Source organism: Lithobates pipiens, unplaced genomic scaffold, assembly GCF_037356315.1.
Source record: "Lithobates pipiens isolate NorthernLeopardFrog02 unplaced genomic scaffold, aLitPip1_a1.2 Scaffold_162, whole genome shotgun sequence".
In the NCBI taxonomy this organism is placed as follows: Eukaryota; Metazoa; Chordata; class Amphibia; order Anura; family Ranidae; genus Lithobates; species Lithobates pipiens.
This window is the reverse complement of record NW_027507750.1, coordinates 4,222,198-4,366,376: the sequence shown is the minus strand read 5'-3', so window position 1 is coordinate 4,366,376 and position 144,179 is coordinate 4,222,198.

Below are 144,179 nucleotides of genomic sequence, written 5' to 3'. Positions count from 1 at the left end.
TAAATTAAATATCTACAAAACGCTCAGGACGGGCGACTTGGTGCTGAAAACATTGGTGTCTGTTACAACATAAAATGATGACTCTTCCAAAAAAAAAGAAAAAAAAAAAGTGTAATTCTAAAGGAATTGAAATAGGAAAAGGAAAATAAAAACTACATTAACTTTATTGCTGAAAAAAGGTTTTGTTGTTGCTATAAATCCTTCATCGGAAAGTGCAAGTCGGCAGAAAAAAAAGCAGAAAGTTTCCCGCAAATGTAATTTTTACAAGTATTTTTACCCTCGGTGATAAGAGCGTTCTAATTACTGAGGTCCCTGTCAGCCCTCGCAGTCCCCAGCGCCAGTAATAAGCAAACTCGCCTCTCTGGATTACATAACACCTCCTCAGGGTTCCCACCAATTCAATCAGCGGGGGGAAAATGCATTTGATTGTATTTATAAATCCAGTTTTATTTAAGAGAGAGAAAAAAAAAATAAAAAAATAAAACATAAAAAATTATCTGCTGGAGCACAAAAGCAATAAGAAATGTCTGCCGTGTCTGGAGGGGGCTGTTCTCGCCCGCTTTTTAGCAATAAGATGCATCGCAACATTATATTAGCGAGGATATTGACAAACTTTCAATGTACGTGTGAATGGAGGAATGATGGCCGCCGGCGAGCGCTGCGCTCCAAACACTTGTTTGAAAAAAAAAAAAAAAAAAATTGCTGGCTAATGAAATTCCTCAATTAGAACTTTCGGTGCTCCAATAATCGCTACACTTCATTTTTCTAGAGAGAGAGAAAAAAAAAAAACTAATTTTGTAGCAGACGGAGAACATTTACTTCTATGGAGGTCATGTAAACGCAGGAAACGGAAAGTGACGCTACTCGCTACTTCTTCTATGGACTTCCTGATCTCTTTCCCTGTTATATGCTGGAGGGAGCTTATATAGCAACATAGTTACATACAGTATATGTTACATAGTTACATTGTTACATATATATTACATTGTTACTTACAGTATATATTACATAGTTATATATATTTACATAGTTATATATATTTACATAGTTACATATATATATATATATATATATATATATATATATATATATATATATATATATACATACATATTAAATTTTTACTTACAGTATATATTACATAGTTAAATATATATATTATATAGTTACATAGTTACATATATATTACATAGTTATATATATATATATATATATATATATATATGTGTGTGTGTGTGTATATTTATATAGTTACATATATATATTACATAGTTACATATATATTATATAGTTACATTGTTACATAGTAGGTGAAGTTGGAAAAAGACACAAGTCCATCCAGTCCAACCTATGTGTGTGATTATATGTCAGTATCATACTGTATATCTCTGTATGTTTTGGTCGTTCAGGTGATTATCTAATAGTGTCTTGGAACTATCGATGCCCCCCGCTAAGACTACCGCCTGTGGAAGGGGATTCCACATCCTTGCCGCTCTTACTGTAAAGAACCCTCTACATAGTTTAAGGTTAAACCTCTTTTCTTCTCATTTTAATGAGTGGTCACGAGTCTTGTTAAACTCCCTTCTGCGGAAAAGTTTCTCCCTATTGTGGGGTCCCCATTCCGGTATTTATATATTGTGGGGTCACCAGTCCAGTATTTATATATTATGGGGTCACCAGTCCGGTATTTATATATCGTGGGGTCACCAGTCCGGTATGTATATATGGGGGGTCACCAATCCTGTGTTTATATATTGCGGGGTCACCAGTACGGTATTTATATATTGTGAGGTCACCAGTCCGGTATTTATATATTGTGGGGTCACCAGTATAATATTTATATATCGGGGGTCACCAGTCCGGTATTTATATATTGCGGGGTCACCAGTCCGCTATTTATATATTGTGGGGTCACCAGTCCAGTATTTATATATTGTTGGGTCACCAGTCCGGTATTTATATATTGCGGGGTCACAGTACGGTATTTATATATTGTGAGGTCATCAGTCTGGTATTTATATATTGTGGGGTCACCAGTCTGGTATTTATATATTGTGGGGTCACAGTATGGTATTTATATATTGTGAGGTCATCAGTCCGGTATTTATATATTGTGGGGTCAGCAGTCCGGTATTTATATATTGTGGGGTCACCAGTCTGGTATTTATATATTGTGGGGTCACCAGTCCTGTATTTATATATTGTGGGGTCACCAGTCCGGTATTTATATATTGTGGGGTCACCAGTCCGGTATTTATATATTGTGGGGTCACCAATCCTGTGTTTATATATTGCGGGGTCACCAGTACGGTATTTATATATTGTGAGGTCACCAGTCCGGTATTTATATATTGTGGGGTCACCAGTATAATATTTATATATCGGGGGTCACCAGTCCGGTATTTATATATTGCGGGGTCACCAGTCCGCTATTTATATATTGTGGGGTCACCAGTCCAGTATTTATATATTGTTGGGTCACCAGTCCGGTATTTATATATTGCGGGGTCACAGTACGGTATTTATATATTGTGAGGTCATCAGTCTGGTATTTATATATTGTGGGGTCACCAGTCTGGTATTTATATATTGTGGGGTCACAGTATGGTATTTATATATTGTGAGGTCATCAGTCCGGTATTTATATATTGTGGGGTCAGCAGTCCGGTATTTATATATTGCGGGGTCACCAGTCCGGTATTTATATATTGTGGGGTCACCAGTCTGGTATTTATATATTGTGGGGTCACCAGTCCTGTATTTATATATTGTGGGGTCACCAGTCCGGTATTTATATATTGTGGGGTCACCAGTCCGGTATTTATATATTGTGGGGTCACCAGTCCGGTATTTATATATTGTGGGGTCTCCAGTCTGGTATTTATATATTGTGGGGTCTCCAGTCCGGTATTTGTATATTGTGGGGTCACCAGTCCGGTATTTATATATTGTGGGGTCACCAGTCCGGTATTTATATATTGTGGGGTTACCAGTCCGGTATTTATATATTGTGGGGTCACCAGTCCGGTATTTATATATTGTGGGGTCACCAGTCCGGTATTTATATATTGTGGGGTCACCAGTCCGGTATTTATATATTGGGGGGTCACCAGTCCGGTATTTATATAATGAAATCATATCCCCTCTCAGGCGTCTCTTCTCCAGAGAGAATAAGTTCAGAGCTCACAACCTTTCCTCATAACTAATATCCTCCAGACCCTTTATTATCTTTGTTGCCCTTCTTTGTAGTCGCTCCATTTCCAGTACATCCTTCCTGAGGACTGGTACCCAGAACTGGACAGTATACTCCAGGTGCGGCCGGACCAGAGTCTTGTAGAGGGGAGAATTATCCTTTTATCTCTGGAGTTGATCCCTTTTTACCCGCTTCCTGACCACCTCACGCAGATATACTGCGGCAGAAGGGCATGTACAGACAAATTAATGTACCTGTACATGGCCCTTTAAGAGGTGATTTACAGGTGCACGCCCGTAGGGAGCTCCATGACCGTGATTGTGGGTCCCGCGGACTGGATTGCCGCGGGGATACCCGCAATCGTCTCACTGAGGGGAAGAACGGGGAGATGCCGATGTAAACAAGCATCTCCCTGTTCTGCCTAGTGACAGTGTCACTGAACACAGCTCCCTGTGATCGGGAGCGGTGATCAGTGACGTGTCACGCACAGCCACGCCACCCCACAGTTAGAATTACTCCCTAGGACACACTTAACCCCTACAGTGCCACCTACTGGTTAACCCCTTCACTGCCAGTCACATTTACACAGTAATGAATGCATTTTTAATTGCACTGATCGCTGTATAAATGTGAATGGTCCCAAAATCACGCCAAAAGTGTCTGATGTGTCCACCATGATGTCGCAGTCATGATAAAAATCTATAATCGCTGAAAAAAATGGCATAAAACTATCCCCTATTTTGTAAACACTATCATGTTTGCGCAAACCAATCAAAAAACTCTTATTGCAATTTTTTTTTTTTTTATATACCAAAGGTATGTAGAAGAATACGTATCGGCCTAAACTGTTTTTTCATATATTTTTGGGGGATATTTATTATAGCAAAAAGTAAAAAATAATGCGTTTTTTTTTCAAAAATGTTCACAATTTTTTTGTTTATAGCGCAAAAAATAAAAACCGCAGAGGTGATCAAATACCACCAAAAGAAAGCTCTATTTGTGGGGAGAAAAGGACGTCAATTTTGTTTGGGAGCCACGTCGCACGACCGCGTAATTGTCAGCTAAAGCGACGCAGTGCCGAATCGCAAAAAGTGCTCTGGTCTTTGGGCAGCCAAATGGTCCGGGGCTGAAGTGGTTAATGCATGCCAATATTCTGTTTGCTTTGTTAGCAGCAGCTTGGCATTGCTGAGCCCATCATCTACTAGGACCCCCAGGTCCTTCTCCATCCTAGATCCCCCCCCCCAGAGGTTCTCCCCCCAGTCTATAGATTGCATTCAGATTTTTGCCACCCAAATGCATTATTTTACATTTTTTACATTTTTCTACATTGAACCTCATTTGCCATGTAGTTGCCCCTCCCCCCATTCATTTGTTCAGATCTTCTTGCTTGTAATGCCAATCTTGTATCTCACTTAAATGATTAATGATACATCAAATAAGTGATTAAAACCTTTTGTCAATATAAGAATAAACCAATGCGGTTGCAGCTAGAACCAATAAATATCAGTAACGAATGATAACTTGCAAAAAGGATAACAATCGAATTCATTTAACCACTTCCCACCCGGCCAATGCACATATACGGCCGGGTGGGAGCCGTCTACTTCTGATAGGACGTTCAGGAACGTCCATCAGAAGGAGCGGGATCGCGCGCGCGCGTGCCCGCGCAGTGGCACGACCCCGATGTGCTCGTGTCACCCGGACACGGCGCATCTCAGATCGGCAGGAGGGCTCTCTGATTGGCCCTCCTGATCACATGACGGCCGTGTCCAATCACGGCCGTCATGTGATGTAAACAAACAGCTGGTTGCTAGGCAATCGGCTCCTCCTCTCCTCACACGGAAGTCATCGCTGAGGAGAGGAGAGCAGATCGCTGCAGCCGGCTGATGATCAGTGAGTATGAGCTGTTTTTTACAGCTTTTTACTCACTGATCACCAGTCTAGTGTAATACACACAAATCACCACACAGTATAAACACAGTCCCCACACATGTCCCCAAAACATACATGTCCCCAAATAATAAAAACACATGTCCCTAATAATAAAAACATGTCCCCCACATATGTCCCACTAAAATCACATGTCCCAATGATTATCTGCACACATATGTACGTGATCACCTGCACACATATGTACATGATCATTTGCGTACATATGTCCGTGATCACACAAACCAATTATTATACACTTAACGGAATTTTTTTTACCAAAAACATGTAGCAGAATACATTTTGGCTTAAATTTATGACAAAATTTGATTTTATTGGATTTCTTTTAAAATAGAAAAAAGAAAATATTGTTTTTTTCCAAAATTTCCGCTTTTTTGCGCTTATATTGCAAAAAATAAAAAACAGAGTCGTAAATAAATACCACCAAAATAAAGCTCTATTTGTGCGAACAAAATGATAAAAATTTAATTTGGGTACAGTGTAGCACGACCGCGCAATTGTCACTGAAAGCGCGAGAGCGATGAAAGCTGAAAATTGGGCTGGGAAGGAAGGGGGTGAAAGTGCCCTGTATTGAAGTGGTTAAACTCACTATTGCACAGAAAAGAGACTTGAATTAATCCGATATTACCAAATATAAGGTAGAGGATACAACCTTAAAAACAAAGATGTTACCAATGATACAAAGTAACGAACCTACAAATGCTACCAATGTATGAAGACAAATCATAGGACAGGAAAAGTTACAGGAAAGAAAAGAGAAATAAAATAATACAGTAATGAAAATAGAATAGATGTAGCTGGATAGCCGCACTCCGAATTATTCAACTTTATTTCAAAAAATTTAATTAAAGAGGTTGTAAATAGTGATGGACGAACTTCCGACGGGACGTTTCGCGAACGCGAAATGCGAACGGACCCAAACGTTCGCGAAACCGACCGTTCGCCGCGGGCCCCATTGACTTCAATGGGAGGCGAACTTTGCAAACCTTCATGTCGAATTTGCGGCCACGTGGTAATTATTAGGGGGTAAAACGTAGTCCCACCATCTGGACAATGACATAATACATGTATGAGGTGAATTTGGGATCGATAACTACAAGCATTTTTATTTTATTTGGGAAATTGTTCTAACAATTCAGGACTATGGAGTTAATGAAGGCAATGGAGGAGAGGGAAGGTCAGGGACCAGGGTAGGCAAAGAAGAGGGTGCAGGAGATGATCACCAGCAGCGTGACATACCGGAATGACACATGCACCGTGATAGAGGCATCTGACAGCAGCACCGTAATACAGAGCACTGACAGCAGCACCGTGACATACAGCGCTGACAGCAGCACCGTGACATACAGCGCTGACAGCAGCACCGTGACATACAGCGCTGACAGCAGCACCGTGACATACAGCGCTGACAGCAGCACCGTGACATACAGCGCTGACAGCAGCACCGTGACATACAGCGCTGACAGCAGCACCGTGACATACAGCGCTGACAGCAGCACCGTGACATACAGCGCTGACAGCAGCACCGTGACATACAGCGCTGACAGCAGCACCGTGACATACAGCGCTGACAGCAGCACCGTGACATACAGCACTGACAGCAGCACCGTAAGCAGCCCCAGGAGGAAGTCAGCACAGCACAGGGATGGTGTGATCCCCTCATAATAAGAACCCCCAGGAGGAAGTCAGCACAGCACAGGGATAGTGTGATCCCTTCATAATAAGAACCCCCAGGAGGAAGTCAGCACAGCACAGGGATATCATAAGCAGCCCCAGTAGAAATATGACACCGCTCAACCTCTTCAAAGAGGAGGGTAGGGGCATATAGTACGGTGTGCTTTTTTGGGTCAAGGAAGTGAGCCAAATGAATTAAGAAGGTCTGTGTGCTTGATTAAAAAAATAGTTTATAGACATATACATGGTCTACTGGTCACATGTGTTGAATTCCTCCGAGATCCATGCCTCATTCATTTTTAGAAATGTGAGGTAGTTAACACTGTGGTGAGCTAGGCGAGTACGCTTATCGGTCACAATCCCCCCTGCTGCGCTGAACGTCCTTTCGGACAGGACACTGGATGAGGGGCAAGCCAACAGTTCGATTGCAAATTGGGCAAGCTCTGGCCAGAGGTCAAGCCTGCCCACCCAGTAGTCTAGGGGTTCATCACTCCTCAGAGCGTCCACATCGGCCGTTAACCCAATGTAGTCGGACACCTGACGGTCTAGGCGTTCCCTGATGCTGGATCCGGATGACACCTGTCGATGGGTCGGCTGAAAGAATGACCTCATATCCGAAGTCACCAACACATCTTCAAACCGGCCTCTTCTTGCAGGCGCTGTTGGATTGGTACCCGCAAATCCTTCTCTGGGAGTGGGAATTGCTCCTCTGCCAGCGCACGCAAAAGCAGAATGCAGCATTTCTCGAAGCAAGGCCTGGAAGTGCTGCATTCTGACAGCCCTCTGCGACGGCGGTAACATTTCCGCCATTTTGTGTTTGTACCGGGGGTCTAAGTACGTTGCCACCCAGTACTGGTCCTTGACCCTCATGCTTTTTATACGGGGGTCCCTATTAAAACACTGGAGCATGAAGGCCCCCATTTGCACTAAAGTGGAAGCGGTGTGGTGGCCTGGCTCCTGCTCATCATCCAGGATAATGTCGTCCTCTTCATTCTCCTCTCCCCATCCTCGCACAACAGGGATCCCAGAAAGGTTTAAAGCATGCTCTTCTTGCTCCTGCTCATCCGCCCCGGCACCATCCTCCTCTGACTCCTCATCAGACTCCTGTTGTTGACTTGTCTCAGATAGAGTAGCCCCCCCTGGGAATTCATCCAGCATTGCGACTTCCTCATCTTCCCGCTCCTGCTCCTCCACAGCCTGATCAATGACACGACGCAATGCACGCTCCAGAAAGAAGGCATAAGGTACCATGTCACTGATGGCGCCATGGCTGCGACTGACCAGTTTGGTGATCTCCTCAAATGGCCGCAGAAGTCTGCATGTGTCGCGCATGAGCAGCCACTGGCGCGGTGAAAAAAAACCCAGCTCCCCAGAACCGTTTCTTTCGCAGAGTTCATACAGGTAGACGTTAACTGCACGTTTCTGCTGGAGCAGCCTATCAAGCATATAGAAGGTTGAGTTCCATCGCGTCGGGCAATCGCAAATAAGACGTCTGACCGGCAGATGGTGTCGCCGCTGAATGTCAGCAAGGCGAGCCATGGCCGTGTAAGATCTTCTGAAATGGGCCGAGATTTTCCTTGCCTGCCGCAAGATGTCCTGGACCCCAGGGTATTTGACAAGGAATCGCTGCACGACCAAGTTTAAGACGTGTGCCATGCACGGCACGTGCGTGATTTTGCCCTGTTTCAATGCGCTAAGCAGATTGGCACCGTTGTCACACACCACTTTACCAACTGTCAAATTGAGCGGTGTTAGCCACTCATCTGCCTGTGAACGCAAAGCTGAAAGGAGTGCCGGGCCAGTGTGGCTCTTTGCTTCCAGGCACAACAGACGCAGCACGGCATGGCAACGTCTCACCTGGCATGTGGAATAGGTTCTGGGGAGCTTGGGCGGTGCAGTGGAAGAGACGCTAGCAGCGGAAAAGGAGGAGGCAGCTGAGGAGGAGAGGGAGGAGGATGGAGTAGGAGGAGGAGAAGAAGAGTCAGGCCTGCATGCAATCCGTGGCGGTAAAACCAAATCTACACGGGTGCCACGGGTTACATGCTTGACGGCCGTCAGAAGGTTCACCCAGTGGGCAGTAAAACTGATATACCTTCCCTGCCCGTGTTTGCTAGACCACGTGTCTGTGGTCAGATGTATCTTGGCACCGACACTGTGTGCCAGAGATACATTCACTTGCCGCTGAACATGGCCATATAGCTCTGGGATGCCCTTCTCTGAGAAATACTTCCTTCCTGGGACCTTCCATTGTGGTGTTCCAATGGCCACAAATTTGCGAAAGGCCTCCGAGTCCACCAGTTTATATGGCAGTAGTTGGCGGGCTATGAGTTCTGACAAGCCAGCCGCCAACCGTTGGGCAAGAGGGTTATCCGGCATCATCATTTTTTTACGCTCAAACATTAGGCCCACGGAAGCCTGCCTTTTTGCAGAAAAATGTGAGCTTGGCGTGATGGAAGGTGGAGTGGAGGACAATTGTGAGGAGAGAGGAGAAGGAGAAGTAGAAGACGAGGCTGGACGGTGAGAGCCTGCAGTGTGGCTTTGTGTGTTCCGTTGCTCCCACTGGGCTCGGTGATGGCTGCTCATGTGCCTTCTTAAGGCGGTCGTCCCTAGGTGAGTATTGGGCTTACCGCGACTAACGCGTTGACTGCAAAGATTGCAGATGGCAACGCTATTGTCAGCAGCGGACACGTTAAAAAAAGCCCACACTGCGGAGCCATGTGCCGGTGTCCTGGGAGCGCCAGATGTGACCGTACATGGTCGATGACTCGCTCCTGATACATTTGCAGTCTGCTTTGTCCCTGCTGTGCAATGTAAGTCATTGCTGCTTCTCCTCCCTATCTGCTGGTCCATATCTCCCTCTGAACTCCCCTCCTCTTCCTCTCTTGTGGGCACCCACGTGACATCACTAGACACGTCATCATCAACGTCACCTTCCCCACCGCTATAAGTAGAGATCTCGGAGTAGGCAGCAACACCGGGGACCAACCTCCTCCTTGGGCTGATCTGGGTACTGGCGTCAGACTGCTGAGTAGCGCTTGTTGCTACCTCCTCTTCCTGATCCAATACCAAGAGTGGCTGCGCATCAGAAATGTCCTCTTGATATGGATCGGAATATAATTCCAGTGACTCAAGCGGAAGGTATGTGGTGGTGGTGGTGGTGGTCGTGTTGTTGGTGGTAGTGTCTTTGGGGGTGCACATAGCAGAGAGTGAAGAAGAGGGTGCAGATCGAGAGGATGAGGAGGGTGCAGAAGAGTAAGGCTGAGCGAGCCACTCAACCAAGTCTGGTGCATCCTTTAAAGTAATTGAACGCACCTTCTGCAACTTCCCACTTTGGCTCAAGCCTGTTGCTCCTGCCCTACCCCTACCACCCCTGCGGAAGGGCCTGCCTCTTCCTCTGCATGTCATTTTTTAAATGACCCTGTGACAAAACTCTTAGTCCCTATACCGCTGAAGGACTGCTGCAGTATAGGTGAGCGGTCAGCAGTGGTGCACGTCAACCCTATCTATTGTGGACCTATAGCGGTCCTTACAGAACAGCAGACTGTACCGCACTCAAGCCTATGTACCGTAGCACCCTATACCAAGTTACCAGTCCTTATAAGAACTTTTGTGGACCAAGCAGGTTGTGTATTAGTGTTTAGCAGACTGTACGTCAGTCCCTATACCGCTGAAGGACTGCTGCAGTATAGGTGAGCGGTCAGCAGTGGTGCACGTCAACCCTATCTATTGTGGACCGATAGCGGTCCTTACAGAACAGCAGACTGTATCGCACTCAAGCCTATGTACCGTAGCACCCTATACCAAGTTACCAGTCCTTATAAGAACTTTTGTGGACCAAGCAGGTTGTGTATTAGTGTTTAGCAGACTGTACGTCAGTCCCTATACCGCTGAAGGACTGCTGCAGTATAGGGCAGCGGTCAGCAGTGGTGCACGTCAACCCTATCTATTGTGGACCGATAGCGGTCCTTACAGAACAGCAGACTGTACCGCACTCAAGCCTATGTACCGTAGCACCCTATACCAAGTTACCAGTCCTTATAAGAACTTTTGTGGACCAAGCAGGTTGTGTATTAGTGTTTAGCAGACTGTACGTCAGTCCCTATACCGCTGAAGGACTGCTGCAGTATAGGGCAGCGGTCAGCAGTGGTGCACGTCAACCCTATCTATTGTGGACCGATAGCGGTCCTTACAGAACAGCAGACTGTACCGCACTCAAGCCTATGTACCGTAGCACCCTATACCAAGTTACCAGTCCTTATAAGAACTTTTGTGGAACAAGCAGGTTGTGTGTTAGTGATTAGCAGACTGTACGTCAGTCCCTATACCGCTGAAGGACTGCTGCAGTATAGGTGAGCGGTCAGCAGTGGTGCACGTCAACCCTATCTATTGTGGACCGATAGCGGTCCTTACAGAACAGCAGACTGTACCGCACTCAAGCCTATGTACCGTAGCACCCTATACCAAGTTACTAGTCCTTATAAGAACTTTTGTGGACCAAGCAGGTTGTGTATTAGTGTTTAGCAGACTGTACGTCAGTCCCTATACCGCTGAAGGACTGCTGCAGTATAGGGCAGCGGTCAGCAGTGGTGCACGTCAACCCTATCTATTGTGGACCGATAGCGGTCCTTACAGAACAGCAGACTGTACCGCACTCAAGCCTATGTACCGTAGCACCCTATACCAAGTTACCAGTCCTTATAAGAACTTTTGTGGACCAAGCAGGTTGTGTATTAGTGTTTAGCAGACTGTACGTCAGTCCCTATACCGCTGAAGGACTGCTGCAGTATAGGGCAGCGGTCAGCAGTGGTGCACGTCAACCCTATCTATTGTGGACCGATAGCGGTCCTTACAGAACAGCAGACTGTACCGCACTCAAGCCTATGTACCGTAGCACCCTATACCAAGTTACCAGTCCTTATAAGAACTTTTGTGGAACAAGCAGGTTGTGTGTTAGTGATTAGCAGACTGTACGTCAGTCCCTATACCGCTGAAGGACTGCTGCAGTATAGGGCAGCGGTCAGCAGTGGTGCACGTCAACCCTATCTATTGTGGACCGATAGCGGTCCTTACAGAACAGCAGACTGTACCGCACTCAAGCCTATGTACCGTAGCACCCTATACCAAGTTACCAGTCCTTATAAGAACTTTTGTGGAACAAGTGAGTTGTGAATGATTAGCAGACTGCAGCAGAAGGGCAGCAGTCAAGTATAATATCCTTTCTATATTTGGAAGAAAGAATATTATACATGTACAAGCCTATTACTGTACCACTGATACCAGTCCTGAAAAGAACCTTTGTGGAACTAATAATAACAGCAAGTCTTTAAAATTACCCTCACTGCCTGACAACACTGCTTCCTTCCTGTCCCTATACAAATTGGCAAAAAAAGAGAACGATTAGTGGTTACTGGAACAGCTCTTTTGTGGACCTTGATAGTAACAGCTAATGATGATGATGATGATGATGATGATGAAAGACTAATCTGGCTGTCCCTGTAGCATACACCGTCCTTTCCCTTTCTCTAAACTAACAAAAGACACTCAGGCTGCTGCAAGAATCAGCAGCACAGCAAACCTATCAACACCTAACACCTATACCAGTCCTGAAAAGAACTTTTGTGTACCAAATAGCTAGTGGTTTATCTCTCCCTACTCCACACAGGAACCTGTCCCTATCTTAACAGAAGAAAGAATGTAAAATGGCCACCGGATCGGGTGTATTTATAGGTTAGGGGGAATGTACAAGTGTCCATGTGCTGTCATGTCTCAATTGGCTGTCCTGTATCACATGATAAACGTGTCACCAAAGGTTAAAGCTCTTGTATACATTAAACACGTAAGTCCGCCGCGGCGAACGACGGAAAAAGGCGTTCGAACGTGCGGACCGCGAATGTCGGAAATTCGCCGCGAAACGACCGCCGGGCGAACCGTTCGGCCATCACTAGTTGTAAACCCTTACAAACCACTTTGACCTACAGGTGAGCCTAAATTAAGGCCTTCCTGTAGGTCCAAGCAATATCTCCTACACCTATATGGTTTAGGAGATATTTGCCCGAAAACGGGCACCGCTGTCTTTCGGTGCATGCGCCGTAGACAGCGGCGCGCAGGTGCACTGAGCGCGGCATTCTCAGCGACGGAGCTGCCGCGCGTGTCGGCTCCCGTGCGCATGTGTGGGAGTGACGTCATCGCGGGTTCGCCGAATGACAGCGGCGGAGCTACGAGACCCACCAACAAGATGGATACGGCGGACTACAGGGGACAGCGGCGACTTCGCTGGCTCCTGTGTCAGGTAAGTGACACATAATGGACTACTATGTGATGCACAGTAGTCCATTATGCTTTGCCTTTGCAGGGAATGAAAGAGGAAGTAAACTCATCAGGGTTTACTTCCTCTTTAAAATCATAGCATCTAGGCTGGTAAACAGACTAACTGCACAGCCGCTGACATGTTTCACACCGAACACGGTGCGAAACATGTCAGCGGCTGTGCAGTTAGTCTGTTTACCAGCCTAGATGCTATGATTTTAATTAAATTTTTTGAAATAAAGTTGAATAATTCGGAGTGCGGCTATCCAGCTACATCTTTTCTACTTCAGTTCCTGTTGCAAACAGAGCCAGCACCCTGCGGGATTGTGGAGACAGCTGTTTTGGGAGAAGTCATTACCTTAGAGCGGTAATTCTTTGTAATGAAAATAGAATACACAAATCTTACGTGACCAGGCGGCATCCATGGGCGCTTTGATTTTTGTGTTCCCTCTCTACCCATCCCTACCAGTCATACCCCTGGACTACTTTCATTGGTTCATAAGTGGCACTGAATCCTGATTGGCTGAAATTCAATGGTGGTTGGCCAACATGCTTCTCACATAAGCATTATGCCATGTACACACGACCGGACTTTCCGGCAGACTAGGTCCAACCGGATCAGTCCCGTCAGACAATCCGATCGTGTGTGGGCTAATCCGACCGTTTTGTATTAAAAAAATAAATCAGACGGACCTAGAAATAGAACTTGTTTCAAATCTATCCGACAAGACTCAAGTCCGATGGACTAAAAATCGGAAAAACGATCTGTGTGCTGGTCCGATGGACCAAATACAACGCAAGGGAAGCCATTGGCTACTGGCTATTGAACTTCCTTGTTTTGTCCCGTTTACGTCATCACGTTCAAAACGAACGACTTTCGAATGGACTTAGTCTGTTCATGCGTGGCCAAGTCCGTTTGTTCAGAAAGTCCATCGGACCTCCGCTGTGAAGACTGTCGGACCTAGTCTGCCAGAAAGTCCGGTCGTGTGTACGCAGCATTAGACTCTCTTCGGTGCCTCTTTGTCTACCATGGTTGTTGAGTAAGTGACCCTCTTTGATCCAAGCACAACCAGTTCCGACATTAGAATATCAAGGACCGGGTGGTGGCACAAAGTCTGATATGGTTCTCACAAATGTAGCACCCTCTACCATAGGTAGGTGCTAGAGTGAGGATTTTGTGAGGGTAACTGTCAGCACAGGTACATTTAGGCAGGCCTATGCTGTAAGGTAGGCCTATCTGTTTTGATATGGGGGCTGGGAGTGGTCAGAGTAGCAGTGATTGCGACTACCTGTGCTCTAGTTCTGAGGCGCCACCCCTGCTTCGAGGGAGAATGTTCTGGAAGAGGGACGGGGTCTAGAAATGGAGTGGCAGGCAGCTCATGTGAGGGGCCCTGATCAATCCCCAACTGTAATTGGCAGGGGGGTGGGCCTCTCATATAAGCTGGGGTAACAGCCCACTGGGGGGGAGTTATCAGCCAGGAGACATGGAGAATGGAATACTAGGCAGCAGCAGGGGCCCCATCTGGGGGGGGGGGGGGGGGTGAGAGGTCTAGCGGAGGAGCCTGGAAGAGCTGGGAAGAAGTTTCATCTTTACACGGTTATGGATGAAGTGTCCTGGAACAGAAAGGGAGGAGAAGCTGTCAGACGTATGTCCAGTTAAAGTTCTTCATCATGGACTCTGAGCACGAGAAGGTCGGTGAGAGGACCACAGTGGAGTTCTGGATGAAGCATGCCGGGGGAGCTGGCCAGAGGAGAGACTGTGGGAAGAGTGTCAAATCGCTGCAGCCTGAGGGCACAGGATTTGCAGGCCGGACTAGCTGGGAGCAGTAGTCCACCAATCAGCACATGTTACTAAATCACTAGGCCACCGGGGAGAGGTGCTTAGGGTTGCCACCTGTCCGGGATTCACCTGGACAGTTCAGGTTTAGAATCATGCGTCTGGGTTTCATACTGCCTGAAACCCGGACACATTATTCAGACTGGACTTTGGCTTCCCTGCAGGTTTTCTGGCTGCAGTTGGCTAAGCTGAGAGTGTCTGTTACACTCTTTCACACTGCCCAAAGCCAACACTAACAATACTAACATTTACCCCACCCCCTGCCCCCCACACTGACAAGAGAGGAGAGAGGGCTGCTCTCTTCCTCCCGCTCCTACCATCCACCCCCCCCCCCCCCATTTATGCCCACACTCCAATCCCGGACGCTGTGCCTCAGGATAGGATAGTGGAGACTGGAAATTGGAAGGCCAGCAGCCTCAGATACATCTGGATGAGATCTGCTGACTACCAAGGGGTGAGTCTAAGACTGAAGACTCCCCCCTCCCCTTTCCCTCCTGCCTCTGAGTGAGTACAAAAAGGTAAATCGGGGTTCTCAGACCACCCCTTACAACAGAGTTTCCCTTTACACCAGAGGCAACAGTGTTCCCCCTTACAGCAGTACACTAGAGTGCTCAGTGTTCCCCCCTCCTTAAATCAGGGTTCCCAGAGCACCCCTTAGAGTCCCCAGAGTTGGGAGTTCCCTGACAGCAAAATGACATTTCTAAAGGGAAAAAGGTAATTTAAAACTACTTGTGACTATAATGAATTGTCGGTCCGACAATACCCTTCAGGTCTGGTATGAACATTAAGGGGAACCCTGCACCAAAATTTTAAAAAAATGGCGTGGGAGTCCCCCTCAAAATCAATACCAGACCTGAAGCGGATTTTAAGGGGAACTATGTGCCAAAATGTAAAAAAAAATCCATACCATACCCTTATCCAAGCACGCAACCTGGCAGGCCGCAGGAAAAGAGGGGGGATTAGAGAGCACCTCCCTCCTGAACCGTACCAGGCCACATGCCCTCAACAAGGGGACCCCCAGATCCCGGCATCCCCCTGTGTGAATTGGTAATGGGGTACAAATGTACCCCTACCATTTCACAAAAAAAGTGTCAAAAAGGTTAAACACAAGAGACGGTTTTTGACAAGTCCTTTATTCATTTCTTCTTCTTTCCGCTTCTTCTTCCATCTTCTTTCTTCTGGTCTTCCTTCCGTGTTCTTCTTCCTCCATCTTCTCCATATTCTTCTTCCTCCGCTCTTCTTCTCCCGCATCTTCCTCTGGTTTCTCCTCCGCTCCGTCCTCCACACGATCTGCCTCAGTGGGAGTCTTCCGCCATGTGACGCTTCGGTTCTTCTGACAATTCTTATATAAAGGGACCTGTGACCTCGCCCCCTCTGATGCACGGGGACTTCCCTATGGCTTTCCCCCATGATATCAGAGGGGGCGGGGTCGTGGTGGTTTATGTAAATGGGGTGACCCCGCCCCCCTCTGACATCAGGGGGAAAGCCATAGGGAAGTCCCTGTGTGTCAGAGGAGGGCGGGGTCACCGGGTGGCCCCACCCTCCATTATATAAGAAGTTTCAGAAGAACTGAAGCGTCACACAGTGGAGGACTCCCACTGAGGCAGATCGTGCGGACCGAGCAGAGAAGAAGCCGGAGGAAGATGTGGGACTAGAAGAGCGGAGGAAGAAGAAGATGGAGAAGAAGAAGAACATGAATGAGGCCCTTCTCCCCATCAACATGGGGCCAAGGTGCTTTGGGGGGCTACCCCAAAACACCCTCCCAATGTTGAGGGCATGTGGCCTTCAGGAGGGGGGAGAAGCTCTCTCACCCCCCCTCTTTTCCTGTGGCCTGCCAGGTTGCGTGCTCAGATAAGGGTCTGATATGGATTTTTAGAGGACCTCACTGCATTTTTTTTTATTTTGGCGCAGGGTTCCCATTAAAATCCATTTCAGACCTGAAGGGTCTGGTATGGATTTTGAGGGGGACCGCCACACCATTTAAAAAAAAAAATTGGTGCGAGTTCCCCTTAATATCCATACCAGACCTAAAAGGCCTGGTATGAAATTTAGAGGGAACCCCACGCAATTTTTTTAAAATTTTGGCACGGGGTTCCCCTTAATATCCATACCAGACCTGAAGGGCCTGGTATGGAATTTAGGGGCACCCTCACGCATTTTTTTTTTACATTTTGGTTCAGGTTCCCCTGTGGAGAGATTCCATGCCATTTTTATCAATGAACTTTTATTTGTATTGCGGACCGACAATTCATTGTAGCCGCGAGTAGCTTTAAATTACTTTTTTTCCTTTATAAATGTCATTTTGCTGTCAGACTGTTCTAAACACAGAGAAACATGCGCCCCTTTACAGGCATACTATAGACACCCCCCAGGTACGAAATTGAAAGGAATATTACACTTTTATTGTTTCACTTTAAGCGTTATTAAAATCACTGCTCCCGAAAAAACATCAGTTTTTAAAACATTTTTTTGTATTGATACATGTCCTCTGGGGCAGGACCCGGGTCCCCAAACACTTTTTTATGACAATGCCATGCATATTAGCCTTTAAAATTAGCACTGTTAATTATTCATATTCGTGTTCCATAGACTTTAACAGTGTTCGCACACATTTTTTGCCTGTTCGCATGTTCTGGATGTGAACCGAACCGGGGAGTGTTCTGCTCATCCCTACCCCAGAGGTTCTCCCCCCATTCTATAGATTACATTCAGATTTTTGCCACCCAAATGCATTATTTTAAATTTTTCTACATTGAACCTCATTTGCCATGTAGTTGCCCCTCCCTCCATTCATTTGTTCAGATCTTCTTGCAAGGTTTCCACATCCTGCGGAGAAGTTATTGCTCTGCTTAGCTTAGAATCTTCCGCAAATACAAAGATTGAGCTGTTTACCCCATCCCCATCCTCCAGGTCGCTTATGAACAAAATAGGATTGGTTCCAGCACAGAACCCTGGGGGACCCCACTACCCAACCCTGACCATTCCGAGTACTCCTCATTTATCAGCACCCTCTGAACTCGCCCTTGTAGCCAGTTTTCAATCCATGTACTCACCCTATGGTCCATGCCAACGGACCTTATTTTCTACAGTAAATGTTTATGGAGAACTGTGTCAAATGCTTTTGCAAAATCCAGATACACCACATCTACGGGCCTTCCTTTATCCAGATACACCACGTCTACGGGGTCTTCCTTTATCTAGATTCACCACGTCTACGGGGTCTTCCTTTATCTAAATATGCCACGTCTACGAGCCTTCCTTTATCTAGATACACCACGTCTACGGGCCTTCCTTTATCTAGATACACCATGTCTACGGGCCTTCCTTTATCTAGATACACCACATCTACAGGCCTTCCTTTATCTAGATACACCACGTCTACGGGCCTTCCTTTATCTAGATACACCACGTCTACGGGCCTTCCTTTATCTAGATACACCACGTCTACGGGCCTTCCTTTATCTAGATACACCACGTCTACGGGCCTTCCTTTATCTAGATACACCACGTCTACGGGCCTTCCTTTATCTAGATACACCACATCTACGGGCCTTCCTTTATCTAGATGGCAACTCAACTCCTCATAGAAGGTTAGTAGATTGGTTTGACAAGAACAATTCTTCATGAATCCATGATCATTACTGCTAATGATACCGTTCTCATTATTAAAATCCTGTATATAGTCCCTTATCATCCCCTTCAAGAGTTTACATACTATTGATGTTAGGCTAACTGGTTTGTAATTCCCAGGGATGTATTTTGGGCCCTTTTTAAATATTGGTGCTAGCTGGTACCACTCCAGTCAGTAGATTGTCAGTAAAAATTATGATCAATGGCGTGGCTAGCCGTGGCTAGCCGCGGACTGAGATGGCCGCTTGATTCCTCAGCTCCGCTCAGCCTAAGGACAACCAGCAACTCACAGCGATCGATCACAGCTCCTACCCCCTCTCTCCTTCACCAGAGGGGAGCGGAACCATCGGGCACCCGATCGGTATGTCCAGCAGCGGACGTACCGGCCCCCTCCAACCCCGCCGCGTCACACATTATTTCCAGAGAGCTGACATGCTGAGGACACAAGATGGCGCCGGCGCGCTGCCACACACCTCACTGACTGCAGCTGAGAGCTCTCTGCTGATCATCCCTGACGAGATGGATAGCTCCACCGCTGCAGATGACACCTCTCAACCCTCGCCTGCTGACAGAGGTAAGAGGGCTGCACAGTCCCCAGTCCTTTCACCCAACAAGGCTCCTTTAATAAAAAAGCAGCACTGGGACACCTCAGCCCCTGCAGGCCCTGAACCACCACCCCATGACTCCTTAGCTGCACTGCCTGCTTCTGACCAGCCAGCGTCTGAGCACACACTCAAGCTCATGCTGCTATCCCTACAACATGACATCCGTAATGAACTACGATCGTCGATCTTCACGCTGCACTCTAGAATCGATCAAATTGAAGATCGCACAGAGGATATTGAAAAATTACTCACTGAACATACTGCGGCCTACAACGAAATGGCGGAGGCGCATGATCATCACTCTGATGAAATTCACTATCTGCAAGCTAAAGTCGCAGATTTAGAAGATCGCTCGAGAAGGAATAACATTAAATTTAGAGGAATACCGGAGTCGGTTAAACCCCCGGATTTGACCCCCTACATACAACAATTATTCCTCTCACTTATACCGCAATTGCGACAAAACGACATGGTCATAGACCGAGCACATCGACTTGTTAAACCCAACCACCTCCCTGCATCCATACCCAGAGATGTACTAGCACGTATCCACTTCTTCCAAGTGAAAGAAAAGATCATGGCGGCTGCCAGATCCACTTCTCCACTCCCTGATCCCTACTCCTCGGTGTCCCTGTACGCTGATATCTTTGCTGCCACTGCTCAGAAAAGAAGAGAGTTTGCTCAGACTACAGCAACCCTCAGGAAGAACAACATCCCTTACAAGTGGGGCTTCCCTACCAAGCTGATAGTCACACACCAGAATCAGAGTACCACCATTTTCACCCCTAAAGATGGTATCAAACGCATGATCAACTAGGGCTTAATCACCGCCTCCCCACCGGAACGGCAACACCAACGGCCTCCGCCATCATCATCCGCCTTGGGTACAAGGCGCCATGCTCCTGCTTCCACCCACAGATGAAAGCTACCGTTTCCTATCCAATCACAACGAGTGCCCTTTGGAATCTTGGAAGCCACTGATCCAGCACCACTTCACCTCATCTATGTCCTTGATGAGCGCACCAGACTGTACACTCCGTTCTCTTTTCCCCCAGAGAAGGAAAAGTGCTAAGCACTTGAACACCTAACTGCTTCCTTGGTTTTTTTTTTTTGTTTGTGTTCTACGCTAACTCCGTAACCTACCGTTGCGTTTTACAAGTTATGTATACTGTGGTATAAGTATATTTGGTTTTCTATAGAGTGTTAGTTGAGTTTACTACTGTACTTACCTTTTACAGGTTTACCCCCTCATACCCTCCCCCTGATACACTTGCTACCGGGGTACACCTCAAAGCTTCCCCTACCCCCACTACCTATTCGCCTACCAACATGTCCATCACCTTTACATCCATTAACGCGAAAGGCCTAAACTCTCCTTACAAAAGGAGTTTGTTGTGGAAGGAAGCCTTAACACACTCCTCTGACATATTACAGTGGTGTGAAAAAGTGTTTGCCCCCTTCCTCATTTCCTGTTCCTTTGCATGTTTGTCACACTTAAGTGTTTCGGAATATCAAACCAATTTAAACAATAGTCAAGGACAACACAAGTAAACACAAAATGCAATTTGTAAATGAAGGTGTTTATTATTAAAGGTGAAAAAAAATCCAAACCATCATGGCCCTGTGTGAAAAAGTGATTGCCCCCTAAACCTAATAACTGGTTGGGCCACCCTTAGCAGCAACAACTGCAACCAAGCGTTTGCGATAACGTGCAATGAGGCTTTTACAGCGTCCTGGAGGAATTTTGGCCCACTCATCTTTGCAGAATTGTCCTAATTCAGTTACATTAGAGGGTTTTCGAGCATGAACGGCCTTTTTAAGGTCATACCACAACATCTCAATAGGATTCAGGTCAGGACTTTGGCTAGGCCACTCCAAAGTCTTCATTTTGTTTTTCTTCAGCCATTCGGTGGGGGACTTGCTGGTGTGTTTAGGATCATTGTCCTGCTGCAGAACCCAAGTTCGTTTCAGCTTGAGTACACGAACAGATGGTCAGACATTCTCCTTCAGGATCTCTTGGTAGACAGCAGAATTCATAGTTCCTTTTATCACGGCAAGTCTTCCAGGTCCTGAAGCAGCAAAACAGCCCCAGACCATCACACTACCACCACCATATTTTACTGTTGGTATAATGTTCTTTTTATGAAATGCAGTGTTCCTTCTACGCCAGATATACTTGGACACACACCTTCCAAAGAGTTCCACTTTTGTCTCATCGGTCCACAGAATGTTGTCCCAAAAGTCTTGGGGATCATCAAGATGTGTTGTGGAGAAATTGAGACGAGCTTTGATGTTCTTTTTGCTCAGCAGTGGTTTTCTCCTTGGAACTCTGCCATGCAGGCCATTTTTGCCCAGTCTTTTCCTGATGGTGGAGGCATGAACGCTGACCTTAACTGAGGCAAGTGAGGCCTGCAGTTCCTTGGACGTTGTTGTGGGGTCTTTTGTGACCTTTTGGATGAGTCGTCGCTGCGCTCTTGGGGTAATTTTGGGCGGCCGGCCACTCCTGGGAAGGTTCACCACTGTTCCATGTCTTCGCCATTTGTGGATAATGGCTCTCACTGTGGTTCGCTGGATTCCCAAAGCTTTGGAAATGGCTTTATAACCCTTTCCAGACTGATAGATCTCAATTACTTTCTTTCTCAATTGTTCCTGAATTTCTTTGGGTCTCGGCATGATGTGTAGCTTTTAAGGATCTTCTGGTGGACCTTACTGTGTCAAGCAGCTCCTATTTAAGTGATGCCTTGATTGTGAACAGGTGTGGCAATAATCAGGCCTGGGTGTGGCTAGAGAAATTGAACTCAGGTGTGGACAACCACAGTTATAGTATGTTTTAACAAGGGGGGCAATCACTTTTTCACACAGGGCCATGATGGTTTGGATTTTTTTTCACCTTTAATAATAAACACCTTCATTTACAAATTGCATTTTGTGTTTACTTGTGTTGTCCTTGACTATTGTTTAAATTGGTTTGATGTTCCGAAACACTTAAGTGTGACAAACATGCAAAGGAACAGGAAATGAGGAAGGGGGCAAACACTTTTTCACACCACTGTATGTGTACAGGAAACACATTTTGTGTCCAACAAACCTCCCTCATGTTCCCACAAACAATACCCTCACTCCTACTTTGCCAACGCCACCAAGAAAAAAGCAGGTGTAATGCTTGCCATACGATCCACAGTTTCGTTCCAACCAATCCACACAGAAATAGACCCAGAGGGCAGATTCATAATATTGAATGCCATTATCAATAATCAGAACATCACCATTGCTAACATTTACACACCGAATACAAATCAACGCCCTTTTTACAAATCACTGTTGAAGAAGCTGACACCTTTTAAACAGGGACCCCTAATCATCTGCGGCGACTTTAACCAAATTGTTGATGCCTCACTAGATACCTCCAACCCTGCCCGCAAAAATTCCACCTCTCTGGCCTCCCTACTCCACTCAGAAGACCTTTATGATCCCTGGAGGTGCCAACATGGCTCCGAAAGGGATTATACGTTTTTCTCCCACACACAGCAAACCTATTCAAGGATAGATCTCTTCTTAACAGACAAACATACCCTACAACTAGTCCAAGACACTAAGATCGGTCTCATTACATGGTCCGATCATGCGCCCATATCAATGAAACTGTTTCCAGCGCTCTCATACAAAAACAACACCATCTGGAGGCTCAACACCTCTATCATCACGCGCCCGACCTACCAAAACCAGATTCTATCCGAGCTGCAAAACTATTTCACCACAAATGAAGGTTCGGTGGCTGACCCCTCTATATTGTGGAATGCCCACAAAGCCTACATCAGAGGCCTCCTCATTAAAATGGGTGCCCACGAGAAGAAGAAATATACCTCAACCACAAACAACCTCCTAGAGCGTATACGCACTCTCGAACGAGCTAATAAATCCCAACCCTCCCCTTGGCTCACCTCTGAACTACAAACAGCTTGGCAAGCCCTGAGTGATCACCTCCACTCCAACTTTGATTACCATCTTAAGCATCTTCGCCTACAAACTTATTCACATCACAACAAACCTGGAGTGTACCTAGCCAAACAACTCAAACGCAAATCGACTCAGTCTAAAATCTCGTTCCTTACGGACCACCAGGGCACTAAGTATACCAACCCCAAAGACATTGCAGATCAGTTTAGCTCCTACTATGCCAAATTATACAATCTCACCAACACTGGCTCGGCCTTGCCACCCTCCCCCTCTGAAATTGATGACTTCCTAGCCAGCATTCACCTCCCCTCACTTTCGCCGGAACAAGTTCTTCAACTTTCCTCCCCGTTCTCACCAATGGAACTTGCAGCAGCCACAAACGCCCTACCACTACACAAAGCCCCGGGCCCTGACGGATTTAATAACGAATATTACAAGACGTTCTCTGAACTCCTTACTCCCTACCTATGCCACTCCTTCAATTTTATTGCAACTACAGGCTCCATTCCACCAGAATCCCTCCAAGCTACAATTGTCACTATCCCAAAACCAGGTAAACCGGCCGATCAGCCTGCCAGCTACAGACCCATCTCCCTACTAAACACTGATACTAAGCTATTTGCCAAACTCCTGGCTACGCGACTTTCTGATATCATCCCACAACTAATCCACATGGATCAGGTGGGGTTTGTGGCTGGCAGGCAGGCCTCGGACGGCACTCGCAGGTTCATTGATCTGATACAATGGGTGGAACACAGTCGGACGCCTTCTCTGCTCATCTCCCTTGATGCGGAGAAGGCGTTTGACAGGGTGGATTGGTCCTACCTAACTGCAGTCCTCCGAAAATTTGGCTTTAAAGGGATCATCTTGCAAGCCATACTCGCCCTCTACTCCTCACCCAGTGCCAGAGTACTGACTTCAGTGCTGCTTTCGGACCCTTTCCGCATTTCCAACGGGACACGTCAGGGGTGTCCACTCTCACCCCTAATATTCGCCCTTGTCATGGAACCCCTAGCCCAGTCGATTAGAGATAACCCGCGTATTTCCGGAATAATTACAGATCGAACCACACACAAAATTGGACTATACGCAGATGATGTTATCATCTCCCTAACTGACCCTACCACCTCCCTTCCCGTACTCCACGATACCCTCGCACTATTTAGCAAAATCTCCCACTATAAAATCAATTTTACCAAATCCAGCATGCTGGGCATTGGCTTAACCCAACATGTCAAACATGATATTACCCACTGCACCTCCTTCTCGTGGACATCTAACTCCACTCTTACCTACCTAGGCATCCAACTCACCACGCCCTCATCACATTTACGTTCTCTCAACCTTAACAATCTCGTAACCAAACTGCATAAAACCATTCAAGACCTTCAACATACCACGGCCTCTTGGGCAGGCAGAATAGCTCTCGCTAAGATGTTCTTGCTACCCCACGTTCTCTATCTGTTCCGAACCCTCCCCATACCCTTCCTCAAACAACAAATAACCCACCTCCAAACCATCTTTAATACATTTATATGGAATGGCAAACATTCCCGACTTAAAAACAACACTCTCTGCACGCCGGTTGCCGCTGGAGGAATGGGAGTACCTAACCTATTAGCCTACTACAAGGCAATTATACTAGCCCAAACCAAGGCCTGGTGGAACACTGCTCTGCAAACCACATGGGTACAAATAGAACAAGCGGCACTCGCCTCCCAGCCCAAATTGATCCTGTGCGCCCTCTTACTACAACACCACGAGCCCCATTCCTTCCTAGACACAATTAACGCCTCCATTCGAGTGTGGAAATCTACCATACAAACTTCTGCGGGTATCCCGTTACGTCTACTCCAACATATACCACTGTCAGCTCTACACGTCCTCACTCCTGATATCGATCTCTCCGCATGGACAACCTTAGGGGTCCTCAATCTCGGACACCTGTACCAGAATTCCAACCACAAACCATTCCACACTCTTCACGCCAACTTTCACATAAGCCATAAGGACTTCTTCAAATACCTAAGAATACGATCGATTCTCTCTAAAGTACAATGGTCAAACAACCTAACTACTTGGCACATACTGACCTTCTTCAATCTCACCTCACCCCACCAACGAGGGATCTCGATTTGCTACAAACTCCTCACTGAAATCTCTCCACCTCTCAAATCCCCCACAATGTTAAAATGGGAACACTTACTACATCGCACCTACACCCCCCAGCAATGGTTCCGCTCGCTTCGAGCACCCATGAAATTCTCCAAATGCCTACTGCATTGGGAAACAGTCCAAAAAATATACCATAATTGGTACCTCACACCAATCAAACTGGCCCATATATATCCAACTGCGAGCAATCTGTGCTGGAGAAACTGTGGATCCTTAGGTACTCCACTCCACATATGGTGGGACTGCCCAATCCTAACCCCACTATGGTCCATGCTATCCAAACTCCTTATGTCCATTTTAAAAATTCCTGTACCACTGACACCACAACTAGTACTATTTGGTCTCGAATTGGAAGACTGGCCTCAACCCACTCGACACATTCTCGCCCATGGTCTTATCGCCACGCGTCTAGCCATCGCCAAAAACTGGAAATCCCCTCTAGCCCCTTCCGGTGTGGAAATAATCGCACTTTTAAACAACCACTGCCTGATGGAACTCATGCATGCCAAAGGCCACCTCCTTATTCCTGAATTCAGAAGCAACTGGGACCTTTGGCTTCAACACCCTAAATGCAAACCCCCTATGACAGACCTATTACTTACCTGACCTCCTTACCCCGTCAGTACCTGAAGCTCCTACCCTGTGTACCTGTGTTGCTCTCCCAATTAACACGTTGTTTCTTGTTAAAGTTATCTATTACAACTCTGAGTTAAGCTATATGTCTTGTGCTACACCTGTAACAGAAGGTCTTCCTGCCTTCATTCGCTAGCCTACGCTATTGGACATATACATTTGCGAGATGGAGCTCTAGGGATCATCATCTGGGGCCAAAGTCGGACCCCTTCCTATGGGGCCCTCAAGTACCCGTCACAGTTAGTTCCCAGATGGGGTGACGGGTTCGACCTCCCACTGAAGACGTCTCCTACTATGCCATATGAAGCCTGCATGTGTATGATACTGTGTATACCCTGAGCTCCTCTCTTTTTTTTTTTTTTCCCCTTTCCTTCATCTTTCTTTCTGTTCTGCTGTTGTTCTCACTATGTATAACTGACATGTTGCACTACCTGTTGCATACCTTGTACCGTGTACTATGAAACTCAATAAAAATCTATGGCTAAAGAAATAAAAAATAAATTATGATCAATGGTCTGGCAATTACGTGACTGAGTTCCCCAAGTACTGCTATACACTGTTCTCTGACTCTGGGAGCTTGTCAAGGTTCAGTGTGCCTGGCTGTGCAGAAGTTGGGGGAATCCAGTTCATTTTCAATCCCTACCGGGTGTGCTACAAAGGAAAGAACGCCTAAAAAATAAAAAAATGCATCCATCACACCTAAGAATTGGTAAGCTGCAATATAATAAATGTTTGCTTTTGGGTTTAATACCACTTTAAGGAAAATACAGCCCTGGGGCACAAAAAGTTTGATTCATAAGCAACTACATAAAACAATAGAACTCGCTGGCTTTAAATGATAACACTATTTACATGTCAGGAAAGCGGGAATCAGAAAATACAAATCTCAAAGCCTGAGGACGATGACCATTGTATTAGAACTCTTATTCTCTTTGGAATGCTTTTAACACACTTCAGGTATATACGGAGTTGGACCTTCACTGCCGTCTCCTCTGATTTCACTTGTGGCAAATAGAGATGGCCTTGCGGTTCGTCCGGCAAGAGGTTGGCGGCGAACTTTGCGATTCGCCAAACCAGCAGACTTCTGGCGCTGTTCGCGGCGGCCATATTCGTTTACATTGTGAAGAACTTTGACCCATGACACATCCATCATGGGGTACAGGACAGCCAATTGAGACATTTCAGCACATGGACATGCCCCCTACCTTATAAATAGACCTGATCTGGCGGCCATTTTACATTCTGTCTTTTGTCAGTGTAGGGAAAGGACGCTGTGTGGAGCAGGGACAGTCAGTTTAATCACTAGCTAGCTAATTAGCTATTACTTTTAGGTCTACAAAAGTCCTTTTAAGGACTGGTATAGGTGTACAGTATATAGGGTTGTAATACACTTATAATATACTTTCTTTCAAATATAGAAAGTATATTATGGTGCACTGCTGACTGCTCTGCTGCTGAGTGCTGACCCGTTTTGCAGCTGTCTTTTATCAGTGTAGGGACTGAGGGACAGTTTGGTGTTTGGAGCAGGAACAGTCTGCAAATCACTAGCTACTAGGTCCACAAAGGTCCTTGTAAGAACTGGTATAGGTGTACAATATATAGGGTGCTGGTGCAGGGCTGTGCTGCAGATTACTGCACTATTCTGCAGCAGTCCTTTATCAGTGTAGTGACGGAGGGACAGTCTGCAAATCACTAGCCACTAGGTCCACAAAGGTCCTGTTAAGGACTGGTATAGGTGTACAGTATATAGGGTTGTACACGTATAATATACTTTCTTTCAAATATAGAAAGCATATTATACTTCACTGCTGTGCTGCTGAGCTGAGTGCTGACGGATTCTGCAGCTGTCGTTGCTCAGTGTAGGGAGGGACAGTTTGGTTTTTGGAGCAGGGACACTCTGCAATTCACTAGCTACTACTAGGCCCACAAAGGTCCTTTTAAGGACTGGTATACGTGTACAGCATATAGGGTTGTAATACACATATAATATACTTTCTTTCAAATATAGAAAGCATATTATAGTGCACTGCATGCAGTGCTGCTGACCGATTCTGCAACTGTTGTTTCTCAGTGTAGGGTGGGGCAGTTTGGTGTTTGGAGCCGGGACAGTCTGCAATTCACTAGCTACTAGCTAGCTACTATTTGGTCCACAAAGGTCCTTTTAAGGACTGATATAGGTGTACTATTTGGTGTGCAGTACATAGGTGTGTAATACACGTATAAAATACTTGCACATATAGAAAGCATAGTATAGTGCAGTGATGGCGAACCTTGGCACCCCAGATGTTTTAGAACTACATTTCCCATGATGCTTTGGCACTCTGCAGCATAGTGGAGCATCATGGGAAATGTAGTTCCAAAACATCTGGGGTGCCAAGGTTCGCCATCACTGGTATAGTGCATTTCCACTGCGCAGCATTGTGACTGCTGAGCAGTTCTGCAGCAATACTACAAAGAGTGACAAACACAATTAGAAAAAAGTATTATAACTGGTGTGATAGACCAGTGGCCCCTCAAAACGACAGATTGAAGCGGGGTGTTATATACCTTCTTCCACATACATACTGCACTTCTCTAGAGACTTTGGTCACAGGGTCATTTAAAAAATGACAGGCAGAGGAAGAGGCAGGCCCTTCAGCAGGGGTGGTAGGGCAGGAGCAACAGACTTGAGCCTAAGTGGCAAATTGCAGAAGGTGCGTTCGATTACGTCAAAGATCGCACCAGACTTGGTTGAGTGGCTCACTCAGCCTTACTCTTCTGCACCCTCCTCATCCTCTCTATCTGCACCTCTTCTTCACTCTCTGCTGTTTGCACCCCCAAAGACACTACCACCAACACCACCACCACCATATACCCTCTGCTTGAGTCACAGGAATTATTTTCCGATCCATTACAAGACATTGCCACTGCTAATGTATCAGGAGCGAGGCATCAACCATGTACGGTCACACCTGGCGCTCCCAGAACGCCGGCACATGGCTCCGCAGCGAGGGCTTTTTTTAACCTGTCCGCTGCTGACAATAGTGTTGCCATCTGAAACCTTTGCAGTCAACGCATTAGTCGCGGTAAGCCCAACACTCACCTAGGGACGACCATCTTAAGAAGGCACATGAGCAGCCATCACCGAGCCCAGTGGGAGCAACGGAACACACAAAGCCACACTCCAGGCTCTCACCATCCAGCCTCGTCTTCTACTTCTCCTCTCTCCTCACAATTGTCCTCCAGCTTCCATCATGCCAAGCTCACGTTTTTCTGGAAAAAGGCAGGCTTCCATGGGCCAAATGTTTGAGCGTAATAAAATGATGACGCCGGATAACCCTCTTGCCCAACGGTTGACGGCTGGCTTGTCAGAACTGATAGCCCGCCAACTACCACCATATAAACTGGTGGACTCGGAGGCCTTTCGAAAATTTGTGGCCATTGGAACACCACAATGGAAGGTCCCAGGAAGGAAGTATTTCTCAGAGAAGGGCATCCCAGAGCTATATGGCCATGTTCAGTGGCAAGTGAATGTATCTCTGGCACACAGTGTCGGTGCCAAGATACATCTGACCACAGACACATGGTCTAGCAAAGATGGGCAGGGAAGACATATAACTTTTACTGCCCACTGGGTGAACCTTCTGAAGGCCGTCAAGCATGTAACCCGTGGCACCCGTGTAGATTTGGTTTTACTGCCATGGATTGCATGCAGGCCTGGCTCTTCTCCTCCTCCTCCTCCTACTCCATCCTCCTCCCTCTCCTCCTCAGCTGCCTCCTCCTTTTCTGCTGCTAGTGTCTCTTCCACTGCGCCGCCCAAGATCCCCAGAACCTATTCAACATACCAGGTGAGACGTTGCCATGCCGTGCTGCGTCTGTTGTGCCTGGAAGCCAAGAGCCACACTGGCCCGGCACTCCTTTCAGCTTTGCGTTCACAAGCAGATCAGTGGCTAACACCGCTCAATTTGACAGTTGGTAAAGTGGTGTGTGACAACGGTGCCAATCTGCTTAGCGCATTGAAAAAGGTCAAAATTACACACGTGCCATGCATGGCACGCGTCTTAAACTTGGCCGTGCAGCGATTCGTTGTCAAATACCCTGGGGTCCAGGACATCTTGCGGCAGGCAAGAAAAATCTCGGCCCATTTGAGATGATCTTACACGGCCATGGCTCGCCTTGCTGACATTCAGCGGTGACACAATCTGCTGGTCAGATGTTTTATTTGCGATTGCCCGACGCGATGGAACTCAACCTTCTATATGCCTGATAGGCTGCTCCAGCAGAAACGTGCAGTTAACGACTACCTGTACGAAATCTCTGTGGCAGAACGGGTTCTGAGGAGCTTGGTTTTTTTTCACAGCGCCAGTGGCTGCTCATGCGCGACGCATGCAGACTTCTGCGGCCATTTGATGAGATCACCAAACTGGTCAGTCGCAGCCATGGTGCCATCAGTGACATGGTACCTTATGCCTTCTTTATGGAGCTTGCATTGTGTCGTGTCATTGATCAAGCCGTGGAGGAGCAGGAACGGGAAGATGAGGAAGTCGCAATGCTGGATGAATTCCCAGGGGGGGGCTACTCTATCTGAGACAAGTCAACAACAGGAGTCTGAAGAGGAGTCAGAGGAGGATGGTGTCGGGGCGGATGAGGAGAAGCAAGAAGAGCATGCTTTAAACCTTTCTGGGATCCCTGTTGTTGTCCGTGGATGGGGAGAGGAGAACGAGGAGGACGACATTATCCTGGATGATGAGCAGGAGCCAGGCCACCACACCGCTTCCAGTTTAGTGCAAATGGGGGCCTTCATGCTCCAGTGTTTTAACAGGGACCCCCGTATAAAAAGCATAAAGGTCAAGGACCAGTACTGGGTCGCAATGTACTTAGACCCCCGGTACAAACCCAAAATGGCGGAAATGTTACCACCATCACAGAGGGCTGTCAGAACGGAGCACTTCCAGGCCTTGCTTCGAGAAAGTCTGCATTCTGCTTTTGCGTGCGCTGGCAGAGGAGGAATTCCCACTCCCAGAGAAAGAGTTGTGGGTACCAATCCAACAGCGCCTGCAAGAAGAGGGCGGTTTGAAGATGTGTTGGTGACTTCTGATATGAGGTCATTCTTTCAGCCGACCCATTGACAGGTGTCATCCGGATCCAGCATCAGGGAACGCCTAGATCGTCAGGTGTCCGACTACATCGAGTTAACGGGTGATGTGGACGCTCTGAGGAGTGATGAACCCCTGGACTACTGGGTGGGCAGGCTTGACCTCTGGCCAGAGCTTGCCCAATTTGCAATGGAACTGTTGGCTTGCCCCTTGTCCAGTGTCCTGTCCGAAAGGACGTTGAGCGTAGCAGGGGGGATCGTGACCGGTAAGCGCATTCGCCTAGCTCACAACAGTGTTGACTACCTCACATTTATAAAAATGAATGAGGCATGGATCTCGGAGGAATTCAACACATGTGACCTGTAGACCATATATATGCATAACTCTATAAACGATTTATTTAATCGAGCACACGGACCTTTTTTCTACCTTTGGCTCACTTCCTTGTACAAAAAAAGCACACCGTACTACAGTGGTGTGAAAAAGTGTTTGCCCCCTTCCTCATTTCCTGTTCCTTTGCATGTTTGTCACACTTAAGTGTTTCGGAACATCAAACCAATTTAAACAATAGTCAAGGACAACACAAGTAAACACAAAATGCAATTTGTAAATGAAGGTGTTTATTATTAAAGGTGAAAAAAAATCCAAACCATCATGGCCCTGTGTGAAAAAGTGATTGCCCCCTAAACCTAATAACTGGTTGGGCCACCCTTAGCAGCAACAACTGCAACCAAGCGTTTGCGATAACGTGCAATGAGGCTTTTACAGCGTCCTGGAGGAATTTTGGCCCACTCATCTTTGCAGAATTGTCCTAATTCAGTTACATTAGAGGGTTTTCGAGCATGAACGGCCTTTTTAAGGTCATACCACAACATCTCAATAGGATTCAGGTCAGGACTTTGGCTAGGCCACTCCAAAGTCTTCATTTTGTTTTTCTTCAGCCATTCGGTGGTGGACTTGCTGGTGTGTTTAGGATCATTGTCCTGCTGCAGAACCCAAGTTGGTTTCAGCTTGAGTACACGAACAGATGGTCGGACATTCTCCTTCAGGATCTCTTGGTAGACAGCAGAATTCATAGTTCCTTTTATCACGGCAAGTCTTCCAGGTCCTGAAGCAGCAAAACAGCCCCAGACCATCACACTACCACCACCATATTTTACTGTTGGTATAATGTTCTTTTTATGAAATGCAGTGTTCCTTCTACGCCAGATATACTTGGACACACACCTTCCAAAGAGTTCCACTTTTGTCTCATCGCTCCACAGAATGTTGTCCCAAAAGTCTTGGGGATCATCAAGATGTGTTGTGGAGAAATTGAGACGAGCTTTGATGTTCTTTTTGCTCAGCAGTGGTTTTCTCCTTGGAACTCTGCCATGCAGGCCATTTTTGCCCAGTCTTTTCCTGATGGTGGAGGCATGAACGCTGACCTTAACTGAGGCAAGTGAGGCCTGCAGTTCCTTGGATGTTGTTGTGGGGTCTTTTGTGACCTCTTGGATGAGTCGTCGCTGCGCTCTTGGGGTAATTTTGGGCGGCCGGCCACTCCTGGGAAGGTTCACCACTGTTCCATGTCTTCGCCATTTGTGGATAATGGCTCTCACTGTGGTTCGCTGGATTCCCAAAGCTTTGGAAATGGCTTTATAACCCTTTCCAGACTGATAGATCTCAATTACTTTCTTTCTCAATTGTTCCTGAATTTCTTTGGGTCTCGGCATGATGTGTAGCTTTTAAGGATCTTCTGGTGGACCTTACTGTGTCAAGCAGCTCCTATTTAAGTGATGCCTTGATTGTGAACAGGTGTGGCAATAATCAGGCCTGGGTGTGGCTAGAGAAATTGAACTCAGGTGTGGACAACCACAGTTATAGTATGTTTTAACAAGGGGGGCAATCACTTTTTCACACAGGGCCATGATGGTTTGGATTTTTTTTCACCTTTAATAATAAACACCTTCATTTACAAATTGCATTTTGTGTTTACTTGTGTTGTCCTTGACTATTGTTTAAATTGGTTTGATGTTCCGAAACACTTAAGTGTGACAAACATGCAAAGGAACAGGAAATGAGGAAGGGGGCAAACACTTTTTCACACCACTGTATATGCCTGTACCCTCCTGTTTGAAGAGGTTGAGCGGTGTCATAATTTTGGGTCCCGCAGCGAGTTGCTGGTATCAGTGCTGGTGTCAGTACTCTCTATCTCTGTGCTGGTGTCAGTGCTCTCTATCACGGTGCTGGTGCCAATGCTCTCTATCTCGGTGCTGGTGTGGTCTCAGTGCTCTCTAACACGGTGCTGGTGTCAGTGCTCTCACGGTGCTGGTGTCAGTGCTCTCTATCTCTGTGCTGGTGTCAGTGCTCTCTATCTCAGTGCTGGGGTCAGTGCTCTCGATCACAGTGCTGGTGTCATTGCTCTCTATCACGGTGCTGGTGTCAGTGCTCTCTATCATGGTGCTGGTGTGGTGTCAGTGCTCTCTATCTCGGTGCTGGTGTCAGTGCTCTCTATCTCGGGGCCGGTATCAGTGCTCTCTAACACAGTGCTGGTGTCAGTGCTCTCTATCATGGTTCTGGTGTGGTATCAGTGATCTCTATCTTGGTGCTGGCGTCAGTGCTCTTTATCTCGGTGCTGGTGTCAGTGCTCTCTATCACGGTTCTGGTGTCAGTACTCTCTATCTCAGTGCTGGTGTCAATGCTCTCTATCTCGGTGCTGGTGTCAGTGCTCTCTATCACGGTGCTGGTGTCAGTGCTCTCTATCGCGTTGCTGGTGTGGTGTCAGTGCACTCTATCTCGGTGCTGGTGTCAGTGTTCTCTAGCACGTTGCTGGTGTCAGTACTCTCTATCTCGGTGCTGGTGTCAGTGCTCTGTATCTCGGTGCTGGTGTCAGTGCTCTCTATCACAGTTCTCGTGTCAGTGCTCAGTCTCTATCACGGTGCTGATGTCAGTGCTCAGTCTCTATCGTGGTGCTGGTTTCAGACAGGAATATAGCGGAGAAGCCAATCGGCAGGCAGTGCTAGCACCATGGCTGAGGATCAGCACTGGACTGGCACCTCCGGACCACCGCAGTGGAGCCCTGCATAGGTGGGGGTAAGGGTCGGGCAGAGGTAGGGGGTCAAGCACAGGTTGGCACACTGGGACACTGGCACAGGACTGCGCTGCCCTGACTGTAGCACTGATCATCTCCTACACCCCCTTCATAGCCTGCCCTGACCTTGCCTCTCCTCCATGTCCTTCATGCGCTCCCGAATTGTCAAAATTTCACAAGGACAGATTTTTGTGTTCCTTGGATGGATTCCCCTGAGCACGGCTTTTTTATTGTGTTCCTTGGATGGATTCCCCTGAGCACGGCTTTTTTATTGTGTTCCTTGGATGGATTCCCCTGAGCACGTCTTTTCTGTTGTGTTCCTTGGATGGATTCCCCTGAGCAAGGCTCTTTTGTTGTGTTTCTCGGAATCCTCACAGCGGCTCTTCTGATACTTTTGCCATTTAGGCATTAATAAATAAAGCCGGGGGAGGTGTGCCCGGGGTTTCTCTTATCTCTAATATATGGAACTCTTGAGTCTCTGACTTTCTTTTCGGTTCAGCTCAATTCACAAAGCTGCTTTTCTCTTATGTGGTCATTATTTATTAGATGCCGCACCCCAACTCCCTGGTATCTCCACCGGCCCCATTCACCAAGGTGCAGAACACGCTTTATATAGCCAGCTCTGTGGGCAGGGGGGATGTTTTACTGCTGCTTGTGCTATGATATTACTTCCATTAATATTATTAATCGATGGAAATCAGCTTGTAAGTAGGTGCAGTGCATTAGCGGCTGGTGGAAAAAAATGTTTTCTTTGGGGGGGGGGGGGGGCGGCAAACAGTACGCCTACCCCCCCATCGGTTGGTCGGTAATTAGCACTTACCCCATCACCAGTGGCTTCCCCTGTACAAAGGCAGCCTCCCGTTCTGCTCTCCACGGGTCATCACGGCAGCGGCTTCCGTTTCCTCCCTCCTCCTCGGCAGTCAAACGGGAGTCTTCTCTTTTCGGGCAATCAGAAAATGGGTTTCATACTCGCTTCTGATTGGCCGGATTAAGAATCAATGTTTCAACACCCCCCCTCACTGTAATTCATGCGCCCGGTGTCCTGAAAAAGGCCAGACACATGAAAAGGTAGCGGCCACGGCGGCCATGGATAGATTAATGCTATGCATGAATCTTTCGATTATCCAGATAGAATGGGCCTTTTCCCTGCGCCCGCCTCCCTTCTCTGTGACAGGGGATAGGGGGCCTTTTCCCTGCACCCGCCTCCCTTCTCTGTGACAGTGGATAGGGGGCCTTTTCCCTGCACTTGCCTCCCTTCTCTGTGACAGCGGATAGGGGGCCTTTTCCCTGCACCCGCCTCCCTTCTCTGTGACAGCGGATAGGGGGCCTTTTCCCTGCACCTGCCTCCCTTTTCTGTGACAGCGGATAGGGGGCCTTTTCCCTGCACTTGCCTCCCTTCTCTGTGACAGAGGATAGGGGACCTTTTCCTTGCAACCGCCTCCCTTCTCTGTGACAGCAGATAGGGGGCCCTTTCCCTGCACCTGCCTCCCTTCTCTGTGACAGTGGATAGGGGACCCTTTCTCTGCACCCACCTCCCTTCTCTGTGACAGCGGATAGGGAGCCTTTTCCCTGCACTCGCTGTCACATTTTGAAAATAGCATATTTTTTTGCAGGGCTCTGCCTGCACAGCTGCATCATTCATTCACAGCGAACCATCCTCCACTGCGGCGAATGCCTATTTACAGCTCGACTGGGCTGCCCAGCACGTGTGTAGTTCATTATTCTTCAAGCTTTGAAACAAAAAGCCTGTATTGGGGTATGGACACAAAGCTAGAGGAAAACTGTGCAGCAGCCTGACAGCAGGTCATGGATGCAACGCTCTGCAGACTCCAGCAAAAATAATAATGTAGCACCTTCTAGTGCATGCTACTAGGAGTGAGAGTGGGTCAAAGCATTTCTGGCCCAGGGATAAACCTGAGCTACTGAATCTGGGTCAGGGTTATTAGAGTTCAGGGCTGGATGACTCAGCTTGGCAGCTCTTTGGTGCCTCCCTCTCTTTCTGGAATTTTGGAGAACATTCTAGAAGAAAGTGGACAGAGTCTATGAGGGGCTGCCTGGAATATTTGTGGGCCCTCCGCCAATGCCCATGAGTTGGTCTGGCAGGGGACTGAGTAGCAGTGGCGGCCCGCCCATTAGGGGTGCCTGGGTGGCGCCCCCTCTATCCACGTCACCCCCCCATATGTATAATAGATACATTCATGCGTAGCGACGACCACCATTCATGCGTCCGGCTCCTTTGTGCCTGAATTACAGTGGCAGGGGTGTTTTTTTTTTAAGCAACTGATTAGAGCCATAGGGTCTAATAGGGTGGGATCGTGGCACAGAGCATTGCGCCATGTGCCCGCCCAGGTGTTACAACAGTAAATGAATATTCGCTGTTGAAACACTGATCCTCAATCCAGCCAATCAGAAGGGGATGTGAGACCCGCTTTCCGACTGGCCAAAAAGAGAAGACTCCCAATTGGCTGCCAAGGAGGAGGAGGGAGGAAATGGAAGCTGCGATGACCCATGGAGAGCGGGAGAAGGGGAAGCCGTCGGAGAAGAGATGAGGTAAGTACTACCGACTGACTGGGGAGGGAAGGGTGTCGGTGGCATACTGTTTGCCGCCCCTCCCCCCCAAAAAAAAATAATACCACTGGCTGCCACTGCTGAGGAGCCCATAAATAGGAATGAGCCATGCTAGCATGAGGGTCAGGTGGAAGATAGAGAAGCAGTGCTGAGGAGAGGCTGCCGGTGGTCCTTGAAGGACCTCTGCCAGGGAGGAGTTTTACCCCGGGCTGGAGCTCAGGAGGCTGGCCTTGAAGGGTCCCACCACAGGAGGCAGTTAAAGGGATTCATGCCGGAGAGGCAGCAGAAAGGAGCAAGCAGAGACAGTGAGTAGATCAGCACGGTGGGGGGACAGACAAGGGGGGAGACTGCCAGCTGTAGCGGTGCTCTCCTGAAGACCCCGGAGTGCCAAATCTTCATCTCAGCTTGCCCCGGGATGTGTGTGTGTCAGTCAGGAGGACTGGGGGCAGCGAGCAGCCAGGCAGGCTGGTAGTCTCCTACAGAACTGGGCTCTACAGGGAAGCAGAAGGAGATGCTGTTCACTCCACAATTAACTTTATCCTCAAAAGGGAGGGAAAAATTTCTAGCCTGGGCAGGAGCTGTAAAGAAGAGAACCAAGTTTGTGCAGGAGGAAGGAAGAAGAGGATTTCTTTGTAAATTGGGAGGACGTAGTCCTCTGTTTGTTCTTGTTCTGAACCAAGGGTGGCTGGTGGTTTTTGCTTTTTGGGGGTGGCAAACAGCCCCCCCCCAGTCAGTTGTCGGCGATGGCAGCAACTCCGCCCGGAGGACAGTCAGGACATCAAATGCCCCGCACTGACCCCCATCTAGGAATCGGGGGGACAGCATGTCCGGCCATGATGGTGTGGATCATGGCGGCTTCCATCATGCACCCCCCTCTTCCTCCACTTAGCCATCCAATAGGATCGCCTGACCTTTCAGCTAAACAGGAAACGGGTATATCAGCCCTACACTTCCTGATTGGTGGAGAAACCATTTAGTGTTATGCCCCGTACACGTGGTCCGAATTTCCGACGGCAAATGTGCGATGGGAGCTTTTCGTCTGAAATTCCGACCCTGTGTGCGCTCTATCGGACAGTTTCCATCGTAATTTCCGTTGCACAAAATTTGAGATCTGGTTCTCAAATTTTCAGACAACAAAATCCATTGCCGGAAATCCCGATCGCGTGTAGAACAATTCCGGCACGCACAAAGTGCCACGCACGCTCGTAAGCAGAAGAGCCGCAACTGGCTATTGAACTTAAATTTTCTCGGCTCGTCGTAACGTCACCGCGTTCTTGACGTTCGGAATTTTCTGACAACGTTGTGTGACCGTTATGCACGCCAGACAAGTTTGAGCCAACATCCCCTCGGAGATAATCCCATGGATGTGTACGGGGCATTAGAAAAGCGAATATTCATTTGCTTTTCTAACACACCTGGGTGGGCTCCGAGCGCGATGCCCTGCGCCACGAGCCCACCCTATTTTGAAGCCTATTAGAGCCTCTGGCTGTAATCAAGTGCTTAAAAAAAAAAAACACCCCACCACCGCTGTCATTTACACGCCCCCCCAATGTCCTGAAAGGGACCGGACGCATGAATAGGGGGGCGGCAGCCATGGATAGAGTCACGCTATGCCTGAACCTATCCATTACCATATAGGGGGGTGGGGGGGGGGTGGCATGGATAGAGGGGGCGTCCGTAGTGGACGGGCCGTCCCTGTTTTGGACATTTTAAAGTTCCCCTAATAAAACAACAAAAACTGGCTGTGCAGCAGTGGGGGGACCCCAGGCATCAGCGACCCCTACGGGGGGGAGGGGAGTGCTACAATAATAAATGCAAATATTTTTTACCTACAGAAATATGAGCGTTCATTTTTTTTTTTTTTTTTTTTAAAGGTGAACTATAAGGGCCGGATTTAGGAACTTCTGATTTCGATTATTCGGTTATTTTTATTTTTATTTTTCTTGCAATGCCTATTTTTATGTTCCATAAGCAGGATATAAGCAGACTGCATTTTCTTGCTGACAGAATGTGATTTATGATTATTTTTCTCCGGGATTTGATCACAGGGTGTTAGTCTGCTTCTCTAAATGGAAAAAAAAAAAAAAACTCGTCTGCATGCAAGTTGAATATTCTGCTTAAGTATTATTAATATTTATTCAGGTGGAAAACTTCAGAAGTTACACAGCAAGAAGATAAATGATTATTAAAGTGCTTCTGAAGCCAATTTATTTATTTATTTTAACCTTAATAGTTGCTTTGCTTTAGGATAAATAAAAAAAAAGCCCCTCTAACTTTTCTCCCCATCCCCCCCCCCCCCCACCCCCACAAGGCCGCATTCACACTTCAGCGTGCCGGCGAATCTGCCCGTGATTTGAAATCGGCGACATGTGAATGGCAAACCGGCGGGACGCGCGTTGGAGGTGCCATTCGTTTGAATGGCACCTCAAAATCGCGGTGTGGGTCAATGCCGCGATTGTCGCGTGAAAAAATGGGGTTGGAATTGCGGCAACCCGCGTCACGGGAAAGCATGTCTCCCCCAATAAGAAACAAAAAAAAAAAAAAGCTCAGGAGCTACTTTTGAGCGGCATGCTTCCTGCGATGTGGGCTGCTGCGATTGCGACGCGATTTAAATCGCGCAAAACAATCGCCGCAGACCCACGCTCGCGATTTTGAGGTGTCATTCAAATTAACAGCATCTCAAATGAGAGATTTGTCATTCACGGAAAATCTGCCCGCGATTCAAAACGCTGACGTGTGAATGCAGCCTAAATACTTTCCAGTGGCAGCTGGTGTTTTTTTTTTTTTTTTTTGAGGGGGGATAGCAAACAACCACCCATCCCCCCTGAGTGGCACAGAACCCCCCCCCCCACACTTACCCCATTGTGGTGGGTGGCAAGCAGTGTGGTGCAGCGGTTCCGAGTCCTCCACTCCATGGGGGCTTCCAGCCCTTCCCCTCCTCCTAGGCATCCAATAGGATCGCCTGTCCTTTCAGCCAATTGGGTGACCAGTGTCAAAACTCACTTTCTGATTGGCCAGGAGGAGGACCATTGTTACAACAGTGAATATTAATTCGCTGTTGTAACACAACTGGGTGGGATCAGAGCACATCTCCTGCGACCCAAGTCCACCCTATCTTGACGCGTTTCGTTTGGGGTATACCAACTCTTCCAGAAGCGAATGCAATGGTGATCTATAAAGAAACATGCCAGGTCTGGCCACATGCCGGACCTTTCTCACAGCTCTGATCCTCTGTTCACATCTATGCAGTTGACATGAGTATTTATAGGGATGTCCATCCTGTCCCTTACACCCATTACTTATTCCTATTATTTAGCGACAATATTATACCATATGGTTATGTTTTTTTTTTATAGATCACCATTGCATTCGCCACTGAAGAGCTGATTATACCCAGGGCCGTCTTTAGCGCAGGGCAAACGGGGGACCTGCCCTGGGCCCAATGTTTGTAAGGGGGCCCGCACTGTCTGCTACCCGCGAATTGTGGCCCCGATGAAGGTTTTGCAGAGTGCACAGAGGACACGGGAGGCTGTATTCCCACGCTAGCCAGCTGAGAGGGGGCGGGGCCGGGAGCTCCACTGATGCTCTGACCCCACCCCCATGCAGCCTGTATGCTCGGAACAGAGCGGCTGTAGTGAGAGCCAGTAATCGGAGTGGGAGTGTCAGTGGAGCTCCCGGCCCCACCCCCGGACCTCTGTATTCCCCAGCCAGTATAGAGGGGGCGGGGCCGGAAGCTCCACTGACGCTTCCACTCCAAGCACTGGCTCCCACTACAGCCGCTCTGTTCCGAGCATACAGGCTGCACGGGGGCGGGGTCAGAGCGTCAGTGGAGCTCCCGGCCCCGCCCCCTCAGCTGGCTAGCACGGAAATACAGCCTCCAGTCCTCTTGTCCTCTGTGCACTCTGCAAAACCTTCACTGGGGCCCCAATTCACGGGTAACGGGGCCCCCCTACAAAGCATCAGTGGAGCCCCCGGCTGTTGTAGTGAGAGCAGAGAATGGAATCCCTCTAAATGTATGTAGTGAGTTTGGCTGCCCAGGTATGTCCTTGCACCCATAAAATGCCTGACTGCTTAAACCCTGAGCTGTGTTATTCAACTGTCAAGCTGTGCATTGCTGAAATTCTCTGACCATCTCCTGCAGTATGTCCGCAGTCTCTGATTGTCTCCTGCAGTATGTCCGCTGTCTTTGATTGTCTCCTGCAGTATGTCCGCAGTCTCTGATTGTCTCCTGCAGTATGTCCGCAGTCTCTGATTGTCTCCTGCAGTATGTCCGCAGTCTCTGATTGTCTCCTGCACTATGTCCGCAGTCTCTTATTGTCTCCTGCAGTATGTCCGCTGTCTTTGATTGTCTCCTGCAGTATGTCGCCAGTCTCTGATTGTCTCCTGCAGTATGTCGCCAGTCTCTGATTGCCTCCTGCAGTATGTCGCCAGTCTCTGATTGTCTCCTGCAGTATGTCGCCAGTCTCTGATTGTCTCCTGCAGTATGTCGCCAGTCTCTGATTGTCTCCTGCAGTATGTCCGCAGTCTTTGATTGTCTCCTGCAGTATGTCCGCAGTCTTTGATTGTCTCCTGCAGTATGTCCGCAGTCTCTTATTGTCTCCTGTAGTATTTCCACAGTCTCTTATTGTCTCCTGTACTATTTCCGCAGTCACTGATTGTCTCCTGCAGTATGTCGCCAGTCTCTCATTGTCTCCTTCAGTATGTCCCCAGTCTTTGGTAATCTCCTGCAGTATGTCCCCAGTCTCTGATTGTCTCCTGCAGTATGTCCGCAGTCTCTGATTGTCTCCTGCAGTATGTCCCCAGTCTCTGAACCTCTCCTGTAATATGTCTGCACTCTCTGACACTCTCCTGTAGTATGTGTGTGTATTAATGTGCCCCTTTACTTGCTCAATTATTTAGGATTGCTCCACTGCTCAGTGAGAGGTAATGATGTGCATTAACCTGTAGCAACCAATCGGCAAGCAGAAATTATGTGTTGTAACCTCTGGCAACCAGCCAGCGAGCAGTAAGGATAGGCTGTAACCTCTGGCAAACAACTGCAATCACTGCGTGATTTGCTGCAGTAAACTGATTTTGAGTCTACCTGCTATTTTTTGTATGCCTCAGAATGGAGGGGGGGGGGGGGCCCAAGAAAATGTTTGCCCAGGGCCCAATCAAAATTAAAGACGGCCCTGGTTATACCCCAATGAAACGCGGGGATCTCCTGAGGAAGACCTGTGTCGTCACATGCAGGGGAGGGGCCAGGACGGTGGAGGAGACTGTCTCATGCTTGTTTGAGCAGACTACTGGTACACATAGGATTTGAGGCTACCTGGAAGAGGATTTTTGATAATTTATGCTTTGTATAGTTTGGTGCGCTGGAAGCACCATGAAAATAAGGACAGAAAGACATAGAAGATGAGCTGACCATGGAAACTTGTCGATTCGTGCATTAGACCCTTGCAGGAGTCTGGTATACTTGAATCACAAGACTTTTCATCAAGTGGAAGGTAAAACCTGAATTTGCTTCACGGTGGCCAATGTTTGAGCTTTCCAGGCTTTTTGGTGCCCATTATAAACTCCTTCCCAAAACTAGCGGTGGATAACCATCTTCCTTTTTGGATAAAGGCCTGGGTTGGGTATTTAGCCGCAAGCGCCTTCTGGTAAGCACACAATTCATGTGGTGGAGGTACACTGCCGTCAAGAGTAGGGTTTAAGCGAACACCCCCCGGTTCGGTTCGCACCAGAACCTGCGTATGGACCGAAAATTCGTACGAACTTTAGAACTCCATTGAAGTCTATGGGACTCGAACGTTTGAAATCAAAAGTGCTAATGTTAAATGCTAATATGCAAGTTATTGTCCTAAAAAGGGTTTGGGGACCTGGCTCCTGCCCCAGGGGACATGGATCAATGCAATTTTTTTTTTTTTTAAACGGCCGTTTTTTTGGGAGCACTGATTTTAATGACGCTTAAAGTGAAAAAAAAAGTGAAATATTCCTTTAAATATGGTGCCTGGGGGGTGTCTGTAGTATGCCTGTGAAGTGCCACGTGTTTCCCGTGTTTAGAACAGTCTCTGCACAAAATGACATTTAACTGAATAAAAAAGTAATTTAAAACTGCTTGCAGTTTTAATGTTATATCTGGTTCCAGCAATATGGCCGAAAATCATTGAGAAAAATGGCATGGGTAGCCCTCCCTGCCCATTACCAGCCCCTTTGGGTCTTGTACGCATATTAAGGGGAACCCCGTACCCAAATTAAAAAAGGAAAGGCGTGGGGCCCCCAGGCCCTATATACTCAGAACAGCAGTATACAGGCGGTGCAAACAAGACAGGGACTGTGTAGGTTTGTTGTGTTAAGTTGAATCTGTTTGTAATTTTCAATTGGTACATTTTTAAACTGTAGCTCCAGTCAAAAAATCTATTTCTAAGCTTTTTGCAAAACATAGGGAAGGGTTATCACCCCTGTATAATTTTTGTTGGCCGTCCGTCTTTTTTCATCTCACTTCCTGTTGTCTCCTTCCGTTTGCAAGTAGGAGACGTTTGTAAGTTGGATGTTTGAAAGTAGAGGTCTGCCCTATATGCTCTGCAGAAATTTGCGCCTAAGGTGTTGGTGTTGCCAAAACACTGTAAGCCCTCAAAGTGACTCTTGGTAGGCACTGGAGCGCCCTGCTGTGAACGATTAAATCAAGAATTGTAATTACATGCCATGGTTGAACAGTGGTAGAAAAATAGGGCCTTTGGTGGCTGTGGTGGTGGTAGTGGTGGTGCTGCTGGTGCCACAACACTGTAAGTCCTCACAGTTACTCTCCGTGGGTGCAGGAATGGGCCATGCTGTGAAATATTATATCAAGAATTGTAATTACATGCACCTGTTAAACAGAGGCTGAAAAATTGGGCCTTAGGCACTGCTTGCTGGTGCCACAACACTGCAACACCTCACAGAAACTCTAGTTGGAGTGCAGGAATTAGCCCTGCTGCAAAGCATTGCATTAAAAATTGTAATTACATGCCCCTGTTAAACAGGGGCCGAAAAATTGGGCCTTAGGCACTGGTGGCGGCACCCAGAACCAAAAATGTTCTTCCAAGCTATCAGCAGGATCATTGAGGAGGAAGAAGATAGTCGGTCAACATAACAGGATAATCACTCAGCATAGGCAGTCTTGAAGGGATGTGACATTTAAAAAAAAAAAATATTCGGTTACATCAGCTTCAGGTGCTTGGTAGCTGTGGGTGATCCAAGACTGATTCATCTTGATGAAGGTCAGTCGATCAACTGATTCGGTGGACAGGCGCACCCTGTGATCGGTAACAAAGCCACCAGCAGCACTGAAGGTGCGTTCCGAAAGAACGCTGGATGCAGGACAGGCCAGTAGCTCAATTGCATACTGTGCAAGCTCTGGCCAGTGATCCATCCTCAAGACCCAGTAAGCCAGAGGATTTTCGGTGGGAAAGGTGTCCAAGTCTGACCTTGCCCCTAGGTATTCCTGCACCATGTAAATCAGACGCTGGCGATGGGTGCTGGAACCGATCATACCTTGGGGCTGCGGACTAAAAAATTGTCTGAATGCATCGGTCAGACGGCCAATTTCTCCACCGCTCCTTCTGACCGAAGCCTCAGCAACACGTTGTCCAGGACCAGGAGTTTGTAACCTCCCAGTCTCTGGGAACGCGTTGCACAGACCTTTCTGCAAGGCCTCCCGGAGATGTCTCATCCTCTGCTCCCTCTGCGATGGCAAGATAAGGTCGGCAACCTTACCCTTGTACCGTGGATCAAGGAGAGTTGCCAGCCAGTAATGATCCCTCTCCTTGATCCGAAGAATACGAGGATCCTTCCGCAGGCTTTGCAGGATCAGGGAGGCCATGCAGCGTAGGTTAGCTGAGGCATTCGGTCCGGAGTCCTCTGGGTCACTAAGGATCACATGATCCGCAGCCACCTCCTCCCAGCCACGTACAAGTCCACCGGTTTCTTGGGACTGTAAATCATCCCTAAAAGACTGCTGCTGCTGATGCTGAGTGCCAGCCTCCACCTCCATGCTGACACAATCCTCCTCCTCTTTCTGTGTGATGGGTGGGACAGCAGGAACACTGTCTGGATAAAGGGAACCTTGAGAGGCAAGGAAGTCCTCCTCTTCTTGCCTCTGTTTTGCTTTAAGTGCCCTGTCCATTATTCCATGCAGCGTATGCTCCAGCAGGTGGACAAGAGGTACAGTGTCACTAATGCATGCACTGTCACTGCTCACCATCCTCGTGGCCTACTCAAATGGTGACAGGACAGTGTATGCATCCCTGATCATGCCCCACTGGCGTGGTGAGAAAAAACCGAGCTCCCCTGACCCTGTCCTGGTGCCATAGTCGCACAGGTACTCATTGATGGCCCTCTGCTGCGTGTGCAGCCGCTGCAGCATGGCCAACGTTGAGTTCCACCTGGTGGGCATGTCACATATAAGGCGGTTCTTGGGCAGGTTCAACTCCTTTTGGAGCTCAGCCAGCCGAGCACAGGCATTAAATGATCCGCAGAAATGCACACAGACTCTCCTGGCCTGTCTCGGGACATCCTGTAAGCCGGGGTACCTGCCCAAGAACCGCTGCACCACCAGGTTAAGGACGTGAGCAACACAGGGCACATGGATCAGTTCTCCCTGTCAGAGGGTGGAGAGGAGGTTGGTGCCATTGTCGCAAACCACCATTACTGGCTTAAGCTGGCGTGGCGTCAACCACCTCTCGGCCTGCCCCTGCAGAGCTGACAAAATATCTGCCCCAGTGTGGCTCCTGTCCCCCAAACACACCAGCTCAAGCACGGCATGGCATCTTTTTGCCTGCGTACTTGCGTAGCCCCTTGAATGCCTACGGGGCACCGCTGGTTCCGAGGACAAAGCACAGGAAGAGTCCATGGAGGAAGAAGGGGGTGGAGGAGAGAGGTGTGTCAGAATCACCAGTAGTAGCATTTTGGAGGCGTGGTGGCGGAACAACCTCCAACACTACTGCACCTTGTCCTGAATCCTTCCCAGCTGCCAGAAGAGTGACCCAATGGGCCGTGAAAGATAGGTAACGTCCCTGTCCATGCCTGCTGGACCTTGAGTCAGCGGTAATATGCACCTTACCGCTGACCGCCCTGTCCAGCGAGGCAAGGACATTGCCTTCCACATGCCGGTATAGAGCCGGAATCGCCTTCCGCAAGAAAAAGTGGTGTTTGGGAACCTGCCACTGAGGAACCGCACATTGTACAAACTCACGGAAGGGGGACAAGTCTACCAATGAAAAGGCAGCAGTTGAACTGCTAGCAATTTAGCCAAGCTAGCATTCAACCGCTGGGCATGTGGATGGCTGGGAGTGAATTTCTTTTGACGGTCCAGCAGCTGGGGCAGGGAAATTTACCTGGTACAATCGGACGTGGGTGTACTGTTAGCGGATCTCTGCGGTGTGATTCAGTCAGTGTACTGCCCTTAAGCTGGCCCCCGGAGGGCATCCTGTCTCATTGTAGATGTGCCTCCTCCTCCTCCTCCTCCTCCTCTCTCCTATCAGGCACCCACGTGGAGTCAGTGACCTCATCATTCCCCCCTCTTCATCACTGGAGCAAACCTGGCAGTATGCTTCAGTTGGTGGAACATGACTGCCAGATTGCTGTCCTTCTTGAGCATCCCCTCTCTCTGGGCTCACACTACTGCCTTCCTCTAGCTGAGTATCATCATCAGAGCCTACAAAACACTGGGCATCCTCCTGGAGCATGTACCCAACACTGTGCTCAAAGAGTTCAGGAGACTCCTCAGGAGGACATGGAGGGTCTAGAGAAGGAGTGACTGATGACATTGAGACAAGGGAAGAGGACGCATTGGCAGCTGTTTTGCCAGTACCTTGAGCCTGGGTAAGAGAGGATGAGAAGGGCTTGGTCATCCACTCTACCAAGTCTTCGGCATGTTGCGGCTCAACACATCCAGCTGCTGAAAATAAGGACAAGCGTGTTCCATGGCCACGGGCTGATGACGATGCACCACGTCCACGACCAGCACTGTTGCCTGTAGACACAGAGCCTGCTTGCCCTCTTTTATTGGCTCATGACTGTCTGCCTCTCCTTGTTAGCCTTCCAGACATACTAATGGCCTGCAGGGAGATGAGAACACCAGCAATTGGGGGTAGCTTCAGGTGTATACTGTGCAGGTGGCACAATACGCCGACTGTAACTACTCCAGATGCCTGTGGTATAGAAACAGAACAACACCAGCAATTGGGGGTAGCTTCAGGTGTATACTGTGCAGGAGGCACAATACACTGACTGTAACTGCACTAGGTTCACAAGAAAAGATGACACTGTCCCTGCCTATCCTGCTCTCTCCCTGAACGCCGCAACACTCTTTATGTCTAGAGGAAAATAAATTGCATCTCCAAATACGGAAAGGTTTCTTCACAGTTAGCCCTTGTACACACAGTCGGAGATTCCGTCGGAATGTTTCCTATCGGACCGTTTTGTCGGATATTCCGACTGTGTGTGGTCTGCATCGGACTTGGTCCGTTGGATATTCCGACGGACCAATTTTTCCAACTTGCCGGTAAAATTTTCTGACAAAATGCTCCTATCGGACATACTCCGATCATGTGTAGCCTACTCCGACAGACAAGGTGCCACACATGCTCAGATCAAATTCCTAGACCAAAGCTATTGGCTACTAGCCTGAACGTAGTCCCGTTGTAACGAAATAACGTCATCACGTTATGTACAATCGTATTTTCCGACAACTTAGTCCGACCGTGTGTATGCAACATCACTTCCAGACCTCTTCCGGAATTAATCCGTCGGAATTACTCCGATGGATTTGATTGTCGGAATCTCCGACCGTGTGTACAAGGGCTAAGAGAAAATGTGGAATAGACTCCCTGCAAAGGTGGTTATGGCCAGCTCAGTGGATTGCTTTAAGAAGGGCCTGGATTATTTCCTAAATGTACAGAATATAACTGGGTACTGACATTTATAGGTAAAGTTGATCCGGGGAAAATCCGATTGCCTCTCGGGGGATCAGGATGGAATTTTTTCCCCTGCTTTAGCAAATTGGATCATGGCTCTGCTGGGGTTTTTAGCCTTCCTCTGGATCAACTGTGGGTATAGAATTGGGTATATGGGATTGTATGATATTATTATTATTTTTTTTTTTTGTCACTCTACCACAAAAAAGTTTACAGTGATTTGGAATTCTAAACCTCCAATGTACAAACCAAGAGAATGCAATGCTTTTATTCCTTCCCAGCGTCTATAAATAGGGAAGAGAGGACTCAGTGCAGCGCCTCCCTCAGGATCGGCACTTCTACATCAGCCACCTACTTACATATAAAGCCGTATTGTAATAGTCACGTCTCTGGAGTGGCCAACACGGAGCTCCAGCTTGAGTTTGTCTCTATTGAATAACATAAATAGGGTTGGCTATGAATGTATGACCAAAGTAGACCTCTAAGACCCCTTTCACACCAGGGCGTTTTGCAGGCGCTATAGCGTTAGAAATAGCGCCTGCAAAACGCCCTAAAGAAGCTGCACCATTGTGTGTAGTGTGAAAGCCCTGAGGGCTTTCACACTACAGCGGTGCGCTGGCAGGACGTCAGAAAAAAGTCATGCCAGCAGCTTCTTTGGAGCGGTGAAGGAGCGGTGTGTTTACCGCTCCTCCACCGCTGCTGCCCATTGAAATCAATGGGGCAGCGCTGTAATGCCGCCGGCAAAACGCCGCTATTGCGGCATATTGCCGGCGGTTTTAACCCTTTCGCGGCCGCTAGCGGGGGGTAAAAGCGCCCCGCTAGCGGCCGAAATGCGCCGCAAATCCGCCGCAAATCCGGCGGTAAAACGCCGCTAAAAATAGCGGCATTTTACCGCCGACGCAAGGTGCGGTGTGGTGTGAAAGGGGTCTAAAGGTCCAACCTTCTGACCTGCAAACGGGACTTCTTATGACTTTCTTTCTCCAATGTCTTTCTTCTTGTCACTCTTCCATAAAGGGCAGATTTGTGGAGAGACGACTAATAGTTGTCCTGTGGACAGATTCTCCCCCCTGAGCTGTGGATCTCTGCAGCTCCTCCAGAGTTACCATGGACCTCTTGGCTCTTCTCTGATGAATGCTCTCCTTGCCCGGCCCGGTCAGTTTAGGTGGACGGCCATGTCTTGGTAGGTTTGCAGTTGTGCCCATACTCTTTCCATTTTCCGATGATGGATTGAACAGAGCTCCGTGAGATGGTCAAAGCTTGGGAGATTTTTTTTTATAACCTAACCCTGCTTTATACTTCTCCACAACTTTATCCCTGACCTGTCTGGTGTGTTCCTTGGCCTTCATGATGATGTTTGTTCACTAAGGTTCTCTAACTTCTGAGGATTTCACAGAACAGCTGTATTTATACTGAGATTAAATGACACACAGGTGGACTCTATTTACTAATTAGGTGACTTCTGAAGGCAATTGATTCCACTAAATTTTAGTTAGGGGTATTAGAGTAACCCCCCCCCCCCCCCACACACACACACACACACACACTTTTCACATATTTATTTGTATAATTTATCAGTTTATTTCCACTTCACAATTATGTGCCACTTTGTGTTGGTCTATTACATAAAATACATTTACGTTTTTGGTTGTAACATGACAAGATGTGGGAGATTTCAAGGGGTATGAATACTTTTTCAAGGCACTGTAGCTCTACAAAGTGATACTTGGTTCTGTATTCTCTATAGGGGGTGAAGTAGGGGTGGTGAGGGAGGTGGGTAGGAGTGGAGACAAGGGGGGACACGGAGATTGGGGAGAGTGGTACCTGCACATATTCCCTGAGAGAAAAAAAGCCCCGGCTATGTCCTGGAAATTTTGGCCGTACACAGAGCACACAGCCAAATCTCCTGTTTCTAATAATAATAACATTTCCATCTTAATGATATAATACTTCTTACCTTCCAACCCACTCATCCAAGTATTCAGACATCACCCGCATTCCTACATCCTCATCTCAGCCTGGCTGCTCCTCCACCAGGCTCCTCTGGGTCCCCATTAAAGAGACATCACCAGCATTCTAAAGCCCCGTACACACGAGCGGACTTTTCAACATCCAAAGTCCGTCAGACCGAGTCCGTCAGACTATCCGATCATGTGTGGGCTGCAACGGACTTTTGATTCACCAAAGTCTGACGGACTTTAGAAATGAAGCATGCTTCAAATTTTCCCGACGGAACTCCGCCGGACCCGGTCCCCTTCGAAAAATCCGCTCGTGTGTATGCTACTCCGACGGACTAAAACCGACGCTAGGGCAGCTATTGGCTACTGACTATGAACTTCCTTATTCGAATCCAGTCGTACGTCATCACGTTCGACTCCGTCGGAGTTTGGTGTGATGGTGTGTGTCCAAGTCCGTTCGGTCGAAAAGTCCGCCAGAACTCCGTCGGAACTCCGGCGGAACTCCGGCGGAACTCCTTTGGAAGTCTGCCGGACATAAGTCCTCTCGTGTGTACGCGGCATTACATTCTCCAAATCGGTCAGCATGTGTGACCTCCCTGAGTTGAACAAATCTTTTATTTACATTTCAACAGGAAACCACACCCTGGAGGGTTTGCCTCCAACAGCTAAACACCTCCTACAAAGCTTGTGACCTCACAGCAGCAACACAGGATATGAATGCCCATATAAGGACAATACAATGCACTACAATTCAGAAGAAAGTGATGTCTTCACAGACAGCCAATCAGACATTTGTTTTCCTTCAAAAGAACCAATCACAGACATGTATACATTCAAATAGTCAGTGACCCAAACTGACTAAATGCTTTCAATGATGTGAACCATACAAAACCAATGAATGATGACTACAATTCCGTTGATAGAAATCCTTAATATACATTGTTCCAGAGAACAATGTATACCTGGATTATTCTACACCTCCGTGTGGATGGAAGGTTATCCACAGATGTGCGCCGCCTATCTCCACATGTGGTGATCAGACACAGCAGAGACAATGAGCGCACATCCCCCTACAACCAATCCTTGCAGAGCAAGCATATGCCCCCAGACAATCGTCTGTGCAATGCACAGGGGCCCTTTCCCTGGCGGACATACCCCCCACTCCCCACTCAGCAAACACCTCTTTCCAATACCAGGAAGTTATCCACTACCCAACGGATCTCAACCAGCATCAGTCTGCCCCAGTCAGCTCTTTTAGAGGGGGCAAAGGGAGAATGAACACAGGGGGACTGTTATGACAATACATATAATAAATACATCTAAAATTTTGCACAACAGCTATCACATAGCTTACCGCAGCGCTCCATTCCTTTATTTTTTATATTTTATTTCATCTACTTTACTTTTTTTTGGCAGCTCGTGTCATAGAGAAGAAAAGTCGCTTGGCAGGGGAGAAACCTTTTTTTTTTTTTTCTTCTCCAGTTTCCCAGATCAGTGCGGTTTGCCCCACGTTGTGAGTCGGAGAGAAGGAATTCGTGGTAGGTTGCCAACCTGCATAGTAATACACCCCAAACCGATGAAAAAGTCTCGTAGCGTTCTTGCCTATCGCGGCTCGGTCCGCACACACGCGCGCGCCCCCCGCGCCGGGATCACGAGGCGTAAACGAATTACAATGCGCGGAATGAAAGTGTTTATGTAGATTGAAGAAGAGCCACTGCCAACCTGCTTTGTATTACTTTCAAAGAGCACAGAAGATCATTTTAATCATGTTATGAAAGCTCTTTTCTTTTTTCTTCTTCTTCTTTTTTTTTTTGGTATTCGCTGGCACTGAAAAGTCTTCTGTTTTGTGGCTTAAATTGGTTCCTTTGTGTCTGTTTTTTGTCTTCTTTAGCACAGGTGGCACAGGACCCAGGAGACGGCTTCAATGTTAAAAGACTGAATCCAGCTGAGATCAAAGAAAAATAATAAACGGACTGTTATATCTGCCTTCTTTTTTTTTTTTTTTTTTTTACTCAAGTAGTGGCGCACATTCATTGTCAAGCTGTCTTCACTTTGCTGTAGGTGCGCCCGGGCACGTGCGGCGGCAGGCGCCTGATGACTATGTACAAGTTCCCCGGGAAAATAATAGACTTGGAGCCTCCGGTGTGCCAGACAACTGGAAGATTGTATTTATCGGCCGTTCCCCGAGCGCTGATTTCTTTCAAAACATCTCTCTATTGTCTACTCTTATGCCGCGCACACGCGATCGGAAATTCGGCCAGCAAAAGACCGAAAAGAGCTTTTCATCGGAAAGCGCGACCGTGTGTAGGCTCCATCGGAATTTAGCTGGCCGAATTCCCGCCAGAAAAAAATTGAGAGCATGTTCTCAACATCCCAGACGGGAAAAACTTTCTAGCGGAAATTCTGATCTCGTGTATGCAATTCCCGACACGCAAAAAATCACGCATGCTCAGATTCAACTACGAGGTGGAAGCTATTGGCTACTGGCTATTGAACTTCCTTTTTGTAGTCCCGTCGTACGCGTTGTACGTCAACGCGTTCTTGGCTTGTTCCTCAACTATGCTTCTGCTTGATCCCTACCTGCTATACTTGCTAACATCCTGGTGGGGCGATGCTGAGGACTGGGCTGTGACCTTGTACTGACATGCAGCCAAGCCCATCTTCACCATTAGGAGCTCTGGGGAATACCATTTAATGCTTAAGCCCCGCACCTCGGGTGAGCGTGCGTCATCTGCCAGGGTGACCTGCTTGTGTACTTATCTTGCTTGTCAGTGGGAGCCTCTCTACTGCTATGGCTGCCAGTTTTTGAGGCTGACCTCTGACTGTGACAGAGTCTCTATGAAAAGGGAAGGAAGGTAGGACTCGATCCAAGGCTCAGAAATGATCTGGAACTTCTGAACCGCAACCTCAAGACACAGTGCTTAGCGTCTGCAAAAAGAAAGGAAGAAGTCTTCCATAGACATCCTAAAACACTTTTGGCTTCAATCAAAGTATAGCTAACCAACTTGAATTGATGAACAGTACGACCCCATCACTGTATATAGGAGTTAATATATTCTAATCCAATACTGGCTGACTCTTGGACAATCCCACCATGATAAAATGAACCCCCCTACCTGACAGCCAAGGAAAAAGAGAGATTAATAAGTATGTGTAGCACTATTCCCTGATGGAGCTGCTGGTTAGATTTGGGCTTACCTTTACCTTCTGTTTCCTCGCTGCACGTCTAGGGGTGTCCCATGGTAAATGGCCCAGTAACTTGAGAGACTGACAACAGATCCACTTGAATGGATTTTATTTGCAAAATGTAGACAATGAACAGTCTCTTAATTGGGATCAGAGGGTTGGAAAGGAAATTTCAGGTACTCTCAAGCCGCGTACACACGGGCGGACTGTCTGGCCAACTTAGCCAGTCAGACAATCCGACGGACAGTCCGTCCTACTTTCGAATGAACGGACTTGACCACACACGATGAACAGACAGTCCGTTGAAAGCTTGCGCGATGACGTGTACAGAACGTACGACGGGACTAGAAATAGGACGTCCAATACACAGCAATGCAACCTTCCGCCGTGTAAATCCTTTCTGAACATGCGCCATACTTAGTCCGTCCAACTAGCCTACTCACGAGCGGACTGTCCGCTGAAACCAAAGTCTGACGGACAATATTACGGAAATTCCGAAATACTTAGTCCGCCAGACTGCACGCTGAAAAAGTCCGCTGAAGCCCACACACGAGCGGACTGTCCGCTGAAATGTGTTTCGGCGGACTAAGTTGGACAGACAGTCCGCCCGTGTGTACGTGGCTTTAGTGTCAAAATGTCGAAGAACTTGCTTACTTTGACTGCATCCAGAAAATAGCCATTCGCAGCTGGATGATCACTCAGGTTGGACAGTCCCTCTCTCACAAGGCCTAGCAGCCAACAAGGTGCTTACTCAGTCTCTGCCACAGATGTTGTTGTAGAACACGTAGGGAAACTAAACTTGAAGAACCCTCAGATAACTGGATCTTTCAGCCTGCTTGGCGATATCCACAAGACCGGATTCTCTCGGTTACTTCAGCTCTTCCAGGCTCTTGCTAAGAAAACCAACCCGTACGTGGTCTTCTTCTGAAGAGTCCTCCCCTGGAATGCTTGAAGTCACTGGGTCTCTCCCAAACCGGAGACGGCACCCAAACACCTCAGAATCCTTCTTTTAGTTTCCTTGCCTCAGGCTAGCCAGCCTCGAGACATCAAGATCGGGTGGATCCGCACCCCAGGCCATAGCCTTCCTGGGGGTTGGTCAGGAGGACCAGGACCATGAAGTCAGTACATCATTCTGGACCGGAACCCTGAACCACGTGATGTCCGCATCTTAAATACCCTCTTCCAGAAAGCACAGTGAGAGAACACTCCCACTGGGTGGGCTCCGAGAGAGAGTAACTTAAAGGGGTTGTAAAGGTAAATGTTTTTTCACCTTAATGCATTCTATGCATTAAGGTGAAAAAACATCTGACAGTGCCAGCGCCCCCAGCCCCCCGTTTTACTTACCTCACCCCTCGAAAGTCCTGCGCTCGTCCCCCGACGTCCTTTCCACCGTTCAGCCTGGCCGCTGATTGGCTGGAGTGGATGGATGGAAAGCAGCGCAGCCATTGGCTCGCTCTGCTGTCAATCACATCCACTGACGCGGAACGTGGGGGGGGCGGGGGCCGTGTGATACAGCGAGCGGCTATAGCCGCCGGCTGTATCATGGGAGCGCGCCCGCAGTGCTTCTCACCATGCGAGGGAGATCGCATGAATGTGAGAAGTACCTGTGGGAGGAAGCCGAGACAGCCGCCGAGGGACCCCAGAAGAGCAGGTTCGGGGCCACTCTGTGCAAAACGAGCTGCACAGTGGAGGTAAGTATAACATGTTTGTTATTTAAAAAAAAAAATCACTTTACAATCCCTTTAACCACTTTCAGACCGGACCAATTTGCTGGTCAAAGACCAGACCACTTTTTGCGATTCGGCACTGCGTCACTTTAACTGACAATTGCGCGGTCGTGCGACGTGGCTCCCAAACAAAATTGACGTCCTTTTTTTCCCACAAATAGAGCTTTCTTTTGGTGGTATTTGATCACCCCTGCGGTTTTTATTTTTTGCGCTATAAACAAAAATAGAGCGACAATTTTGAAAAAAACGCATTATTTTTTACTTTTTGTTATAATAAATATCCCCAAAAATATATAAAAAAACATTTTTTTCCCTCAGTTTAGGCCGATACGTATTCTTCTACATATTTTTGGTAAAAAAAATCGCAATAAGCGATTATTGATTGGTTTGCGCAAAAGTTATAGCGTTTACAAAATAGGGATAGTTTTATAGCATTTTTATTAATAATTTTTTATTATTTTTTTTTTACTAGTAATGGCGGCGATCTGCGATTTTTATTGTGACTGCGACATTGTCGGGGACCCATCGGACATTTTTGACACATTTTTGGGACCATTGTCATTTATACAGTAATCACTGCTATATAAATGCAGTGATTCCTGTGTAAATGACACTGGCAGTGAAAGGGTTAACCTGTGGGTGGCAGTGTAGGGGTTAAGTGTTCCTAGGGGTGTGTTACTAACTGTGGGGGGGTTGGGCTTTCATTTAGTGTACACTGATCTCTGCTCCAATCACATGGAGCAGAGATCAGCGTCACTAGTTGCTAGGCAGAATGGGAAAATGTTGTTTATACAGCATTTCCTCCATTCGGCCGCTCCGTGAGACGATCGCGGGGATGCCCGCGGCGATCGAGTCCGCGGGTCCCGCGACCGGACTCACGGGGGTCCCGACCAGCGCGGGAGCGCGCCGCCGGCGGCGCGCTCCCGATGGCATGGCGGCAACGAATATTGGACGTACATGTACGCCAATATGCCTGCCCGTGCCATTCTGTCGACGTACATCGTCGTGCGCTGGTCGGGAAGTGGTTAAGCACCTAACCAGACCATAGTTCCTTGCCTGCCAGAAGAGACAGTGCCCCCTGTGGCCAGGCTGAACATCTCACGGTCCAGTCAGACTGATGCTGAAGTCTGAATTTAAACAATTGTACCCAAACCAAACTGCAGTTTAGGCATAACGTTAACTTTGAAAAACCGAATAGCGTGTGCTCTTCAGGAGACGCCACTACATAGGGATAGTGCAATATATCCTGAGAAGTTCCAGGTGCCATCAGACAATACACATAGTTAAACTTCAGTGCAAACGTCTGCCCCAGGCTCTTGGCAGTATTCGTCTAGATCTGACTCCAAACCTCTCGCGTAGCTGATTCACAAAAATCTTTTTTCCACCTTTGAAACATAGGAAGGCGGAATATTCTGGAACTTGGCCAGAAATAGGGTGTATATCAAGGAAATCAGATCAGGGCCTGGAGAACCTCAAACAAAGTCTGGGAAGGCAGGCCTTAGAGAGAGCCTGGCAGCATTTGGAGGAGATGTTTAATCTGAAGGTATTGAAAACATCCACTGGTGTGCTGCTCCTAAATTTTTACTAACAGACTGTCTCGCAACACTTAACCCTTCAGTAACCCTAAAATTTAAAGCATGACTGGTACAGTAATATTTTCAAAGCTTCCTGGATCAAGAGCTTGTTGGCTTCCTACAACAAGTATCCTATGGTGGGCCCATCACTGCGATGAGAGATCTTGCAGGCTGATAAGGGAGATCAGAAGTTACAGTTTTCCCTTGGAAGACACTTCAACAAAGACTCATGGATTACATTACTTACAACATTCATAACACCGCGGGGAAAAACCTTGTTTTATAACAGAACCTGTCAGACTCAAAGCATCAGCAATGCTTGTTCCCCGTTATAGAGAAATGTAACTTTCTTCAAAGAATGTAGAAGTGATTCCTTTGTCGGTCTGAAGGTCTTCTCCTTGTGGAATGCTGAAAGAAGTCTCTATGCTTTTGTTCCAAAGAATCTATTAAACACATATGTAATCAGCAATCCTATACATGAGGAAAGATAACGGAACGTTCAACATACAAACATAATGAAGTTCAAAAGACAAAGATAATCGTATCAGGTGAGTACCGCTCAAGGCCAACAGTGCACAATATAAGAGAAAAGTTATATTTATCATAATTAACTGTATCCATACAGAACCCTGTTGTGAAAAAAAATTATCTTGAACAGTAGAAGACTTGCAATATGTTGTTTTCTTAATAACTTAATAAGTCTATGATCACCAGAACACCGGATCCTTCTCCACCATTGACTTCTCAGCTGTTCTCCTCGATTGTATGAGTAATAAGTCTATGATCACCAGAACACCGGATCCTTCTCCACCATTGACTTCTCAGCTGTTCTCCTCCTCGATTGTATGAGTAATAAGTCTATGATCTACCAGAACACCGGATCCTTCTCCACCATTGACTTCTCAGCTGTTCTCCACCTCAATTGTATGAGTAATAAGTCTATGATCTACCAGAACACCGGATCCTTCTCCACCATTGACTTCTCAGCTGTTCTCCTCCTCGATTGTATGAGTAATAAGTCTATGATCACCAGAACACCGGATCCTTCTCCACCATTGGCTTCTCAGCTGTTCTCCTCCTCGATTGTATGAGTAATAAGTCTATGATCACCAGAACACCAGATCCTTCTCCACCATTGGCTTCTCAGCTGTTCTCCACATCAATTGTATGAGTAATAAGTCTATGATCACCAGAACACCGGATACTTCTCCACCATTGACTTCTCAGTTGTTCTCCTCCTCGATTGTATGAGTAATAAGTCTATGATCACCAGAACACCGGATCCTTCTCCACCATTGACTTCTCAGCTGTTCTCCTCCTCAATTGTATGAGTAATAAGTCTATGATCACCAGAACACCGGATCCTTCTCCACCATTGGCTTCTCAGCTGTTCTCCTCGATTGTATGAGTAATAAGTCTATGATCTACCAGAACACCGGATCCTTCTCCACCATTGGCTTCTCAGCTGTTCTCCACATCAATTGTATGAGTAATAAGTCTATGATCACCAGAACACCGGATACTTCTCCACCATTGACTTCTCAGTTGTTCTCCTCCTCGATTGTATGAGTAATAAGTCTATGATCACCAGAACACCGGATCCTTCTCCACCATTGACTTCTCAGCTGTTCTCCACATCAATTGTATGAGTAATAAGTCTATGATCACCAGAACACCGGATCCTTCTCCACCATTGACTTCTCAGCTGTTCTCCTCCTCGATTGTATGAGTAATAAGTCTATGATCTACCGGAACACCAAATCCTTCTCCATCATTGACTTCTCTGCTGTTCTCCTTCTCAAATGTATGATTAATAAGTCTATGATCTACCAGAACACCGGATCCTTCTCCACCATTGACTTCTCAGCTGTTCTCCTCCTCGATTGTATGAGTAATAAGTCTATGATCTACCAGAACACCAGATCCTTCTCCACCATTGGCTTCTCAGCTGTTCTCCTCGATTGTATGAGTAATAAGTCTATGATCTACCAGAACACCGGATCCTTCTCCACCATTGACTTCTCAGCTGTTCTCCACCTCAATTGTATGAGTAATAAGTCTATGATCTACCAGAACACCGGATCCTTCTCCACCATTGACTTCTCAGCTGTTCTCCTCCTCGATTGTATGAGTAATAAGTCTATGATCACCAGAACACCGGATCCTTCTCCACCATTGGCTTCTCAGCTGTTCTCCTCCTCGATTGTATGAGTAATAAGTCTATGATCACCAGAACACCGGATCCTTCTCCACCATTGGCTTCTCAGCTGTTCTCCACATCAATTGTATGAGTAATAAGTCTATGATCACCAGAACACCGGATACTTCTCCACCATTGACTTCTCAGTTGTTCTCCTCCTCGATTGTATGAGTAATAAGTCTATGATCACCAGAACACCGGATCCTTCTCCACCATTGACTTCTCAGCTGTTCTCCTCCTCAATTGTATGAGTAATAAGTCTATGATCACCAGAACACCGGATCCTTCTCCACCATTGGCTTCTCAGCTGTTCTCCTCGATTGTATGAGTAATAAGTCTATGATCTACCAGAACACCGGATCCTTCTCCACCATTGGCTTCTCAGCTGTTCTCCACATCAATTGTATGAGTAATAAGTCTATGATCACCAGAACACCGGATACTTCTCCACCATTGACTTCTCAGTTGTTCTCCTCCTCGATTGTATGAGTAATAAGTCTATGATCACCAGAACACCGGATCCTTCTCCACCATTGACTTCTCAGCTGTTCTCCACATCAATTGTATGAGTAATAAGTCTATGATCACCAGAACACCGGATACTTCTCCACCATTGACTTCTCAGTTGTTCTCCTCCTCGATTGTATGAGTAATAAGTCTATGATCACCAGAACACCGGATCCTTCTCCACCATTGGCTTCTCAGCTGTTCTCCTCGATTGTATGAGTAATAAGTCTATGATCTACCAGAACACCCGGATCCTTCTCCACCATTGACTTCTCAGCTGTTCTCCTCCTCGATTGTATGAGTAATAAGTCTATGATCTACCAGAACACCCGGATCCTTCTCCACCATTGACTTCTCAGCTGTTCTCCTTCTCGATTGTATGAGTAATAAGTCTATGATCTACCAGAACACCGGATCCTTCTCCACCATTGACTTCTCAGTTGTTCTCCTCCTCGATTGTATGAGTAATAAGTCTATGATCTACCGGAACACCGAATCCTTCTCCATCATTGACTTCTCTGCTGTTCTCCTTCTCAAATGTATGATTAATAAGTCTATGATCTACCAAAACACCCAGATCCTTCTCTACCATTGACTCCCCCAGCTGTTCTCCTCCTCGAATGTATGATTAATATGTCTATGATCTACTGGAACACTGGATCCTTCTCCACCATTTACTTCTGAGCTGTTCTCCTTCTAGAATGCTTGATTAATAAATGTATGATCTACCAAAACACCCAGATCCTTCTCTACCATTGTCTCCTCCGGCTGTTCTCCTCGAATGTATGATGCATGGCTAATTAACTGTATCCATAGGGAATCTTATTGTGACATTTTTTTTATTGAACAGTAGCAGACTTGAAATATGTTGTTTTCCTGTTTTCTTGTTCAGTATTGTATCTACCAGAACACCCAGATGCTTCTCCACCATTGACTCCCCCAAGTGTTCTCCTCCTCGAATGTATGATTATTAAGTCTATGATCTACCAAAACGCCCAGATCCTTCTCCGCCATTGACTCCTCCAGCTGTTCTCCTCCTCGAATGTATGATGCATGGCTTCTTTTAGCCCCCAAGTGCAGAACTTTACTTTGATCAACATTAAATCTCATCTGCCTCATAGTCGCCCAATTAAACAGAGCATTGAGGCCGGCTTGTAAGTTGGAGACATCCTGTAAGGACGTTATTCCACTGCATAGCTTAGTGTCACCTGCAATGAAATCCCAAAATTTATATAATTTATGTTAGAAAAACGAAAGGCCCGAAAACTGAACCTTGAGGTACACCACAGTTAACACTGAACCTTGGGGTACACTGCTAATAACACTGAACCTTGGTGTACATCACTTATTATTACACTGATCCTTGGGGTACACCACTGCCAACACTGACCCTTGGGGTACACCATTAATAACACCAAATCTTGGGGTACACCACTCATAAAAAAAAGCTAAGGGTCCCAACATTGAATCTTTGGGTACACCACGAATAACTATGAACCTTGGGGTACACCATTAATAACTACAAACCTTGAGGTACACCACAGTTAACACTGGAGCTTGGGGTACATCACTAATAACACTGAACCTTGGGGCACTCCACTAATAACACTGAACCTTGGGGTACATTATTAACACTGAACCCTGGGGGTACTCCACTAATAACATTTAACCTTGGGGTACTCCACTAATAACATTTAACCTTAGGGTACACCACTAATAACACTGAGCCTTGGGGTACACCACTAATAACACTGAGCCTTGGGGCACTCCACTAATAACACTGAACCTTGGGGTACACCACTAATAGCACTGAACCCTGGGGGTACACCACTAATAACACTGAACCTTGGGGTACACCACTAATAATACTGAACCTTGGGGTACATCCCTAAAAACACTGAACCTTGGGGTAAATCACTAAAAACATTGACCCTTGGGGTACACCACTAATAACACTGAACCTTGGGGTACTCCACTAATAACATTTAACCTTGGAGTATACCACTAATAACACTGAACCTTTGGGTACTCCACTAATAACACTGAACCTTGGGGTACACCACTAATAACACTGAACCTTTGGGTACTCCACTAATAACACTGAACCTTGGGGTACACCACTAATAGCACTGAACCCTGGGGGTACTTCACTAATAACACTGAACCTTGGGGTACACCACTAATAACACTGAACCTTGGGGTACACCACTAATAATACTGAACCTTGGGGTACATTATTAATAACACTGAACCCTGGGGGTACACCACTAATAACACTGAACCTTGGGGTACACCACTAATAATACTGAACCTTGGGGTAAATCACTAAAAACATTGACCCTTGGGGTACACCACTAATAACAATGAACCTTGGGGTAAACCACTATTACCACTGAATCTTGGGGTACACCACTCTTAACACTGAATATTGGGGTACACCACTAATAACACTGGACCTTGGTGTACACCGCTGCCGACACTGAACCACGGGGTACATTACTGATAACACTGAACCATGGGGTACATTACTGATAACACTGAACCTTGGGGTACACCACTAATAACACTGAACCTTGGGGCACTCCACTAATAACACTGAACCTTGGGGTACATTATTAATAACACTGAACCCTGGGGGTACTCCACTAATAACATTTAACCTTGGGGTACACCACTAATAACACTGAACCTTGGGGGACTCCACTAATAACACTGAACCTTGGGGTACACCACTAATAGCACTGAACCTTGGGGTAAATCACTAAAAACACTGAACCTTGGGGTAAATCACTAAAAACATTGACCCTTGGGGTACACCACTAATAACACTGAACCTTGGGGTACACCACTAATAACAATGAATCTTGGGGTAAACCACTATTACCACTGAATCTTGTGGTACACCACTAATAACACTGAATATTGGGGTACACCACTAATAACACTGAATATTGGGGTACACCATCAATAACACTGGACCTTGGTGTACACCGCTGCCGACACTGAACCACGGGGTACATCACTGATAACACTGAACCTTGTGGTTCACCACCAATAGCACTGAACCTTGTGGTTCACCACCAATAGCACTGAACCTTGGGGTACACCACTAATAACACTGAACCTTGGGGTACACCACTAATAACACTGAGCCTTTGGGGACTCTCTGAATTCAGTCTTTTAGCCAGTTTTCTATCCATTTACAGACTAAACTCTCTAAGCTTGTAGACTCCACCTTACACATTAGCTGGGTGCAGGAAACTGTGCCAAATGCTCCGCTTGGCACACACTCCGCTGTGTAAGGTTTTGCTTACTTCCTTATAAAAATAGCTGATTGTAGAGTATGGAACCCAATAGACACAATCGCCAAGAGACGCATTTGCGCTGCAGCGTTGGGTTCTCTATGTCACCCCATGTATACATAACATTTGCATTTGATACTTCCATGACAGCGATGATGGCAAACAGAAAATCACATTAGTGATACAGCAAGCTATGAAAATCCATACATTTCCCCGTGTATATATGCTTAGTTATTCCAAAGCCGGAGGCAGTTACAGAAATATACTCTTCTCATTCTTAACACAAAATGCAATCTAATTTATTACGAGTGTTTCAGAATCCGAGAGACAACGAGGTTTATAGAACACCTACCGGATCTTTCTTATCTCTGATTTAATGTAAACCTCAAGAACTGAGAACTCCGGTGTTTGCTTGCTGTTCTAGATGAAGATAAATGGTCTCATGACCCAAAGAGACCCTTGTACCATTTTTGTGCAGAAAACATTTTGCTTCGAGGAATAATGTCATGGTTAGGTTAGGAGTCAGACTCGGAGACTAGCTATAGCAGTAGAGAGGCCCTCATTGACCAACAGGATAAGTACACAAGCAGGTCATCCTAGTGGATGACACGGGGCGGAAGTACTAACCTAGGGTGACCAGACATCCCCAGTTCCTGGGTCCAGTCCCCGGATTGAGGACACTGTCCCTGGACCAAGTCTGTCCCTGGCTTTGTCCCTGGATTGGATTTGAACAAAGGCTGGGGCAATCTGAATTACCCCCCCCCCCCGCTCTGCCGCTCCTACTAGCTTAGGGAAGTGTATTTTTTACCATTATCTGCACCCCTTTCTGATGATCATGTGCTGGTCAGAGGGTGCATGCCCATCCAGCTCTGCTCGCATGTTCTTCTGCCTTGGCTCAAGGTCCGGCCAGCCGCCTACCTGCTTATCTCCTTGCCTTCCCCAGTGGTGTGATTTTCCTCCGCTCCCCACCCAGTAGTAGCCGGGGCCCGGAGAGTAAGACTTGACAGGCTGTGAGGCAGGCGGCAGCGGCGATGGGCAGAGAGCGCTGATTGCCGCCATTACTAGTAAAAAACAAAAAATATTTCCCCGGATTTCATTTTAAAAATCTGGTCACCTTATGCTAACCAGTATCCGGTATCCCCATGACTAAGCTCCCTGGGGGGTGGGGGAGTGAAACACTTTGGGGGCGTGGCCTGGTGGGAGCGGAGGCTGAGGTTGTGTCTCTTATTACCACCATAGGATTCCATGGATGTGCGGCACCAGGGATATTTCCTCTCTTCCTTCCAGTGACTACAGGAGATGGGACAAGCTCCATCCCTTGCTGGCACTCCTGCAGCAGACGTGGTGTTCACCAGAGGTGAGCAAGCCGAGATCCAGTAGCAGATATAGCAGGTCGGGATCAAGCAGAAGCGTAGTCAGTAAACAAGCCAAAGGTCAGTAAAAATGTTGTTGCAGGTTTAGGATCAAGTGGGAGCGTAGTCAGTAAGGATGAGCCGAACACCCCCCTGTTCAGGTTCGCATCCAGAACATGCGAACAGGCAAAAAATTAGTTTGAACACTCCAACACCATTAAAGTCTATGGGACACGAACGTGAATAATCAAAAGTGCTCATTTTAAAGGCTTAAATGCAAGTTATTGTCATAAAAAGTGTTTGGGGACCCGGGTCCTGCCCCAGGGAACATGTACCAATGCAAAAAAAAAGTTTTAAAAATGGCCCTTTTTTCGGGGCGCATGTGTCCCGTGTTTACAACAGTCTGACAGCAAAATGACATTTCTAAAGGAAAAAAAGTAATTTAAAACAACTCGCGGCTGTAATGAATTGTCGGTCTTACAATACACATAACAGTTCATTGATAAAAACGGCATGGGGATTTCCCCACAGGGGAACCCCAAACCAAAATTAAAAAAATAAAATGCGTAGGGGTCCTCCTAAATTCCATACCAGGCCCCTCAGGAATGGGAGGGATATTAAAGGGAACCCCGTGCCCAAATTTTTTTTTTAAATGGCGCAGGGGGTCCCCCTCAAAATCCATACCAGACCCTTCAGGTCTGGTATGGATTTTAAGGGGAACCCTACGCCAAAATTTAAAAAATAATGGCTACTACCCAAAAAATCCATACCAGACCCTGATCTGAGCACGCAACCTGGCAGGCCGCAGGAAAATAGGGGGGGGTACGAGAGGGCTGGGCCACCTGCCGAGCCTCCCCCCCCCCCCCCCGTGGGGAAATCCCCATGCCATTTTTATCAATGAACTTTTATGTGTATTGCCGAGACCTACAATTCATTGTAGCCGTGAGTAGTTTTAAATTACTTTTTTTCCTTTAAAATGTAATTTTGTTGTCAGACTGTTGTAAACAAGGGAAACATGCGCCCCTTTACAGGCATACTATAGACACCCCCCATGTATGAAATTTAAAGGAATATTACACTTTTATTGTTTCACTTTAATCATTATTAAAATCAATGCTCCCGAAAAAAACTGACGTTTTTAAAACTTTTTTTGCATTGATACATGTCCCCTGGGGCAGGACCCCGGTCCCCAAATGCTTTTTATGACAATACCATGCATATAAGCCTTTAAAATGAGTACTTTGATTTCTCCCATAGACATTTAAAGGGTGTTCCACAGCTTTTGAATTTGCTGCGAACACCCAAAATTGTTCACTGTTCGGCGAACTGGCAAACAGCCAATGTTGATGTCGACTCGAACATTAAAACCATCTCTAGTAGTCAGTAAACAAGCTAAAGGTCAGTATCAAGTGGCTGCAGGTTTGGGATCAAGCAGAAGATTGGTAATGAATGGTAATGAATGGTAGTGAAGATACAGACGGCAGCAGGAGTGACAAGAAACAAATATTGTTTGGAGAGGGCACAATAATCTGGCAAACAGGAAGGATGGCTTACATTGGACATTCATTGAAGGAGTTAGGGCCGGTTCACACAGGGGGCGACACGAGGTGACACGACTTGCCGTGCCGCGACCTGACAAGTCGCCCCCGTTCTGTACTACGGAACCGTTCTAAGAGGAGCGACTCGAGACGCTCCGACTTAGAAAAAAGGTTCCTGTACTACTTTTGGGCGACCTCGGGGCGACTTGCATTGACTTCTATACAGAAGTCATTTGCAAGTCGCCGCTGAGGTCGTGGCAGGTCGCTGCACGGCAAGTCGTGTCGCCTCGTGTCGCCCCCTGTGTGAACCGAGCCTAAAGAGTTCAAGGTACACCAGAAACAAATCAAGGCAAGATTGTTCAAAGAATTGTCCAGGGAGCTGTCCAGCATCTCCGATGACTCAACAAAAAGAGACACTGCCTGACACAGCAGAGGTTGCAGGTTCATATCCAGGTCTTGACAGGGTGACTTTGGGGAGGGGGAGTACCTGTACTTATTCTATGAGAAACATGTGTATGTATAAATAAATCCCATAGGCTTATAAATAGAAAATGGAGTACATACGTCCTTCATCACAATTAAAGTGATTGTAAAGTCTTGGGGTTTTTTTTCCTATAAAAATAACAAACATGTTATACTTACCTCCTATGTTGCAGTGGATTGTCACAGAGCAGCCCCGATCCTCCTCTTCTCGGGTCCCTCTTCTGTGATCCTGGACCCTCCCTCCTGTTCAGTGCCCTTGCTGCGGGAGCACACGAGCCGATTCACAGCTCCCTGTGTCCATTCAGACATAGAGCCCTGACCTGGCACGCCCCCTTTCTCCCTTGATTGGCTAGCTGACTTTGATTGACAGCAGTGGGAGCCAATGGCGCCGCTTCTACGACTCAGCAAATCAGGAAGGAGAATCGTGTACGGCTGAGACATGCATGGACATCGCTGGACAGAGAGGGACCTCAGGTAAGTAATGGGGGGGGGGGGCTGAGGCGGCTGCAGGCAGGGAGGTAATAATGGCACAGGGCCAACTACAGACGGGGAAGTAATAATGGCACAGAGCCACCTACAGGCGCGGAGGTTCACTGCACCTGCCTACACATGTATTTCTGGGCTTCATCACTATTGTTACCTTTGGGCACTTTGCTCCGGGTCAGGTACACTTTTTGGTAACTATTCTGTAAAGTATTCCTCAGAGTTCTGCAGACCGAAGGCCATAGCTGTGAATGAGTGCTACAATGTAAAAGTTAAAAAGTTAGAAGATGCTGCAGGCACTTGTCATTTCCCCGTGTTGCAGTAAACAGCGATGCAAATGCATAACTAAGTACTAATATGTATCAAGCAATTCAACCTAAAATACTTTTTTTTTTTTGTCCTTGTGCTTCAGGGAGTGCGGGGCGGATACGAGGAATGCATACTAAGCGCGGCGCTTCGGTATGACTGGAGAAGGTTCCTGCTAAAAAATGATCACATTTATTCAAACTTCCCTCACGGCAACCAGTAAGAATAAACTTCTGCGCTATACCCAGCAGATTGCCGGTGTTAGAAGTCATCATTCTTCCATGCCCAGATTCTGTAACATAATGGAATATTTTGCAACTAATCAGCATTTTTTTTTCCATCTGTACCAATCAGACTCTTAATGCGCCTTACGCGTTACGTAGCTCTAAAACCGACGCCCCCATCTTTCAGACACTGAGGGGTTATTTACTAAAACATGAGAGTGCAACATCTGGATGCTAGGAAAATGTAGTTTTGGGGTCTTCTGTAGTCATTGGAACAGCAACTCAATTATTTGGGCTGTTCACGGTTTCACAGTCTGTGCTGGTTTGATTGTTCCCCCCCCCCCCCCTGCATTCTGGAGGCTTCTAGAACATAGAGGGTTGGGAAAGTCAAATGGGCAGCCTGAATATTTGTGGTGCTTCAGCCAATCCCAGGGAAGATGTGCCCAGTAGGTGGCTGGAGGGGGGCATAAATAGTCTGAGGACTGGAGCAATGCTGGTTTTGGACCTGCTGGAGGAGTCCTCGGCCTCAAGGGCTGCTGCCCCTGTGAGGCAGTCCCATTAGAGTTGGCTGATGGTGATTGAGGACCTTGCTGTGGCAGAGCTATGGAAACTATTCCTAATTTCATCTGGAGCTGAGGATTTGGTCTTGATAACTCACTGAGGAATGCCTGGTAGAAGCTGGGAGAAGTTCAGCAAGAATATTGCGTGATAATGACCCAAGCTCAAGGTTTAATGATTGTGTCCTTCTGGAGTGCTGTCAAATACCTGGAGGGGAAGTTGGCTGGCTTAGCCCTTCCTCCTCTGGGCTGGCCGCTCAGCTGTCGGCCAATTGCCAGCTCTCTTCTCTTTCCACAGTTACCAGATGTTCCCTATGATGCTCGTCTGACCTGCCTATTTAAAGCCTTCCAGCTCACTTTTCCATTTGCCTTGGCGTTGGTCGCATCACAAGGAACCATCTCCTGCTGTTTGTTTCAATACTGGCTTGGTGACATCCCTCCTGGCTTCTTATCCTGCTTGCAGTTGCTCTCCTTGGATCCCTGACGTCTTGGCTGGCTGACTACCCGATCTGGCTACTGGACTCTGGCTATGCTTGACTACGCTTTTTTCTATTTACCTTTTTATTTTTATTAATAAACAAGTGTGATTTGATTGTACTTCTTTCTCAGTCTGTTTCATGGTTCCTGAGTCCTGACACATGCGGAGGTAGACTTCTCTTATATCTCTGGCTCTGGAGCCCTAATAAGGTAATAACAAGGAGCACCAGAGCATAGAGTGGCATGAATTCCTGGCAGATCTTTCACTGACGGGTGCTGACGAGCTGTCTGTGCACCCCAGAGGCAGCTGGAATGGCAGACTGATAGGGCACTGGCAGGCAGACTTGGCTGAAAGTCAGACACAAGGTAGCCGGCACAGATACAGGAGGAAAGTCCATTAGCAGAGTCAGGTGATTAGCAGGCAGATCAGATACAGACAGCAGGCAGAGAAGTGGTCAGGGGACAAGCCAGGGTCAGTAATGGTGGGGTAGGCAGAAACATAATTCAGAGACTGGCCAGGTGTCGTGTTAGGCAGAGTTCAGGCAGGGTCAGAGGCAGATCGGGTCAGCAACAGAGGATCAAACACAGGGACAGAAAGCTGGATGCACAGGAAACGTAGTAGACCAAATGGTTGGTCCAGTTTAAATAGCCCGCCTGACATCTGTGAGTGCTTCTACATGTACACATGCACACGCACGCGCACCTACACACTGAGTATGAGCAAGGGCCACAGTGGTTCTACGCTTACGGCCTTATGCAAATGTACACGCATTTCCTGACAGGTGCCAGCTGTAGCTATTCCTGAGACTGTTTCTCTATTCAGGTCTTCTCCTTTTTCTTTTGGCTTAAAGACTGGCCAAAGAAGTTCAATCTGCCTGAGTGTGTCCTCCTGTTACCAGTCTATAGTTCTGGAATAGCCCATCCTACCCCAACCCCTCTCCTGTTACAGGTTCCACAAGCAAATAAAAGACAACACCTAGACTGTTTGAAGAAGCCAAAGTGAATGGCCTGTGTGATTGTGGCCTCTGCACTGTTTGGGGAAGAACCAGTTAACAAGCTTCTTTCGGGCAGCACTACATCAGGAAAATACTGTGCTATGACCACTAGATGGAGATGATAATCATTAAAAAAAAAATGGTTAGGGTTTTCCCTTGAAACTGAAGGTCAGGACTTAGGGATAGGGTTAGGTGCCTCCCACAATGGTCAGAAGGCTCGTCCCCAGAGGTCAGGAAGTGTGGCTTACCCCCATCCAATTCTGCTCTCCAAGTTTTCTAAAACGGCTCCTGCCGCGCGCTCGCCTTCGCTAACCCTAGCTAATATTAGACACATTACAGGGATTATTTTTTGATGGTTGTACAAGTGCTAAGCCCTTGTACACACGGTCGGACATTCCGATTGAAAATGTCCAATCGGACCGTGTTGTCAGATAATCTGACCGTGTGTGGGCTCCATCGGACTGTTTCCGTCGGAATATCTGACCGACAAAGTTTTAGAGCTGGGCTATAAAATTTTCCGACAACCTGATCGTAGAGAATTCCGATCGGACAAAGTGCCACGCATGCTCAGATCAAATTCCTACACCCAAGCTATTGGCTACTAGCCTGAACGTTGTCCCGTCATAACTAAATAACGTCATCACGTTACGTGCGATCGGATTTTCCAACAACAGTTTCGGACAAAATCCGTCGGACAAAATCCAACGGGTTTTGTTGTCGGAATGTCCGACCCGTGTGTACAAGGGCTAAGGCATTTGCACAGCAGATTTTTTTTTTTGACTTCTAAACCTCCATTTTGAACTGGGTAACAGTGATTGGTGACACATGAAGCAGTCAAAGAAATGACACAGCATGAGAATCAGAAGGTCCAGTCCCAATGACTTTAATCTGAGACCAGCAATACTTCATATACTGTATGATAAGCTGTTCAGGCGTCTTATGGGGTCTAATGCCGCGTACACATGATCGGAATTTTGGTCGGATAAAACTCTGATGGTTTTCCCGACGGAATTCCGACGGGATTTCGCTCAAGCTGTCTTGCCTACACATGGTCACACCAAAATCCGACCGCCAAGAACGCTGTGAGATGTACAACACGTACGACGGGACTAGAAAAAGGAAGTTCAATAGCCAGTAGCCATAAGCTTCCGTCCCGTAGTTGAATCTGAGCATGCGTGAGTTTTTGTGCGTCGGAATTGCATACACACGATCGGAATTTCTGATAGAAACTTTTTCCGTCTGAAAAATTGAGGACTTGCTCTCAATATTTTGCTGCCGGAAATTCGGCCAGCAAAATTCCGATGGAGCCATACATACGGTCACTTTTGCTGGCTGAAATTCTGACCGCGTGTACGCGGCATATGGGTGGCAGCTTGTGCCCAGCCCTCTGGCAGGATCTTCCAGCGTGGCATCCATCTGTGAAGGAGGGGTGGGTGAAACAGAACACATGCAGAAATGAAGAGTGGTTTAGGGCCCCTGGCCAAGGGGTTCTTTTGTTGGGGGAGGGGGCTGAAAAGGCAGGAAGTGAGAAAAGGGGAAGGCCATGGGGCAATTGTAACAAACCTGGCGGTGGAGCCTGATGCGTTGAGGAAGGCCTCTCTTACGGCCCTGCTTCTGGAATCCCTGCTAAGGTGACAGAGAACATCAGAGCACATAGTTGGGGTGGGGTGGCACAGTGGTGTAGCGGTTAGCACTCTCATCCTAGTAAGTAATAAGGGTCACTGGTTCAAATCCCAACCACAACACTACCTGCCTGGAGTTTGCATGTTCTCCCTGTACCTGTGTGGGTTTCCTCCAGGTGCTCTGGTTTCCTCCCACACTCCAAAGACATGCAGGTAGGTTAATTGGCTTCTGTCCAAAATTGGCCCCAGTATATGAATGGGGACCTTGGATTGTGGGCTCCTTGAGGGTAGGGACTGATGTGAGTGTGCGATGTACAGGGATGGGGACATTTGTAGGCACTCACTCAGGATGGACTGGTGTCTTTATTCAACCTTACTAACTATGTAACTATGTAAGAGGGGCAAGAGTGCCTTGTAGCACTGGAAGGTGCTGGTGTGTGTCTGGAACACTGGGATGGTAGGACTGGACATGCTGGTGGAAGAACAGGAGCCAGTGAAGAGTATTCCAACATGATAATGATCCCAAACACACCTCCAAGATGACCACTGCCTTGCTAAAGGACCTGAGGGTAAAGGTGATGGACTGTCCGTAGCATGTCTCCAGACCTAAACCCTATTCATCATCTGTGGGACATCCTCAAACGGAAGGTGGAGGAGCGCAAGGTCTCCAACATCCACCAGCTCCGTGATGTCATCATGGGGGAGGGGAAGAGGACTCCAGTGGTGACCTTTGAAGCTCTGGTGACCTCCATGCCCAAGAGGGTTAAGGCAGTGCTGGAAAATAATGGCGGCCACACAAAATATTGACACTTTGGGCCCAATTTGGATATTTTCACTTAGGGGTGTACTGACTTTTGTTGCCAGCGGTTTAGACATTAATGGCTGTGTGTTGAGTTATTTTGAGGGGACAGGAAATTTACACTGTTATACAAGCTGTACACTCACTACTTTACATTGTAGACAAGTGTCATTTCTTCAGTGTTGTCACATGAAAAGAGAGAAGAAATGTCACTGAGGGGTGTACTTACTTTTGAGAGATACTGTATATTTTAACCACTTGAGACCCGCGCTATAGCAGAATGACGGCTACAGCGCGGATCTCCTTTGCCGGGACTATGTCTATTGACGTCGTCCCGTGCACGAGCAGCCTGCGCGCCCCCTGAGGGGCGCGCGCGGCGCCCTCTGTGATCGGCGAGTCTATGAGACTCGCCTGATCACCGATCCGTGCAAGGGGTCGATCCCGACCGCTTATCACGTGATCAGCTGTCAGCCAATGACAGCTGATCATGTGATACAACGGAGCCGGTAATCGGCTATTATTCCTAGAAAAAAAAGAGCCGATCACCGGCGGCCGTGATCGGGACATTAGTCCCGATCACGGCCAGCCCTGCCAGTGCCCATCTGCCCCCTGCCAGTGCCACATGAATAAAAAATGTGTCCCCCCGTCAGTGCCACCCAGCAGTGCCCATAGTGCCACCCAGCAGTGCCCACAGTGCCACCCAGCAGTGCCCACAATCTGCCTCAACAAAGGTGCTGCACCCCAGTGCCACATATCTGTGCCCATCAGTGTCATCTACCAGTGCCCATCAGTGCCCAGCAGTGCCGCCCATCAGTGCCCAGCAGTGCCACCTATCAGAGCCACCTATCAGTGCCACCTATCAGTGCCCATCAGTCCCATCTATCAGTGGTACCTATCAGTGCCCCTTAGTGTCACCCATCCGTGCCACCCATCTTTGCCACCCATCCGTGCCATCTTATCTGTGCCCATCTTTGCCCATCAGTGCTGCCTTATCTGTGTCCCCATCGGTGCCGCCTTATCTGTGCCTATTAGTGCCGCCTTAACTATGCCTATCAGTGCCCACCAGTGCAGCCTATCAGTGCCCACCAATGCAGCCTATCAGTGCCCACCAATGCAGCCTATCAGTGCCCACCAATGCAGCCTATCAGTGCCGCCTCATCAGCGCACTTCAAAGAAGGAGAAAAATGACCCGTTTGCAAAATTTTATAACAAACTATTAAACATGATTTATTTTTTATTTTTTATTTTGCATCTTTTTTTGTTTGTTTAGCAAAAAATAAAACTCCGAGCTGTAATTAAATACCACCAAAAGAAAGCTCTATTTGTGGGAAAAAAATGATAAAAATTTAATTTGGGTACAGTGTTGTATGACCGCGTAATTGTCATTCAAAGTGTGACAGCGCTGAAAGCTGAAAATTGGTCTGGGCAGGAGGGGGGTTTAAGTGCCCAGTAAGCAAGTGGTTAATATTATTACATTTTTGGGTTTATTGTACGCCAGACCCAGACGGAGCCAAGGCCTGGCTGGGGGGCGGGGGGTCATTGTACCTACATCCATATGCCGTATAGCCGATAATTGCCTCCCTGAGTTCCTCTTCTGCGGCTCCTCATATCACACCGCCGGCCGCCCCGGTAAGGTCTCGGTTTTCTAGCGCTAAAACCCTGGAAGCCGAAAGTAAACATCTCCACCGCCGTGCAATTTAGTGTCCCTCTGTTTCTCTTCTACAATCCCCATCTAATTCTATTTGTGTCCCGGCCATATGTACAAACAAAGCTGCATCTGTCACCGCTCGCCGGCAGTTTCTATGGCAGCAGGAAGATGCTCTCGCGCCGCAGACGCCGGGGAGCCGAATATGTTTTCTTTTTTTTTTTTTTTTCTCGGGACTGATTATCTGCTTCTTATGGTGGGAAAAAAAAAAAACACAAAACAAAAAAAAATAAAAAAACACAACAGACTAGTTCTGAATAACCTTTCCCAAACCGCCAATGTTGTAGTAAATCCAGATTCACTCCGACACTGAGATTTAATATCATAAAATGTAATAAAAGCGTGCGTTGGGGAGGCTTCGGGTACGGCCTTAGCGATGTTTATTAAATTCAGCATTAATGTCAATATAAATGCAGGAGACGGCCCAGCTGGGGGCCGCCGGAGGGGGAGATCTTCACCGAACGAAACGTGGGCTGTATATATACCCCCCCCACCCCACCCCCGATTATAGCCGGGGAGGAGAACGCAGCGTTTATAGCGCTCTGCCATTCCAAAGAGTGAGAACCGGTTAATGGCTCTGCGGGGAATCGATGGAATATTTTTTTACTCACACGAGGGGCAGATTTATACAGATCCAGGACTAGAATATGAAAAAACAAATGTAAAAAAAAAAATTAAATAAAATCTGCTTTATTTTCCTTTTTCCGAATGACTGCACAGGGAAATATCTCCACAGTACTGCATATTTACCAGACTAGGGTCACGGCCATATTTGGTCGATGACATCACCCGGAATCCCCAACTGATTTTTGTTTACAAACAGCGGCTTCTAAGGGGGGGGTGTCGGTGTACTTCCCCTTTTTCGCTATTAGGTGGCGCTATCCCTTAGAGTATACAGTGGTGTGAAAAAGTGTTTGCCCCCTTCCTCATTTCCTGTTCCTTTGCATGTTTGTCACACTTAAGTGTTTCGGAACATCAAACCAATTTAAACAATAGTCAAGGACAACACAAGTAAACACAAAATGCAATTTGTAAATGAAGGTGTTTATTATTAAAGGTGAAAAAAAATCCAAACCATCATGGCCCTGTGTGAAAAAGTGATTGCCCCCCTTGTTAAAACATACTATAACTGTGGTTGTCCACACCTGAGTTCAATTTCTCTAGCCACACCCAGGCCTGATTATTGCCACACCTGTTCACAATCAAGGCATCACTTAAATAGGAGCTGCTTGACACAGTAAGGTCCACCAGAAGATCCTTAAAAGCTACACATCATGCCGAGACCCAAAGAAATTCAGGAACAATTGAGAAAGAAAGTAATTGAGATCTATCAGTCTGGAAAGGGTTATAAAGCCATTTCCAAAGCTTTGGGAATCCAGCGAACCACAGTGAGAGCCATTATCCACAAATGGCGAAGACATGGAACAGTGGTGAACCTTCCCAGGAGTGGCCGGCCGCCCAAAATTACCCCAAGAGCGCAGCGACGACTCATCCAAGAGGTCACAAAAGACCCCACAACAACGTCCAAGGAACTGCAGGCCTCACTTGCCTCAGTTAAGGTCAGCGTTCATGCCTCCACCATCAGGAAAAGACTGGGCAAAAATGGCCTGCATGGCAGAGTTCCAAGGAGAAAACCACTGCTGAGCAAAAAGAACATCAAAGCTCGTCTCAATTTCTCCACAACACATCTTAATGATCCCCAAGACTTTTGGGACAACATTCTGTGGACCGATGAGACAAAAGTGGAACTCTTTGGAAGGTGTGTGTCCAAGTATATCTGGCGTAGAAGGAACACTGCATTTCATAAAAAGAACATTATACCAACAGTAAAATATGGTGGTGGTAGTGTGATGGTCTGGGGCTGTTTTGCTGCTTCAGGACCTGGAAGACTTGCCGTGATAAAAGGAACTATGAATTCTGCTGTCTACCAAGAGATCCTGAAGGAGAATGTCCGACCATCTGTTGGTGTACTCAAGCTGAAACCAACTTGGGTTTTGCAGCAGGACAATGATCCTAAACACACCAGCAAGTCCACCACCGAATGGCTGAAGAAAAACAAAATGAAGACTTTGGAGTGGCCTAGCCAAAGTCCTGACCTGAATCCTATTGAGATGTTGTGGTATGACCTTAAAAAGGCCGTTCATGCTCGAAAACCCTCTAATGTAACTGAATTAGGACAATTCTGCAAAGATGAGTGGGCCAAAATTCCTCCAGGACGCTGTAAAAGCCTCATTGCACGTTATCGCAAACGCTTGGTTGCAGTTGTTGCTGCTAAGGGTGGCCCAACCAGTTATTAGGTTTAGGGGGCAATCACTTTTTCACACAGGGCCATGATGGTTTGGATTTTTTTTCACCTTTAATAATAAACACCTTCATTTACAAATTGCATTTTGTGTTTACTTGTGTTGTCCTTGACTATTGTTTAAATTGGTTTGATGTTCCGAAACACTTAAGTGTGACAAACATGCAAAGGAACAGGAAATGAGGAAGGGGGCAAACACTTTTTCACACCACTGTACACCCACCGGGCCACTTTATTAGGGACACCTGCTCAATTGCTTGGTAACGCAGATTGCTAATCAGCCAATCGCATAATGCATTTAGGCCTCTAGACGCGGTGAAGGCGACTTGCTGAAGTTCAAACCGAGCATCAGAATGGGGGAAGAAGAAAGGGGACTGAAGCGACTTTGGACGTGGCATAGTTGTTGGTGGCAGACGGGGCCGGTCTGAGTATTTCTGGGATTTTCACACGCAAACCATCTCTCGGGATTACAGAGAATGGTTTCGAAAAGGAGAAAATATCCAGTGAGCGGCAGTTGTGTGGAGGAAAATGCCTTGTTGAGGTCAGAGGAGAATGGGCAAACTGGTTCCAGATGATAGAAAGACAACAGTGACTCTCGTTACACCCAAGGTATGCAGAATACCATCTCTGAACCCACAACACATCCAACCTTGAAGCAGATGGGCTACAGCAGCAGAAGACCACACCGGGTGCCACTCCTGTCAGCTAAGAACTGAGGCTACAATTGGCACAGGATCACCAAAATTGGACAATAGAAGATTGTAAAAAAACTTTACCTGGTCTGATGAGTCTGGATTTCAGCTCCGACATTCAGATGGTGGGCTCAGAATTTGGCGCATGGATCCATCCTGCCTCGTATCACCGGTTCAGGCTGGTGGTGGGGGATGGGCACACTTTGGATCTCTTAGTACCAATTGAGCATGGTTTAATCACCATGACCTACCTGGGTATTGTTGGTGACCCTGTCTATCCGTTTATGACTACAGTGTCCCCAACTTCTGATGGCTCCTCCCAGCAGGATAATGCCCCATGTCACAAAGCTCCAATCATCTCACCACTGGACAATGAGGTCCCTGTCCTCCAATGGCCTCCACACTCCCCATGTCTCCTCCAATAGAGCACCTTTGGGATGTGGTGGAACGGGAGATGATTGGCATCATGGATGTGCAGCCGACGAATCTGTAGCAACTGCGTGATGCTATCATGTCACTATGGGGCAAAATCTCTGAGGAACGTCTCCAATGCCTTGTTGTATCTATGCCATGAAGAATGAAGGCCAAAGGGGGTCCGACCTGATACCAGCAAAGGGGACCTAATAAAGGGGTCCAACCTGCTACTAGCAAAGGGGACCTAATAAAGGGGTCCAACCCGCTACCAGCAAGGGGGACCTAATAAAGGGGGTCCAACCCATTACTAGCAAGGGGGACCTAATAAAGGGGGTCCAACTCGCTACTAGCAAGGGGGACCTAATAAAGGGGGTCCAACCCTCTACTAGCAAGGGGGACCTAATAAAGGGGGTCCAACCTGCTACTAGCAAAAGGGACCTAATAAAGGGGGTCCAACCTGCTACTAGCAAAAGGGACCTAATAAAGGGGGTCCAACCCATTACTAGCAAGGGGGACCTAATAAAGGGGGTCCAACCCGCTACTAGCAAGGGGGACCTAATAAAGTGGGTCCAACCCGCTACTAGCAAGGGGGACCTAATAAAGGGGGTCCAACCCGCTACTAGCAAGGGGGACCTAATAAAGGGGGTCCAACCCCCTACTAGCAAGGGGGACCTAATAAAGGGGGTCCAACCCGCTACTAGCAAGGGGGACCTAATAAAGGGGGTCCAACCCGTTACTAGCAAGGGGGACCTAATAAAGGGGGTCCAACCCGCTACTAGCAAGGGTGACCTAATAAAGGGGGTCCAACCCGCTACTAGCAAGGGGGACCTAATAAAGGGGGTCCAACCCTCTACTAGCAAGCTGAACCTAATAAAGTGAGTGTATATAGTAAGTTACAGGTAGATAGGAGCTGAGCTCTGTGGTTAGTCCTCCGTGGGGCCCTTCTTGCAAAAGATATGAAGCTTCCAGTTTCTGGGATTCCCCAGCTGGGGAATACTTGGTGAGATCCTGACACCCTCAGTAGGATTGAAATTGGGGAAAGGACTGGCAGTGTGCCCAAATAGTGCCGACTGCAGCCAACCAGCATGGTAAGAAGCCAAGGATGGAACATTCTGTGCTGTAAAGTAATATTTGACCTAAATGTTTACTCTGGAATCAAAGGTGCTATAACTCAAGTTGTCCACCTTGAAGTTGAAAGTAAAGTTTTGTGAGTGTGCTGGCAGTTGCTGGTCTACAACAACATGGAGAAGGAGACACAGCTCTTTGTTCTTCTCGACCTCTACTGTGATATTAAAGTTATGCTGCACCATCCAGCAGGGGCAGAGCTCAAGCCAAGGAAGCCCATAGACTTCTGTTCTGGGTGCTGATAATGCTGGGAGTTGTAGTTTGAGACGGTGTTCTGCCGTATAGTGTCCGGCCATCATATAGCGTCCGCATGCGCAGTACGGAGCAGACGAAGCTTCGGAAAATTTCTGAAGCTGAACGGCGCCTGCGCCGTGAGTGGAGGTGGTAGCCCCACCATCCAAGCAGACATAGGGTTGTGAGTATTAAAGGGCCCCTTGCGGGCCACGCTTCGGGCTCGGCCTCGCTGCGCTCGGCTCTTTTTTATTCCTACTCTATGTCCACTTGGATGGTGGGGATAGAACCTGGACTCACGGCGCAGGCGCCGTTCATCCTCGGCAATTTTCGGAATCTGTGTTGCTGTGTACTGCGCATGCGCAGTACACAGCGGACACTATCCGATGGAGGACGTTATTAGACAAGACACCGGCAGTAATAAAATGGCTACACTATAACACTACAGATCCCAATAGGCACTGTGCAGTAGGAGGAGCGGAGAGATGATTTTTATTAAACTGCCCGGCAAGGTTCTTCCTCTTGGCACTGAGGGAGTTAAAGAGAGAGAGCATCTATCTGGATATTTGCTTGCCAGCTGAAGACAATACCAGTGGAAATCCGATCCTGAGACTGGGAGTAAAGATACCCAGGGGCAGTGGCGGAATTATCAGGGTCGCACCAGTCGCATTTGCGACTGGGCCCTTGAGCTCCGCCACTGTAAGGGGGCCCGCCGCCACCCGGGAGATAGTCATTTACGCGGAGTCCCGGTAAGCCCCGCCCATCCTTTCCGACTGCTCCGCCCATCCTCCCCGCCCATCCTCTGCTCCCGCACTCATCGGGGACAGTCCCCGCCCGCTTCGCCCATCCTCTCCGCCCATTCCCTCTGCCCGCACAGTCTCCGCCCAAATTCTCTGTCCCCGCTTGCTCCGCCCATCGTCTCCGTCCACACCTTCAATCAAAGGCCCCGCCCAGCCTCCCTGCTCACCCAAGCAAGACCAAGCAAGCGGGGGGAACCAAGTGATCTACAAGTGAGTGGCACCCATCTCTTGATCCCCCCTCCACACCACTGCTGCCACTGATACCCCCCACACCACCACAACTGCCACTGTTACCCCCACACCACCACAACTGCCACTGTTACCCCCACACCACCACAACTGCCACTGATACCCCCCACACCACCACAACTGCCACTGATACCCCCCCACACCACCACAACTGCCACTGATACCCCCCACACCAGCACTACTGTCACTAATACCCCCACACCACCACAACTGCCACTGATACCCCTGCACACCACCACAACTGCCACTGATACCCCCGCACACCACCACAACTGCCGCTGATACCCCGCACACTGCCACTGATAACCCCCACACCAGCACTACTGTCACTAATACCCCCACACCACCACAACTGCCACTGATACCCCCGCACACCACCACAACTGCCACTGATACCCCCGCACACCACCACAACTGCCACTGATACCCCCACACACCACCATTACTGCCACTGATACCCCCACACACCACCATTACTGCCACTGATACCCCCACACCACCATTACTGCCACTGATACCCACACACCACCACTACTGCCACTGATACCCACCACACAACCACTACTGCCTCTGATTTCCCCTCCCCCACACCACCACCATTTATACCCCCCACACCACCACAACCACTGCTGCCACTGATCCACCCCACCATGACCATCCAGCAACGACCATCCTTGCCACTGATACCATTCCCCTCCCCACCACTCATCCCATCCCACCCCCCCCCCCCCCCCCAACCATCACCCTCACCCCGGATCCCATCTTCCCACCACCACTGCCACTCATCCCATCCCATCCCCCTCCAACCATCACCCTTGCCACTGATCCCATTCCCACCACCACATCTGCTACTCATCCCATTCAACCCCCCCATCACTGATCCCACCCCCCAACCACAACCCTTGCCACTGATCCCATCACCCTCACCGCTGCCACTCATGCTGCCACTCATCCCATTCCCCACCACTGGTACTACTGATCCCATCCCCACCCAACCAACACTGCTGCCACTGATCCCATCCTCCCCACCGCTGCCATTCTCCCATCCTCCCCACCGCTGCCACTCATCCCATCTCTCCCTCACCACTGCCACTCATCCCATCCCCCACCACCGATGCCACTGATCCTATCCTTCCTCAAACACCACTGCTGCCACTAATCCCATCCCCCACCACCACCACTGGCACTCATCCCAGGGGCGTAACTACAGGGTTCACAATTGTGATAGCGCACATGTTGCCCCTGAACACCTAGATGGGGGAGGGGGGCATTTAGAGGAACACATCCCCTCAATTTTTCTCCTGTAGCCACTAAAAGTCTGCTTCTCCTCCTCTCCCTCTGATAGGAATTAAGTAACTGCAGGAGGAAAATGGAGAGGATTTGTTCCCCCTCCTATCCAGGTCCTGCTGCCCCCGGGATCAGTCAGAAGAGCCCTGGCTGGAGGTCAGGGGGGCCCTCCATGGTTTCTTGCATCGGGGCCCTGAAGGTTCTAGTTACGCCACTGTCCATGGGCAGTGCAGCACCATCCACACTGCAGCGCCTGCAACACTGCATGTCACATACCTGAAGTCGGCCTCTCTGGTATCTCCAACCCAAGTCCCTCTGAGAGTGGAACAGAGGAAGCTGAGGGACAGGAGGAACACGAGCGCCTGCGGGTGTAGACCCGGAAACTTGCAGCAGAGGATGCGACCTTGGAAAGGCAGGAGAACCATCATATTAGGAAGGTCAGCTGGGGTTAAAGAAGGCACTTGTGCTGCGGAAATTGGAACATCTGGAGATGTAGAGTTTCTGGCAGGCTTGCAGCAGGAAGTTGCAGCTGGTCGCAGGACCGTAGTCCCAGACACTCGGAAGGCAGTGTTGAGTCAAGCAGGGAACAGGAGCGAGGTCATTAGGATAGCTGGGTTCGGTAGCAGGCGAGCAGCAAGGTACCAAGGCATTAGGCAGAAGCAAGGTCAGAAGGAAGCCCATTGTACTCCACTGTGGAGTGCACATTTTGGACCAAGCCTCTCATTTCATCTGCCAGTTAGGGCGATGCCCAATGCTCTTCAGCAGTGAGATAGGAGCGCCCACTCCACTCTCTGCTTCCCTCTGCTGGTCATCTGTTGTTTTCCGGGACAGACCAAGGGCACCCTACCTTCTACAGTGAGAGGTCACTGCAGTATCCTGGGGACTGACATGAGGGTTATTCACCCATGGCTAATACTGCTAGCAGGGACTGAGCCACTGAGAGCAGGACACCAAGTGTACCCAATCCATACTGCACCTATACTGTACTCTATACCGCACTATACCAACCTTATACTGCATTTTTCTGAACCTTTACCGCATCTGACCCACATCTACATAATATCTGTGCTGAGACTATACCGTACCCGTACTGTATGCAGGTTAACCAGGACTGTTGTTAAAGAGGAAGTAAACCCTGATGGGTTTACTTCCTCTTTTTTTCCCTGCAAAGGTAAAGCATAATGGACTACTATGCATCGCATAGTAGCTCATTATGTGTCACTTACCTGACACAGGAGCCAGCGAAGTCGCCGCTGTCCCCTGTAGTCCGCCGCATCCATCTTGCTGGTGGCGTCTCGCAGCTCCGACGAATGACAGCGGCGAAGCCGCGATGACGTCACTCCCGCGCATGCGCACGGGTGTCGCGTCTCGCAGCTCCGCCGCTGCCATTCGGCGAAGCCGCAATGACGTCACTCCCGCGCATGCGCATGGGAGTCGACAAATTAGGCAGATCCATTCTTGGACTTGCCGCATTTAGTGCGCCTGCAGCGGTGCCCATTTTCGGGCAAATATCTCCTAAACCATATAGGTTTAGGAGATATTGCTTGGACCTACAGGTAAGCCTTAATCTAGGCTTACCTGTAGGTCAAAGTGGTTTGAAAGGGTTTACTTCCTCTTTAAGTGCAAACAATGCTCTTAAAGGGCCCTGACGATAGCCGGCTGTAAGAGTCCAGGGCACAAATCTGCCCTTGTGCAGAAGACTGGATGAACAAGGGCAGGAAAATGCCCAGGACGTGCACAGGAAGCGACCTCAACCTGATGGAAAAAGACGGGAAAATCCCCAGGAGGCGCATAGGAAATGAAATCAACCTGATGGAAAAAGGCGGGAAAATCCCCAGGAGGCGCATAGGAAATAAAATCAACCTGATGGAAAAAGGCAGGAAAATCCCCAGGAGGCGCATAGGAAATAAAATCAACCTGATGGAAAAAGGCAGGAAAATCCCCAGGAGGCGCACAGGATGTGACATCAAACTTCCTTATATAAGCCCAGCCCAGACATTGCCAAATTGTTGGATTATCTTCAGTCCCCCCTTGTTCCTGTGCTAGTGTGTGATCTGTCTGAACTTGTTGTGACCTGGAAACCTATTTGACTACTCTTGATTGCTGTTTGCCGTTGACCTCGGATTTGTACCTTGACCATTCTACTTCTTTTCCCCTTTTGTACTCAGCTGCCAGATTGGAACCAATCCCGGCTTGGATCTTGACGATTCTTCTTTGGATTAACCCTTTTATGCTTTGTTGCCCAACTGGAGTTGACCTCGGCTCGGATCTCGGACTAATGCCGCGTACACACGACCGGACTTTTCGATGGACTAGGTCCCGACGGTCTTCCCGGCGTAAATTTTCGGTGGAGATCCGGCAGACTTTCTGAACGAAACAGACTTGGCCACACACGACCGGACTAAGTCCGTATGAAAGTCCGTTTGTTTTGAACGTGATGTTGTAAACGGGACTAAACAAGGAAGTTCAATAGCCAGTAGCCAATAGCTTCCCTTGTGTCGTATTTGGTCCGTCGGACCAGCACACAGATGAAGGGTTTTCCCGTTTCCCGTCGGATAGATTTGAAACATGTTTTATTTCTAGGTCCATCTGACTTTTGGGGAAAAAAAGTCAGCTGCAGCCCACACACGATCGAATTGTCTGACGGATTCCGGTCCGCCGGACCAAGTCTGCCGGAAATTACGATCGTGTGTATGCGGCATAAGGCTTGCACGGTGCTCCGCACCCCTGGCACTCGGTGTCCACTAAGTCTCTGTCTCCATCTCCAGAGGCTTTAAAGACCCGAGGTGCAAGGGAGGCCTCCCCACTACTTCAGTCTTACCTCAGGTACGCGACTCTAGTGACATCGGCAGAAGGACATCTCAAAGGACTACCCCATCCGTAATAATTGTTCTGCAAGCCCCCCTTTGTTGTCCTGCCCCCTCCACTACCATCTTCCTTTTCTTTCGGACAGTGCAGACCCAATTCGTCTAGGACTAGCAACCCTGCCATAAGTGTGCATGGGTTGAAGGAAAGAAAATCACTCGATTCATCCATCAACACAGTCAGTGCTGATGGGTCAACCCCTTCCGCCAGGCTATTGTATTCTGACAGTGGAAGGTTTCCCCGTCACTAGAATACAGTGAAGACCGCTGGAGGCGATGGCTGCTGACAATGATTGTATGGGGGGGGGAACCCTGACAATCGATAGATCAACTCCAGTCAGTGGCGTAACTAGAACCTTCAGGGCCCCCCCCCACGTGAGAAGGGGTCCCTGTCCCCAGGGGGAGATGGAGGGGGTATGTAATGGTGTGTGGGGGATGGGGTCCTCTCACTCACCATGACCAAGCTGCAGGCTGCGCACTCATCCATGTTGGCCTGGGCTCCATCCAGTGTGCTGGACGGGTGATCAGCATATCTCCCAGAAAGACCTTTCATCATCTGTGTACGACGGGGGAGGAGGGGGGCTGGCAGACAAGCCTGCAGTGTCCTCCAGGGAGCCGGCTCTCATAGGGCTGCACTGCATCTGTGTGCTTAAAGTTTGTTTACCCGGGAGAAGTATGCAGTGCAGTGTGGGCTGGACTCAGGGGGGGGGGCGGGGCAGGACTCTGGCTGGGGAGAACAGACATCGGACTGAGCGGCAATGCATGGAGCAGGAGAGGAGAACTCTGAGGAGCCGGCCGAGGACACAGGTCATGTGTGGAATGCACAACTAAAGAGCAGCCAGTGCGATAGTCGAACATGGAGCTCTGCTAGTCACCCTCCACCTCCAGCCACCCTTGTGCATGGTGCACTGGTACCCCTAGCTGCCTATGCTGCTGCCGGCCATATGTAGAGGGGGCTGCATGGACCCCCTGCATCACAGGGCCCAGTTGCGGTCGCGACTGCTGCACCCCCTATAGTTACGCCCCTGACTCCAGTGCAACCAGCCTACCCACAGATGGATCGGACTTTGTCTGGTTCCTGCTGAATTGGCCGAATTTTCAATCCATGTATAGCCGGCTTTGAATGGTTGACATTTGTATATTCAGCTTTGAACTGAAGCCGGAGTACAACTTTAAGAAAAATCTGAATCACATTACAAAGATAATTATTGGATGAATAAATATACATTTTATTTGCAGCCCATACACTGAATTAATAATAGAGTATTCCTGGGGTTTTCTATCTAATTACATGAGATGTGAAAGTGGAGGATTCATTTTCTATTAACCAAGGTCAGGATTCCGCGGTAACCTCATTATCTTTATAAAATAATTTGTTTTCTAAGGACTTTTTTTTTCTGTAAACATGAAATTTTAGCCTCGGGGGGAAAGCGAGGTGCAACAAGACTCTGGTCACATGTAGGAATACCGATACACGCGGCTGTATGGTTATATAAGACAGTGAGGGCTGATCTACTAAAGGCAAATACAGGTCCATCTCATAAAATTAGAATATCGTCAAAAAGTTAATTGAATTCAGCAATTCAATTCAAAAAGTAAAACACACATGCACTATATTGTCAAAAATATTTGGAAGCCAGCCTGTACACGCACTTGAACTTTAAAGAGGAAGTAAACCCTGATGAGTGTTACTTCCTCTTTCATTCCCTGCAAAGGTAAAGCATAATGGACCACTATGCATCGCATCGCATCGCATCGCATAGTAGTCCATTATGTGTCACTTGCCTGACACAGGAGCCAGCGAAGTCACCGCTGTCCCCTGTAGTTCTGAGCGTCCATCTTCTTGGTGGGTCTCCGTGGGTCTCGCTGCTCCGGCGCTGTCATTCGCCGGAGCAGCGATGACGTCATTCCTGCGCATGTGCACGGGAGCCGACACTCGTGGCATATCGCCGTGATCTGCGGCTTACCCAGTGCGCCTGCATACTGCTGTCTATGGCGCATGCGCCGTAGACAGCGGTGGCTGTCTTCAGGTAAATATTTCCTAAACCGTATAGGTTTAGGAGACATTTCTTGGACTTACAGGTAAGCCTTAATCTAGGCTTACCTGTAGGTCAAAGTGGTTTGTAAGGGTTTACAACCACTTTAATGACCCCCCCAGTCTTAGTCCGGAGGGTTCAATATTGAGTTGTCCCACCCTTTGCAGATATAACAGCTTCACCTCTTCTGGGAAGGCCGTCCACAAGGTTTAGGAGATGTGTCTATGGGAATGTTTGACCATTCTTCCAGAAGCGCATTTGTGAGGTCAGGCACTGATGTTGCTCTAATTCATCCCAAAGGTGTTCTATGGGGTTGAGGCCAGTCAAGTTCCTCCACCCCAAAACTCGCTCATCCATGTCTTTATGGACTTTGCTTTCTGCACTGGTGCGCAGTCATGGTGGAACAGGAAGGGGCCGTCCCCAAACTGTTCTCACAAAGTTGGGAGCATGAAGTTGTCCAAAACGTCTTGGCATGCTGAAGCCTTAGGTCTCATGCACACGGACGTTTTTACAGCCGCTTTTTTGAGCTTTTTTTGCAGCTTAAAAACGGCTGTCCATGTTAGTCTGAAGCCGCGTACACACGGGCGGATTGTATGGCCTACTTAGTCCGTCATACAATCCGACGGACAGTCCGTCATACTTTCCAATGAACGGACTTGACCACACACGGATGCACAAACAGTCAGTTGAAAGCTTGCACGATGACGTGTACAGCACGTACGACGGGACTAGAAATAGGAAGTCCTATACACAGCAATGCAACCTTCCGCCGTGTAAATCCTTTCTGAGCATGCGCCATTCTTAGTCCGTCGAACTAGCCTACTGACGAGCGGATTGTCCGCTGAAACCAAAGTATGACGGACAATATTACGGAAATTCCGAAATACTTAGTCCGCCAGACTGCACGCTGAAAAAGTCCGCTGAAGCCCACACACGAGCGGACTGTCCGCTGAAATGTGTTTCGGCGGACTAAGTAGGCCATACAATCCGCCCGTGTGTACGTGGCTTAAGGCTTCATGCCCACCTAGGTGTTTTTGAGCTGTAAATGGCATAGGCATTTTTAAGCTGTACAAAAAAACCCAGGACCAGTGCGTTCCGTGGCATGGAGCTAGAGCTGTAAAAACGTTAACCGCGGAAAAACACGCAAAAACGCGCATAAACGCGTAACATATTTTCTTTGTTTTCTGTGGCATTGTGGGAAAATTGGGAAACGCTACTTAACGCTAACGCTAAAAAACGGGCAAATACGCCAATGTAAAACGCGGTAAAAATCGCGTTTTTAACGACGATTTTTCCATGTGTCAGAGCTAGCTAGCTCACTAGCTTGCAGCCAGTTTTTTTAAAACACCTGTGTGCATGAACACTTAAGTGTTCCCTTCACTGGAACTAAGGGGCCAAGCCCAACCCCTGATAAACAACCCCCCACACCATAATCCCCCCCCCCCCCCCACCAATTAATTTGGACCAGTACACAAAGCAAGGTCCATAAAGACAGGGATGAGCAAGTTTGGGGTGGAGGAACTTGACTGGCCTGCACGGAGTCCTGACCTCAACCCGACAGAACACCTTTGGGATGAATTAGAGTGGAGACTGCAAGCAAGGCCTTCTCGTCTGGAAGAATGGTCAAACTTTCCCATAGACACAACTCCTAAACCTTGTGGATGGCCTTCCCAGAAGAGTTGAAGCTGTTATAGCTGCAAAGGGCGGAGCCAACTCAATATTGAACCCTCCGGGCTAAGAATGGGATGCCATTAAATTTCATGTATGTGTGTGTAAAGACAGGTGTCCCAATACTTTTGGTAATATAGTGTAGGTCAGCAAGTGGATATAAAGTACTTATTCTCACTAGTGGGGTTAGCGCCTCTATTAATTATTTATTGATTTTTTTTTTTTATTGGGTGGTTTTAGTTGGGGAGCAGCTCACCATCATTATTTCATTCATTGTTTATGGGATGTGGGAACACATTCGGAGGTGGGCAGCAGTTCCTAGTTATGGACATGGAGTTGGCAGCACATGGGAGTTCCTTTTTCTCTATTTTGAAATGGGACCCTTACCAAATGGCTGCACCCACTGATCGACCCATCAGAATGATCCTTTCAGGTTCTGATCAGATTCACGTTTCTGTAAGATGTTTGGTGACATAGGACAATGAAGCTGGTATGAAGAGGACCTATCTTCCCCCCTCGAGCGCCTCCTCTGATCTGGGAACTTCTTCTACCTCTGTAGGGTTCAGTGAGCTTCATCGTCACCACAACTCATCTCCGTCCCGTAAAAAGAATTAGATACAAAATGACAAAGAGACGGAAAAAAAAAAAAATAAATAAATCTGTAAGTGTCCACAATCCCAGAGCAAGGAGATCCATGATCCAGAATAACACGTCCAGCTCCATCAATGTGTCGGGACATCAATGAAAAAGCACCTCGGGCCATTTGTGAAGTCCTTGTGATCAATTAGCCCCGCGTTGGGCGCCATGTTGTCAATGTCCATGCATCATGTTAATTTGTCTTATAGTTTGCCGATGAACACGGAACTTTCCGAGATTTATAACGGCCTTGTAAGATTCACGCCTGTAATCATGGAGCCGGGGCTTTCTCCTTCCACTTTTCATTATCATACTTACCTGAGGCGCTAATCAATAACCCACCTTTGAATGCAAAGCATATTGATAGCGATTTTTATTTGCAGACACACTCGTGAGAATGATGGCTTGGAGCACATTTTCGGGAGGCGAGGTGAAGTCCTTGTCAATCTAGGATTCAGGAGATGTACAGGAGAGAGCAGAGGGAAGGGAACGCGGCAAAATACGCCTGGAAACTGCGGCGATATTTAAACAAATCTAACTTTAAAGTGGTTGTAAACCTTAGGCCGCGTACGCACGGGCGGATTGTCTGTCCAACTTAGTCCGCTGAACCGTGTTTCAGCGGACAATCCGCTCGTGTGTGGGCTTCAGCGGACAATCTGACGAACAAAGTCTTACGGAATTTCCGTAAGACAGTCCGTTCAAACTTGGTTTTGTCCGTCCAAACTTGGTTTCAGCGGACAGTCCGCTCGTGTGTAGGCAAGTTGGACGGACTAAGTATGGCGCATGCTCAGAAAGGATTTACACGGCCGAAGGTTGCATTGCTGTGTATTGGACGTCGTTTTTCTAGTCCCGTCGTACGTGCTGTACACGTCATCGCGCACGCTTTCAGCGGACTGTCTGCTCATCGTGTGTGGTCAAGTCCGTTCATGCAAATTTTGAACGGACTGTCTGTCGGATTGTCTGACGAACTTAGTTGGCCAGACAATCCGCCCGTGTGTACGCGGCCTTAGACATGAAATATGAACAAAGCGTATCCCCCTATAGAGCGTACTTGTCTCAGTCCAGAGCACTGAAGTGTCATTTCTGTCTGCTGCCTCCTTCCTCTGCTGTCTGCATCAGTCACTTCTGACAAGTTTTCCTGAAGAAAAGAGAAGATGGCAGATAAACAGGTACAACTTATGTAGGAGGATTCATTGTGTATCACCTAAGGCCAGTCACTTCACTGGGTATATGGAGGGTTTACAACCACTTTAACGTGGACATGCAGACAAACACTAACTCTATTTAAAGCATAGGGTCTTATAGTCTTTTTTATAACTTTTACCTACAGGTAAACCTATAATAAAGTCTATAATAAGCCTTACCTGTAGGTAAAAAAAAAAATATCTCCTAAAGCTGTACGGTTTCGGAGATATTCCCCTCGCAATGTGCCGATGACTGCAGCGGCGCATGCGTATAGGGGATTCTCGGCTGAAAGCCCGGCAGACGCCGGAACCGTGCCGGAAAGAGATCTCCCGCACGCATGTGTGGGAGTGACGATATCGCGGCTCCGGCCACTCACAGCCCTGGAGCCGCGATACCCGGAACACACGCCAAGGGAACATGTCAGCTCCCTTGGTGTGGATCGGGTGAGATGTCGGGGGCCTTGTTCTAAGGTAAGTATTTCATAATGAGCTCGTATGCGGTGCATACGAGCTCATTATGACTTTTCCCTTGCAGGTGAGAAAAAAAAATGTCAGCAGGTTTACTCCCGCTTTAAATCTGCTCCCCCTTGTGGTGTATTTTGGTTTTGTGCTGCCCAAGGCAAGAGTAAAATCTGGCACCCCCCTAAATATGTCCCACCCCTTCCTTCTCAGGTTGATATTCAGGTCTCTGGTGGCTATGTGTGGTCTCTGATGGCTATGTGGGGTCTCTGACAGCTATGTGGGGTCCCTGATGGCTAAGCGGGGTCTCCGGTAGCTGTGCAGGGTCTCTGGTGGGTCTGCGTGGTCTCTGGTGGCTACACCAGGGTCTCTGGTGGCTATACAGGGTCTCTGGTGGATGTGTGGGGTTTATGTGGCTCAGTGGGGTCTCTGGTGGCTACACAGGGGTCTATGGTGGCTATGCGGGGGTCCCTGGTGGCTATGCGGGGGTCCCTGGTGGCTATGCAGGGTCTCTGGTGGCTATGCGGGGGTCTCTGGTGGATACGCAGGCCTCTGGTGGCTATACGGGGGGTCGCTGGTGGCTATGCAGGGGTCTCCGATGGCTAGGCAGGGGTCTCTGGTAGCTATGCAGGGTTCTCTGGTGGCTATCCTGGGCCCCTGGTGGCTATATGGGGGTCACTGGTGGTTATGTGGGGTCTCTGGTGGCTGTACGGGGTCTCTGGTGGCTATGTGGGGTCCCTGATGGCTAAGCGGGTCTCTGGTGGCTTTACAGGGTCTCTGGTGGATCTGTGGGGTCTCTGGTGGCTACGCCGGGTTCCCTGGTGGCTACGCCAGGGTCTCTGGTGGCTATACGGGGTCTCTGGTGGCTACACAGGGGTCTCTGGTGACTCTGTGGGGTCTCTGTGGCTCTGTGGGGTCTCCGGTGGCTACACAGGGGTCTCTGGTGGCTCTGTGGGGTCTCTGGTGGCTATGGGGGGGGTCTCTGGTGACTATGTGAGGTCTCTGGTGGCTATGCAGGGTCTCTGGTGGTCTTTGTGGGGTCTCTGGTGGCTACACAGGGGTCTCTGGTGACTATGTGGGGGTCTCTGGTGGCTCTGTGGGGTCTCTGAAAGCTATGTGGAGGTCTCTGGTGGCTCTGTGGGGTCTATGGAGGCTATGCGGTGGTCTATGGTGGCTCTGTGGGGTCTCTGGTGGCTGTGCAGGGTCTCTGGTGGCTCTGTGGGGTCTCTGATGGCTATGCAGGGTCTTTGGTGGCTCTATGGGGTCTCACTTAGCCTCCGGAGACCCCACAGAGCCACCAGAGACCACACGTTGCCAATGTGTTAATTCATAGTTTTGATGCCTTCAGTGTGAATCTACAATTTTCATAGTCATGAAAATAAAGAAAACTCTTTGAATGAGAAGGTGTGTCCAAACTTTTGGTCTGTACTGTTCACAAAAATATCATAATAAGTTATTTCTCACACACAGGATGGGCATACTTGCAACTACACCCAAAAACACATTCTGCTACTCCTCCTCCCCAATATCACATGTGTGAGACTTTTTCACAGCCTGGCCACATACAGAGGCCCAATATCCAAGGAGCACCTTCAGTCATTGTCCACTTTAACCACTTCAGCTCCAGAAGGATTTGCCCCCTTAATGACCAGGCCATTTTTTGCGATGCGGCACTGGGTCGCTTTAACTGACTAACGTGCGCTCGTACGACATTCTACAAAATGTATGTCCTTTTTTTCCCCACAAATAGAACTTTCTTTTAGTGGTATTTGATCACCTCTGCGGTTTTTATTTTATATAAACCAAAAAAGAGCGACAATTTTGAAAATATTTTTTTTTACTTTCTACTATAATACATATACCCCCCACCCCCCCAAAAAAAAAAAAAAAAATATTCACCAGTAATATGGATTTTTCTACATATTTTTGGTAAAAAAAAAAACATAAAAGGCATATATTGATTGTTTTTTTAAATAGTTTTTACTAGTAATGTCGATCAGCGATTTTTAGCATGACTGCGACATTGCAGCAGACAAATCTGACCCTAAGTGACACTTTTTGGGGACCAGTGACATTATTACATTGATCAGTGCTATAAAAAAAAAAAAAAAAAATAATGCACTGATCAATGTATAAATGACACTGGCAGCGAAGGACTTAACAATAGGGGGCGATCAAGGGGTTAACTGTGTTCCCTGGGTGTGTTCTAACTGTAGGGGTGTGGGCTTACTGGGACAACACAGAGATCGCTGTTCCCGATCACTAGGACCAGCAGATCTCTGAATTGTTCCCTGTCAGAATGGGGATCTGCATTGTTTACATAGGCAGGTCCCCGTTCTGCCTCTCTTTACAGCGATTGGGGCAGAGCGCCCGCCGTATCTCACGCATGGACCGATGTACAGGTACTTTGGTTCAGGCAGCAGGGCTGCCCTGTCACAGTATATGTGCTGAAGTAGTTAAAGGCTAAGTTCGCCTTTTTTTTTTAACCAGTTGCTGACCGCCGGCCGTCAAAAAACGGCCAGGCGGCGCAGCTATTGCGGCGGGAGGCCGTCATATGACGGCCTCCCGTTTAAACAGGGATGCGCGCGATCGTGCGCGCGCATCCCTGTTTCTTCGGTGGCGGCGTGTCACGGAGACACCGCTCGCCACCGAAGGGGGTGAACAGCCATTCGTTATGGCTGTTTACCACGTGATCGGCCGTGATGAAGTCACGGCCGATCACAGATGGTCACACCCCCTACGTGCACGGCGCATGCGCGCGATCGCGAGCGCGCTGCGCGTGCACGTCGGTGGCGGCGTGTTCCCCGGGAACACTGCTCGTCACCGACACTGGTAAACAGCCATTGGCTGGCTGTTTACCCACGTGATCGGCTGTGATCCTTTCACAGCCGATCACTAAAAATGTAAACAAACCGCGGTAACGGGATGTTACCGGGTTCTCCTCCTCACACACTGATCGTGTGTGAGGAGGAGATTGCGGTAACATCTCGTTACCGCCTACAGTACACATCAAGCACACTGATTCCCCCCCCCCCCAATAAAGAGGACCTGTCACCACCCCTCATAATACCTGTCAATCACAGTCCATCAGAGTACCTGTCACAGTCCATCAGAGTACCCGAGTACCTGTCCCAGCCCATCAGAGTACCCGAGTACCTGTCCCGGCCCATCAGGGTACCCGAGTACCTGTCCCGGCCCATCAGAGTACCCGAGTACCTGTCCCAGCCCATCAGAGTACCCGAGTACCTGTCCCAGCCCATCTGAGTACCCGAGTACCTGTCCCAGCCCATCTGAGTACCCGAGTACCTGTCCCAGCCCATCTGAGTACCCGAGTACCTGTCCCAGCCCATCTGAGTACCCGAGTACCTGTCACAGTTCATCTGAGTACCCGAGTACCTGTCCCGGCCCATCAGAGTACCCGAGTACCTGTCCCAGCCCATCAGAGTACCCGAGTACCTGTCCCAGCCCATCAGAGTACCCGAGTACCTGTCCCAGCCCATCAGAGTACCCGAGTACCTGTCCCAGCCCATCTGAGTACCCGAGTACCTGTCCCAGCCCATCTGAGTACCCGAGTACCTGTCCCGGCCCATCAGAGTACCCGAGTACCTGTCCCGGCCCATCAGAGTACCCGAGTACCTGTCCCGGCCCATCAGAGTACCCGAGTACCTGTCCCGGCCCATCAGAGTACCCGAGTACCTGTCACGGCACATCAGAGTACCCGAGTACCTGTCACGGCACACCAGAGTATCCGAGTACTTGTCACGGCACATCAGAGTACCCGAGTACCTGTCACGGCCCATCAGTGTACCCGAGTACCTGTCACGGCCCATCAGGGTACCCGAGTACCTGTCACGGCCCATCAGGGTACCCGAGTACCTGTCACGGCCCATCAGGGTACCCGAGTACCTGTCACAGTCCATTAGAGTACCGAGTACCTGTCACAGTCCATTAGAGTACCGAGTACCTGTCACAGTCCATTAGAGTACCGAGTACCTGTCACAGTCCATTAGAGTACCGAGTACCTGTCACAGTCCATTAGAGTACCGAGTACCTGTCACAGTCCATTAGAGCACCGAGTACCTGTCACAGTCCATTAGAGCACCGAGTACCTGTCACAGTCCATTAGAGTACCGAGTACCTGTCACAGTCCATTAGAGTACCGAGTACCTGTCACAGCCCATCTGAGTACCCGAGTACCTGTTCCAGTCCATCTGTGTACCAGAGTACCTGTCACCGCCCTTCAGAGTACCCAAATACCAGTCACCAAACCATCAGAGTACCTGTCACCAGGCCATCAGAGTACCCGAGTACCTGTCACCAGGCCATCAGAGTACCCGAGTACCTGTCACCAGGCCATCAGAGTACCCGAGTACCTGTCACCAGGCCATCAGAGTACCCGAGTACCTGTCACTAGGCCATCAGAGTACCCGAGTACCTGTCACCAGGCCATCAGAGTACCCGAGTACCTGTCACCAGGCCATCAGAGTACCCGAGTACCTGTCACCAGGCCATCAGAGTACCCGAGTACCTGTCACCAGGCCATCAGAGTACCCGAGTACCTGTCACCAGGCCATCAGAGTACCCGAGTACCTGTCACCAGGCCATCAGAGTACCCGAGTACCTGTCACCAGGCCATCAGAGTACCCGAGTACCTGTCACCAGGCCATCAGAGTACCCGGGTACCTATTTGCAGCCCATGTCTCATAGAATATACGTTGGGGTGTTTACTTTCCAAAATGGGGTCATTTTGTGGGTAATTTCACTGTCCTGGTGGTCCAGGACCTTCAGAAGTGTGATGGGTAGGAATGAAATAAGATGTGTCATTTATGCTCCTAGAACGCCTGAACGTACTACTTCAATGTTCGGCCTCTCTATGTGGCCAGGCTGTGTAAAAGTCCTACACATGTGGTATCGCCATACTCGGGAGGAGTAGCAGAATGTATTTTGGGGTGTAATTTTTGCTATATACATGTTATGTGTTAGAAATATCTTATAAATTGACAATTTTGTGTAAAAAAAAAATGCGTTTTAATTTTTTTCCACATATTCCAAAAACCTCTGGAAAAAAATGAACCGTTCAAAAGACTCATTCTGCTTCCCAGATTATACGTTGGGGTGTTTGCTTTCCAAAATGGGGTCATTTTATGGGAAATTCCATTGTGCTGGTACTCCAGGGCCTTCAAAAGTGTAATAGGTGGTTGAGAAATGAGATGCGTAATTTTTGCTCATAGAACGTCTGAAGGTACTACATCAATGTTAGTGCTCTGTATGTGGCCAGGCTTTGTAAAAGTCTCACACACGTGGTATCGCTGTACTCGGGAAGAGTAGCAGAATGTATTTTGGGGTGTCATTTTTGCTATATACATGCTATGTGTTAGAAATATCTTATAAATTGACAATTTTGTGTAAAAAAAAATGCGTTTTAATTTTTTTCCACATATTCCAAAAACTTCTGGAAAAAAATTAACCATTCAAAAGACTCATTATGCCTCACAGATTATACGTTGGGGTGTTAGCTTTCCAAAATGGGGTGATTTTATGGGAAATTCCATTGTGCTGGTACTCCAGGGACTTCAAAAGTGTAATAGGTGGTTGAGAAATGAGATGCGTCATTTTTGCTCGTAGAACGTCTGAAGGTACTACATCAATGTTGGTGCTCTGTATGTGGCCAGGCTGTGTAAAAGTCTCACACATGTGGTATCGGCGTACTCGGGAAGAGTAGCAGAATGTATTTTGGGGGGTAATTTGTTGTATGCATATGCTGTGTGTGAGAAATAACCTGATAATATGACAATTTAGTAAAAAAAAAAAAAAAAAAAAAAAAATCTTCATTTTGCAAAGAATTGTGGGAAAAAATGACAACTTAAAAAAACTCACCATGCTACTTACTTAATACCTTGGGATGTCTACTTTGTAAAAAGGGGTCATTTGGGGGGTATTTGTACTTTCCTGACTAGTTAGAGTCTCAAGAAATTAGGTACACCTGATGTACTGAAGGCCTGATCAGAAGTGATGAATTTTCAGTGATTGGCACCATAGATTGTAGACTCTATAACTTTCACAAAGACCAAATAATATATACTAATGTGGGTTATTTTTACCAAAGATATGTAGCAGTATACATTTTGGCCAAAATTTATGAAGAAAAATTACTAATTAGCAAAAATTTATGACAGAAACGAAGAAAAAGGCATTTTTTTCACAAAATTTACGTTTTATTTTATTTATAAGTACTAGTATCACTGGAATGTGCACACAAAATATTGAAAGTGACAGCCAATGATCCCAGCGCCCTATGCAGTAAGTCAAAACTCACCCTAACAAGCTGCTATCATACAGAAGGACAAAATCACAAAAATATATAGTATACCGTATCCGTACCCTAATTACCCCGCATATACTATATTGACAGCGCTAAAACAAAAAAGGGGAAATAATCAAAAAATAAAATATAATAAATATATAAAGGAAAAAATATAATAAATACATGGAGGATAATAACTCAGTGTCTAAAAAAAGTCACTAGCAAGTGTCCATAATATCTCCAAACATATATGACTCAATATTCAATTGAGCTATCACACTTTGGAAAAAAGTTCAGAAAAGCAGATCCATCTCCGAAGAAGAAAAAACCAGTGTGCGAAGGGTCTGACGGCCGGTGACACCCCTTATGGTAATTCACTCACCAGAACCCAAAGGGTTAACAGGCACTTCACTACGGCTGCAGAAGTAGTCCCACTAGTGTCCCTCCGGAAAATCGTCTTATCATAACACCATAGGTTCCTCTCTCTCGGGCTCCCTGCTCTCTCACCGATAAGAGTTCACTTAATTCTCATTCACAGCTCCAGATCCACATATAGAAAACAATAAAATATAGATTCCATAGTGCAACACAGCTTTATTCATTAAAAACACTCATGCGCTTAAAATCATACGTACACAATGTGCACAGCAAAATGTCACATTTGAAATGTCACTTGCAGCGATAACGAGGTGGTCTCACCGCAGTCCTGAGCGCGTTTGGTCGAATACTGCCTCAGCTTCCACGGCGGGTCCCGGGTAACCACTCCGAATAGCCTGCTCTGGTGACGTATAGCTGCCTGGTCACGCCCATACGCGTTTCGTCATCACGTCTTCGTCCGTGGGCGTGGCCAGGCAACGCAGCTAGTCAATTTAAATACCTTGCGGGGCGGGAAGCCAGATCAAAATAACGCCCACGTCCGGCCCCCTCTCCTCGCATTCGATGTGACAATGTAATGACATCGCCGTATAAGCGATCGTCATAACAACGGCCTGCTAAAAATCACTATCTAGCTTAAGGGGAAGGAAATGAAGAAAACCTTCTGCTTTGTTTATTGTTACATGATTAGGTCCCGCCGTGCAAGCCATCAGCATACCGGCCAGGATACTAATAACAAAACCTTATCCTTATTGCCTATCTAAAATACCTGTATGCCTACCCCATCACCTATATTAGTTTAAACAGGGCATATCATTACTATGATATAACAAATCCGGGGCATACTGCTGTAGATATTATGAGTCTACACTAAACCATATTACAATATACCAAAGTCACCTATGTGCAAACTATAAGTGATCAAAATTATCATTCACTGATCGACCAATAAGCACAAAATCCCAATTATCCAGTCTAGATGACAGAGGTGAGAAAAAATGAAAATGAAAATAAAATAATATGGTAAAAGAAAATATAAGACAAATAAATAAAATAAAAAATAAAAATAAATAAAAATAAAATTAAAAATGAAAATAAATATAAAAATAAAAATAAATATGAAAATGAAATAAAAATAAAAATAAATAAAAATAAAAATAAAAATAAAAATAAAAATAAAAATAAAATACACTCAAACTCAAATCCCAACTGTTCTATAATAGATAAAATCAGTAATCACTAATAAAGCAGTTAATATCTAACTCTATGTTCAAACCAAAAGGACTCAAAGTATTTGTACGGAAAATCCATTCCGTTTCTCGCTTGGATATCTCCCGGACTAGGTTGCTGCCCTTCCAATCAGGAAAGATCCTATCCACTCCCCAAAACTTGAGTCCAGTTGGGTCCCTACCATGTTCACGTCTAAAATGTAGGGAAACACTATGCTCTTTATAACCGATGGAGATGTTATAAATATGTTCTGCTATCCTGGTGCATAGCTTTCTTTTAGTACGTCCTACATACATAAGCCCGCATGGGCACTGAAGGACATATACTACATGCGTGGTAACACATGTAATGAATTGATCGATTTTGAAATTTTGTCCATTACCAGTGGAGGTGAACTGGACCAACCCTCTTAGATGATTACAAACTGATTTGCAAGCCCGGCAGTTGCGACAGGCATAAAAGCCAGCTCTATCCCAAAACATAAGCGGTTTAGAGGGAGGATCCAGTACCTTTTTAACTAATTTATCCCCAAAGGAGGAATTCCGCCTATATATAAACCTAGGTCTATCCGGAATGACGTCCCTGAGAGTCTTATCCAATTTAAGAATATTCCAATATTTTTGGATAATACCCTCCACCTCTTTATATTGAGTATGTAGAGTACTAATAAAACTCCATTCCTGTGTGTTTCCAGTTTTATTTTCTTTGGGTCGTAAACATTGTTCCTGAGGAACCCGAAGAACCCGTTGTAACTCTTGGTCCAAAATCTCAGCTGGGTAACCCTTTTCAACAAATTTGTCTCTAACTAGGGACACTTGTGTCAGGTAATCAGCATCAGAAGTACAGTTTCTCCTCACACGGAGAAACTGTCCCTTTGGAATCCCCCTTAACCAAAGGGGGTGATGACCACTATGAATGGGGATAAAACTGTTTCTGTCCGTGGGTTTGAAAAACACCTTTGTGGATAGGTTAGTCCTCTCTCTCATTACTGTTACATCGAGAAAATTAATAGTTTGTTTACTCCAACTGAACTCTAATTTAATATTGTTGTTATTATTATTTAAACTATCGGAGAAGCTCATCAAGGAATCCTCAGTGCCCTGCCAAATGAAAAACAAATCATCAATATACCTTTGATAAAATAATAGTTCACTTCTTCGGTTTGCAAAAATGCGAAAATCCTCCCATTGGCTCATAAATAAATTAGCCAAACTCGGTGCGAACTTTGAACCCATCGCAACCCCTTTCTTTTGGTTATAGAATTTGTCATTATACCAAAAGTAGTTGTGAGAGAGGCAAAACTCAAGAGACATACTCAAAAATTTCTTCTGGATAAAAGGCAAATCATCTCTCTGGGAGAAAGCCCAGTTGAGAGCCAACAGAGCGTCCTCATGTTGTATGATAGTGTAGAGCGAGGCTACATCCGCCGTTACCAGATAAATCTCAGCTTCTGCAGGGAACTCAACCTCCCGTAGCAATTTTAGAAAACTAGTGGTATCTTTCAAATAGGAACGTGTAGTGACTACACTCATCTGCAAGAAGTGGTCTAGATATTGTCCAATCCTTGCAGTCACTGAGTTAATCCCATTGACAATTGGTCTAGCCGGGGGGTCACTCTGATCTTTATGAATTTTGGGTAGTGTATAGATGTTAGGAATTCTGTTATAACTCGGTACCAGAAACAATTGTTCTTTCTTCGTTAAAACACGCATACAATACCCATAATTCACCAGATTCGTCAAATCCTTACGATAAGACTTTGTGGGATCTTTAACTAATGGTGTATACGTTGTTTGGTCTGACAGCATATTAATCAGCTGAGTATGATAAAACTGCTTGTCAAGAAGTACCACACCTCCCCCTTTGTCAGCTGGTCGGACTATTATATCCTTCCTCTCCTCTAGGGCTTTAATCCCTTCTTTAATGTGTTTGGGACAGAGATTTTTCTTCAAAGGAAGGATATTCAAGTCTCTGAGCACTAATTGCTTAAAAACCTCCACCTGATGATTAGAAGGTAATGAAGGATTAAACAATGACTTGTTCCTGAGTCCACTATTAATGCCTATTGTCTCACTGTTCCTATTATTCATTATCATGCTATTGTTTGAAAGCATGTATTTCTTAATATTAATCTTACGTACATATTTATGTACGTCAATATAGACATTAAATTTGTTCATAGTCTGCCGAACAGAGCATTTTAAACCAGCGTTCAAAATGTTCTTCTCCTTCTGGGATAAAATTGCTTGGGTCAGATTGTAAATCCCTGTCATTCCGTCTCCCTGCGTCTTTTTTTGCTTGAGGCGCTTACCGGCTCTGCAGCCTCTTTTGTGATGGTTTTTAATTGCCTGATTGGGCTGTATGGTATTCCCCAATCTTGGGGTTGCCTCCATTCCTGAGTGTTCTGAGTGGTTGGAGGGTACGGCGGTCGGCCCCTCCATGGACGTCCCCCTCTTGATCTCCCTCTCCATTGCCCTCTCCCTCCTCTCCCTAAAAAAGGGGGCCTCTGAGTATTATGAGGTGAGGATGATCTCATTAATGGTGTAAATCGGTTGTATGTGTCAACCTGATAAGGCCCTTGTTGATTATATACCGGGCGAGGGTCCCTATATCCCTTATTTGGTTGGTGGTATCCCTGATTTTTCTGGGATTTTTTACTTACTAAGTTTAATTTTTTTGGCAGGACTTCATCAGACATTCTAGGGATATTCCCAGAATTTTTTGATGTTCCTGATGATGATTGAATCCCTACTCTACCCTCATTAGTCACTTCTTGTGTTGGTGGCCTATTACCTTCTTGCCAGCTGTAAATAATTTTTTGAGGGATCGACAGATCGATTTAGAAACAGTTTTTTCCTATGAAGGGGGAGAACTTGAGGATAATGATTACACCGAAACTTTGACAGCTCTGGCCAACACCCTGGAGAAACAAGTCCGTACATGGTGGGATATCTGTACGTTTGAACAATATCTCAAGGACAAATTAATAATGAGAAGTCTGAGGTGGGATGTGGCACCTCAAGACGGCCTTGATGATATTTGCTCTATGTCAGAGTGGCTTGATTTTTTTAATGGTGTTGGCTACAAATTGCAACAACTAGTCTTAACGCGTAAAAAGAAAAAAATGGTGATCCTGGAAAAAAGGATTGCAGATTTACAAGCATCACTCGAACCAATAAGGGGCAGTCCACAATGGGTTTCTTTTAATAATGATATTCAGAAGAAGTTAGAAAAGGTCGATAGAGAAACACAGAAAAAGAAAATAAAAAAATTTAGGAGAGATTACAATGACTTCAGAAACCATACTATTTACAGCTGGCAAGAAGGTAATAGGCCACCAACACAAGAAGTGACTAATGAGGGTAGAGTAGGGATTCAATCATCATCAGGAACATCAAAAAATTCTGGGAATATCCCTAGAATGTCTGATGAAGTCCTGCCAAAAAAATTAAACTTAGTAAGTAAAAAATCCCAGAAAAATCAGGGATACCACCAACCAAATAAGGGATATAGGGACCCTCGCCCGGTATATAATCAACAAGGGCCTTATCAGGTTGACACATACAACCGATTTACACCATTAATGAGATCATCCTCACCTCATAATACTCAGAGGCCCCCTTTTTTAGGGAGAGGAGGGAGAGGGCAATGGAGAGGGAGATCAAGAGGGGGACGTCCATGGAGGGGCCGACCGCCGTACCCTCCAACCACTCAGAACACTCAGGAATGGAGGCAACCCCAAGATTGGGGAATACCATACAGCCCAATCAGGCAATTAAAAACCATCACAAAAGAGGCTGCAGAGCCGGTAAGCGCCTCAAGCAAAAAAAGACGCAGGGAGACGGAATGACAGGGATTTACAATCTGACCCAAGCAATTTTATCCCAGAAGGAGAAGAACATTTTGAACGCTGGTTTAAAATGCTCTGTTCGGCAGACTATGAACAAATTTAATGTCTATATTGACGTACATAAATATGTACGTAAGATTAATATTAAGAAATACATGCTTTCAAACAATAGCATGATAATGAATAATAGGAACAGTGAGACAATAGGCATTAATAGTGGACTCAGGAACAAGTCATTGTTTAATCCTTCATTACCTTCTAATCATCAGGTGGAGGTTTTTAAGCAATTAGTGCTCAGAGACTTGAATATCCTTCCTTTGAAGAAAAATCTCTGTCCCAAACACATTAAAGAAGGGATTAAAGCCCTAGAGGAGAGGAAGGATATAATAGTCCGACCAGCTGACAAAGGGGGAGGTGTGGTACTTCTTGACAAGCAGTTTTATCATACTCAGCTGATTAATATGCTGTCAGACCAAACAACGTATACACCATTAGTTAAAGATCCCACAAAGTCTTATCGTAAGGATTTGACGAATCTGGTGAATTATGGGTATTGTATGCGTGTTTTAACGAAGAAAGAACAATTGTTTCTGGTACCGAGTTATAACAGAATTCCTAACATCTATACACTACCCAAAATTCATAAAGATCAGAGTGACCCCCCGGCTAGACCAATTGTCAATGGGATTAACTCAGTGACTGCAAGGATTGGACAATATCTAGACCACTTCTTGCAGATGAGTGTAGTCACTACACGTTCCTATTTGAAAGATACCACTAGTTTTCTAAAATTGCTACGGGAGGTTGAGTTCCCTGCAGAAGCTGAGATTTATCTGGTAACGGCGGATGTAGCCTCGCTCTACACTATCATACAACATGAGGACGCTCTGTTGGCTCTCAACTGGGCTTTCTCCCAGAGAGATGATTTGCCTTTTATCCAGAAGAAATTTTTGAGTATGTCTCTTGAGTTTTGCCTCTCTCACAACTACTTTTGGTATAATGACAAATTCTATAACCAAAAGAAAGGGGTTGCGATGGGTTCAAAGTTCGCACCGAGTTTGGCTAATTTATTTATGAGCCAATGGGAGGATTTTCGCATTTTTGCAAACCGAAGAAGTGAACTATTATTTTATCAAAGGTATATTGATGATTTGTTTTTCATTTGGCAGGGCACTGAGGATTCCTTGATGAGCTTCTCCGATAGTTTAAATAATAATAACAACAATATTAAATTAGAGTTCAGTTGGAGTAAACAAACTATTAATTTTCTCGATGTAACAGTAATGAGAGAGAGGACTAACCTATCCACAAAGGTGTTTTTCAAACCCACGGACAGAAACAGTTTTATCCCCATTCATAGTGGTCATCACCCCCTTTGGTTAAGGGGGATTCCAAAGGGACAGTTTCTCCGTGTGAGGAGAAACTGTACTTCTGATGCTGATTACCTGACACAAGTGTCCCTAGTTAGAGACAAATTTGTTGAAAAGGGTTACCCAGCTGAGATTTTGGACCAAGAGTTACAACGGGTTCTTCGGGTTCCTCAGGAACAATGTTTACGACCCAAAGAAAATAAAACTGGAAACACACAGGAATGGAGTTTTATTAGTACTCTACATACTCAATATAAAGAGGTGGAGGGTATTATCCAAAAATATTGGAATATTCTTAAATTGGATAAGACTCTCAGGGACGTCATTCCGGATAGACCTAGGTTTATATATAGGCGGAATTCCTCCTTTGGGGATAAATTAGTTAAAAAGGTACTGGATCCTCCCTCTAAACCGCTTATGTTTTGGGATAGAGCTGGCTTTTATGCCTGTCGCAACTGCCGGGCTTGCAAATCAGTTTGTAATCATCTAAGAGGGTTGGTCCAGTTCACCTCCACTGGTAATGGACAAAATTTCAAAATCGATCAATTCATTACATGTGTTACCACGCATGTAGTATATGTCCTTCAGTGCCCATGCGGGCTTATGTATGTAGGACGTACTAAAAGAAAGCTATGCACCAGGATAGCAGAACATATTTATAACATCTCCATCGGTTATAAAGAGCATAGTGTTTCCCTACATTTTAGACGTGAACATGGTAGGGACCCAACTGGACTCAAGTTTTGGGGAGTGGATAGGATCTTTCCTGATTGGAAGGGCAGCAACCTAGTCCGGGAGATATCCAAGCGAGAAACGGAATGGATTTTCCGTACAAATACTTTGAGTCCTTTTGGTTTGAACATAGAGTTAGATATTAACTGCTTTATTAGTGATTACTGATTTTATCTATTATAGAACAGTTGGGATTTGAGTTTGAGTGTATTTTATTTTTATTTTTATTTTTATTTTTATTTTTATTTTTATTTATTTTTATTTTTATTTCATTTTCATATTTATTTTTATTTTTATATTTATTTTCATTTTTAATTTTATTTTTATTTATTTTTATTTTTTATTTTATTTATTTGTCTTATATTTTCTTTTACCATATTATTTTATTTTCATTTTCATTTTTTCTCACCTCTGTCATCTAGACTGGATAATTGGGATTTTGTGCTTATTGGTCGATCAGTGAATGATAATTTTGATCACTTATAGTTTGCACATAGGTGACTTTGGTATATTGTAATATGGTTTAGTGTAGACTCATAATATCTACAGCAGTATGCCCCGGATTTGTTATATCATAGTAATGATATGCCCTGTTTAAACTAATATAGGTGATGGGGTAGGCATACAGGTATTTTAGATAGGCAATAAGGATAAGGTTTTGTTATTAGTATCCTGGCCGGTATGCTGATGGCTTGCACGGCGGGACCTAATCATGTAACAATAAACAAAGCAGAAGGTTTTCTTCATTTCCTTCCCCTTAAGCTAGATAGTGATTTTTAGCAGGCCGTTGTTATGACGATCGCTTATACGGCGATGTCATTACATTGTCACATCGAATGCGAGGAGAGGGGGCCGGACGTGGGCGTTATTTTGATCTGGCTTCCCGCCCCGCAAGGTATTTAAATTGACTAGCTGCGTTGCCTGGCCACGCCCACGGACGAAGACGTGATGACGAAACGCGTATGGGCGTGACCAGGCAGCTATACGTCACCAGAGCAGGCTATTCGGAGTGGTTACCCGGGACCCGCCGTGGAAGCTGAGGCAGTATTCGACCAAACGCGCTCAGGACTGCGGTGAGACCACCTCGTTATCGCTGCAAGTGACATTTCAAATGTGACATTTTGCTGTGCACATTGTGTACGTATGATTTTAAGCGCATGAGTGTTTTTAATGAATAAAGCTGTGTTGCACTATGGAATCTATATTTTATTGTTTTCTATATGTGGATCTGGAGCTGTGAATGAGAATTAAGTGAACTCTTATCGGTGAGAGAGCAGGGAGCCCGAGAGAGAGGAACCTATGGTGTTATGATAAGACGATTTTCCGGAGGGACACTAGTGGGACTACTTCTGCAGCCGTAGTGAAGTGCCTGTTAACCCTTTGGGTTCTGGTGAGTGAATTACCATAAGGGGTGTCACCGGCCGTCAGACCCTTCGCACACTGGTTTTTTCTTCTTCGGAGATGGATCTGCTTTTCTGAACTTTTTTCCAAAGTGTGATAGCTCAATTGAATATTGAGTCATATATGTTTGGAGATATTATGGACACTTGCTAGTGACTTTTTTTAGACACTGAGTTATTATCCTCCATGTATTTATTATATTTTTTCCTTTATATATTTATTATATTTTATTTTTTGATTATTTCCCCTTTTTTGTTTTAGCGCTGTCAATATAGTATATGCGGGGTAATTAGGGTACGGATACGGTATACTATATATTTTTGTTATTTTATTTATAGCACAAAAAATAAAAAACCCACTAGTGATTAAATACCACTAAAAGAAAGCTCTATTTGTGTGGAAAAAAGGACGCAAGTTTCATATGGATACTGTGTTGGATGACTGAGTAATTGTCATTCAAAGTGTGAGAGCGCTGAAAGCTGAAAATTGGTCTGGTCAGGAAGGGGGTGTAACTGCACTGTACTGAGGTGGTTAATTCCAGCTCCCCTATGTACCAAGATATCATTAATTTATCTTTTGCAAAAAATAAAACAGCTTTCCAGTAATTCTACACACACTTACCTCACTGTCTTCATATCTGACTAAACACACTGCTCCATTACTTCCGCCTCACTTCCTGGACAGACTTTGGGTCCGGACACAGGAAGGAGTTGACCAGCTGAGGGTAGATGAGGCAGGGGGGTGTGCTAATGAGGTCAGCTGGTCAACTCCTTCCTGTGTCCGGACCTAAAGTCTGTCCAGGAAGTGAGGCGGAAGTAGTGGAGCAGTGTCTATATTATTGGTATGGAGATGAGCAGGCCCTTCACCCGGTGACGGATATTCTCAGTGCATGAAGAACTTAGACACGGGGTGTTTGGAAAGGGTTGATGTTGTGCACATTCACGGAGGAGTTAATATATACTCGTTCAGTACATATCCGCAGATTGGATTTGTCATTTATGGGACTTTTTTTGGACTGTTTAATATTATTGCTGCACAACACTAATATTTCTTTGATTCATTATTATAAGTGTTGTGGAATCATTTACAGGGTGCTTGGCTGTGCTCCATTTTTCACATAGAATATTCTTTCATCTTTTTTTCTTTTGTTTATTTATTGTTGTTTTATTGTAATCGTCTTTTATCGGTTTATTTGCGCTGATTGTCATCACTATAAATATGCGTTACATTGTTATCTTTAGTAATAACAAAGTTATTGCCGAAAAAACAGGTCTATAGCAGAAATGTAAAAATTGCTCCGCTCCATAGGGGGGTAAAGGGGCGTGGAAGCTGAAGGGGTGTGGGAGGTGAAGGGGTGTGGGAGGTGAAGGGGCGTGGAAGGTGAAGGGGCGTGGGTGGTGAAGGGGCGTGGGAGGTGAAGGGGTGCGGGAGGTGAAGGGGTGCGGGAGGTGAAGGGGTGCGGGAGGTGAAGGGGTGCGGGAGGTGAAGGGGCGTGGAAGGTGAAGGTGCATGGGAGGTGAAGGGGTGCGGGAGGTTAAGGGGTGCGGGAGGTGAAGGGTTGCGGAAGGTGAAGGGTTGCGGAAGGTGAAGGGTTGCAGAAGGTGAAGGGTTGCAGAAGGTGAAGGGGTGCGGGAGGTAAAGGGGTGCGGGAGGTGAAGGGGTGCGGGAGGTGAAGGGGTGCGGGAGGTGAAGGGGTGCGGGAGGTGAAGGGGTGCGGGAGGTGAAGGGGCGTGGAAGGTGAAGGTGCATGGGAGGTGAAGGGGTGCGGGAGGTTAAGGGGTGCGGGAGGTGAAGGGTTGCGGAAGGTGAAGGGTTGCGGAAGGTGAAGGGGTGCGGGAGGTGAAGGGGTGCGGGAGGTAAAGGGGTGCGGGAGGTGAAGGGGTGCGGGAGGTGAAGGGGTGCGGGAGGTGAAGGGGTGTGGGAGGTGAAGGGTTGCGGAAGGTGAAGGGTTGCAGAAGGTGAAGGGGTGCGGGAGGTGAAGGGGTGTGGGAGGTAAAGGGGTGCGGGAGGTGAAGGGGTGTGGAAGGTGAAGGGGTTAAATACAAATGTTTTATTATGGTCTGTGCTCCTGATTGGGGGGTTCTGCACACTTTATGACTTTCTGCCTTTGTGACCACTAAGGCCCCTTTCACACTGGGGCGGTTTTCAGGCGTTACAGCGCTAAAAATAGCGCCTGTGTAGCGCCTGAAAAAAACCGGCCCCTTTCACTCCAGTGTGAAAGCCAGCGGTGCGCTGGCAGGACAGTGAAAAAAGTCCTGCTAGCCACATCTTTGGAGCGGTGAAGGATCGGTGTATTCACCGCTCCTAAACCGCTCCTACCCATTGAAATCAATGGGACAGCTCGGCAATACCGCCGGCAAAGCGCCGCTGCGGGCGGTTTTAACCCTTTTTCGACCGCTAGCGGGGGTTAAAACCACCCCGCTAGCGCCCGCAGACCGCCGCTAAAACGACTATAAAGCGCCGCTAAAAATAGCGGCGCTTTACCGCCGACGCCCGCACCGCCCCTGTGTGAAAGGGGCCTTAGGATGAGCTCGGGCGTGTTCGAAACTCCACGGGGCCCGTGTCCGTGTTGCACAGATCGGGAGATGTCTCACTGCCTGTGATTAGCGATGAACGGTGGACGTGGACACGGGCAGCGGACACGCCTGAGCCATTCCTTATCGACCACACGGGGAATAAAGGAAAAGATCAGTGGCTACTTTTTAAGTGCTGCAGCTGATGATATACAGTGAATCCAGAAAGTACTCACAGCGCTTCGCCTTTTCCACATTTTGTTATGTTACGGCCTTATTCCAAAATGGATTCAATTATATATTTTCCTCAAAATTCTACAAATAATACCCCATAATGACAACGTGAAAGAAGTTTGTTTGAAATCTTTGCAAATGTATTAAAAATAAAAAAGGAAAAAATCCCATGTATATCAGTATCACAGGCCCCTCCCATGTACATAAGTATCACAGGCTCCTCCCATGTACATAAGTATCACAGGCTCCTCCCATGTACATAAGTATCACAGGCCCCTCCCATGTACATAAGTATCACAGGCCCCTTCCATGTACATAAGTATCACAGGCCCCTCCCATGTACATCAGTATCACAGGCCCCTCCCATGTACATAAGTATCACAGACTCTTCCCATGTACATAAGTATCACAGGCTCCTCCCATGTACATAATTATCACAGGCTCCTCCCATGTACATAAGTATCACAGGCTCCTCCCATGTACATAATTATCACAGGCTCCTCCCACGTACACAAGTATCACAGACTCCTCCCATGTACATAATTATCACAGACTCCTCCCACGTACATAAGTATCACAGGCTCCTCCCATGTACATAAGTATCACAGGCTCCTCCCATGTACATAAGTATCACAGGCTCCTCCCATGTACATAAATATCACAGGCTCCTCCCATGTACAGAAGTATCACAGGCTCCTCCCATGTACATCAGTATCACAGGCTCCTCCCACGTAAATAAGTATCACAGGCTCCTCCCACGTACATAAGTGTCACAGGCTCCTCCCACGTACATAAGTATCACAGGCTCCTCCCATGTACAGAAGTATCACAGGCCCCTCCCATGTACATAAGTATCACAGACTCCTCCAATGTACATAATTATCACAGGCTCCTCCCACGTACACAAGTATCACAGACTCCTCCCATGTACATAATTATCACAGGCTCCTCCCACGTACACAAGTATCACAGACTCCTCCCATGTACACAATTATCACAGACTCCTCCCACGTACATAAGTATCACAGGCTCCTCCCCTGTATATAAGTATCACAGGCTCCTCCCATGTACATAAGTATCACAGGCTCCTCCCATGTACATAAGTATCACAGGCTCCTCCCATGTACATAAGTATCACAGGCTCCTCCCATGTACAGAAGTATCACAGGCTCCTCCCATGTACAGAAGTATCACAGGCTCCTCCCATGTACATCAGTGTCACAGGCTCCTCCCACGTACATAAGTATCACAGGCTCCTCCCATGTACAGAAGTATCACAGGCTCCTCCCATGTACATCGGTATCATAGGCCCCTCCCATGTACATAGGTATCACAGGCCCCTCCCATGTACAGAAGTATCACAGGCCCCTCCCATGTACAGAAGTATCACAGACTCCTCCCATGTACATAAGTATCACAGGCTCCTCCCATGTACATAAGTATCACAGGCTCCTCCCATGACACTCAGAATTGATCTCGGGTCCCTCCTGGTTCCACTGATCATCCTTGAGATGTTTCTACAACGTGATTGGAGGTCACCTGTGGTAGAGTCAGGTGATTGGACATGATTGGAAAGGCACACACCTGTCTATAGAAGGTCCCACAGGTAACAGTGCATGTCAGAGCACAATCCAAGCCATGAAGTCCAAGGAAATGTCTGTAGACCTTGGAGACAGGATTGTATGGAGGCACAGATCGGGGGAAGGGGACAGGAACATTTCTACAGCATTGAAGGTCCCAATGAGCACAGTGGTCTCCATCATCCATAAATGGAAGAAGTTTGGATCCACCAGGACTCTTCCTAGAGAGGGCCGCCCGGCCAAACTGAGGGATCGGGGGAGGAGGGCCTTAGTCAGGGAGGTGACCAAGAACCCGATGGTCACTCTGACATCTCCAGTGTTTCTCTGTGTAGAGAGGAGAACCTTCCAGAAGAACAACCATCTCTACAGCTCTCCACCAATCAGACCTGTATGGTAGAGTGCAGTGATGACCACTGTGCCCATCAAACACTGCCACTGTACCCATCAAACACTGCCACTGTACCCATCAAACACTGCCACTGTGCCCATCAAACACTGCCACTGTACCCATCAAACACTGCCACTGTGCCCATCAAACACTGCCACTGTACCCATCAAACACTGCCACTGTGCCCATCAAACACTGCCACTGTACCCATCAAACACTGCCACTGTGCCCATCAAACACTGCCACTGTACCCATCAAACACTGCCACTGTGCCCATCAAACACTGCCACTGTGCCCATCAAACACTGCCACTGTACCCATCAAACACTGCCACTGTGCCCATCAAACACTGCCACTGTGCCCATCAAACACTGCCACTGTGCCCATCAAACACTGCCACTGTGCCCATTAAACACTTCCACTGTACCCATCAAACACTGCCACTGTGCCCATTAAACACTGCCACTGTGCCCATCAAACACTGCCACTGTGCCCATCAAACACTGCCACTGTGCCCATCAAACACTGCCACTGTACCCATCAAACACTGCCACTGTGCCCATTAAACACTTCCACTGTACCCATCAAACACTGCCACTGTGCCCATTAAACACTGCCACTGTGCCCATCAAACACTGCCACTGTGCCACTGTGCCCATTACAGTGAGATCCATGGGAGACGGAGAGGGAAGTTCTGCTTTAACCCCTACAATACAGGGCACTTTCACCCCCTTCCTTCCCAGCCCAATTTTCAGCTTTCATCGCTCTCGCGCTTTCAGTGACAATTGCGCGGTCGTGCTACACTGTACCCAAATGAAATTTTTATCATTTTGTTCGCACAAATAGAGATTTATTTTGGTGGTATTTATTCACGACTCCGTTTTTTATTTTTTGCGATATAAGCGCAAAAAAAGCGGAAATTTGGAAAAAAAACTATATTTTCTTTTTTCTATTTTAAAAGAAATCCAATAAAATCAAATTTTGTCATAAATTTAAGCCAAAATGTATTCTGCTACATGTTTTTGGTAAAAAAAATTCCGTTAAGTGTATAATAATTGGTTTGTGTGATCACGGACATATGTACGCAAATGATCATGTACATATGTGTGCAGGTGATCACGTACATATGTGTGCAGATAATCATTGGGACATGTGATTTTAGTGGGACATATGTGGGGGACATGTTTTTATTATTAGGGACATGTGTTTTTATTATTTGGGGACATGTATGTTTTGGGGACGTGTGTTTTGGGGACATATGTGGGGACTGTGTTTGTACTGTGTGGTGTGTTGTGTGTTTACACTACACTGAAGATCAGTGAGTAAAAAGCTGTAAAAAAACATCTCATACTCACTGATCATCAGCCGGCTGCAGTGTTCTGCTCTCCTCTCCTCAGCGATGACTTCCGTGTGAGGAGAGGAGGAGCCGATTGCCTAGCAACCGGCTGTTTGTTTACATCACATGACGGCCGTGATTGGACACGGCCGTCATGTGATCAGGAGGGCCAATCACAGAGCCCTCCTGCCGATCTGAGATGCGCCGTGTCCGGGTGACACGGGCGCATCGGGATCGCGCCGATGCGCGGGCACGCGCGCGCGCGATCCCGCTCCTCCTGATGGACGTTCCTGAACATCCTATCAGGAGTAGACGGCTCCCACCCGGCCGTATATATGCATTGGCCGGGTGGGAAGTGGTTAAGAAATTAATCCGAATCAGAAGATATTTGTGTGCGGAATCCTCAGACGATATTCTGTAGAATGATTTACATATTCAGTTGTTCTCTGAAACAAATTGAATTAGTCATTGTGTTACAGAGAGACGAATCGATTCACACGCAGCGCACAATAGAGGATCGGAGAAAACAAACTTCCCGACATTCCCTTCCACAATCCCCGCAAAACCAAAAAAATGACATTTTTATTGTAGCGAGAGAAGTGAGACCTCCGCATCCCACTCCTTTCACTTCATTCTTAAAGCCGTAATAAACCCGAAACATTCCTTATATTGCAGCTTACTGATTCTTACATGTGGTGGCTGCATTTGTTTTCTTTTTTTTTAGGCTTTGCAAGTATCTATGTAACTATGTATCTATATACAGTGCCTTGAAAAAGTATTCATACCCCTTGACATTCCCCACATGTTGTCATGTTACACCTAAAAACATAAATGTGTTTTATTGGGATTTTATGTGATGGACCAACACAAAGTGTCACATAATTGTGAAGTGGAAGGAAAATGATAAATGATACAAATAAATATGTGAAAAGTGTGGGGGAGGGGCATTTGTATGGCGCCCCCCGGAGTCAATACTTTGTAGAACCCCCTTTCTCTACAAGTCTTTTTGGGGGTGTCTCTACCAGCTTTGCCCATCTAGAGAGGACATTTCTGCCCATTCTTCTTCTTTGTAAAATATCTCAAGCTCTGTCAGATTGGATGGAGAGCGTCTGTGATCAGCAATTTTCAAGTCTTGCCACAGATTCTCAATGGGATTTAGGTCTGGGCTGTGACTGGGCCATTCTAACACATGAATATGCTTTGATGTAAACCATTCCATTGTAGCTCTGGCTGGATGTTTCGGGTCGTTGTCCTGCTGGAAGGGGAACCTCCGCCCCGGTCTCAAGTCTTCTGCCGACTCTAACAGGTTTTCTTCTAAGATTGTCTTGTATTTGTCTCCATCCATCTTCCCATCAACTCTGACCAGCTTCCCTGTCCCTGCTGAAGAAAACCATCCCCACCACATGATGCTGCCACCACCATGTCTCACGGTGGGGATGGTGTGTTCAGGGGGATGGGCGGTGTTAGTTTCCCCCACACATAGCGTTTTGCTTTTAGGCCATAAAGTAGAATTTTGGTCTTCTCTGACCAGATCACCTTCTTCCACATGTTTGCTGCCCCCTCCCCCACATGGCTTCTCACAAACTACAAACAGGACTTCTTATGACTTTCTTTCTCCAATGTCTTTCTTCTTGTCACTCTTCCATAAAGGGCAGATTTGTGGAGAGACGACTAATAGTTGTCCTGTGGACAGATTCTCCCCCCTGAGCTGTGGATCTCTGCAGCTCCTCCAGAGTCACCATGGACCTCTTGGCTCTTCTCTGATGAATGCTCTCCTTGCCCGGCCCGGTCAGTTTAGGTGGGCGGCCATGTCTTGGTAGGTTTGCAGTTGTGCCCATACTCTTTCCATTTTCCGATGATGGATTGAACAGAGCTCCGTGAGATGGTCAAAGCTTGGGAGATTTTTTTATAACCTAACCCTGCTTTATACTTCTCCACAACTTCATCCCTGACCTGTCTGGTGTGTTCCTTGGCCTTCATGATGCTGTTTGTTCACTAAGGTTCTCTAACAAACCTCTGAGGGCTTCACAGAACAGCTGCATTTATACTGAGATTGAATGACACACAGGTGGACTCTATTTACTAATTAGGTGACTTCTGAAGGCAATTGGTTCCACTAGATTTTAGTTAGGGGTATCAGAGTAAAGGGGGCTGAATACAAATGCCCCCCATCTTTTACATATTTTTTTGTATCATTTTCCTTCCGCATCACAATTATGTGACACTTTGTGTTGGTCCATCACATAAAATCTCAATAAAATACATTTACGTTTTTTGGTTGTAACATGAAAAAATTTGGACAATGTCAGGGGTATGAATACTTTTTCAAGGCACTGTATGTAACAATGTATCTCGGTAAGTAAAGTACAATATTTCATATTAAATAGACTAAGAACATATTTGAAGTGTATTTTTTAGCCTTGACTATAATAACACAGAACATCTGTACAGCAGTAGACGTTGTCTTTAATTCTATAGCGTCTTCTCCAGAATGGCGTGTATCTCCTGCGCACGTTGCTGTCACACGCGGGGATCCGGCGGAGTCTCCATATGGCGGGTCTGTCACCCCCCAGAGATTCCACACACAACAACTCGCGGTTTATTACCTATCTGAGCTCCGGTCTCTTCTGAAGCCGGATTATTACTTTATATTATGGATTTTATAATATTTTCTAAAGATATGATGGTTTATAATGGTGCATTCCGTGTTTATTGCATTATTTTTTTATTACTGTCGCCCCTTTACCAGCTGTCAGAGCGTCTCTTGAAGATTTGACATTATAAAGGGGGGGGGGGGGGGGGGGAAATACCATTCCATAGAAATGCTAATGAATGTTTAAAGGGTAACTCCACTTTCATGGAAAAAATAAATTGCAAATAAAAAGAAATAATATAACATATACTATAGCTACAAAGCCATGTTGTAATTTACTGTTCAAATACACACTCACCGGCCACTTTATTAGGTCCCCCTTGCTAGTAGCGGGTTGGACCCCCTTTATTAGGTCCCCCTTGCTAGCAGCAGGTTGGACCCCCTTTATTAGGTCCTCCCTACTAGTAGCGGGTTGGACCCCCTTTATTAGTTCCACCTTGCTAGTAGCGGATTGGTTGGTCCCCTTTATTAAGTCCACCTTGCTAGCAGTGTGTTGGACCCCCTTTATTAGTTCCACTTTGCTAGTAGCGGGTTGGACCCCCTTTATTACATCCACCTTGCTAGTAGCGGGTTGGACCCCCTTTATTACATCCACCTTGCTAGTAGCGGGTTGGACCCCCTTTATTACATCCACCTTGCTAGTAGCGGGTTGGACCCCCTTTATTACATCCACCTTGCTAGTAGCGGGTTGGTCCCCCTTTATTAGGTCCTCCTTGCTAGTATTGGGTTGGACCCCCTTTATTAGGTCCTCCTTGCTAGTAGCGGGTTGGACCCCCTTTATTAGGTCCTCCTTGCTAGTATTGGGTTGGACCCCCTTTATTAGGTCCCACTTACTAGTAGCGGGTTGAATCCCCTTTATTAGGTCCACCTTGCTGGCAGTTTGTTGGACCCCCTTTAATAGTTCCACCTTACTAGTAGCGGATTGGACCCCCTTTTGCCTTCATTATTGGTGGCATAAATACAACAAAGTGTGCCCATCCCCCACATACCATTACACCCCCACCACCAGCCTAAACCGGTGATAGAAGGCAGGATGGATCCATGCGCCAAATTCTGACCCCACCATCTGAATGTCGGAGCTGAAATCCAGACTCATCAGACCAGGCAACGTTTTTCCAATCTTCTATTGTCCCGTTTTGGCGATCCTGTGCCAATTGTAGCCTCAGTTTCCTGTTCTTAGCTGACAGGAGTGGCACCCGGTGTGGTCTTCTGCTGCTGTAGCCCATCTCCTTCCAGGTTGGATGTGTGGTCCATTCAGAGATGGTATTCTGCATACCTTGGGTGTAATGAGAGGTTATTGGAGTCACTGTTGTCTTTCTATCATCTGGAACCAGTCTGCCCATCCTCTTCTGTCATCAACAAGGCATTTTCCACCACACAACTGCCGTTCACTGGATATTTTCTCTTTTTCCCACCATTCTCTGTAATCCCGAGAGATGGATGTGTGTGAAAATCCCAGAAATACTCAGACCGGCCCGTCTGCCGCCAACAACCATGTCACGTTCAAAGTCACCGAGATCCCCTTTCTTCCCCCATTCTGATGCTCGGTTTGCACTTCAGCAAGTCGCCTTCACCGCGTCTAGAGGCCTAACTGCATCGAGTTTCTCCCACGTGATTGGCTGATTAGCAGTTTGTGTTACCGAGCAATTGAACATTTGTACCTAATAAAGTGGCCGGTGAGACTGACTCTTCCAGTACTTTACATACACATGTCTCTTCAAGTCAATCTGCAGCCTTCCATGGGGTGGCGCTCACCCCCGACTCATATGGCCACACTACAGCTGTTAATGGAAGTCTAATTTCCCTCCGGAGAGGGACACTCATTTGACACATCTCAGGCTCTCCATCCTTAATTACCAAATTTTGTCCACCTACTGACATCAAGAGCGTCCGTCTATCTCACTTGAGCCGCCCGTCGATTTAATTTGTATAGTTCCATGATGACAGGGAGGAGGAGGAAGGAAGAGCATTGTCTGACTCAGCCCGGGGATGAAAAGGATTATTGAGCTGTCCTTTAAAATGTTCCTCGATCGTCTTACACAGACCTGGAATATAACAATGGGCTATAATTGAATAAATAATGAGTACAGCAACCGGATTTAATTAAACACAGATAAGAAGAGGATCTCATGGAAAAGGGCCAGTAGCCGGGGGCTTTGTTCAACTATTACCTGTGAAAATGGAGGCGGTAACAATGATTGATCACGTCATCAGGAGATCGATTTTACAAAACTCTCCACCGATCTAAAAAACAAAAACAATTAATTACAAAGTTAAAGCATTAATGGCAGATCACTAAGAGACACTTACAGTGATCGTCACATACCTGTCCATAGAGCTTGAGGTGATGAGGGCGGCCTCCTACAAAATTCCCATCCAAGCACCCCTGGTGGCGAAGACAGGGACTGCTAAAGCAGGGGGAGGTTCAAGTGCCAGGAAGTTGGATCAGAGACCTTGGGATTGGAAGCGTTGGGGTCTGATGAGCAGAAGCATCGAGTCAAGTCACCAGCACATGGAGTCAGGTCACCAGCACATGGAGTCAGGTCACCAGCCCATGGAGTCAGGTCACCGGCACATGGAGTCAGGTCACCGGCCCATGGAGTCAGGTCACCGGCCCATGGAGTCAGGTCACCAGCACATGGAGTCAGGTCACCAGCCCATGGAGTCAGGTCACCAGCACATGGAGTCAGGTCACCAGCCCATGGAGTCAGGTCACCAGCACATGGAGTCAGGTCACCAGCCCATGGAGTCAGGTCACCAGCCCATGGAGTCAGGTCACCAGCCCATGGAGTCAGGTCACCAGCACATGGAGTCAGATCACCAGCCCATGGAGTCAGGTCACCAGCACATGGAGTCAGGTCACCAGCCCATGGAGTCAGGTCACCAGCACATGGAGTCAGGTCACCAGCACATGGAGTCAGGTCACCAGCCCATGGAGTCAGGTCACCAGCACATGGAGTCAGGTCACCAGCACATGGAGTCAGGTCACCAGCCCATGGAGTCAGGTCACCAGCCCATGGAGTCAGGTCACCAGCACATGGAGTCAGGTCACCAGCACATGGAGTCAGGTCACCAGCACATGGAGTCAGGTCACCAGCACATGGAGTCAGGTCACCAGCTCATGGAGTCAGGTCACCAGCACATGGAGTCAGGTCACCAGCACATGGAGTCAGGTCACCAGCCCATGGAGTCAGGTCACCAGCCCATGGAGTCAGGTCACCAGCCCATGGAGTCAGGTCACCAGCCCATGGAGTCAGGTCACCAGCACATGGAGTCAGGTCACCAGCCCATGGAGTCAGGTCACCAGCACATGGAGTCAGGTCACCAGCCCATGGAGTCAGGTCACCAGCACATGGAGTCAGGTCACCAGCCCATGGAGTCAGGTCACCAGCACATGGAGTCAGGTCACCAGCACATGGAGTCAGGTCACCAGCCCATGGGGTCAGGTCACCAGCCCATGGGGTCAGGTCACCAGCACATGGAGTCAGGTCACCAGCCCATGGAGTCAGGTCACCAGCCCATGGAGTCAGGTCACCAGCACATGGAGTCAGGTCAGCAGCACATGGAGTCAGGTCACCAGCACATGGAGTCAGGTCACCAGCTAAGTTCAGGTGCCAGGAAGTTGGATCAGAGACCTTGGGATTGGAAGCGTTGGGGTCTGATGAGCAGAAGCATGGAGTCAAGTCACCAGCACATGGAGTCAAGTCATGAGCCAAGTTCAGGTTCCAGGAAGTTGGATCAGCGAGCTTGGGATTGGAAGCGCTGGGGTCTGATGAGCGGAAGTGTGGAGACAAATCACCAACTAAGTTCAAGTGTCAGGAAGTTGGATCAGCGAACTTGAAATTGAAAGTGCAGTGGTCTGATGAGTAGACGCATGGAGTCAAGTCACTAGCCAAGTTCAGATGCCAGGAAGTTGGGTAATGCCACGTACACACGATCAAACAATCAGGTGGAAAAGTCCGGCAAACTCAAGTCCGCCGGACAATCCCCCCGTGTGTAGCCTCCGGCAGACTTTTTTGACCCGAAAGTACGGCGGACTTAGAAAGTAGTTTTGCACTCCATTCTTCCCGGACTCGCATTTCGGCGGACAATCCGGCCATACCATATTGAAGCGCCAATACCAGCCATTTGCCATATAAATTGTCCCCAAAAAAACATATTTTATAGCAGTGCCCCTCCCGAGACTAGACTCTGGATCCGCCCCTGCCCCGAAGACGGAAGACCCCGGAGCTGTGCAATAAACTATTTTTACCCTGTGTTGTGTTTTTTTTGTACTTTTTTTCACAGGTGAATGGGTAGGGGTACATTGTACCCCATACTCATTCACATAGGGTGGGGGGCCGGTATCAATTATTAAAGGGGGCTCCCGGATTCCGATAAGCCCCCCGCCTGCAGACCCCGACAACCAACGGCCAGGGTTGTCGGGAAGAGGCCCTTGTCCTCCTCAACATGGGGACAAGGTGCTTTGGGGTGGGGGGGCCACGTGGCCCCCCCTACCCCAAGGCACCCCCCATGTTGAGGGCACGCGGCCTGGTACGGCTCAGGAGGAGGGGGCGCTCGCTCGTCACCCCCCCTTTCCTGTCCCAGCGTGCTCGGACTAGGGTCTGATGTGGACCTGGGGGGGACCCCCGCGCCGTTTTTTTTTCCGGCGTTGGGGTGCCCCTTTAAGTCCATACCAGGTGGCGGGGCTAGCGACGTCTCCTTCGCGGGCCCCGCCTACCTGGAGACCCACTCAAAATGAGCAGATTTTTCTCTGGGCGGGAAAAGTCAGTTCATTTTAAAAGTACGGCGGACTGGCACACACACGGCCGGTATGTCCGCCGAAATGCGAGTCCGGCGGGAAGAATGGAGTGCAAAACTACTTTCTAAGTCCGCCGGACTTTCGGGTCAAAAAAGTCTGCCGGAGGCTACACACGGGGGGATTGTCCGGCGGACTTGAGTTTGCCGGACTTTTCCACCTGATTGTTTGATCGTGTGTACGTGGCATTACCCTACTTCCTGGCATCTGAACTTGGCTAGTGACTTGAATCCATGCGTCTACTCATCAGACCACTGCACTTTCAATTTCAAGTTCGCTGATCCAACTTCCTGACACTTGAACTTAGTTGGTGATTTGTCTCCACACTTCCGCTCATCAGACCCCAGCGCTTCCAATCCCAAGCTCGCTGATCCAACTTCCTGGAACCTGAACTTGGCTCATGACTTGACTCCATGTGCTGGTGACTTGACTCCATGTGCTCCATCGTACCCCATCGTACCCCATACTCATTCACATAGGATGGGGGGGCGGTATCCGGCGGCCCCCTTATTAAAGGGGGCTCCCGGATTCCGATAAGTCCCCCACCCGCAGACCCGACAACCAACGGCCAGGGTTGTCGGGAAGAGGCCCTTGTCCTCATCAACATGGGGACAAGGTGCTTTGGGGTGGGGGGGCTGCGCGGCCCCCCCTTCCCCAAGGCACCCCCCATGTTGAGGGCACGCGGCCTGGTACAGCTCAGGAGGGGGGGCGCTCGCTCGTCCCCCCCTTTCCTGGCCGGCCGGGTAGCGTGCTCGGACAAGGGTCTGATGTGGACCTGGGGGGGAACCCCACGCCGATTTTTTTTCGGCGCTGGGGTTCCCCTTTAAGTCCATACCAGGTGGCGGGGCCATCGACGTCTCATTCGCGGGCCCCGCCTACCTGGAGACGTGTTCGGAATGAGCGGACTTTCCTCCGCGTGTGTGGGCGAGTCCGTTCATTTCAAAAGTACGGTGGATAGTACGGTGGACTTAGTACGCCGTATTAGTCCGCTGAAAAAGTGCCGTGTGTGGGCAAGTAGCCCATTCGGGAAGTCGGATGGACAGTCCGGCGGATAGTCGGCTACGTGTGTACGCGGCATAAGTGAACTTGAGATTGGAAGCGTTATGGCCTGATGAGTAAACACATGGAGTCAAGTCATGAGTCAAGTTCAGGTTCCAGGAAGTTGGGTAAGTGAACTTGGGATTGGAAGCGCTGGTCTGATTTATAGACACATGGAGTCGGGTCACCAGCTAAGTTCAGGTGCCAGGAAGTTGGGTAAGTGAACTTGGGATTGGAAGCGCTGGTCTGATTTATAGACACATGGAGTCGGGTCACCAGCTAAGTTCAGGTGCCAGGAAGTTGGGTAAGTGAACTTGAGATTGGAAGCGTTATGGTCTGATGAGTAGACGCATGGAGTCAAGTCATCAGCCAAGTACTGGTGGCAGGAAGTTGGGTCAGCGAATTTGAGAATGGAAGTGCTGGGGTCTGATGAGCGGAAACATGGAGTCGGGTCACCAGCTCGGTAACAGCCGGGCACACTGGCACACTGGCACATTCAGGTTTCAGGTCAGAGATAGTCAGGGCTCAGCAGTGAGCGAAGTATAAAATCAGAAGGAGGAATGTGAAGTGCAGGTCGGGGTTCATATCACAGATGAACATAAAGTGAGAGCAAATAGATGGCTGCACACTGCTGTAAGGAACCTCCAGGAAGATTCAGTCTAAAGAAGTCCACAAAATACACATGAATGAAACATCAACATATCTCCTTGTCGGGTTCTGTGATGTTTTCATTTGTGGAGTTCTTTACAATAAAGCTTCACAGAGTTTCCTTTCACCAGTGTGCAGCCATCCATTCGATGTCTGAAGATTTCATGGTTACGAGATGGACCGACCTAGAGAGGTGCTTTACAATTGCTTTTGTGCCCCATCATTGGTATCAGTGGGAGGAATAGTGCCCCATCATTGGTATCAGTGGGAGGAATAGTGCCCCATCATTGGTATCAGTGGGAGGAATAGTGTCCCATCATTGGTGTCAGTGGGAAGAATAGTGCCCCATCATTGGTGTCAGTGGGAGGAATAGTGCCCCATAATTGGTGTCAGTGGGAGGAATAGTGCCCCATCATTGGTGTCAGTGGGAGGAATAGTGCCCCATCATTGGTGTCAGTGGGATGAATAGTGCCCCATCATTGGTGTCAGTGGGAGGAATAGTGCCCCATCATTGGTGTCAGTGGGAGGAATAGTGCCCCATCATTGGTATCAGTGGGAGGAATAGTGCCCCATCATTGGTGTCAGTGGGATGAATAGTGCCCCATCATTGGTGTCAGTGGGATGAATAGTGCCCCAAGGACCATAACGGGTGGCAGTTTGGAGGCCTCTGAACTTGGTTGTATTATAATTCATTTATTAATCTTTATATATAATTTCTGTACTATTATAAAGCAGTAATAGATATTCGCACGCCTTCTGACCGGCGGACTTTTTCACTAAAGCCGCGTACACACGGGCGGACTGTCTGTCCAACTTAGTCCGCTGAAGCACATTTCAGCGGACAGTCCGCTCGTGTGTGGGCTTCAGCGGACTTTTTCAGCGGACAGTCTGGCGGACTAAGTATTTCGGAATTTCCGTAATTTTGTCCGTCCAACTTTGGTTTCAGCGGACAGTCCACTCGTGTGTAGGCAAGTTGGATGGACTAAGTATGGCGCATGCCCAGAAAGGATTTACACGGCGGAAGGTTGCATTGCTGTGTATTGGACTTCCTATTTCTAGTCCCGTCGTACGTGCTGTACACGTCATCGCGCAAGCTTTCAACGGACAGTTTGTTCATCGTGTGTGGTCAAGTCCGTTCATTGGAAAGTATGACGGACTGTCCGTCAGATTGTCTGACGGACTTAGTTGGCCAGACAGTCCGCCCGTGTGTACGCGGCTTTATAAAGAGCGTGAATAATAATTTCGGTATGTTTGGGATTTTGTGCCGTTCTTCTTAAATAAGAGACTTTCGTATCTTCAGAGCCGCAGGAAGCCGCGTGATGCCGAAATCATAAATAAAAATTCAAATGTGTTTTTTTTTTATTTATTTTTTCAAGCATCCGATTCATGCAAATTATTTTACATTCTGACATTTTCCTTCCATTTTACCTCTTAAATGAGTTCCGTGTTCTGTTAAAAATGCAATTCCTCTCTACATTTTACAGAACATAAGAGTGCCGGAAAGACGCTTCTGTGTGCGGCTCGTGGAGTCTGCGCCAGCAAGAGCCGCCCGCCGCCGAATCGCACATTTCACAAGGATGGCGGAACGCTGGAGAAGATTGCGCCCCGTATGACATAGAAACGCGTCGGGTAAAATATTATAGTCGGCATTAGGTGAGGCTCGACCCAATACTTTTGACAATAAAGTGTTGGACGACCTGCCTTTACACACATATGAACTTTAATTCCGGAGGGTTCAATGTTGGGTTGGCCCCGCCCTTTGCAGCTATAACAGCTTCAACTCTTCTGGGAAGGCCGTCCACAAGGTTTAGGAGGGTGTCAGTGGGAATGTTTGACCATTCTTCCAGAAGAGCATTTGCGAGGTCATGTACTGATGTTGGACGAGAAGGCCTGGCTCGCAGTCTCTGCTCTAATTCATGTCAAAGGTGTTCTATTAGGTTGAGGTCAGGACTCTGTGCAGGCCAGTCAAGTTCCTCCAACCCAAACTCGCTCATTCATGTCTTTATGGACCTTGGTTTGGGCACTAGTCTAAATCATTTGGTGGAGGGGGGATTACAATGTGGGGGGAGTAGAGGGGAGATTATGCTGTGGGGGGGGGGAGATGGGATTATGGTGGGGGTAGTTTTTCAGGAGTTGGACTTGGCCCCTTAGTTCCAGTGACAGGAACTCTTAAGGCGTCAGCATACCAAGACATTTTGGACAACTTCATGCTCCCAACTTTGTGGGAACAGTTTGGGGACGGCCCCTTCCTGTTCCAACATGACTGCGCACCAGTGCACAAAGCAAGGTCCATAAAGACATGGATGAGTGAGTTTGGGGTGGAGAAACTTGACTGGCCTGCACAGAGTCCTGACCTCGACCCGATAGAACACATTTGGGATGAATTGGAGTGGAGACAGCAAGCCAGGCCTTCTCGTCCAACATCAGTGCCTGACCTCACAAATGTGCTTCTGGAAGAATGGTCAAACATTCCCATGGACACCCTCCTAAACCTTGTGGACGACCTTCTCAGAAGAGTTGAAGCTGTTATAGCTGCAAAGGGCCAACTCAATATTGAACCCTCCGGACTAAGACATAAGTCATTTGTCTGTACGGCGGGTAGGAGGTGGTTAAAGTGGTTTTATTCCCTCCATATCCCCAGTGAGGTGACCGGCCTCAGGTGGTACACAGAGATGAAACATATCCTCCCACACATTGTACCTGTTTATCTGCAGCCATTTCTTGTTTACAGCCATTCAAAGTCCAAACTTTATAAAGCCTGTCTGAGATTTCAGGAAACAAAGGGGGTGGAAAGCTGAAATTACCCTCTGCTGATTGGAGGGAAGAGACCCCCCTGCACATGGCACACAGGAACAGAGCTGAGGCTGTCAATCGCAGGCAGTGTGATGGAGCTTCCTCCCCTGTCACCTTTTTTTTCTTGGTGTCAGGAAAACTTGTTGAAGAGACTTTGCTGATAGCAGATGGAGGGAAGAGGGAGGGGGAGACTCATGCAGATAGCAGAGGAAGGAGGCAGCAGACAGAAATGACTCTGTACTGAGACAAATACACACTATAGGGGGATTTGCTTTGTTCATATTTCATGTCTGAGGACTTTTCAAAAAAATATAAAACTGCATCTGCTCTTTAATTTATTATTATTATTATTATTATTATTATTATTATATTTATTTTTTTTATAATGTCCAGCGATAAATGTAATCACATTGAAGCTCCCTGTAATTGATCTGTTTATCTCTCTACAAGCTCAATTCACAATGGTGGGAGAAACCGTCCAACATGACTGAAGATCATTTCCTCTCTTCATTGATCCCAAACCGGAGAACAGCAATCTGCAACCCAACTGAGTGCGGAATACATAACGTGGGGGTGGGGGACCGACGCGTTGCGGAGTTCAGATGATAATTCACAATTCCAGGAAATCAGATCTGGGATGGTGTGAGGTCTGGCAGGGAGCAAATACTCTACTGCAGAGTGATATATGAGAGATTCACACAGGGCTGCCTATCGCTGTACACATCACGGGGGCACCACCGCTGTATGTGAAGTTCGACATTATAACCGCAGCCTGCATGCCATTGCCATGCCACTTCATACCCCTCCACACAACTTCATACCACTTCATACCACTTCATACCCCTCCACACAACTTCATACCACTTCATACCCCTCCATACCACTTCATACCCCTCCACACAACTTCATACCACTTCATACCCCTCCATACCACTTCATACCCCTCCACACAACTTCATACCACTTCATACCCCTCCATACCACTTCATACCCCTCCACACAACTTCATACCACTTCATGCCCCTCCATACCCCTCCATACCACTTCATACCCCTCTATACCCCTCCATAAAACTTCATACCCCTCCATATCCCTCCATACCACTTCATACTCCTCCATACCCCTCCATGCCATTCCATACACCTCCATACCACTTCATACTCCTCCATACACCCCCATACCACTTCATACTCCTCCATACCCCTCCATGCCATTACATACACCTCCATACCACTTCATACTCCTCCATACACCTCCATACCACTTCATACTCCTCCATACCCCTCCATGCCATTCCATACACCTCCATACCACTCCATACTCCTCCATACACCTCCATACCACTTCATACTCCTCCATACCCCTCCATGCCATTCCATACACCTCCATACCACTTCATACTCCTCCATACACCTCCATACCACTTCATACTCCTCCATACCCCTCCATACCCCTCCATGCCATTCCATACACCTCCATACCACTTCATACTCCTCCATACACCCCCATACCACTTCATACTCCTCCATACCCCTCCATACAACTTCATACCCCTTCATATCCCTCCATACCATTTCATACTCCTCCATACCCCTCCATGCCATTCCATACTCCTCCATACCACTTCATACTCCTCCATACACCTCCATACCACTTCATACCCCTCCATGCAACTTCATACCACTTCATACTCCTCAATACTACTCCAAACGCTTCCATACTCCTCCATACCATTCCATACCCCCCAATAGCACTTCAAACCATTTCATACTCCTCCATACCCCCCAATAGCACTTCAAACCATTTCATACTCCTCCATACCCCTCCATATCACTTCATACTTCTCCATACCCCTCCATATCTCTCCATACCATTACATACCCCTCAATACCACTCCAAACCATACCATACTCCTCCAGACCCCTCCACACCACTCCACACCACTTCATACTCCTCCATATTCCTCCATACCCCTCTATGTCATTCCATACACCTCCATATCACTTCGTACTCCTCCAAACAATTCCATACCCCTCAATACCATTCCACCCCCCTCCAAACCATTCCATACCCTTCAATACCATTCCATACCCCTCCAAACCATTCCATACCCCTCAATACCATTCCACCCCCCTCCAAACCATTCCATACCCCTCCAAACCATTCCATACCCCTCAATACCATTCCATACCCCTCAATACCATTCCATATCCCTTAGTACCATCCCATATCCCTCCAAACCATTCCATACCCCTCAATACCACTCCATACCCCTCAATACCACTTCAAACCATTTCATACTCCTCCATACCCCCCCATATCTCTCCATACCATTACATAACCCTCAATACCACTCCAAACCCCTCCAAACCATTCCATTCCCCTCAATACCATTCCATACCCCTTAATACCATTCCATACCCCTCCATACCACTTCATACACCTCTATACCACTTCATACTCCTCCATATTCCTCCGTACTCCTCCATATACCCCTCCATATCCCTCCAAAGTGTTGCCTAAGGAGATTTATAAGTACCACAGTTTGTCGCTATGCCACGAGTGTGCGCGATTTTAAAGTCTGGCAAGTTAGGTATCTATTTCCTCGGCATAACATCAGCCTTCACATTTGTATAAAAAAAATTAGGCCAACTTTAATGTTTTTTTTTTATTCATTAAAGTGTATTTTTTCCCCAAAATTTCTGTTTGAAAGACCGCTGCGCAAATACAGTGTGACATTAAAAATTGCAATGACCACCGTTTTATTCACACACATATATATATATATATATATATATATATATATATATATATATATATATATATATATAAAATAGTATATATATAAAAAAGATTAAAACTTCAAGTAAAATTCCACTAAATATATATATAGAGCAGCGCTCAAAACGTGCAGAATCTTGTTCAGATGTCATTCATTTGTGCTCATGAAATAGTGGTGATAGAGTCCAACTCGTGAAAAGAAGAAAGATCGAAACCACCTTCCACCTCACGTTCCACCTTTCGTGCTCTCAGCACGCAGGCTTTGAATATATATATATATATATATATATATATATATATATATATATATAGTGCTTGGGTTTTCTGAGTAATTTTCTAGCAAAAAAAATAAAACGATGCTTGGCTTGGATGGTGGTTTAAAGTATGGGATTTTTGTTTTTTTTTAATCATCCTTACCAAGGTGGATGCTTCATCTGTCCCCTGCCGGCTCTAACATTGAGAACTGAGCGATCAAACACCACCAATCCCTCGGTTCTCTGAGCGAAAATTGGTGACTGGCTCTCTGCTCTGCCCCTCCCCCCCCTTATTCACTGGAGTGCTGGGCTGTGGAGGGGGAAGAAACCAGCTGGCTCAGGAGCTCAACGGCTCGCCGGTGCCGGTCCAGGCTTGTGGGCGGATCCTGACCATATGGTCAAGATCTTTCCCGAGCCTGGACCAGCTCTCTGACTGCAGCCAACAGCGGGCTTCAGCTCGCTGTCTGCTGAAAACGGGTCACGGGAGTGCAGAACGAACTACACTACACTACACTCCTCTGATCCATAGGAGAAGTACAGCCAACCATGATTTCCCTGAACTTCTCCTTTAACCACTTGACAATCTGTACTGCGGCCGGTTGTCTCTATTGCTCTAAATCCCATACAGTATCTATACGTCATTTTGTGCAACAGACACTGGGGGAGGGGGGCGCAATGGCACCCTGATTGGACAGGGGGGGGGGGGGCAATCAGCCGGTTCCATTGCCTGCCAGCCACCTGCGATCGTTCCCGAGAGAGGCAGAACAGCTATCTGCCTATGTAAACAAGACAGATCGCCGTTCTGACAGGGGAGAAGATAGAGATCGGTGTTCCTGCTGCCTATGTAAACAAGACAGATCGCCGTTCTGACAGGGGAGAAGATAGAGATCGGTGTTCCTGCTGCCTATGTAAACAAGACAGATCGCTGTTCTGACAGAGGAGAAGATAGAGATCGGTGTTCCTGCTGCCGATGTAAACAAGACAGATCGCTGTTCTGACAGGGGAGAAGATAGAGATCGGTGTTCCTGCTGCCTATGTAAACAAGACAGATCGCTGTTCTGACAGGGGAGAAGATAGAGATCTGTGTTCCTGCTGCCTATGTAAACAAGACGGATCACCGTTCTGACAGGGGAGAAGATAGAGATCGGTGTTCCTGCTGCCTATGTAAACAAGACAGATCGCTGTTCTGACAGAGGAGAAGATAGAGATCGGTGTTCCTGCTGCCTATGTAAACAAGACAGATCGCTGTTCTGACAGGGGAGAAGATAGAGATCGGTGTACCTGCTGCCTATGTAAACAAGACAGATCGCTGTTCTGACAGGGGAGAAGATAGAGATCGGTGTTCCTGCTGCCTATGTAAACAAGACAGATCGCCGTTCTGACAGGGGAGAAGATAGAGATCGGTGTTCCTGCTGCCTATGTAAACAAGACATATCGCTGTTCTGACAGAGGAGAAGATAGAGATCGGTGTTCCTGCTGCCTATGTAAACAAGACAGATCGCTGTTCTGACAGGGGAGAAGATAGAGATCGGTGTTCCTGCTGCCTATGTAAACAAGACATATCTCTGTTCTGACAGAGGAGAAGATAGAGATCGATGTTCCTGCTTAGCAGGAACACAATCTCTGTCTTTACCCAGTCAGACCATCCCCCCCCCTGCACAGTTAGTAAGCACCTCTTAGGCACACACTTAACCCTTTGATTGCCCCCTGATGTTAACTCCTTCCCAGCCAGTGTCATTAGTACAGTGACAGTGCATATTTTTAGTACTGATCGCAGTAATAATGTCACTGGTTCCCAAAAAAGTGTCAAAAGTGCCAGTTAGGTGTCTGACTTGTCCGCCGCAATGTCGCAGTCCCACTAAAAATCGCTAATCGTTGCCATTACTAGTAAAAAATTAATAAATAGAAATGCCATAAAAAAATATCCCACAGTCTGTTGACGCGATAACTTTTGTGCAAACCAATCAATATACACTTATTGTGATTTTTTTTTTTTTTTTTTTAACAACAATATGCAGCAGAATACATTTTGGCATAAATTGATGAAGAAATTATTTTATTTTTTTACATTTTTATTGGATGTTTTAAATCAGAAAGTTAAAAATATAGTTTTTTCTTTTTCTTTTAAATTTTTCTCTTGGGACTCTCATGTAAGGGGGAGGCTCTCATGGGACCCTGATATAAGGGGGAGGCTCTCTGGGTACCCAGATATAAGGGGGCTCTCTGGGGATACTGATGTAATAAGGGGGGCTCTAGGGACCCTGATGAAGGGTGAGGCACTCTGGGGACCCAGATGTAAGGGGGGGCAGCTCTCTGGAGACTCTGATGTAAGGGGGGGCTCTCTGGAGACTCTGATGTAAGGGGGGAGGCTCTCTGGGGACCCAGATATAAGGGGGGGGCTCTCTGGAGACTCTGATGTAAGGAGGAGGCTCTCTGGGGACCCTGATGTAAGGGGGGGGCTCTCTGGGGACCCTAATGTAATAAGAGGGGCTCTAGGGACCCTGATGAAGGGTGAGGCTCTCTGAGGACCCAGATGTAAGGGGGGCAGCTCTCTGGGGACTCTACCATAATGCCTGCCCAAGCATATTACTTTTTTTACTTCGCTGCTATGGGCTATAGCCCCAGATCTTATATGGATCCAGCAACGCCCCTGTCTTTAGCCAATTCGCTAATCCCTTTTGTGTCCGAGTCACACTGCATTCCTGAATCTCTTTAGCTTCAGTTGAGGAGACAGGAGGAGGAGTCGGGTCTGGTGACTGAGGGAGTGGACTGGAGTAAGTACAGGACTTATTAGAATAGCCAGCATAGCATTACTATTCTTTATTTCCTGCAATTGTAATTGTAATTTTTTATGCTTTTGTGGGACAGTGCGCTGTTTCATAACTTTAATTTAACCACTTGCTGACCAGCTGCCACATGTTCACTGCGGCAGAATGGCGCGGCTGGGTGAAACAACGCTATGTAATGTTGCTTTGACCTGTGGCTACTAGGTGTGTGTGCGCACGCCCGCTGCTCGCCCCCGGAGCTGATGCGAGTGCCTGGCGGTTCGCGATCACTGCCAGGCTCCCGCGATCGCTGGTGGCACACAGTTTCTGGTTCTCTGAGGGGAGAAGAGTCTGATCGTGTGTTCATAGAAAGTATGAACAGCGATCCGTCATCTCACCTAGACAGTCCCCTTCTCCCTTTAGTTAGAACATACATTAGGGAACACAGTTAACCCCTTGATCAGCCCCTTGTGGTTAACGCCTTCATTGCCAGTGATGTTTTTACAGTAATCAGTGCATTTTTATAGCACTGATCGCTGTATAAATGACAATGGTCCCAAAAAATTTGTTAAAATTGTCCGATGTGTCCGTCATAATGTCGCAGTCCCGATAAAAGTTGCAGATCGCTGCCATTACTAGTAAAAAAAAAATAATAACAAAAATGCCATAAATGATCCCCTATTTTGTAGATGCTATAACTTTTGCGCAAACCAATCAATATACGCTTATTGCAATTTATTTATTTTTTTACCAAAAATATGTAGAAGAATACATCGGCCTAAACTGAGGAAAAAATCGTTTTTTTTATATATATATATTTTGGGGGGATTTTTATTGTAGCAAAAAGTAAAAAATTAGTTTTTTTCAAAATTATCGCTCTTTTTTTTTTGTTTATAGCGCAAAAAAACCCCCAAAAACATAGAGGTGATAAAATAGCACCAAAAGAAAGCTCTATTTGTGGGGAGAAAAGGACGTCAATTTTGTTTGGGAGCCACGTCGCACGACCGCGCAATTGTCAGTTAAAGCGACGCAGTGCCGAATCGCCAAAAGTGCTCCGGTCAGGAATGGAGTTAAAATCTTCCCGGGGCTGAAGTGGTTAATCTGCTTTTTTTTTTTTTTTTTATCTGCTGTCTGCTCCTCCCTCACCCCACCACTGTACACCCTCTCAAAATGGCGTACAGGGGTGGAGACTATAGCCGAGTGTCGAAAATGAAAAAAACAAATACGAGATTGCGAAACATTACGAATAACCACAATGTATTTTTTTACGAAAGTACGAATCCGTTGGAAGCGCGGCAGTAGACGTTCCTACATTTACATTACGTAAAATTACGAAATGTGTTTTCTGATTTATGAATCAAGGAAAACAAAAAACAATGTTACGAAAGTGCGAATGGACGAAAAAAGGCGACCTCACAAAAGTAACAATCACTAAACGACGAGTCGTGTATCGAATAAATGAAAAGTATTATCTAACAAAGATCCGAATTTTAAATCGAGGAAAATTAGACGGAATTACGAATGATTTCGAATCAACGAAAATAGAACTGTTACGAAAATACGAATATGAAAACTCGCATCTTATGAAATTACGAATCAATGGAAAGGAAAAGAAATGAAACAAAAATTTTTTTGTTGTTGTTGTGCACGTGTCTAGTGACAACCGATGTTGCGGGCGAGAGGGGCGAGAGGGGCAGAGGGGAAAGAGGGGCGAGGGGGGTGAGTGGGGCGAGAGGGGTGACGGTGGTGAAAGGGGAGAGAGGGGTGAGTGGGGCGAGAGAGGGGTGAGTGGGGCGAGTGGGGCGAGAGGGGAGAGAGGGGTAAGAGGGGTGAGAGGGGAGAGAGGGGTGAGTGGGGCGAGTGGGGCGAGAGGGGTGAGAGGGGTGAGTGTGGCGAGTGGGGTGAGAGGGGCGAGTGGGGTGAGAGGGGTGAGTGGAGCGAGAGGGGTAAGAGGGGTGAGAGGGGCGAGAAGGGAGAGCGGGGCGAGAGGGGTGAGTGGGGCGAGAGGGGCGAGTGGGGTGAGAGGGGCGAGTGGGGCGAGAGGGGTAAGAGGGGTGAGAGGGGTAAGAGGGGTGAGAGGGGCGAGAGGGGTGAGTGGGGCGAGAGGGGTGAGAGGGGCGAGAGGGGTGAGAAGGATGAGGGGGGTGAGTGGGGCAAGAGGGGTGAGAGGGGCGAGCGGGGTGAGAGGGGCGAGTCCTGACTGTAATGGATTCTGCCGGGGAAGCGGTTTGATGAGGTTTAATCTCCGCCAAGTAACTGAAGCGGTGACCTTTAAAGCTCATATCAATCCGTGTCTTGTACTCATTTCTTTAAAAACGTCGGGCAGATTTTCTTTTCTGTGCCAAACGCTTTGAAACTCAAGGTAAGGACTGCGGCGCCGAACCCCGGCTAACTCCTCCCCGCCCCCAACAAAACTAAATGGAACTTTATTTTATACGGATGATGACATTGTTTGCTACATTGTAGCTGAGAGACCTGAAAACAAACATTTCTTAGATGTGACGGCGGCATTCGTTTTATTTTTGCCTTTCTTTCTTCTATTTTCACCTGCTGCATTCACACACAAGCATTGCGGTTTTGAGCATTCCTGTATGTTTTTGTAAAGCACTTTTAACTTCAACCTTGGAAGGTTTTACCCCCCCCCCCCCCCACACCCTTCCTGACTAGGCCATTTTTTGCGATACAGCACTGCATCGCTTTAACTGACAATTGCGCGGTCGTGCGCCCTTGGTCTTGTCTCCGCCCCCTCCTGTAGTTTTCTGTAGGCAGCCAGTGGTGGGCGGAGCCTGCTGGGCCCCTCCCACAGCTCTGCTCTCTCCTTGTGCAGGGGCACTGGTCTGGTCTCCACCCACCTCCTGTAGTGGGTGAATCCTCCTGGGCCCCTCCCACAGCTCTGCTCTCTCTCCTTGTGCAGGGGCACTGGTGTTGTCTCCGCCCCTCCTGTAGTTTTCTGTAGGCAGCCTGTGGTGGGCGGAGCCTGGTGGGCCCCTCCCACAGCTCTGCTATCTCTCCTTGTGCAGGGGCACTGGTCTTGTCTCCGCCCCTCTCCTGTAGTGGGTGAATCCTCCTGGGCCCCTCCCACAGCTTTCTCTCTCCTTGTGCAGGGTCACTTCTGGTCTTGTCTCCACCCCTCCTGTAGTTTTTCCAGGCGTTTACAATGTGATCGATCCGACGGTGCGATCACTTGTAAACAAACTGGCGTCATGACATGACGCCGGTTTCTCTCTCCCCTCTCTGTACTGATCTGTGCAGTGGAGGGGAGAGGTTGGATGGAAGCAGCCACCCCTCCATACCCAGCCAATACTCTGCCAGCCCGATACAATACAATACTCTGCCAGCCCGATACAATACAATACTCTGCCAGCCCGATACAATACAATACTCTGCCAGCCCGATACAATACAAAACTCTGACAGCCTGATACAATACAATACTCTGCCAGCCCGATGCAATACAATACTCTGCCAGCCCGATACAATACAAAACTCTGCCAGCCTGATACAATACAATACTCTGCCAGCCTAATACAATACAATACTCTGCCATACAATACTCTGCCAGACAATACTCTACAATGCAATACAATACTCTGCCAGCCAATACTCTGCCAGCCAATACTCTGCAATGCAATACTATACTCTGCCAGCCAATACTCTGCAATACAATACTCTGCAATACAATACTCTGCCAGCCAATATTCCGCCAGCCAATACTCTGCAATACAATACTCTGCCAGCCAATGCCATACAATACTCTGCCAGCCCGATACAATACAATACTCTGCCAGCCAATGCCATACAATACTCTGCCATACAATACTCTGCCAGACAATACTCTACAATGCAATACAATACTCTGCCAGCCAATACTCTGCCAGCCAATACTCTGCAATGCAATACTATACTCTGCCAGCCAATACTCTGCAATACAATACTCTGCAATACAATACTCTGCCAGGCAATATTCTGCCAGCCAATACTCTGCAATACAATACTCTGCCAGCCAATGCCATACAATACTCTGCCATACAATACTCTGCCAGCCAATACAATACTCTGCAATACAATAATCTGCCAGCCTATACTCTGCCAGCCAATACTTTGCAATACAATACTCTGCAATAAAATACAATACTCTGCCATACAATACTCTGCCAGCCAATGCAATACAATACTCTACAATACAATACTCTCAAGGTTATCCAAAGGATTAATTAGCTAATCAAAAAAAAAACACTAGATTCATTAAAAAAGAAAAAGAAAAAAATAATCGGATAGTCGTTGACTAATCGAAAAAATAATCGATAGATTAGTCGACAGACAAATTAATCGTTAGTTGCAGCTCTAATCTAAACCATTCCATTGTAGCTCTGGCTGGATGTTTCGGGTCGTTGTCCTGCTGGAAGGGGAACCTCCGCCCCGGTCTCAAGTCTTTTGCCGACTCTAACAGGTTTCTTCTAAGATTATCCTGTATTTGTCTCCATCCATCTTCCCATCAACTCTGACCAGCTTCCCTGTCCCTGCTGAAGAAAACCATCCCCACCACATGATGCTGCCACCACCATGTCTCGCGGTGGGGATGGTGAGTTCAGGGGGATGGGCAGTGTTAGTTTCTCCACACATAGTGTTTTGCTTTTAGGCCAAAAAGTAGAATTTTGGTCTCATCTGACCAGATCAACTTCTTCCACATGTTTGCTGCCCCCTCCCCCACATGGCTTCTCACAAACTACAAACAGGACTTCTTATGACTTTCTTTCTCCAATGTCTTTCTTCTTGTCACTCTTCCATAAAGGGCAGATTTGTGGAGAGACGACTAATAGTTGTCCTGTGGACAGATTCTCCCCCCTGAGCTGTGGATCTCTGCAGCTCCTCCAGAGTCACCATGGACCTCTTGGCTCTTCTCTGATGAATGCTCTCCTTGCCCGGCCCGGTCAGTTTAGGTGGACAACCATGTCTTGGTAGGTTGGCAGTTGTGCCATACTCTTTCCATTTTCCGATGATGGATTGAACAGAGCTCCATGAGATGGTCAAAGCTTGGGAGATTTCTTTATAACCCAACCCTGCTTTATACTTCTCCACAACTTTATCCCTGACCTGTCTGGTGTGTTCTTTGGCCTTCATGATGCTGTTTGTTTACTAAGGTTCTCTAACAAACCTCTGAGGGCTTCACAGAACAGCTGTATTTATACTGAGATTAAATGACACACAGGTGGACTCTATTTACTAATTAGGTGACTTCTGAGGGCAATTGGTTCCACTAGATTTTAAAATCCAGAGAATCACAAGAGAAATATACACCATCGCTCAAAGGCAGGTCCTGGGAACTCAGAGATAATTGCTCCAGGTGAAAAAAAAACAAAGAAATATCCCCTGGGTGGGGTTTTTAAACAGCATATATTACCTGTAAGGGCTGATGTATATGCACAGTAGAAATAACTACTGAAATGAAGCGGATAGTTTGTAATACAAGTATTTATTAATAAAAAAGATTAAATAGGTGACACAATGGTCAAGAATTGAACTCCACTCGGTGAATAAAATGTATAATAGTACATGTATAGACAGAAAAATTACATCATATAAACCCTTTTATATCTGTATACACAGTAAAACATAGATAAAAATAGCCCTTTACGCGTTTCGACCCTATCGGGGGTCTTCTTCAGAAGGTTTATCTATTGTAAAAAAGAGGACAAACATGAATATATATCCATACATTGTACATTATGATATACTAGAGATAACCTGCTGTAAGCAGAGTATATATCTGATATAATGACATTATACAAATATCGGTTAATATACATCACAGGTAAATACCTGTATAATCCACAGTGGAGATCCTCTTTAAAAGACAGGAATACACTTAAACCCCGCTCTCATATCAATCATGGATGTGCCAAGGCTCATCTAGCTGGTATTAGTCGCTGTGTCCTACCACCAAGGGAGGGCAGGGAAACGGAGTCCAACAAACGGGATGGCTTACGAGGGATCACATCCCTAATTCCACCTCCTGTGTGTAAATTGGAGGGGAATATAGACGTAGACAGCCAAGGGTCAGAGAAGACACCCTGCAGTAGGATAAAGTATAAAGGCAATACAAAGATTATATATATAAGTGTATATAAGGTACGCTAATTGGGTACTATCCAGTCTATAGATAGAAAGTAATGGCCCCACCGGAATAGTGTGCAAGAGAAAGGAATACAGGAAGACTTATATATGAATTCCTAAAAGGATTAGCACACTGTGATGCAAAAATGTGAAAAAAATGTGAAAAAAAGCGTAGAAAGCCAGTGAAGGAACCTGTGAGTAAAACGACATAGTGAAAAACAATGAAAAGTGACCATGAAAGGAAGGGAGAAAAAAGAAAAAAGAAAAAAGAAAAAAGAAAAGCCAACATCACATGCCACAATGAGCACAGATCAGAAAGGACTATATAAAATAGTGAAGCTGTATGTGTATTACCTATATGTATCTTCCAATAAGTGCACATATGTTGAATGAGCCCAAAAGGGCAATATTATTGAAACAGATAGAAGAGGGCTTGCAAACTTTCACAGGCCCCCCCCTTTTTTTCTTTTGTGTCTCCTATTCAGGAACCGTGTAAAAAAAGGGAGACTTTCGTCTGCAAATAGATAAAAATAATAACGAGTGAGCTAAACAACCACCCAATTGTACCAGAGGTAAAAGGTTACAGTGCCAGTGAAGGCAGACCAGTAGCTTACCCTTACACACAGTGTCAGTGTGTCTGATATCCTGTCACAGATGGGATGAATTACCTGTTTATGAAGGTGAGGTATAAATACCTTATATCCAATTAGTTTGGCTGGCTCAATTACAATCCCAGCTGAATCGATTATAGTCCTTATCAGGGGGTCCCACCCGTCTGTCTGTCTAATTCTTCCGGTCGCCATATTGGTCGACGGGATGTGGTCCCCCCGGCGTTCCAGAAATGACCCTCCCAACATGGCGGGAGGATACACAGCTTCGTCGCACCGGCGTGACGTCGGCACGTCACGTCGCACGCGCAAGCCGCGCGTGCGCAGTGAGGCGTCGCGTCCAAAGCTGTCCCGGAATGCCGCCGGCCAGATACAATCCCCCAGGGGGGCGGGTGGTACCTCCCCGCTCTCGCCTGGGACCACAGGGGAGGGGCATTCGCGCGCATATGCCCCGCCCCTCCTCTGGCCAGGAAGCCATACCGAAGGGGTCCGCCCTATAAGCGACACCAAGAGAGCACAGCAATGGCACCATCTAGAGGAAAGAAAAGAGAGATGCGTCTGGATATCCTGTCAGCAAATAAAAACATGTTTAGTAGAACTGTATCACATAAAGAAAACCGCTGAATAATTAGTATAAATTACAGGTAATCTGAGCATACAAGAGAACAACATCTGCTTAATGGTGTATAACTGAACATGACAAAATAATTCTTCGATGGTACAATCTCATGAGAGTGCTACATATTTCTGTAAAACAGAAATATAAATAAATGAGTGATCAATACAAGTCCCATATATATATGTATGTAATGAGTCGTGTGTCTACTCTTGAGGAATACAGGGGAAGTTATAGATAACAACTAAGTCAAAAGGCCGCAGAGGATAAAACTTAAACCATTAAATATTTGAGATCTTTTATTTGATTATATTTTAATTATATTTACTTTGTAAAGAAAAAAGGGAAATATGGTAGACAGCAAAACTTTTATTGTGTCTTGCCTGAAATGAATCCCTTCAAAAATGGGGCGAATGAGGCCTTCATGATGCTGTTTGTTTACTAAGGTTCTCTAACAAACCTCTGAGGGCTTCACAGAACAGCTGTATTTATACTGAGATTAAATGACACACAGGTGGACTCTATTTACTAATTAGGTGACTTCTGAGGGCAATTGGTTCCACTAGATTTTAAAATCCAGAGAATCACAAGAGAAATATACACCATCGCTCAAAGGCAGGTCCTGGGAACTCAGAGATAATTGCTCCAGGTGAAGGGATCCGGGTGCGAGCCACAACATGCAGATAATGTGGATAATGACAGAACTCTGGACGGCCACACTCCAATGCTAAAACAATGCTTTATTCAAATAATATTTATGAACACAGCAAATGACATCACAGCAAAAGATGCTAACAGCTGACGCGTTTCGCACTAAAGCTAGTGCTTACTCATAGCCATGTTATTTGAATAAAGTATCGTTTTAGCTTCAGCCATCCAGAGTTCTGTCATTTTCCACTAGATTTTAGTTAGGGGTATCAGAATAAAGGGGGGCTGAATAGAAATGCCCCCCCCACGCTTTTCACATATTTATTTGTATCATTTATCATTTTCCTTCCACTTCACATAGGGGACTCTTTGTCATCTTTGTGATGAAAAAAAGTTTTAATCGAAAAGAAAAATAAAGTTACACCCCAATATCTTCGGAGGAGGTCCTCGCGGTCATCGGCTCCTTCCCATTGGAGGGGGGCCGGACGGTCTTCCTATTGAATTTTATAAGAGTCATGGAGAGCTTTGAGCCCCTGTACTGGCTTCACTTTACTCTGATTGTCTGAAGGAAGGTGCCTTACCTAAATCAATGAGGCATGCCCATATAGTTTTAATCCGAAAGCACCCAAAAGATCCATCTTCCTGTGCTTCATATAGGCCCACTGCCCTTTTGAATGTAGATGTTAAGATTTTGACAAAGCTTATTTCTAGGCGATTACGACCACTGCTGTCTAATATTATTGATTCAGATCAGATGGGGTTCATGCCTGGTAGGACGACAGATGTGAATCTGAGGATATTATACACTAATATTCATGCCTCACATCTTAACACATGTTCTAGGGTTATTGCTTCCCTATAGAAAAGGCTTTTGACACTTTGGAGTGGTCCCTTTTTTGTGGGAGGTCCTCCGCAGAGTGGGCTTTCCAATGGTGCTTACAAAATGGTTGCAGGTCTTATATAGAAATCCAACAGCTGCGGTGAAGATAGGCCGGAGGATTGTCAACTGCCTTATCATTGTGTAGGGCAGCGTTTCTCAACCTTTTCAACACAGAGGAACCCTTGAAATAGTTCTCCAGTCTCGGGGGAACCCCCTGCTGAAAATGAGAAATCTACAACTCATGATACATTAGTGTGATGGTCAGTGGGAAGAATGGTCCTTACACTTGTGGTCATTGGGAAGAATGGTCCTTACACCTGTGGTCATTGGGAAGAATGGTCCTTACACTTGTGGTCAGTGGGAAGAATGGTCCTTACACTTGTGGTCATTGGGAAGAATGGTCCTTACACCTGTGGTCATTGGGAAGAATGGTCCTCACACTTGTGGTCATTGGGAAGAATGGTCCTCACACTTGTGGTCATTGGGAAGAATGGTCCTTACACTTGTGGTCATTGGGAAGAATGGTCCTTACACCTGTGGTCATTGGGAAGAATGGTCCTCACACTTGTGGTCAGTGGGAAGAACGGTCCTTACACTTGTGGTCATTGGGAAGAATGGTCCTTACACCTGTGGTCATTGGGAAGAATGGTCCTTACACTTGTGGTCATTGGAAAGAATGGTCCTTACACTTGTGGTCATTGGGAAGAATGGTCCTCACACTTGTGGTCATTGGGAAGAATGGTCCTCACACTTGTGGTCATTGGGAAGAATGGTCCTTACACTTGTGGTCATTGGGAAGAATGCTCCTTACACTTGTGGTCATTGGGAAGAATGGTCCTTACACCTGTGGTCATTGGGAAGAATGGTCCTTACACTTGTGGTCAGTGGGAAGAATGGTTCTTACCCTTGTGGTCATTGGGAAGAATGGTCCTTACACTTGTGGTCATTGGGAAGAATGGTCCTTACCCTTGTGGTCATTGGGAAGAATGATCCTTACACTTGTGGTCATTGGGAAGAATGGTCCTCACACTTGTGGTCATTGGGAAGAATGGTCCTTACCCTTGTGGTCATTGGGAAGAATGGTCCTTACCCTTGTGGTCATTGGGAAGAATGGTCCTCACACTTGTGGTCATTGGGAAGAATTACCTCCTTACAGATAGCTTAATAGATCAATGGTGTCGGTTGGAACTTATCCGAGAGGCAGAAATGACCCAATGCTGAAGGAACCCCCTAGCAACCTCTGGAGGAACCCTGGTTGAGAATCACTGATTTAGGGGAACTCGGCAGGGCTGCCCCGTCTCTCTCCGACCCTCTTTGCTATTGCTATGGAGCCTGTGGTGGAGGCTTTACGTGCCTCCCCCAATAATAAAGGGACTGCGGATTGGTTGGTTGGAGGAGAGGGTAGCCTTGTACGCAGTTGACCTTTTACTATTGTTAAATGATGCTGGACCCTCTCTCCAAGAGGGCTTTGAAGATATTGGACTTTTTTCAATAGAAATCTACAAACTCATGATACATTAGTGTGATGGTCAGTGGGAAGAATGGTCCTCACACTTGTGGTCATTGGGAAGAATTACCTCCTTACAGATAGCTAAAAAGATCAATGGTGTCAGTGGGAACTTATTCGAGAGGCAGAAATGACCCAATGCTGAAGGAACCCCCTAGCAACCTCTGGAGGAACCCTAGCGTTCCACGGAACCCTGGTTGAGAATCACTGATTTAGGGGAACTCGGCAGGGCTGCCCTGTCTCTCTCCGACCCTCTTTGCTATTGCTATGGAGCCTGTGGTGGAGGCTTTTTTTTTTTCAATAGTCACAGGGTTGAAGGTAAATTGGAGCAAGTCTATGTTGTTTCCAATAAATATGGAGGCCCGCAGGAGGCTCTGAAAGATATCCCATCGCAGTGGGTGGAGAATTTCAAATACTTGTACTTGGAGTTGTAATTTCCAGCCAAGCTGTTGGATTTATCCCCTTGAATTTGAGTTTTTACCATTGTTTTTATTGGGACATAGTAATCTTTTAAAAATGAAAATTATACCAAAATTCATGTACTTATTTAGACACTCTCCCCGGTGGCTTCCTATGTCCTTTTTTACAAAATTAAGTCAACTTTTTTCATAGTTTCTATGGGGATCGAAGAACCCCAGATATAAATTTAACCACTCTGATGCATCCTTGTGAACGGGGAGGACTAGCTTTTCCGGATTTATATAAATACTTTTTAGCCAGCTGGTTACGGCTGCATGGTGGCTAAAGCCTGATATATATATATATATATAATTCCTCTAACCGTCTGGAAGCGACAGTAGTAGGCTCTATGGATGCTCTCAAGGCTCTTTTATTTAGGGGCCATAGGGCATCATACCAGTTGACTCCTTCAATGCTCATCACTATGCAAGCCTGGGAGGCTGATCTTAGATGTGAGCATTATCCTAAAGGCACTTTTTCTCCAAATGCCCCTTTATGGCTTAACCCTACTCTTCCTCAATTTTTTAAAACATCAGAGCCTATTGCATGGACTAAATATAATATAAAAATACTTTCTCAGGTAAACACTGATCGGAAATTATCCACTTTCTCTACGTTCGCTTCGACTTTTAATGTTCCAAATTCTCATCTATTTAGATATTTTCAGCTTCATCATACTTTCCATACATTGGATAGTTTAACGCTTAGACAATCTACTTTAGAACTAGCACTTAGGTTCCGAGTGTCTCGATAAGCCTACCTCGAGATTGTATTCTCACCTTATATTAATTTCTATCTTGCCATTAGAGGCTCTCAGAGCTAGGTGGGTGCGAGACGTACCAGATTTAGACATGGCGGATTGGAGGGGTGTGTGGGATTTCCCTTTTGCGTTCTTTGATATCTTTGAGAGATCGTAGGATCCAATATAAATCGGTACATAGAGCGCGTATATCACGCCACACAGACTTAAAAAGATAAATCCTGTGTGCTCTTCAGAGTGTTGGCGATGTGGATTTTACACATATCTTCGGGACTTGCCCATATATAGCTATTCGTTGGGTGGAAGTGGTGGATTTATTAATCACCTCTGCTCCTTTACTGGTTTCAATGACTGTTTGTTTATTGGGTTTTAATAGAGACTCTTCTTCCTACAGCGCCTGAGCGAGTGTTTGTCAATATTATTTTACGCAAGAAAAGCCACTGTGCTTCATTGGAAGAAACCTCGGCCTCCTACGCTCCCATATTGGAAACAATTGGTAATTAATAATCTCCCATTATATAGAGATACTTACCGTATTTATCGGCGTATAACACGCACCCCAAGTTTAGGAGGGAATTTTAAAGAAAAAAACTTTTAGGAGGGAAGTTTAACCACTTCAGCCTCCGGACCAATTTGCAGCCAAAGGACCAAGCCCCTTTTTTGCGCTTCGGCACTGCGTCGCTTTAACTGACAATTGCGCGGTCGTGCGACGTGGCTGCCAAACAAAATTGGCGTCCTTTTTTTCCCCACAAATAGAGATTTATTTTGGTGGTATTTGATCACCTCTGCGGTTTTTATTTTTTGCGCTATAAACAAAAATAGAGCGACAATTTTGAAAAAAAATGCAATATTTTTTACTTTTTGCTATAATAAATATCCCCGAAAAATATATAAAAAAAAATTTTTTTTTTCCTCAGTTTAGGCCGATACGTGTTCTTCTACATATTTTTGGTAAAATAAAAATTGCAATTAGCGATTATTGATTGGTTTGCACAAAAGTTATAGCGTTTACAAAATAGGGGATAGTTTTATAGCATTTTTGTTAATATTTTTTTTTTTTTTTACTAGTAATGGGGGCGATCAGCGATTTTTATTGTGACTGCGACATTATGGCGGACACATTGGACATTTTTGACACATTTTTGGGACCATTGCCATTTATACAGAAATCAGTGCTATTTAAATGCATTGATTCCTGTGTAAATGACACTGGCAGTGAAGGAGTTAACCACTAGGGGGCAGTGTAGTGTTACGTATGACGTTGTGGTTTTTTTTATCGTGGGGGGGCGTGGCCTGGCATGTGACGTCACTGATCGTCCTTCCTATAAAAAGGGAACAGACGATCGGTGACAGCCACACAGGGAAGCACGGGGAGAGGTTTGTTTGCACAGACCTCTCCTCGTTCTTCAGCTCTGTGACCCGATCGTGGGACACCAACGGCGATCGGGTCCGCTGGTCCCGCAGCCACGGTCACGGAGCACGTACATCTACGTGATTGTGCCCAGCCGTGCCATTCTACCGACGTACATCGGCATGAGGCGGTCCTTAAGTGGTTAAGGAAAAAAAACTTACATTTAAATGCCCATCAATGCAGCCTTATCAGTGTCCATCTGAAGCCTTGTCAGTGTCATATGCAGCCCTGTCCACCATTGCAGCCTTGCCCCCTTGTCTGTGTCATTTTCAGCCTTGTCTGTTTTATTTTGAGCTTTTATTTTTAAAAATGGCGCAGCCGAGATGTCCTGTGTATCTCGGCGGCGCTCGGTAGTTCTCGGCCGCCTTCGGCTGTTCTCGTTGGCTTTTGCCCGCCTTCGGCCCTTCCCGTCAGCTTTTGGCTGCCTTCGGCCCTTCTCAGCGGCTTGCGACCACTCTCAGCCGTTCTCTGAGGTTTTCGGCCGCCGGGAAGAGCCGAAGGTGGCCGAAAGCCGCTGAGAAGGGCCGAAGGCAGCCGAAAGCTGACGGGAAGGGCCGAAGGCGGCCGAAAGCTGCTGAGAAGGGCCGAAGGTGGCCGAAAGCCACTGGGAAGTGCCGAAGGTGGCCGAAAGCCGCCGATAATGGCCGAAGGCGGCTAAAAGCCGCCCAGAGGCTCCAAAATGCCGGTGGATGGGCGTATAACACGCACCCGCAATTTTCCCCTGATTTTAAGGGGAAAAAGTGCGTGTTATACACCGATAAATACGGTATATGAATAGGGGTTGCCCTAGTAAATATGATAAAAGTGTGGGCCAAGTGGCTGGATAAACCGTTTATAGCATTGAATGCCCGTGGGGGCCACTATCCATAATCTGTACAGAGAGAGAAGGAAATAATGTTTGCCCTTCTTTTTTTTTTTTTTCTTTTTTTTCCCTGTATGATGTTTTGTTTTGTTTGTTTGTTTGTTAGGTTGTATTTTAAGGTGGAGGGCCACCTTAAAAAAAAAAAAATTACATCAAACTGTTCCTAGAAATATGTTTTAACTTACCAGAAATGGCTGTTGCTAGGCAGATCGTCCTAATCTGCCTCTTCCTATTCCGCTTATTGTTTGGCAACACCTCTTACATAGTTACATAGTTACATAGTTACATAGTTAGCCAGGTTGAAAAAAGACACAAGTCCATCCAGTTCAACCTTAAAAACAAATAAATAAAATAAAAAATAATCGTACAATCCAGATACCCAATTTTATGCCCACAATTGATCCAGAGGAAGGCGAAAAAAAACCCCAGCAGAGCATGCTCCAATTTACTACAGCAGGGGAAAAAAATTCCTTCCTGATCCCCCAATAGGCGATCGGATTTTCCCTGGATCAACTTTACCTATGTTAGTACCTAGTTATATTATGTACCATCAGGAAAGTATCCAAGCCTTTCTTAAAGCAATCTACTGAACTGGCCAGAACCACCTCTGGTGGGAGTCTATTCCACATTTTCACTGCTCTAACTGTGAAGAAACCTTTCCGTACTTGAAGCTGAAATCTCTTTTCCTCTAGACGTAAAGAGTGCCCCCGTGTCCTCTGGGTTGACCGTACAGAGAACAACTCAACACCAAGTTCACTATATGGACCCCTAATATATTTGAACATGTTAATCATATCCCCCCTTAATCTCCTCTTCTCAAGAGTGAATAAATTTAGTTCCTCTAATCTCTCCTCATAGCTGAGTTCCTCCATGCCTCTTATCAGTTTGGTTGCCCTTCTGTGCACTTTCTCCAGTTCCCCGATATCCTTTTTGAGAACTGGTGCCCAAAACTGAACGGCATATTCCAGGTGAGGTCTTACTAATGATTTGAACAGGGGCAAAATTATATCTCTTTCTCTGGAGTCCATACCTCTCTTAATACAAGAAAGGACTTTGCTCGCTTTGCAAACAGCAGCTTGGCATTGCATGTTGTTATTGAGCTTATGGTCTACCAAAACCCCCAGATCCTTCTCCACTATGGATTCCCCCAGTTGTACTCCCCCTAGCATGTATGATGCATGCATATTCTTAGGCCCCAAGTGCATAACTTTACATTTATCAACATTAAACCTCATCTGCCACATAGTCGCCCAATTAGACAGTGTATTGAGGTCGGCTTGTAAATTGGAGACATCCTGTAAAGACGTTATTCCACTGCATATCTTGGTGTCATCTGCAAAGACAGAAATATTACTTTTGATGCCAGACCCAATATCATTTATAAAGATGTTAAAAAGTAAGGGTCCCAACACTGAACCTTGGGGTACACCACTGATAACCTTAGACCATTCAGAGTAAGAGTCATTAACCACGACTCTTTGAATTCTGTCTTCTAGCCAATTTTCTATCCATTTACAAACTGATATTTCCAAACCTGTAGACTTTACCTTACACATGAGCCGTGTGTGCGGAACTGTATCGAATGCTTTTGCAAAATCCAAGTATACCACGTCCACCGCCACCCCTCTGTCCAAGGTTTTACTTACCTCCTCATAAAAAGAAATCAGATTTGTCTGACAACTTCTGTCTTTCATGAATCCATGCTGTCTGTTGCTTAAAGTGTTATTGTTCAGCAAGAACTCGTCAATGTGGTCTTTTATTAAACGCTCCAGTATCTTCCCAGCTATAGAAGTTAAGCTAACAGGTCTATAGTTACTTGGTAAAGACTTTGATCCCTTTTTAAATATAGGCACCACGTTCGCCCTGCGCCAATCCAGTGGGACTATTCCCGTCATTAATGAGTCCCTAAAAATTAGATACAATGGCTCTGAAATTACAGAGCTCAATTCTTTTAGGATCGGTGGGTGGATGCCATCAGGTCCAGGTGCTTTATCCACCTTTATTCTGTCTAAGTATTTCTGGACCATATCCCTTTTGAGCCATTGTGGATCATTTGGGGCTGTGTCACTACCACCCCCATTATGGACATGAGCTCCCCCATGCTCTTTTGTGTACACAGAGCTGAAGAAAGTGTTTAATAAATTAGCCTTCTCTTTGTCCCCAGTCACCAACTCTAGATTGTTTTGTAAAGGGCCTACATGCTCAGACTTGACCTTTTTACTATTAATATATTTGAAGAATTTTTTGGGGTTTGTCCTATTATCTTTTGCAATCTGTCGTTCGTTTTGAATTTTTGCATCCTTGATTTCCTTTTTACATATACTGTTAATTTCTTTGTAATATTTAAATGACACTAGTGATCCTTCATTTTTATATTTTTTAAAAGCTCTTCTCTTACAGTTTATAGCTTTTTTAACTTTGGCCGTGAGCCACATAGGTTTTGTTTTTAGCCTTTTAAACTTATTGCCCATGGGAATATACTTTGCAGTGAGGTCCCAAACAGTCTTTTTGAAGAATTCCCATTTCTGTTCTGTGCCCATTGAAGCGAATATTCTCTCCCAGTCTAAGTCCTGGAGAGCAGCCCTCATCCTTGGAAAATTAGCTCTCTTGAAGTTAAGTGTTTTTATCTTACCCGTATGTATTTCTTGTTTAGCGCTAACATCAAAGGAAATCATGTTATGATCACTGCTACCCAGGTGTTCCTTTATCTGAACATTAGTAAT